Below are 129,753 nucleotides of genomic sequence, written 5' to 3'. Positions count from 1 at the left end.
CCACCCTCCCTCGTCCTCCCCCCCTCGTCCTCCCCCCCCCCACCCTCCCCCTCCTCCCTCCCCACCCTCCCTCGTCCTCCCTCCCCACCCTCCCTCGTCCTCCAGTCCTCCCCCCCTCCCCCCCCGTCCTCCCCCCCCTCCCCCCCTCCCCCCCTCCCCCCCCGTCCTCCCCCCCCTCCCCCCCCTCCCCCCTCCCCCCCCCGTCCTCCCCCCCTCCCCCCTCCCCCCCCCGTCCTCCCCCCCCTCCCCCCTCCCCCCCCGTCCTCCCCCCCCTCCCCCCTCCCCCCCCCCCCTCCCCCCTCCCCCCCCCCCCTCCCCCCCCCCTCCCCCCTCCCCCCCCCCTCCCCCCTCCCCCCCCGTCCTCCCCCCGTCCTCCCCCCCCCCCTCCCCCCGTCCTCCCCCGCTCCCCCGTCCTCCCCCCGCTCCCCCCGTCCTCCCCCGCTCCCCCCGTCCTCCCCCCGCTCCCCCCGTCCTCCCCCCCTCGTCCTCCCCCCCCTCGTCCTCCCCCCCTCGACCTCCCCCCCCGTCCGTCCTCCCCCCGTCCGTCCGTCCTCCCCCCGTCCGTCCGTCCTCCCCCCCCCCCCCGTCCGTCCTCCCCCCCCCCCCCGTCCGTCCTCCCCCCCCCCCGTCCGTCCTCCCCCCCCCCCCGTCCGTCCTCCCCCCCCCCTCCCGTCCGTCCTCCCCCCCCCCCTCCCGTCCGTCCTCCCCCCCCCCCTCCCGTCCGTCCTCCCCCCCCCCTCCCGTCCGTCCTCCCCCCCCCCCCCCCCCGGTCCGTCCTCTCCCCCCCCCCCCCCCCCCGGTCCGTCCTCTCCCCCCCCCCGTCCTCCCTCCCCCCCCCCCCCCCGTCCTCCCCCCCCGTCCTCCCCCCCCCCCTCCCCCCGTCCTCCCCCCCCCCCCTCCCCCCCGTCCTCCCCCCCCCTCCCCCCCCGTCCTCCCCCCCCCCCCCCCCCGTCCGTCCGTCCTCCCTCCCCCCCCCCGTCCGTCCGTCCTCCCCCCCGTCCGTCCGTCCGTCCGTCCTCCCCCCCCCCCGTCCTCCCCGCCCCCCGTCCTCACCCCCCGTCCGTCCTCCCCCCCCGTCCGTCCTCCCCCCCCGTCCGTCCTCCCCGTCCGTCCTCCCCCCCCCCGTCCGTCCTCCCCCCCCCCGTCCGTCCTCCCCCCCCCCCGTCCGTCCTCCCCTCCCCCCCCCCCCGTCCGCCCTCCCCCCCCCGTCCGTCCTCCCCCCCCCCCCCCGTCCGTCCCCCCCCCCCCCCCGTCCGTCCCCCCCCCCCCCCGTCCGTTCCCCCCCCCCGTCCGTCCCCCCCCCCCGTCCCGTCCGTCCTCCCCCCCCCCCCCCGTCCGTCCTCCCCCCCCCCCCCCCGTCCGTCCTCCCCCCCCCCGTCCGTCCTCCCCCCCCCCCCCGTCCGTCCTCCCCCCCCCCCCCCGTCCGTCCTCCCCCCCCCCCCGTCCGTCCTCCCCCCCCCCCGTCCGTCCTCCCCCCCCCCCGTCCGTCCTCCCCCCCCCCCCGTCCGTCCTCCCCCCGTCCGTCCCGTCCTCCCCCCCCCCCGTCCGTCCTCCCCCCCCCGTCCGTCCTCCCCCTACCCCCGTCCGTCCTCCCCCCTACCCCCGTCCGTCCTCCCCCTACCCCCGTCCGTCCTCCCCCTACCCTCGTCCGTCCTCCCCCTACCTGCCCACACACCTCCCCCTTCCCCTCCCCACCTCTACCTGTTCCCTACCTCCCCATTCACCACCTCTACCTGCCCACTCCACCCCCCCTTCCACTCTGCCTCTTCCACCCTCCCCATTCCTCTCCCCATCCACCTTCCCCTCCCACTCCTCCCCCCCTTCACCACCTCTACCTGCTCCCCGTCCCGCCCCCTCCTCTCCCCCGTCCCGCCCCCTCCTCTCCCCCGTCCCGCCCCCTCCTCTCCCCCATCCCGCCCCCCTCCTCCTCTCCCCCATCCCGCCCCCCTCCTCTCCCCCGTCCCCTCCTCTCTCCCCCCTCCTCCCCCTCCCTCCTCCTCTCCTTCCCCCTCCTCCTCCTCCTCCCCACTCCCCACTCTCCTCCCCACCCCCTCCTCCCAACTCCCCTCCCCACTCCCTCCTCCCCACCCCCCCTCCCCTCCACTCCCCACCCCCTCCCCTCCACTCCCCACCCCCTCCTCTCCACTCCCCACCCCCCTCCTCCCCACCCCCCTCCTCTCCTCTCCCCACTCCCCTCCCCTCTCTCCCCACGCCCCTCCCCTCTCTCCCCCCCTCCCCTCCCCTCCAGTCTCTCCCCCCTCCCCTCCCCTCCAGTCTCTCCCCCCTCCCCCTCTCTGACCCTTCCCCTCTCCTCCCTCCCTCCCCCCACCCTCTCCCCCTCCCCTCTCCCTCTCCCTCTCACCTCCCCTCCCCTCTTCCCCACCCCTCCCCTCTCCCCCGCTCACCTCCCCCCTTCCCATCCCCCCCTTCCCATCCCCCCCCCTTCCCATCCCCCCCTTCCCATCCCCCCCCCTTTTCCACCTCCCCCCATTTCACCTCCCCCTTCACCACCTCCCCTTCACCACCTGTACTTGCTCCCCACCACCCCTACCTACCCTCCCCACCACTCCTTCAACCTCCCCCGACCTCCCCATTCCCCCTCCCCGACCTTCACCTGCCCTGATGCTCCTTCACCCTCCCTCGCCCATTCACAACCCTTCCCCCCCATCACCTTTTCTCCCTCTCCCCCCGTCACCTTTTCTCCCCCTCTTCCCCCCCGTCACATTTTCTCCCCCTCTTCCCCCCCGTCACCTTTTCCCCCCTCTCCCCGTCACCTTTTCCCCCCCTCTCCCCCTGTCACCTTTCCCCCCTCTCTTTCCCCCCCTCTCTTTCCCCCCTCTCTTTCCCCCCTCTCTTTTCCCCCCTCTCTTTCCCCCCTCTCTTTCCCCCCCTCTCGTCCCCCCCCGTCACCTTTTCCCCCTCTCTTCCCCCCCGTCACCTTTTCCCCCTCTCTTCCCCCCCTTCACCTTTTCCCCCTCTCTCCCCCGCCACCTTTTCCCCCTCTCTCCCCGTCACCTTTTCCCCCCTCTCTTCCCCCCCCGTCACCTTTTCGCCCTCTCTTCCCCCCCGTCACCTTTTCGCCCTCTCTTCCCCCCCGTCACCTTTTCGCCCTCTCCCCCCGTCACCTTTTCCCCCACTCTTCCCCCCCACTCCACCCCATCACCTTCCCCCCCCTCCACGCCCATCACCTTTGCCCCCACCTCCACCCCATCACCTTCCACTCCCATCACCTTTCCTCCTCTCCACCCCGAGACCTTCTCTTCCTGACACCTTCCCTCCCTCCCCCGTCACCTTCCCTCCACCTCCACCCCATCACCTTCCCGCCCCCGTCACCATCCCCACTCCCCCGTCACCTTTCCCCCCTCTCCCCTATCACCTTCCCCCCCCCCTCCCCCCTGTCACCTTCTCTCCCCCCGCCACCTTCCCCTCGTCACCTTCCCCCTCCCCGTCACCTTCCCCCCTCCCCCGTCACCTTTCTCCACCTCCCCAGTCACCTTTTCCCCCTCCCCCCGTCACCTTTTCCCTGTCTCCCCCCCGTCACATTCTACCCCGTCACCTTCCCCCACCTCCACCCCCATCACCTTTCCCCCTCTCCACCCCGAGACCTTCCCTTCCTGACATCTTCCCTCCGCCTCCACCCCATCATCTTCCGCCCCCCGTCACCTTTCCCTCTCTCCCCCCCCGTCACCTTTTACCCCTCTCCCCCCGTCACCTTTCTCCCCCCTCGCCCCCGTCACCTTACCCCCCCACGCCCCGTCACCTTTTCCCCCACTCCCCCGTCACCTTTTCCCCCACTCCCCCGTCACCTTTTCCCCCACTCCCCCCGTCACCTTTTCCCCCTCTCCCCCTCGCCGTCACCTTTTCGCCCTCTCTTCCCCCCACCCCGTCACCTCTTCCCCCTCCGTCACCTTTTCCCCCACTCCCCCCACCCGCCCCGTCAAGTTCCACCCGGTCACCTTCCCACCCCCCCCTCCACCCCATCACCTTCCCCCCCCCCCCCGCCACGCCCATCACCTTTCCCCCCCGCCACGCCCCATCACCTTTCCCCCCCCGCCACGCCCATCACCTTTCCCCCCCACCTCCGCCCCATCACCTTCCACTCCCATCACCTTTCCTCCTCTCCACCCCGAGACCTTCCCTTCCTGACACCTTCCCTCCCTCCCCGTCACCTTCCTTCCCACCTCCACCCCATCACCTTCCGCCCCCCGTCACCATCCCCACTCCCCCTGTCACCTTCCCCCCGTCACCTTTCTCCCCCTCCCCCGTCACCTTTCTCCCCCTCCCCCGTCACCTTTCTCCCCCCTCCCCCGTCACCTTTCTCCCCCTCCCCCGTCACCTTTTCCCCCCCTCCCCCGTCACCTTTTCCCTGTCTCCCCCCGTCACATTCTACCCCGTCACCTTCCCCCCCACCTCTGATGCCATCACCTTTCCCCCTCTCCACCCCGAGACCTTCCCTTCCTGACATCTTCCCTCACCTTCCCTCCACCTCCACCCCATCACCTTCTGCCCCGTCACCTTTCCTCCTCTCCCCCGTCACCTTTTACCCCTCTCCCCCCGTCACCTTTTCCCCCCCCTCGCCCCCGTCACCTTTTCCCCCCCCTCGCCCCGTCACCTTTTCCCCCCCCTCACCCCGTCACCTTTCCCCCCCCCTCGCCCCCGTCACCTTTCCCCCCCCTCGCCCCCGTCACCTTTCCCCCCCCCTCGCCCCCGTCACCTTCCCCCCCCTCGCCCCCGTCACCTTTTCCCCCCCTCGCCCCCGTCACCTTTTCCCCCCCCTCTCCCCCGTCACCTTTTCCCCCTCTCCCCTCGCAGTCACCTTTTCCCCCTCTCCCCCCGTCACCTTTTCCCCCTCTCTTCCCCCCCCCGTCACCTTTTCCCCCTCTCTTCCCCCCCCCCGTCACCTTTTCCCCCACTCCCCCCCCCCCCCCCCCCGTCACGTTCCGCCCGGTTCACCTTCTCCCCCCGCCACCCCGTCACCTTCCACTTCCATCACCTTTCCCCATCACCTTTCCCCCCTCTCCACCCCGAGACCTTCCCTTCCTGACACCTTCCCTCCCTCCGCCCGTCACCTTCCGCCCCATCACCTTCCCCCCTCCCCCATCACCTTTCTCCCCTTCCCCGCTGTCACCTTTTCCCCCTCTCCCCCCCACATCACGTTCCACCCCATCACCTTTCCCCCCCTCGCCCCGTCACCTTTTCCCCCCCCTCCGCCCCGTCACCTTTTCCCGCCCTCGCCCCGTCACCTTTCCCGCCCTCGCCCCGTCACCTTTTCCCCCCCTCGCCCCTGTCACCTTTTCCCCCTCTCCCCCTGTCACGTTTTCCCCCACTCCCCTCGCCATCACCTTTTCCCCCTCCCCCATCACCTTTTCCCCCCTCCCCCATCACCTTTTCCCCCTCTCCCCCCGCCGTCACCTTTTCCCCCTCTCCCCCCCCCGTCACGTTTTCCCCCTCTCTCCACCCCGTCACCTTTTCCCCCACTCCCCCCCCCGTCACGTTCCACCCGGTCACCTCCCCCCCACCCCGTCACCTTCCACTCCCATCACGTTTCCCCCTCTCCACCCCGAGACCTTCCCTTCCTGACACCTTCCCTCTGCCTCCACCCGTCACCCTTCCCTCTGCCTCCACCCGTCACCTTCCCTCTGCCTCCACCTGTCACCTTCCCTCTGCCTCCACCCCATCACCTTCTGCCCTGTCACCTTCCCCTCTCCCCCCGTCACCTTTTCCCCCTCTCCCCCCCGTCACGTTCCACCCCGTCACCTTTTCCCCCATCCACCCCATTACCTTCCGCCCCCCGTCACCTTTTCCCCCCCTCCCCCGTCACCTTTTTTCGCCCTCCCCCATCACCCTTTTCCCCGTCTACCCCCATCACGTTCCACCCCGTCACCTCCCCCCCCCCCACCGCTCACGCCTATCACCTTTCCCCCACCTCCATCCCATCACCTTCCAATCCCATCACCTTTCCCCCTCTCCACCCCGAGACCTTCCCTTCCTGACACCTTCCCTCCCTCCCCTTGTCACCTTCCCTCCGCCTCCACCCCATCACCTTCCACCCCCGTCACCTTCCCCTCTCCCCCCGTCACCTTTCCCCCTCTCCCCCGTCGCCTTTTCCCCCCTCTCCCCCGTCACCTTTCCCCCCCTCTCCCCCCGTCACCTTTCCCCCCCCTCTCCCCCGTCACCTTTCCCCCCCCTCTCCCCCGTCGCCTTCCCCCCCCCGCCCCCGTCGCCTTCCCCCCCCCCGACCCCGTCGCCTTCCCCCCCCCCGACCCCGTCGCCTTCCCCCCCCCCCGACCCCGTCGCCTTCCCCCCCCCGACCCCGTCGCCTTCCCCCCCTCCGACCCCGTCGCCTTCCCCCCCCCGCCCCCCGTCACCTTTCCCCCCCCCGACCCCCGTCGCCTTCCCCCCCTCCGACCCCGTCGCCTTCCCCCCTCCGACCCCGTCGCCTTCCCCCCCCCGACCCCGTCGCCTTCCCCCCCCGCCCCCGTCACCTTTCCCCCCCCCGACCCCGTCACCTTCCCCCCCCCCGACCCTGTCACCTTCCCCCCCCCCGACCCCGTCACCTTCCCCCCCCGACCCCATCACCTTCCCCCCCCCGCCCCCGTCACCTTCCCCCCCCGCCCCCCGTCACCTTCCTCCCCTTGCCCCCTTCTCCTCTTACCCTTCTCTCCCCTTCCTTCTCCCCCCTTACTTCACCCCCACTCCCTCTTCCTTCTCCTTCCCACTTCCTTCTCCCCCCTCTCCGTTAGGTTCGTTTTCAGAGACCCTCACGGACTTGATGCAATGACAAGACACTGACCAGTTTAGAAAAACACAAATTCTTTATTACAAAGCGAGTACAAGCCGTAGAGAATCACTGTACTCAACTCGGCATAGAGTGCAGAGTCTCGTAAGCGATTCTCCCTGAGCAAAAGACCATAAGACATAGGAGTGGAAGTGAGGCCATTTGGCCCATCAAGTCCACTCCGCCATTTAAATCATGGCTGATGGGCATTTCAACACCACTTCCCTGCACTCTCCCCATAGCCCTTGATTTCTTCTGAGATCAAGAATTTGTCTTGAAGGCATCCAACGTCCCGGCCTCCACTGCATTCTGCGGCAATGAATTCCACAAGCCCACCCCTCTCTAGCTGAAGAAATGTCATCTCATTTCAGTTTTAAATTTACCCCCTCTAATTTTAAGGCTGTGTCCACGGGTCCTAGTCTCCCCGCCTCACGGAAACAACTTCCTAGCATCCACCTCTTCTAAACCATACATTATCTTGTAAGTTTCTATTAGATCGCCCCTCAACCTTCTAAACTCTAATGAGTACAATCCCAGGATCCTTAGCCGTTCATCATACGTTAAACCTACCATTCCAGGGATCATCTGTGTGAATCTCTGCTGGACATGCTCTAGGGCTAGTATGTCCTTCCTGAGGTGTTGTGCCCAAAACTGGACACAGTATTCTAAATGGGGCCTAACTAGAGCCTTATAAAGCCTCAGAAGCACATCGCTGCTTTTATATTCCAACCTTCTTGAGATAAACGACAACATTACATTCGCTTTCTTAATTATGGACTCTACCTGCAAGTTAACCTTTAGAGAATCCTGGACCAATACTCCCAGATCCCTTTGCACTTCTGATTTGCAAATTTTCTCACCGTTTAGAAAATAGTCCATGCCTGTATTCTTTTTTCCAAAGTGCAAAACCTCACATTTACTCACATTGAATTTCAACAGCCATTTCCTGGACCACTCTCCTAAACTGTCTAAATCTTCCTGCAGCTTCCCCACCTCCTCAGTACTACCTGCCTGTCCACCTATCTTCATATCATCGGCAAACTTCGCCAGAATGCCCCCAATCCCTTCATCCAGATCATTAATATATAAGGTGAACAGCTGTGGCCCCAACACTGAACGCTGCGGGACACCACTCATCACCAGTTGCCATTCCGAAAAAGAGCCTTTTATCCTAACTCTCTGCCTTCTGTCAGACAGCCAATCCTCAATCCAAGCCAGTAGCTCACCTCGAACAACATGGGCCCTCACCTTGCTCAGCAGCCTCCCGTGAGGCACTGTATCAAAGGCCTTTTGGAAGTCTAGATAGATAACATCTACTGGGTTTCCCTGGTCTAACATACTTGTTACCTCTTCAAAGAATTCTAACAGGTTTTTCAGGCACAACCTCCCCTTACTAAAACCATGCTGACTTGTTTTAATCTGACCCTGCACTTCCAGGAATTTAGAAATCTCATCCTTGACAATGGATTCAAGAATTTTACCAACTACCGAGGTTAGGTTAATCGGCCTATAATTTTCCATCTTTTGCCTTGATCCTTTCTTAAACAAGGGAGTCACAACAGCAATTTTCCAATCATCTGGGACTTTCCCTGACTCCAGTGACTTTTGGAAGATCACGACCAAAGCCTCCGCTATTTCCTCAGCCACCTCCCTCAGAACTCTAGGATGTAGCCCATCAGGGCCAGGAGATTTATCAATTTTTAGACCCTTTAGCTTTTCTTACACTTTCTCTTTTGTAATGCTTCTGAGGCTTTATAAGGCTCTAGTTAGGCCCCATTTAGAATACTGTGTCCAATTTTGGGCACAACACCTCAGGAAGGACATACAAACTCTGCCCCCTGGCTCTCCCTAATTATTGGCATACTACTCATGTCTTCCACTGTGAAGACTGACGCATAGTACTTATTAAGTTCTTCAGCTATTTCCTTATCTCCCATCACTAGCCTTCCAGCATCAATTTGGAGCGGCCCAATATCTATTTTTGCCTCTTGTTTGTTTCTTATGTATTGAAAGAAGCTTTTACTATCATTTCTAATATTACTAGCTAGCCTACCTTCATATTTGATCTTCTCATTCCTTATTGCTCTCTTTGTCATTCTCTGTCTGTTTTTGTAGCCTTCCCAATCTTCTGATTTCCCAGTGCTCTTGGCTGCCTCTTTTTCTTTGATATATTTCCTGACTTCCTTTGTCAGCCGTGGCTGTCTAATCCCACCCCGGATAATCTTTCTTTTCTTTGGGATGAACCTCTGTACTGTGTCCTCAATCACACCCAGAAACTCCTGCCACTGTTGGTCTACTGTCTTCCCCGCTAGACTCTGCTTCCAGTCGATTTTCGTCAATTCCTCTCTCATACCCCTGGAATTACCTTTATTTAACTGTAACACCATTACATCCAATTTTGCCTTCTCTCTTTCAAACTGCAGACTGAACTCTACCATATTATGATCGCTGCCTCCTAAGTGTTCCCTTACTTTAAGGTCTTTTATAAAGTCTGGCTCATTACATAGCACTAAGTCTAGAATAGCCTGCTCCCTTGTGGGCTCCATCACAAGCTGTTCCAAAACGCCATCCTGCAAACAGCAGCAGACAGTCCCCACTTTTTATACCTTATTAAGTGCATAATACATAAAGCAATTTATATCTCACAATGGTATGATACATGAAACAATCGCTATATGAGACGATGTAACAAAGTGTGAAGCTGGATGAACACTGCAGGCCATGCAGCATCTCAGGAGCACAAAAGCTGACGTTTCAGGCCTAGACCCTTCATTGTGCTCCTGAGATGTTGCTTGGCCTGCTGTGTTCATCCAGCTTCATACTTTATTATCATGTATTTTTGTCTTATGTCTTTAGTAAATTAGGGCCATATCATCATTTTAGCACAGTTCCCAAGTCTTTAAAAGCAAACTGCAGCTACACCTCCCCCCACACCCACAACCTTTCCTGCTCAAATCTTCCTGTTTATTGAGCCATTTGCTGGCCACTTCCCTTCCACTCCTCATGCTTGGCACCTTCCTCCCTGACCTTCCTGCATACTGTCTTGGGTCCTTGTCAACACTCTTGTTCCTCCCTCACTCCTATTTGTTCTCCTCTCGCTCTCTCACCCACTCTCTCCCGCCTGTCACCCTTCTCCTGAACATCCACTGAGAGCACAGGTTTGGGTGTCAGAAGAAAAAGCGAGTGGGAGCAGCAGAGGGAAGTGGTGAGCCAGAGCTTCAGGGAACATAAGTTAGTTACAAAACACTTTCAGTAAAGGAATTAGGCTACCAATAGGGAACACATCAAAGAGGTTGCTCCCAGATTCTGTAATACAGCACTGGCGCACTAGGTCCAGGAGGGAAAAGGGTAAAGTTGTCATGTTTCCACAGGGACACAGAAGATTCCCCAGGCACACATTACAAAAAGGAATGAGAACAGATATGTTTGGTGATGTGCCTGTCACCAAAGTGCACTATGAGGCATTATACAAAGGTTAATAGTTTTGCTGGTGTCTCTATTTAAGGGTTTTGGCTCACAGAACACTGCAATGGGTAGAGGGTTAGAAAGATGAGGATTAGGAGCCATGCTGATATAGGTTTATCTTCAGGGCAGTGCTATCTGATGAAACCTGGAAGCCTCCTCTGTTCTGAAGAAGGGTCTCGACCTGAAACGTCAGCTTTCCTGCCCCTCTGATGCTGCTTGGCCTGCTGTGTTCATCCAGCTCTACACAGTGTTATCTCAGTCTTCTCTATTCGTTCTCTTCTTCCAGCAGCTCTTCCATTATCCATAGTTTTGCCTCTTTGTTGTCTACATTCCTTCTTCTTGTAGAGACTGCAACTGTAACCCCTGTCATGAAAAGATACAATTCTGCAAGATTATAAGGAGCCATATAGATATAGCCTGAGTTTTTAAAGCAAGGGCACTTTGCTAAGGAAAAGTTACTGGTACTACAACAACAATGTTGCACCTGCAAGAATTACAGAGCATAAATAGTCATTCAGTCTGGACAATATTCAGTGAGGTCAGATCATCCACCTGAGATTGGGATAAGACTGTTGCATTTTGAAATATGAGAAAATTTGACCTTCCTGCAGAGCTTCCTCTCTCTGCTACTCATTTTAGCAAAGTGTGTGTGCTGAAAACCCACTTGAAGTCATCTTTACCACTAGGGATGGGTCCCTAAAGGGGATTTCCTTGGAATCTAAACTTCCTCTGATGCAGATGGAATTCAGCTAATTGCAACAGTACCAACAGCTTCTGTGGTTACAGAATAACCTCAGATTCAGAATATTATTTTGGACAATCCACGACTTTCCTTTTTCATTAATAATACTTAGCCAAAGTACTTTAAAGTTAACCTTCTGCAAAGTTTTCATTTATTTGTTTCTCCCTTGACAAGGGTAGGTAGTTATATGTTTGCATAACCCAAACATTTTTCCAACAATCTTTAATTTTTTTGTTTGAATAATTTTTTTGGCAATAAGTCAGATATTTGTTGGTTGACTTGTTCTTCATACTGAACCTGCACACTCTAAGACTTATAGGTCTTTTTAATAAATTTTTAAAGGGCTGTTATTGCATACCTCGAGAGCAGGTGTACTTGCACCCAGGTCTCCTGGCCCAGAGTTAGGGGCAGTACCACTGTGTCACAGGATGCCTTCTAAGGAATGTGTAATTAGCCAAAGCACTAATTCAGTTCACTTTAAATGTGAAACCTTCCTCCATCAACAGTGTTAAATGTGCAAGCTCTTAGAATGTGGAAGGATGAGGGCAACAGATACATGAGAACACAACCACCTCCAATTTCACTCACTACTCGCCATCCTGACTTGAAAATATGTTGCCTTTCCTTCAATGTTGCTGCGTGAAAATCCTGGAACTCCCTCTTTAACAGCACTGTGGATGTCTCTAAGCCCCAAGAACTTTAGTGGTTCAAGAAGGCAGCTTACTGCCATCTTCACAGTGGCATTTAGGGATGTGTAATAAATGCTGGCCCGGTTGGCAACACCCACATCCTGCAAAACAAAACTAAAATTCTGCAGTTGCAAAAAGAAAGTCAACAGTACCACATCTGAAAGTCCCATGTACTGGTGGTTTTAACCAGCAGTGGAGGCTGTTGGGAAGGAATGTTCATCATGCAACTGAATGCATCTTTTGCAGGGAATGTTTAACAGAAGGTGTTGACTGGACCTATCTAGGACACTGATAGACATTGTCAACTGCCCACACTGCACACTTTCAGTGTGTGCATGTCAAGCTGCTTCAGCACCTTGGAAGCATGATACAATTCACAGGCCTTGCCGGCGAACAGCTTGCCACCATTTTAAGTCTCATGGATGCTGTGGTGCTGAGTTTTGCAAAATCTTATTTTCCAAAGCATAACTCAACCTCCAATTCCTCCTACAAAATTGCATCAATCGCATTCACTGTACATGAAATATATTTGCCAAATAAGGGTGGTACAGTGGGTCAGTGGTTAGCACTGCAGCCTCACAGCGCCAGGGACCCAGGTTTGATTCCAGCCTCAGGCAACTGTCTGTGTGGAGTTTGCACATTCTCCCCATGTCTGCATGGGTTTCCTCCAGGTACTCTGGTTTCCTCCCACAGTCCAAAGATGTGCAGGCTAGGTGGATTGGCTGTGCTAAATTGTCCATAGTCTTCAGGGGTGTGTAGGTTATAGGGGGGTGGGCCTGGGTGGGATGCTTCAAGGGGCAGTGTGGACTTGTTGGGCCAAAGGGCCTGTTTCCACACTGCAGGGAATCTAATCTTCTGTACACAACTACACACTTGTTCTGCAAATGAATCAATGTTAGCTTGTATTTTATCACAGACCACCTCAGTATAAATTGTATCTATGCCTACCCTTCAGTAAAATTAGTGCCCCAACAAATCTTGAAATCTTAATTATGATTCCCAATTCAAACTCTCTATTGTCTACTTTTATTTCTTTTATTATTTTCAGAACATAGAACAATACGCAGAACAAGCCCTTCAGCCCTCAATGTTGCGCCAACCTGTGAACTAATCTCAGCCCATCTCCCTACACTATCCCATCATTATCCATATGCTTATCCAAGGACTGTTTAAATGCCCCTAATGTGGCTGAGTTAACTACATTGGCAGGCAGGGCATTCCACGTCCTTACCACTCTCTGAGTAAAGAACCTGCCTCTGATATCTGTCTCAAATCTATCACCCCTCAATTTGTAGCTATGCCCCCTTGTACAAGCTGAAGTCATCATCCTCAGAAAAAGACTCTCACTGTCCACCCTATCTAATCCTCTGATCATCTTGTATGTCTTTATTAAATCCCCTGTTAGCGTCCTTCTCTCCAATGAGAGCAGACCCAAGCCCCTCGGCCTCTCTTCATAGGGCCTGCGCTCCAGACCAGGCAATATCATGGTAAATCTCCTCTGCACCTTTTCCAATGCTTCCACATACTTCCTGTAATGGGGCGACCAGAACTGCATGCAATATTCCAAATGAGGCCGCACTTGTACAGTTGCAACATGACATCACGGCTCCGGAACTCAATCCCTCTACCAATAAAATCTAACACACCGTAAGCCTTCTTAACAGCACTATCAACCTGGGTGGCAACTTTCAGGGATCTATGTACATGGACACCAAGATCCCTCTGCACATCCACACTACCAAGAATCTTTCCATTGACCCAGTATTCTGCCTTCCTATTATTCTTCCCAAAGTGAATCACCTCATATTTATCTGCATTAAACTCCATTTGCCACCTTTCAGCCCAATTCTGCAGTTTATCCAAGTCTCCCTGCAACATTCTTCCACACTGTCCACCACTCTACCGACTTTAGTGTCTTCTACAAACTTACTAACCCATCCACCTATGCCTGCATCCAAGTCATTTATGAAAATGACAAATAGCAGTGGTCCCAAAACAGATCCTTGAGGCACACCACTGGTGACCTGACTCCAGGCTGAATATTTTCCATCAACCACCACTCGTTGCCTTCTTACAGAAAGCCAGTTTCTAATCCAAACTGCTAAATCTCCCTCAATCCCATGTCTCTGTATTTTCTCCAATAGCCTACCATGTGGAACCTTATCAAAGGCTTTACTGAAGTCCATGTGGACCATGTCAACAGCCCTTCCCTCATCCATATGCTTGGTCACCTTCTCAAAAACCTCAATGAGGTTTGTGAGACACGACCTGCCCTTGACGAATCTATGACGGATGACAATAGAAAATCTGTGTGCATCTTTTGCAATATGTGGACACCCAAATTTGAGCAGTTCCTGAAGTTGAACAGAATTTGACATATAAAGACAGCTCATACGATCCATCACCTCATGGTCTGACAGAAAAAGCAGTCCAACCTGTGAATGCTGCAGCCTACAGCTTCAGTGAGGGTGTCTGAGGGTGTGTGAGGGTAAAAATGACTTAATGATGCAAGAACACTCCAAGTCATTAAAAGGTGTAGAGAATTTTTGTTGCGGCAAACATTTATGAAATCTAAGTAGTGGCCAGACATGATTCCCCACCAATACTAAATGTTAATAGTAGAACATAAAAAAAAGCAGACAAAGCTAAAATGTCCTTGGATCTAAGGAGCTATCAGGCTGCTAGGGTACATTTCAGTGTTAACCAGACAGCTCAGTGTTGTCCAGGCCTTTCGAGCATTGAGAATGGAAAGTCAGTGAGAACGATGCTACCAAAACCTTCCCTCCGTAAGTGGCATTTGAAGGATGCGATGGACAAGAATTAAACTTATGATATTGATTCAGAGGACTAATAATGCACAGTGTGGATTATAACACCTAATGTCTCCACCAAATTAAATGTCTCACAGATATGGACGCAAGAAATAGGAGTAAGTAATTTCCTGGAGCCTGCTGATCTTGGTTGATTTGCACCTAGGTCCACTTTCCTGTTTGCCCTTGATCATCCTTCATTCCCTTGTCTATAAAAAATCTTTCAAATTCAATCCCAACCCCAATTGTTCATAAAGGAAGAGAATTCAAAGTACCAATGACCACTCCCCCACCAAACCTTAGAGAAGAAATTCCTGCTCACCTCTCCCTCAAATGTGGACATCGCTTATTTTGAAACTGTGCTCCCTGTTCAAGATTCTCTCAAAAGGGGGAGACAGTGGCCTAGTGGTATTATTGCTGCACTGTTAATCCAGAGACCCAGATAATGTTCCGGGAACCTGGATTTGAACCCTGCCATGGTAGATGGTGGAATTTGAATTCAGTAAGTATCCGGAATTAAGAATCTAGTGATGACCATGAGTCCATTGCTAATTGTCAGGAAACCCCATCTATCCCCCTTTTGGGATAGAAACTGCCATCTTTACCTGATCTGGCCTACATGTGACTTCTGGCCCACAGCAGTGTGGTTGACTCTTAACTGCAATTAGGGGTGGGCACTAAATACTGCCTAGCCAGCGATACCCTCATCCCATGAATGAATAAAGGAAAAGAAAATCAAACACTCAGCGACTACATGCAGATGAATGTAGCTCCTGCAGAACACAAGTCAATAACCTTTCCTGCACCTACTGGTGCCATGTTCTATTGTGCTGCTTAATGTCTGACATAGGTTATGGTTCCAGTTGGCATGCACCTTCACGAGAATCAACTGTTACAATCTCCATAGAGACCAAAATCCTGAAAAGAAATGAATCCCTAAACAACTCTGACGAAAGGAATTGATGGACTAGATTTCATTTTTAAAGGCTTTTAAATTAACAGTTGAATGAATTCAAACTCAACATAAAATTAGGCATGCATTAACAGATGAATAGAGTTTCACAGGGAATGGAATAGATTTCACTTTAACTAGATAACACAATCGATAGGGAACACACATTTGCAAGACCTCCCCCACAGTATGTGAGGTATGATGTAGCTGTGCAGATTCATAATATGCTGTTTCTTCATTCATGTGGTGGGGAAAGGTGGAGCGGTTGAGATGGTTAGAGGTTAGGATTCTGACAAAAGCTTTTGCAAACACAATTATCATTGGCAAGATGCATTTTTTATGACCCGGGTATACCTCAGGTCACAGCAGTCCTGATAAATGTGGGTTTCCAGAGATCCTCTTCAACTGACCAACTGATAACATTCTGTTTCAAAGATTGGCCACTTCTGGTGACAACACCCAGCTCTTAGTTCATCAAGCTAACCACGAAGCTTTTCAACTTTCAGACTTTTCTCTAGCCAGCTTGTACATTGTCTCCTTCAATGTCAAACAGGCATCCTGACCTCTTTGAGAGAGATTTGCTTCTTCTCCTCACAAGAATTCAATATGTTCTGCTACTGACTGTAAACTGTAACCCAAAACTCCCACTTAATTTCTGTTTCCTATTTTTTTAAAAATACAGCTTTCATTCCCATAGCAATATTAGCCAGAGTTTAACCTCTTAGAAGTGGTGTCATGGCGGCACGGTGGCTCAGTGGTTCGCACTGCAGCCTCACAGCGCCAGGGACCCGGGTTCGATTCCAGCCTTGGGTAACTGTTTGTGCGGAGTTTGCACGTCCTCCCCGTATCTGCGTGGGTTTCCTCCGGGTGCTCCGGTTTCCTCCCACAGTCCAAAGATGTGCAGGCTAGGTGGATTGGCCATGATAAATTGCTAGCGTACAGGGGTGTGCGTGTGTTATAGGGTCTGGGTGGGATACTCTGAAGGGCGGTGTGGACTTGTTGGGCCGAAGGGCCTGTTTCCACACTGTAGGGAATCTAATCTAATCTAACCAAATAATCCAACTGCACCACTTTTCAGAAGTCTCTTTAGTATTGCTTTGATTTAAAAGGACATCTCAAAAACACAAGCTTATTTTTGTGAAATGCAGTGTTCACCACCTTGAGACAAACTTGTTCCATCAATGATGTCGCCACTTTCTTCTCCAGTGAAATCATGAATGTGGAACATATCCCAAAATACAACATCCTCAAGCCTGGGCCTGTGACTCACCATTGTCTCCAGTCTGTAACCAGGAGCTGGGAAATCTGGTTAATGGTGAAGAATGGTTGACGGACATGGGCAGATATTTGTAACTCAGCGGAAGGATGCATTTAACGGTTTGTTGATAACTTCTACAAGTATCTTGTTGCCACTTGCACCATCAAAATGCTGATAGCAACAGATAGCAAACTGTTGTTGCTTGACCTCCTCCACTAATGTTTTCCTACTTTTAAAATTCTACCTCTTGCAACCACAGAAAAATGCATTGGTCCTTGAATGGTTTTGGCAGGCTGCCTCAGAACAGTCAAGGAGAAGACGCATGCATGAGGACCAAATTCAGACAGGGAATGCATAAGGAACTTGGGTGCCATTCTAATTTGGTTGCAAATGCATGTTTTAAGAATTATTTTCCTTGCTATGCATGAGCTGACCAATGAAGTTGGACAATGCTACTCTCTGCCTACCTGACCTCATAATCATTGCTGTGTTGCATCACGGGTAATGTCAAAGTTGCCTTCACGGGTAACCGGCAGCATCATGAATGCCTCTGTGTGATACTGGCCTGACAGAGAATCCAAAAAATGCTGAAAGTGGACCAGATCATGAGCCCAATGAAGATGAGCCTGGTGGATGTCAGTAAGATCTTCTCGATGCTTCAACCCCGAAATCAAGATGACAATGTGGAAGTCAATCAGATCAATCAAGCCATCTCCAAAGACGATGCCACACTTTTGTCTGAGCTGTTGTCCCAGGAGAGGTACGTCCAGTTCATCAATAATCGGAGTGGCTGGGGGGTGCCGGGCACTCCCTTGCGTTTGGCAGCCTCCAAAGGCCACCTGAGCTGCCTGGAGGTCCTCCTGAGGTATGGTGCCGAGGTGGACAGTTTAGACGTGAAAGCCCAGACCCCTCTGTTCACAGCTGTGAGCGGTAGGCACTTGCAGTGCGTCCAGGCTCTTCTAAGGGCAGGGGCCAACCCAAATGGGAGTGTCTACAACAACTGCTCACCTGTCCTAACTGCTGCCAGAGAGGGGGATGTGGACATTTTGCAAGCGCTGCTGGAGCATGGGGCTGAAGTCAATGTGCACTCCAAGGTGCCAGAGTGGGCATCGAATGCCTGTGCCTGCAGCGGCCCACTCTACCTGGCCTCAGTCTACAGACACTACGACTGCTTCCGGCTGCTCCTCCTATACGGGGCCGACCCCGATTTCAACTGCACGGAGCAAAGACTCCTAGCAAAGATCAAACAACCAAAGACGGTTCTGGAAATGTGCCTCAGGTACGGCTGTGGGCCTCAGTACATCCAGCTGCTTATAGACTTTGGAGCAAACCTTTACCTGCCAGGCCACAGCCCAGTGAAAAATACACAGCAGAACAAAGCTGCTGAGCTTCTAGCTGGAGCCACAGGTGAGCAACTCAGAACCAAGCATTACCTCAGAGGTGGAGGGGTTTGGGAAGTTGTGGGGAGGGTTCTGTTCTAAGGTTGGGTAAAACTGAAGGGGTGAGTTTCCTCCAAAGGGCTTGCAAAAGCAAGGTGCACAGAGGAGCTTAACTGCATAAAATGGCAAAATTCAGAATCCTGACGGGAAAATGAAGATGTGCCGTAAATGTTCTTGGAACTTTAGAGTGAGCAGGCACACTCTTGCATCTCATTCATTCCCGCTAAAAGGTCAGTCACCAGAAGTTATCCCCCCGTCAATTACATTCTGCAACTGTGTATCACATGTGCTAACAGGCTCACTATTACATAACAGCGGCATGTGAGGCCGTCATCTTCCTGGAAATTGGGGTGAGTAGTTGCTGCTTTTTCCTCACTGGGGAGCTCTACTATGATTGAATGTCAGTAACCTGAGTTGCACAAGCCACAGAGGATGGCTGGGGGAGGAGGAGTGAACTCTATTGGGTGCAAGAATGCTGAGAGTCTATGGGTGGAAGGCTCACTACAGAAGAGTGGAAGGGTTACCTATGAATGTGAGTGGTGCAACTATAGTGTTGAAGGGGTTCCAGGCAGGAATGATGTTGACTCCTGTGCCTAAAGGGCTGGATGAATCGTATCAATATTCGGGTGTTGGCAATTGAATTGAGGGAACTTGGGAGCGCAGAGATAGTGTCAGAGGCAGTGCTATATTGTATGGTGCAGCTCCACAGTCATGAGCAGGAAGTGAATGGTCTCTTGGATCAGTTTTCTGCTAAAGGTGAAAGAGAAGGTGGCCCCGATGTTGAGGGAACTGAGGGTGAAGCATGAGGAGAATGATGACTCAGGGAAGAGTGCAAGCACACGGATGACTGTTGTACTAGCATCCAGTAATGTGAGGACCTCTCGAGGATGACTGAGAGGATGTTGATCCTAACATGGGACTGGTCAAAGATGATGAGGCAGGATGCTGGTGAACGGTCTTCCGAAAGCACCACCTTCACTTGTCCCCAGCTCAGAATGTAGCTCGTGGTCGGAGGGTTGTTGTTGTAAGTGGGAGGAACTGCAGTTGCACTCGATCAGCTGACTAAAGACAAACCCATGGTATAATGCGCCAACCCACCCTCAGGGTGTTGGTGTCCTCTCTAAGGAGAAGACCACAGAGCAACAGGTCTGCTCTCTGCTTCAGGAGTCTCATAGTATTGAGGTCTTAGCAAGCTGCAGTGAAACCTGATCTAAAGGATGTCTGTTGTTTTCTGAGGCAGGGACTGACGAGCTGAACAGATCCAACCTGGTCCTTGGTTCATATCTATGAGATAAAAGAGACTGGAGCAAACAAATTCTACACTCTGACTAGCTACGGTACAGTCACTAAACTAGTATAGGGCCACTTCCTGTTGGATCTGTGGCATCTCTAGGAGTTGGAGCAGGATTGGGAAACATCATAGGCTTCACTGATGCTTCTGGTTTGCATTGAATGATAGCTTGGCTGAGTGCCCATTAACCATGTTGTCAGGACCTTCAATCCCAAGAGGTAACCGCAGGGGTTAGCAAGGCAAGAACTTCTTATCAACACGCCCCATAAGGTCACTGTTGTCCTCACACACCATGTATATGAAATGAGCTGTGAACCACAAAAGCCAAATGAGAGGACCAATCTGCTTGCAAAAGGCAGTGACTCCCAGTTCCATGCCTGACTTTAGACTGCATTAGATTTCATGCAGAGGCATCTGGTGCAGCAAGGCTTCTATAAGGTCTGCTGACATCTGTACCTCAGTAAGGGATGGAACCATCAGGAGACTGGAAAAGGAACATTTGGAATCTCATCTACTTCCTAATGAAAGTATATTCTTATGCTGGTCAGTCAATGGCCAAATAACCTCCTCAGAGCATTGTCTACTCATTTAGTACTGTACATTTCATTTTTCCCAGTTCAGCCAAGATCGTTGATGTCACTCACCAGAATGGCCATCCGCAAATCGCTCAAACTCCTAAGTGGGCTACATTCCATTGACGAACTGGACATACCGCTAATCCTGAGAAAGTATTTGAAGCACCAGACTTGAGGTGTACAAACAGCAAGATTATGTGGATCTGTGTAAGTAGGTACGCACTCACTACTCTCCTTCCCTACCTTGCAGCAAAGAGAAAGGAGAGCCAACTGTACTAGCAGCAAAGCTCCGTCACCACCACAATCCTTTTGTAATCCTGCAGCTTCGTTGTAATTGACCCAAGCATCTGATTACAAGTAGAATTCCAGTATCCACTCTATGTAGTAAGTTATTCCATAAGTCATAGTAAAGGAAAATGTACAAAAAAACCTGTATTCGCAACATGAATTTCAAAAAGCTTTGAAAGAAAGTTAATTGCTCATGAGGGCATTGCTCATAGTCATTTTATTTTCTGCACACATGAAGGCATCAAAGTGGGACGGTCACCTCAAGCAGTCTCTCCACTGTGCCACCTAACGGCCAGAACCTGCAACTGCACTGTGACTGCTGACACGAAAAAATTTGTATGTGAAATTTTGATGCAGCAATTGTAAATGGCAAATGTAAAGATAAAAGTGCAACAAAAACGTTGTGACAGAGGGGAACTTGTGGACTGTAGCATGATTTTTAAAATGTCAGGATCTAAGGTATAATTTTTAGAGTAAGTGGGAGCACTTTCCAATAATTGCCATTGATACTAATTTAGAAATCCTTTCAAATGAAATATCTGACTGATTTATGTAATGAGAAAGCAGGAAAGACTTAGGTTTTATTGTCACGTGTGTTCAAGTACAGGAGTACAGTGAAAAGTATACAAAGTCACCCATTCTCTGGCGCTATCTTAGGTACAAAATCCCAAATTGAAAAAACACAACCATCTTAGATACAAAAACAAAAAAAAACTAAGATATAAAAACCAGGACTTAAAACAAAGAATGCAGAAATACAATTGAAAAACAGATCCAAGAAACAAGATGGAAACATCCAGATCTGAAAGTCTTATCTCCATAAGGTAGTCTTATTTCCGAAAGGAAAGTGGGCCTATCTCCTCAAAGCCTCAATTTTCAGCACCATGGGACCAGAACTCACTCCCGCAGGCCCTTGAGACTAGTTCCCACAGGCCCTCAGAACTCACGCCACAAGGCCTCAGATCTCCCTCCCACTGCTGCCACATAGAATCCCTACAGATTAGAAGAAGGCTATTCTGCCCATTGAGTCCACACTGACTCTTTAAAGGGCATGCCACCCAGGCCCACTCCATATTTATCCATGTTGGCTACACATCCCTGGACATTATGGACAATTTAGCCTGGCCAATCCACCCAAACTGCACATCTTCAGACTGTGGAAAGAAATCCGAGCACCCAGAGGAAACCCACGCAAACACGGGGAGAATGTGCAAACTCCACAAAGACAGTTACCCCAGAGTGGGGTTGAACCCAGGTTCTTGGCACTGTGAGACAGCAGTGCCAACCACTGAGCTATCATGCTGCTCTAAATAGAGGTTCGCAAGAGCAGCGACAGGATTTGGTGCAAGTTTGGTTGCAGATAGCAGACTTTTGTAAGTTTTGGATTGTGCAGGGTTGGGTTAACCTGAGAAACACAAGAATAGTTATGTCGAGAGGTACCAAATGCATTGAGGTTTTCAGCAGCCAGTGGTGATGTTGCAGAGGTACCATTTCTGAAGAAGGGTCCTGACCTGAAACGTCAGTTTTCCTGCTCCTCTGATGCTGCCTGGCCTGCTGTGTCCCTCCAGTTCCACACTGTGTTATCTCTGACTCCAGCATCAGCAGTTCTTATTATCGCTGATTTACTTACTATTAATTTGCTTTAATTGTCCCACAAAATCATTTCAGGTTACAGTTATTAGCTTTGGTTTCTACCCAGAAACTCTCCAGTTTTGTCTCAATCTTAGAACATAGAACATAGAACAGTACAGCACAGAACAGGCCCTTCAGCCCACAATGTTGTGCCGACCATTGATCCTCATGTATGCACCCTCAAATTTCTGTGACCATATACATGTCCAGCAGTCTCTTAAATGACCCCAATGACCTTGCTTCCACAACTGCTGCTGGCAACGCATTCCATGCTCTCACAACTCTCTGCGTAAAGAACCTGCCTCTGACATCCCCTCGATACTTTCCACCAACCAGCTTAAAACTATGACCCCTCGTGCTAGCCATTTCTGCCCTGGGAAATAGTCTCTGGCTATCAACTCTATCTATGCCTCTCATTATCTTGTATACCTCAATTAGGTCCCCTCTCCTCCTCCTTTTCTCCAATGAAAAGAGACCGAGCTCAGTCAACCTCTCTTCATAAGATAAGCCCTCCAGTCCAGGCAGCATCCTGGTAAACCTCCTCTGAACCCTCTCCAAAGCATCCACATCTTTCCTATAATAGGGCGCCCAGAACTGGACGCAGTATTCCAAGTGCGGTCTAACCAAAGTTTTATAGAGCTGCAACAAGATCTCACGACTCTTAAACTCAATCCCCCTGTTAATGAAAGCCAAAACACCATATGCTTTCTTAACAACCCTGTCCACTTGGGTGGCCATTTTAAGGGATCTATGTATCTGCACACCAAGATCCCTCTGTTCCTCCACGCTGCCAAGAATCCTATCCTTAATCCTGTACTCAGCTTTCAAATTCGACCTTCCAAAATGCATCACCTCGCATTTATCCAGGTTGAACTCCATCTGCCACCTCTCAGCCCATCTCTGCATCCTGTCAATGTCCCGCTGCAGCCTACAACAGCCCTCTACACTGTCAACGACACCTCTGACCTTTGTGTCGTCTGCAAATTTGCTGACCCATCCTTCAATTCCCTCGTCCAAGTCATTAATAAAAATTACAAACAGTAGAGGCCCAAGGACAGAGCCCTGTGGAACTCCACTCACCACTGACTTCCGGGCAGAATATTTTCCTTCTACTACCACTCGCTGTCTTCTGTTGGCCAGCCAATTCTGTATCCAAGCAGCTAAGTTCCCCTGTATCCCATTCCTCCTGACCTTCTGAATGAGCCTACCATGGGGAACCTTATCAAATGCCTTACTGAAGTCCATATACACCACATCCACAGCTCGACCCTCATCAACCTTTCTAGTTTCTTATTCTGTTCCTTGCCAGCTCACTCAGCTGCAGTACCAACCTTGGCTTTTGACTTACTTTAGCAGGCTCCAAATCCATTCCAACCTTGAACTTTTTGATCATCCTCAACTTTCTTTGTATCCTTCCATTAAACCTGGGTATCACTGTCAAAGCTAGTATGAATTAATCATCCCTAATTGCCCTGAAGCTGAGTTGGACTATTTCCAAGGGTATTTAAGGGTCAGCCATATTGCCGTGGCTCTGGAGTCACATGTAGGCCAGAATGGGTAGGGACAGCAGATTTCCTTCACTAACAGACATTAGTGAACCTGATGGGTTTTTACAATTCATGATAGTTTCATAGTCACCATTCCCAAAAATAGCTTTCCAATTCCAAGGATGTATTTGTGATTGGAATGTCAATTCTACCAAATGCCAATGGTGTGCTTTGAACCCACAGCCCCAAAGTTTTAGCCTGGGTAGTTCTGGATTACTGGCCCATTGACATCACAATAATGCCAGTTTCCCCCATGCCAGGTCTTGCTAAAAACCTCATCGATGGCTGTATTGCCACCAAGTTTAGTACTTCAATTGCCTTCTTCACCCTTAACATTCGCACCCCGCCCCCGCCAACCTCACTAATGTCTCGCAAACTTCCAGAGCACTAGTTTTGAAATTATTATCCTTCTGTACAAATCCCACCATCCCTCACCCCTCCAGACCTTTCTTATATCTCCTCAACCCCTTATACATTACTCTCTCTGCTTCCTCCTCAAGCTAGTCATCCACCCACGCTGTCTGCAAGTTTGAGCTGTCAGAATTCCTCAGTGTCAATCTCTCCAGTTATGGCCAAAGACCCAAAATGTTACAACCTGTCCTTAATCTTTACATCTGACGCCAGACCTATGTCGCATTTCCAGCATTTTACTTTATGCACAATTCTAATGTCTTTAGGCAACTGTTCTATTTTCCCGAGGATGCATCAATGAAGGAATCCAACTGCTGTCATCACACAGAAGTACTTGTCCGATAAGGAGATTTCTTGTCCTGTCCTTATGTAATTGTTCTGTCTTTTTCCTTGCTTCTCTCTTTCTCTGTCTGTCTCTTCTCCCCCACTTCTTACTAACTTTCCCTCTCCCCCCTTGTCTTCTCTCTCGCTGCCTGTCTCTCAACCTCTTTCTCTCCATTTCAATGCCTCCTTCTCTCTCCCTCTGTTTCTCTCTTTGACTGTTTGACCCTGTCTCACTCTCTGTCTGTTTCCTTCCCTCTACATTTGCCTGTGTCACTCTCCCTCTGCCTTGCACTCACTCTCAATGTTTCTCTGTCTCCCACTGTCTGTTTCTCTCTGTCTTTTTTACTCTCAATCCATCTGTTTTTATGTCCCTTTGTATCTCTCTCTCTCTTTGACTCTAGTGGTCTTTCTATGTCTTCCCTTTTTTTTCACTACCTCCTTCACTCCAATGTGTTTAGGGAGAGGTTGTAGTGAGTGTGTTTGCATGTGTGTGTGTCCTATCAAACACCTTCCCCTCAGCACTGACTGCATCCAAATACGAAGTACAGCTCAGGATTATTGAGCTGATTCCTAGCCAGTTTCAATCACTGTAACAATAATAATAAACTTTGATAAATCAGAAATTTATTTCTTTGTGGGAGTAATGATTGTCTGCTTCAAAAGATGAAATAATTTTCTGACTCCACAGGTAGCATCAGTAAATGCAAAATTAATTACATTAAAGCGGTATTGACAATTCTAAACTTAGCCAGAAATATGGTAACCTCTTCATAGCTTCAATGAGTAAGACTGACACACACACACACACACACACACACACACACACACACAACCTCATTTCCACCACCCAGCCACTCCTGGGGACCTTCATGCCTTCCCACATTCCAAATTTTCCCCCTCCACCCACCTCCATAGCCCCATGCCAACTCAGTACAAACTTATGCCAATCCATGTACCACCACCCTTTGGATTTAAGCTGACCTCACCTAGTAACCATCTCAGGCAGATCTCAGGACCCACGCAAACACTAGATGACATAAAGCTCTACACAGTAAAGTTTGAGATATTTATGACATTGGTTAAAAATTCAGCACTCTCATTCAAAAAGACTATTTATCACATATATATTCCACAATGAAATAAAGCATCATGACAACAAATGTTTCATTCAAATGCACAATCCCTTATAACAATAGGTATTGGAAGTCATTGTCCTACATCAAAGAGGCTTGTAATCACTTGTAGAACATAACATGTAATTGTCAATCAACCTTTGAAATGGTAGGCACCCGACGGTGATAATGGATGATTGTGAAAACAGTCATACATTAGTAATTGCTAATCCAAGTGGTCAGGCTTATGTCAGCAGACTAAGTAAAACAAGCAATTTTTTTTGGAAAAACCACTGCAGATATTTCAAAAATTTAAAGAGCAGGAATTTTGCCTTGATGTCTAGATAACTTTCTTTGATAGTTGATCTTGAGACACTCAATAATTTGTGCATTTTCACATGAATTTATGCTAATTTCTAGTTCCAAAGATTGGTCGACCTGACTTTTGATTCAGTACCGCATAACAAATTGGTCAGGAAAGTAGATGTCCATGGGATCCAAGGCACGTTTGTTCAAAGCTGGCTGAGAGGCAGGAGGTAGAGGTGATGGTGGAAGGATGTTTCTGTGACTGGAAATCTGATTCCAATGTGATTCTATAGCTCTCGGTTCTGAGAACATTAATGATTTGGACTTAAATGTAGGGATATGATCAAGAAGGTGACACATAAATTGGTCAGGTGGTAAACAGTTCCAAATGTGGTGAATTATACAGTAGAAAATGCAAGTTCCCACGCAATTTCTTTGCAGAGTATTACAATGGGGTTTCTACAAGGTTTATTCCCTAATCCAGAGGCCACTTTATTCAGAAATGCAGCAATCTAAAATCTCCTATGAAATGGCTAATACCAATTCTGTAACTAACAGGGCTAGTCTCTGTACCTCTGGAGTGTTGCTGAACAAAGAGACCTTTGGGGTGCAGGTTCATAGTTCCTTGAATGTGGAATCGCCTTTTAACAAAAGGGACCTGAGGATAACTTTTCCACTTAGAGGGTGGTGTGTGAATGGAATGCTGCCAGAGCAAGTGGTGGAGGCTGGGTATAGTTATAACATTTAAAAGGCATCTGTATGGGTATCTGAATAGGAAGGGTTTAGAGGGATATGTGCTAGCAAATGGGGCTACATTAATTTAGGATATCTAGTCAGCATGGATGAGTTTGGGCTGAAGGGTCTGATTCTGTGCTGCATGACTCTATGATTATGACTATGGCCAAGTGAAGGATAAAAGAACAGCAACCACAGTCCGAAATGGCTGCTCTTTCATTAAAGATAGAGACACCTGGTGGTGGGTAAATCTGTAGGTTACCACCCCTCAGGCAAGGGGAGAGATTGAGACGGCTACCTGGGCCCTTTGGGGAGCTGAACTCAGACTGGTGGTATCATTCTGCATGATAAATCAGCTCACCTTGGTAACTGAGCTAACCGGCCCCCAAAGTGAAGGGCAGCAGGAGGGTTCTCAAGGTAGACTGTCCAGTTGGAGGATCTGAATGACATGTGGTTGGCAACAGCAGACGTGGGCACTGCTGAGGAAGGTAAGTATTCACAAGGGCCATCAAATTCTGGAGCACCCAATTTAAAACTGAAGATTTCCCTTCAGCTGACAGGGCAGCCACTGTGGAAGGGAAGAAACTCCTATGAAAGAACTGCTGGTGAGTCCAACAGCCCTCTGTCTCTGTTACAGTAGGGAACTAAGAGGAGATATCAGCAAGTTCTGGGAACAATCCCTGAATGGAGCTTGAATGGTCCTAACTCCCACTGGCTTGATAAGATTCTGCTCAATGTGTGCTGAAAGGGAAAACGAGCGAGGGTTCTCTGGGATTGCATTCCCTTTCGTGGTGCGTCTTTCAACATGGGAAAACCATTGCAGCAGGCACTCGGGACTTGACAGAAGGTAGATCCAGTTCCAGTGGCGAGGAAACCTCACAATTCTCCCTCCTGCTGCAGCCTCCATCCACATTTGTATCACACAAGTATCTTCCACCTGGGTCGCCATTCTGGACTTGTTTTGGATTGTGCCTTGTCTGGTTCCTCTCCTCCGACCTTACCGCCATGGGTGACCCTGCCAGGAATTGAGAACTGACTGAATCACTCTCAGGAACAACTGAACACTCAATCCTCTTCACCGCAGCAAGGTAGCAAACCACAGAAAGAATTCTCCAGACTAAGCACTAGATGCCAGCCTTGTCACACTGACTCTCACGCTGACAAAACTGCTTGTTGTTGAAAGAAACTTACTGGTGGCAAGCTTTCAGTTCAACAATACGGTAAAACATCACACAGCACCAGAAGTAAGACCCAATGTCTAATGTTCTTGTGAAAAGATAACACCGAGATTGTGGGTTTACTATATCATCAAGGCAGCACAAGGACATGACAATGGTTACGTTTTTTTTAATTTAACCTATTTTTCTAATCAACCTGTTTAAAGATGTTATTACATCTTGCGCAGATTGGACTTGAATCCAGGCCCTTCAGACCATGGGTAGGAACACTACCACTACACCACAGGAGTGCCCTTTGTCATATTTCAGAGTGATTAGCATATGTGCGGAATCATAGAGTCTCTGAAGAGCAGAGAGAGGCCTTCTGTCTGTCAAATCCATACCTATCCTCTGAAGAGCATCCCACCCAGACACCCATCTCCCAATCCCTGTAACCCTGCATTCCCCAGGGCTAATGCACCCAGCTTGCATATCCCTGGACACAGCAGGACAATTTAGCATGACCATCCAGCTAACCTTCACATCTTTGGATTGTGGGAGGAACCTGGAAGAAACCCACAGAAACAGTGAGAATGTGTAAACTCCACACAGACAGTCACCCAAAGCTAGAATTGAACCCAGGTCCTTGGCGCTGTGCAGTAGCAGTGCTAATCACTGTGCCGCCATATCATGCTGTCTGATTCTCAGTAGGCTACATTACACTGTCAGGAGCAGAGTTACATTAGAGAGTGGGAATACAATTTGTCATATTATGCGGAAGGTTGGGATATGTGCATTTTTTTATTTAATTCACATCAGTCTCTGCAGTTCTGCAAAAATCTTTTGCTGTCAATTGTGATGTTTGAACGGTAGAGACTCAGCTCGCCGCAGATAACCCTCACCCAGTAATATTTTAGCTCCAAAGAGACATCTTTTGTCCCTCGTAGGATGGCCTGTGACTGATTGGTCCCACGGTGACTTTGAGCGTGACAGCAAGAGAGTGAGTTGGCCAGGAGAGATGGCTCAAGATTTATGAGGATGTTGCCAGGGTTGGAGGGTTTGAGCTATTGGGAGAGGCTGAATAGGCTGCAGCTATTTTCCTGGAGTGTCGGGGGCTGAGGAGTGACCTTTTAGAGGTTTAGAAAATCACAAGGGGCATGGTTAGGGTAAATAGGTCTTTATTCTGTGGTGGGGGAGTCCAAAACTAAATGCATAGGTTTAAGGTGAGATGGGAAAGATATAAAAAGGACCTAAGGGGCAGGTTTTTTAGACAGAGGGTGGTGTGTGTATGGAATGAGCTGCCAGAGGAAGTGGTGGAGGCAGGCATGATTACAACATTGAAGAGGCATCCGGGTGGGTCTGTGAATAGGATATCTGGTCGACATGGACAAGTTGGACCGAAGGGTCTGTTTCCGTGCTCTAAATCTCTACGACTCTATATGTCTATCTCGAGTTTGCTGCAGTGTTCCAGTGAAGCTCACTGCAAGCTGGAAGAACAGCACCTCATTTTCCATTTGGGGACCCTGCAGCCTTCAGGACTTAACATCAAGTTTGACAAATTTCAGAAGATGACCACCCTGCTTCGTGTTTATTATGCTCTGCCCACATATTTAGGCCCTGCTTTGAATCAGTTGCTCTGGGCATGTGTGGTTGGCTACAGCAATCTCTGGATAATATCAGTTTTGATTGTTTTTGGTTCTTAGAAAGGTTGTTCTTGCAGTAACTGCCTTTCACTTGGTAGATGTTCAGGCCATTTTGGCCTAAGGAGATCTGCAGGAGATCATTTAATTATGGTTATTGATGGATACAGCCCTGAGAAACCCAGAATCATTCAGTACAGAACAGGCCCCTGGGCACATCAAGTCTATACTGCTAAAAATACACTACTACCGATATTTGTCCCATTTTCCTGCACTGGGCTCCATACCCTCAAATGTTGTGGGACATGTCCTCAGACTAATTGGCATCCAAGAAGCATAACTTTCATCTTTTGCACTAATATACTGCATCCAGCGGGAACATCTACCCTCCCCCTGACTTGCATTGTCTGCAGTTTTGCTCAGGGTCCTTAATGCCAAATGTGTCCGAGTGCTGCCTTGATATAATTGGTATATAATGGCTACATTATATCATATGTATGATCATAAGGAGAGTACCCCTTATTACATTACGTCGCAAGTAACACATACCCATACATGATTCCATTGTATAATCAGCAGAAAACACATGGGAAATGAATTTAACGGCACATGGCAATGATATTTGGTCTTGTCACAGGCATGGTCACATTATGCAGTGTGTAGATCAAATAGTTTATGTCCTGTCCTTCACCAACTGGGCTAGGTTTTGCTGGGGTGGGTGTTGGCAGGCACTTAATATATGAGGAGTGGCTAGCCCTTCCTGAAAACAAGAAACTCCCCTAGTTTTGGCTCATTGTGCCCAACCCAGTTCTGGTACTACTGAGAATTCTCAGTTGGCCTCGAGGGTGGAACACCCTATGGAGTGAGAACCCACTCCTTAGCATGCTTAGCCCCATAACAGGCTGTTTCTTAGATTGCTGATTGTCAGTTGATTCTTGCAATGCAAGGTTAAGAGATACCTGCCATCCTACTCCAGTGTTAAACCCGACCCCATGGTCACATTATGCAGTCAGTAGAACATGTAAAGTCACGATCACAGGCAAGATTGCTATGTTCTTCTTTTAAACATATAGTAATAACCCAGAAGGAGTTAGTGAAGCAATAATTGGGTTCTCAAGGGAAAAGATTGCTGTCTAAGCCTGTAATTCCCTGAGGGTCATGAACTGTAGAACTTGTTGGACTGTGTACCATGCAGGGAACATACATAATGAATCAGGAGTATTGAAAATGCAAAGAAATAACTTGAAATAATGAAAATAATTTATATCCATTGCACCTTACACAATTTAAAATTTGAAATGCTTACAGCTTTGGGTTATTTACCCAACATGGAATTAATTTGTTAATACCATGTCTATTACAAGTTGAAATATTTTAAAATATATTTTCACAAAAACTATGAATAAAGTACGTTTTGGGACAAAAGTAGTGTGAGTTCTTTACTTGAAGATAAGAGTTAAAACAGATAATATTCACTGGGAAGAACATATATGCTTCGTTAATAGAGTGTATCATGTAAAGCACATCTGATATCTAAGACTGACTCCGACAGCCTGCCCAACAAGTCTTGGGAGTGAGATATCGTATCCCTTTGAGGTGGATAGTGATTAACAACAATTTACAATACACACTCATAGGTACATGTCACCCTTTCACAGAAATGGTTACTTTACATTGACAGCAGCACCCAGATTATTAGATTGTCAGTCACGGCAGCTTGTAGAGAGTGGGAACATAAATGGACATGGGTTCAACACAACACAGTGTTGTTGCACAAATCAGAACTGAGCAATTAAAGTACATTTGTGACTGAAGAGAAAATGTGTTCTGCTGCATGATCCAAACTGGGCTGCAAATGAACAGGAGGATTTCCATGCTACACTAATTCCACCACATCAAGACCAACATGACACTGATATTTAGAACATAGAACAGTACAGCACAGAACAGGCCCTTCAGCCCACAATGTTGTGCCAACCATTGATCCTCATGTATGCACCCTCAAACTTTCTGTGACCATTTGCAGGAGCAAACTCTTTCTTTGTAACTTCGGGTGCATGAAAACTGTCATTGCTGACAAATTTGGGGGATTCTCCAGATATTGTTCATAACTCTTCACTGCTTAGGAACAGAGCTGTCAGCATCATAACGGGCCAGATTGGCACCAGAGACAAGAAATCCCCTAGAATAAAGAAGCAACATTCACACTACAAAACTGCTCTGCTTTTCCACTCCATGTACACGATCATAGCCTCGACTTACCTATTAAAACCCCTTCCACATCCCATGTACACCCTCCCCTATCACACACACCCTACCCACCCAATGTCCTCTCTCCCCATCACAGACCCTACCCACCCATTCAATCCCCTTCCCCACCTCATGTGCACACTCCCCCATCCTACAACCTGCCCACCCACTTAATCCCCTTCCCCCCTCCATTGTACACCCTCCCCTATCACACACCCTACCCATCCATTTTATCCCCTACCCCACCCCAAATACACCCTCCCCTATCACACACCCTACCCACCCACTTAATTCCCACCAGTAGAGGATAATCCACGATGTATTTGAATAGCAGAGTGGACCCAAGGGGCTAAACGGCCTGCTCCTACCCTAATTTTCTATATGCCTATTTTATCGGTTGTTTATTACAGTTTGTTTCCCATCGTTTCTGGGCAAGGACTTTGTAAGGTGCAGAGTGTTGCGTAGGAGCCTTTTCCCCCGCGTGTTTTTTTCTGTATATACTCTCTCTGCCCGCGCCACCTCAGATATGCCAGGAACATGGTGTCCTTGTGTGTGGTGCTGCTACTCCCTTGTAGATTTTGGCCACAGGTAACTGTTGAGGGGAGTAACTCAACACAGGGGGTCCATCGGGCACATCCTGTGGTACCGGAATAGTTGGGGGCAGACCTGGTGCCCAGCTCAATCCAGCTGTGGGCATGGACAGGGGCTGGACTTCAGATTGCTCCCTTCTTCCAGCACCACTGTTCCACCTGTAGAAGGTCTACAACATGGTGAAGGCATGAGACCCCTGTGCCCTCCTAACCTGCTGCCCCCCCAACTCACATCACACCCCACACCCCACCCCCCACCTTCCCAAGCAGCGCCACCACCCCCCTCCCCCACCAGCTCCGAAAGCTGCTACAATTGGAACTTCCCTCGTACCCAGCCTGAAACCCCATGGTCGGCCTGGTGGATGAAGATTATCCCCAGAAGTCAGATCCCACAACATAAGCAACGTTCAAAGAAAGGGGGGAAAATCAGACAAATACTGGAGCTGAAACACAAGTGTCCATCTGCTGAAATCAGCCACAAGAAGACTTTCGGAGAGTTAGAAAGCTTTCATTGTCAATCTGTACTTTAGCACAAACAACAGTTTCCAAAATTCCCTTCCCTTTCCAAAAACCAGCCCAGCTGAGGTAGAGCCCAAGGTTTTTTTTGTATATAAGAATTCAGCCTTTTTTTTACATAACCTAAATAAGACAAAACCAAAAGCTGTCTGTTTGGGGCAATGTAATGATAAGAAACTATGGGAACTAAACCAAACATCAAGCGAGAGGAAATAATGGATCCCTGCTCCAGCAGCAACCAAAAAGCATGATGCGGAGGTGCCGGTGTTGGACTGGGGTGGACAAGGTCAAAGACCACACGACACCAGTTTATAGTCCAACAGGTTTATTTGAAAACACAAACTTTCTCAGCCTTGCTCCTTCTTCAGGCACTACACCTGAGGGAGAAGCTAAGCTCCAAAAGCTTGCATTTTCAAACAAACCTGGACCACAACCTGGTGTCATATGATTTTTGACCTTATCCTGAAAAGCCCCATGGGTGCCAGTGCTCTATCTCTAAGGAGGCAGGAGGGCAGTCAGGGATTAGAACTCCGTCGCCCCACCCCCCTGTTGATGCCTACTTTCGCCAGGCCCAGGAGCAGGCCCACAATGAAGTTCTCTGACATGTCCTTCCTCTCTGCTTTCGGTAACGTCCTTGTAAATCTGTTTTGTACCATTTCTAGTTTAATAGAGACTGTTTACGGAGCAGTTGTTGCAAGTGATGTATAAATTTGTTCCTCTGAGACAGGTAAGAAGGGGTAAGATTAGGGAGCCTTGGATGACAGGAACAGAGGTGCTTCTCATCAAAAAGAAAAAGGTGGAGGATGCAAGGGTCTAGCACAGCTTTAGAGGATTACAGGTTTGCTCAGAAGGAGCTCAAAAGTGGACTGAGGAGGGCCAGGAGGGGGCACGAAAAAGGCTTGGCAGGAAGGATTAGGGAGAACCCGAAGGCATTTTACTCATACGTGAGGAATAAGAGAATGATCAGGGAGAAGGTAGGGCCGATCAGGGATAGTTTAGGGAACTTGTGCATGGAGTCTGAGCAGATAGGGGAAGCCCTAAATGAGTATTTTGTTTCGGTTTTCACTAAGGAAAGGGACCTTGTTGTGAATGAGAACTTTAAGAAGCAGGAAAACAGGCTTGAACAGATCGAGATGAGGAAGTTGATGTGCTGGAAATTTTGGCAAACATTAAGATTGATAAGTCCCCAGGGCCAGACCAGATTTATCCTAGGTTGCTCCGGGAAGCAAGAAAGGAGGTTGCTAAGCCACTGGCGAAGATCTTTGCTTCCTCACTCTCCATGGGAGTCGTACCGGAAGATTGGAGGGAGGCAAATATTGTTCCTCTTTTCAAGAAAGGGAATAGGGGAATCCCTGGAAATTACAGACCAGTCAGTCTTACGTCTGGGGCCAACAAGGTCTTGGAAAGAATTCTGAGGGATAGGATTTATGACTATTTGGAAAAGCATAGCATGATTAAAGGGAGTCAGCATGGCTTTGTGAGGGGCAGGTCATGCCTTACAAATCTTATTGAGTTCTTTGAGGAAGTCACGAGACAAGTTGACGAGGGTCGGGCAGTGGATGTGGTGTACATGGACTTTAGCCAGGCATTTGATAAGGTTCCCCACGGCAGGCTCATTCATAAAGTCAGGAGGTATGGGATACAGTGTGATTTGGCTGTCTGGATTCAGAATTGGTTGGCTGGCAGGAGGCAGAGAGTGGTTGTAGATGGTAAGTATTCTGCCTGGAGGTCAGTGCTGAGTGGTGTCCCGCAGGGCTCTGTTCTTGGGCCTCTGCTCTTTGTAGTTTTTATAAATGACTTGGATGAGGAGGTTGAGGGGTGGGTTAGCATGTTTGCTGATGACACAAAGGTTGGAGATGCCGTTGATAGTATCGAGGGCTATTGCAGGCTTCAGCGAGACATTGACAGCATGCAGAGGTGGGCTGAGAAATGGCAGATGGAGTTCAACCTGGATAAATGCGAAGTGATGCATTTTGGAAGGTCGAACTTAAATGCTGAATATAGGATTAAAGGCAGGATTCTCGGCAGTGTGGAGGAACAGCGGGATCTTGGTGTTCAAGTGCATAGCTCCCTCAAAGTTGCCACCCAAGTGGATAAGGTTGTTAAGAAAGCATATGGTGTTTTGGCTTTCACTAACAGGGGGATCGAGTTTAAGAGCCGCGAGGTTATGCTGCAGCTCTACAAAACCCTGGTGAGACCACACTTGGAATATTGTGTCCAGTTCTGGTCACCCTATTATAGGAAAGATGTGGAGGCTTTGGAGAGGGTGCAAAGGAGGTTTACCAGGATGCTGCCTGGACTGGAAGGCTTGTCTTACAAGGAGAGGTTGACTGAGCTCAGACTTTTCTCTCTGGAGAGAAGGAGGAAGAGAGGTGACCTGATCGAGGTGTACAAGGTGATGAGGGGCATGGATAGAGTCAATAGCCAGAAACTTCTCCCCAGGGCAGGATTGACTGCCACGAGGGGTCATAGTTTTAAGGTGTTAGGAGGAAGGTATAGAGGAGAGGTCAGAGGGAGGTTCTTCACCCAGAGAGTTGTGAGCGCATGGAATACTTTGCCAGTGGAAGTCGTGGAAGCAGAGTCATTAGTGACATTTAAGCGACTGCTGGACATACACATGGACAGCAGTGAATTGAGGGGAATGTAGGTTAGTTATTTAATTTTTGGATTAGGATTATTCCATGGTACAACATTGTGGGCCAAAGGGCCTGTACTGTGCTGCACTTTTCTATGTTCTATAACATCCGTCCTAAAACAGGGTGACCAGAATTATACACCATAGTCCAAAAGTGGCCTTACCAATGTCTTGCGCAGCTGTAACATAACATCTAAGCTCCTGTACTCAATACTTTGACCAATGAAGTCAAGTATGCCAAATGTCTTCTATCATAGATACTTTTCTAATCAACACAAGCAGAGATGTCATGCCACATCTCTGGAGTAGGTGAGACTTTAACCCAGGCATGCTAACTCAGAGGCAGCGACAACACCACTGCTCCACAAGATCTCCCACCTTAGCTCCAAAGACCAATGAACATCTCCCACTTTCAATCAACTCTAGAGTCGATTCTGATTGGACGTCAGAGGGACCTGTTTTTGTAACATTGCCATGGAAGCAAATGTTACAGGAGAGATCAAGACAAGGTGCAAATCCTATTAGGCGGCCCCTTTCAAAGTCAGCAAAGACACAATATATCCTTCTTGGATATACTGTTGCATGATCCACGATCTCTGGCTGCTGCTGAGGCTGGAATACCCAACATGGGTTCTGTTCTGGGGCAAAGTTCCAATACTCACAATCAGATTGTTCAGAAATGACAGATTGAGTCCTTACAGGCCTTTGTTCTGACGGGGTCCACCCTTAGTCGTGTACATGCCACCCTCATAGTTTGAGAGTCATGTATATAATGTTGACGCTGGAGATGCTGGATGCCATTTGATAAAGGGCTTGATGACACACACTAATTCATTTGTCAGAAATATGCAGAATTGGCAAAACAGGATACCCTAGCAAGTAACATTGATCCATACTTTTCAAATTTAAATTGTTGTCTCAAAATAACATTTTCCCAATAGCAAAATGTCTTTTTCTATTTGCTACAAATCTGCAGTCTGGTTAATTTCTTACTCTTGTTAAAAAATAAATTAATGAAATTGCACACGTGAAACACAGTGAATATCACTGATCTTGAAGGGTATACATTGTAGAAAGTTGTGGTTAAATCATGACAGAGGTGGGGAACAGGATTGAAGAGGTGGGGTGGAAGGGACAGTGGGGTGAGACAGTGGAACAAGAGCAGCACCAGGGACAAATGATTAGTAGATTTAATCAGAAAGAATATCCCTTCAGGGCAAAATATACACTATATCAATCAGACCATTATTGCAAAATCCTACACTAAATGATTGGCATTGTATGTGAGTCTGCTGTTTGGGCAACACTTGCTGAACAATCTCAAGTGTGCCATCATCTACGTTAACAATCATTTTAAGATAATCAATTGAGCTCATATTGTAGCTCATTGGTACTTGTTAAAAGTTATATTTATATATATTTGTACACAGGGAACCATCTTTTGCAAACAAAAGGAATTTGTTGAAGACTTGCACTTTGTTACAAATTAACCAGGGGCCTGGGGAGTTCATAACTTTCGGCAACAGGAACATCTCCACCAATCACTTGCTGTGCCAACCAGCCTATAGTACAGACCCGAAGGTGCATGCTTGTTAAAGGGCAGTGGCTTGGTATTGGGGTAGGTGGGCAATGTGAGGAGGATATCTGGGGTCCCAAAGAAAGCTCTCTTTTTCCCACTTTTGTGTGTTGTTTAAACAGGTTAGGTATGAACTGCCAATTGAAGAGGAAATCAAATTGCTGACTGAGTAAATAAAAAAAGCCCTTGCTATTTTCAGCAGCAGATGCACTGTTCTTTCGCCAGGACTTCCTGGAGTGACTCAGATGCTGCTCTCCTGGGTGTGGCTGATATAAAATCTGGGTAAGTCCAGCCTTGACAGTGAGTAGTGCAAAGACGGCAACCTCATACCACATAAGAAGTGAGAGTCTCTTCAGCAGGCAACTTATCCTTTCACAAGATACCATCAATGCTCCTAGCCCAAAAGAGGAGGCCATTCGACCCATTGCACTGTGACCAGCACTTTGCAGCAGCAATACAAATGCAATCTCACTGCCGTGCTCTCTCTCTCTTCCCACGTCCCTGCGCCTTCCTCTCTTTCCCAATGTGGCTTCAAAACACCCTCTCTCAGACAGTGACTCTGGATCCAATAAATGTTGGTGTGAGGAACTTCTGTGAGCCTTTCCTCCACAATTTCTTTTGGACTGTCTGTGACTGATTCCCTGGCAAAGAATGTTGCACACTGACTGATTCCATGATCTTCGCGATATTTGAAAACTTCTGCTCAATCTCCTTCACAAGGTGTCACCAATAAAAGAGAATTAAGGAGTGGCCCAGTAGATGTTGCATAAATTATGCCGTGTGCATGTGCACGCGTCCCAGTCCAGCGATCATAAATGTAAGATAGTCACTATTTAGTGTGATTAGGAATTCAGGGGCATTTTGTTTTATTCTTTCATGCAGTGATGTCACTGGATCAGAATCCTGCAATTCCCTCCCTAAGGGAATTGTGGGTCTACCTACAGCACACGGATTGCAGCGGTTCAAGAAGGCTGCTCAGCACCACCTTCTCAAGGGGGCACCTAGGGACTGGCCCAGCTGTTGACACCCATATCCATAGATGGATGAAAATTCCATGTGTCCCCCTCATTTCCTGTGTAAGTGCCAGGCTGCGGAGCTCATTCACACACTCACCCCTTATCGCCTCGTTTCACCTCATCCCGATCAGGGAAAGCAAATCAAGCCTGACTTGGGGTTAAATCAAACAAAAGAGGGACAGAGGTTGAGGGGGTGTGGGGCAAGTGAGGTGGGGAATTGGCATAGGTGGGAAATGATATTGGTTGGGGGAGGTGAAGGGTGGGGATGGTGTTTGTGTGAGGTGGGGGTGGTTTTGGTGGGATGCTGTGGATCATGTTGGTGGGGAGGGATGGTGTTGGTGGGGGTGGGTGTAATGTTGGTGGGTGTGGTGGGCGTGGGTGTTGTCGGGGGGATGGTGTTGGTGGGGGGGGCTGTTGGTGGGGATGGTGGTTGTGGGGGGGATAGTGTTGGTGGCGGGGTGTAGTGTTAGTGGGGGTGGTGTTGGGGGTTGTGGTGGGGATGGTGTTGGTGGGGGTGGTGTTGGTAGGGATGGTGGGGGTGGGGGTGGTATTGGTGGGGGTGGGGGGTAGTGTTGGTGGGGGTGGTGTCAGTGGGGTTGGTGTGGGAAGGGGTGTGGGTGTTGGTGGGGATAGTTTCATGAGGGTGCTATTGGTGGGGGTGGAGGTGGGGTTGGTGCTGTTGGGGGTAGGGGTGGGGGTGGGGGTGGTGTTGGTGGGGGTAGTGTGGGGGGTAGTGAGCATGTGGGTGTTGGTGGGTATAGTTTTGTGGGGGTGGTGTCGGTGGGGGTGATGTTGGTGGAGGTGGGGATGTGGGTATTGTGTGGGGTGAGTGGAGTTTAAAAACAAGGAGGCAGCAGATATTGCAGACAATTCTGTTAGACACCCCCCCAGCCTCCCTCTAGGGAGCAGTGATACCAAGATAACCCAATCCTGATTGCCCCCTCCCAGAGATGCCCCTCCATGACAAACTCCTTCCCAAGAAACATCCTCATTTCCCCTACACCTTAGCTAGAAACCTCCTTTTTCAAGTTGATCTACAATTCAAACAGGCCATTCAGCCCAACCAGTCCATGTTGGTATTTACCTTCCACTCCAGCCCCCTCCCCTCTTTCTTCATTTGGATCCTGCATCCTTACCCCCTTTTCCCTTCTCCCTGACCTGCCTGTCCAGTTTGCCCCAAACCACTTCGATATTGTTCACTTCAACCACTCCCTGTGGGAGTGAATTCCACATTCCCTCTGCTCTCTAGGTGAAGTGTCTTCTCCTGAATTCCCTGTTGGATTTCCTGGGGACTATCCGGTACTGACCCTGTCTAGTTATACTCTTCCCTACAAGAGAAATCATTCTCTGTTTCTCCCCACCTCCACAAGTAGAAAGACCTTTATTACTTATTAAGTATTGTGATACTTGAAAACATGGGAAGAGACAGCTGCCTTAGAAACCACAGGAGTTTCCATCATGTTTTACAGTCTGTGAGGTATAGGAAGCATTGAAATGTGACTTTATATCTGTAGTGCTTGTAACAAGGACAGTCAGCTGGATCTCATAGAATATGAGTTCCCTGATTGGGGCTGTTAACCTGGTCCAATCAGGGAGCCCTGGCTGACAGATATAAACAGGATAGTCAGGAGTTCCGTTCACTCTAGGAGCAGGCTCTGAGGGGCCCAGACCAGTGTCAGGTACTATGTACATGTAAATAAAGGGGACTTGATTACAGAGTACTGACCTCTGTGGAGTTATTTCGATATCTACTGCCAACAACTTCCTGTACGTTATTATGATTTGTGTTGCTGGCTGCAGGAACGTTAGGTTTCACTTACACAGCCTGTTTGGACAAAGGAAGAGCCTATAAACACCAGGGAGGTAATCTACTGATCGAGATAACAAGGTGTGGAGCTGGATGAACTCAGCAGGCCAGACTGCCTCAGAGGAGCTGGAAAGCTGAAGTTTCGGGTCTTGACCCTTCTTCAATTTAATCTTTGGGACACTCATTGTACCCCTTAAAGAGGCTGTAAGAAATTATTTTAACTAATTCTTCACTGTAACAATGTGGGATCTGGCCTGGGAAACAGCAGTGTTGTCTGACAGTCTTGTGCCGCCCAATAGAGGTATCCCAATTGGCACAGGCTGGTGAGGAGTGTCAACTAGGGTCAAAGGTGCCTGGGAAATGAGAGAAGTCTTTAAAACATACCAGCCTCATCCTAGCATGATGGACAGCACTGGCAACATGTATACACCAGCCTCAGTTTTACCCCCAGCGTCAGGGAAGAGCAAGACTCCCAACAGTGCAGAAGGAATGCCCCAGGCTCAGTGAACGTATAAATCACATCATGGGACCAAAGAAGTCAATTATTGGTCTGTAAATCCATCCAGCTGATGGTAAGAGGGGAAGAATTTCCTGGGCAGTCATATACTGTGCAACAGCCTCCCACTAGACTGACCCCTGCAATGGCAGGACTGACATGTAAAGAGGGACTGGATTGATTAGGACGAAATTCACTGGAATTTAGAAGAATGAAGAGGACTTCATAGAAACCTATAAAATTCTAACAGGACTGCACAAGGTAAACACTTGAGGGAGATTCCTAACCATGAGGGAATCTAGAACCAAGGGTCACAGACTAAGGATACGGGCTAGGGCCATTTTGGACTGAGATGAGGAGAAATTTCTTCACCCAGTGAGTGAGGAGCCTGCGGAATTCACTGCCACAGAAGGCAGTTGAGGCCAAAACAGTGGATGTTTTCAAGAAAGAGTTAGATATAGTTCTTAGCGCTAATGGGATCAAAGGATTTTAGGGGAGAAAGCGAGGACAGGGGACTGAATTGGATGGTCAGCCATGATCATATTGAATGGGGGAGCAGGCTCAAAAGGGACCGAATAGCCTATTCCTGATCCCATTTCCCATGTGATAGTGTGGTGCCTCAATCAACTGAGTGAGAGACGATTTCACACATTAAATCAAAGAGCTTTTTTCCCTTTCACTCACTGTCCCGGTATTGTTTCCTGTCAGCAATGGCCTGGTTTTGTAAGGCCCCCTGGTCGATTCTGAGGTGGAGGGGTGAGGTGGTGGGCCGGAGGAACTACCTTTCTTGCGAGACTCCCGCAGGCTCTGACACTCTGTACACAGCTCAGCTGCCGGGGGCTGGGTGCGAGGAGGCTGCCTCCCGTGACCTGAGGAAGTGCTGTTGGATCGAGCATGGGAACTTCCTCTCGAGCTTGAAACAGCGAAGGTGGTGGGGCAGAGGTTAAACAGGGTTTGGGAGGAGAACCGCCGCAAGCATAGGGAGGATATCCTGTTCACGAGAGAAACCTGTTCACGAGAGAAACCTGACTGACCTCCCTTCCCTTGCAAATGAAGTGAGAGGAAACAGAGGCTTAGCTGGGGGTGTGAAACGGCCCATGAACCTCCCAGTGACACACCCGCTGGTGGCTATCAGGGCTGCCCACCAATTACAGGTAGCGATGGTTCAGCTGGGTCAATGCAATCGAGGAGTTGATCAAGGCCAGTATTTATACACCCTTCACATTCTCCGTGCTCCACTAAATTCAACCTTTTACGAACCCCACAATTTTACAACTGTGAAGGTGCTATGCAAATGCACATTGCTGGGTGTTTCAACTTCCCCCCCAACCCAAGACTGAAATCCGAGCAGTAAAGACTGAAATATCTACAATGTGACCCTCCCTTGGTATAAGATAATTTTATTTATAAAACACTCGAAACATCCCCTCGAGATTTTAAAGGGATGAATCTCAGTTGTCTGGTACAGAGGGAGCACAGGAACACAGTCAGTAACAAAAGCTGTTGGCCAGCGGGAAATGCTTTCACATCAGTGAAACAGCTCAAGGAATGGTGAATTTGTCTGGACAACATTTTCACGTCTCCATTACTGGCTTCTCATATTTCACAGTGAATGAACAAAGCATGTAAACACTGATACAAAACAACTCTTCAGTTATCTCCAAACCCCACCCTCTCTCACTCACTGTATACCATCCAAACCCTAACCCTCTCTCACTCACTGTACCCCATCCAAACCACCACCCTCACACACATTGCACCCCATCCAGCCCTGACCCTCACACACTGTTCCCCATCCAACAGCCTACCATCACACACACACTGTACCCCATCCAACTACCCACCATCACAAACACACTGTACCCCATCCAACACACACTACTCCATTCAACTGCCCACCCTCTCACACACACACTGTACCCCATCCACCTCCCCATCCTCACACACACTGTACCCCATCCACCTCCCCGCCTTCACACACACACACTGTACCGCATCCAACTCCCCACCCTCACACCTGCACTGTACCCCATCCACCTCCCCATCCTCACACACACACTGTACCCCATTCATCTCCCCGCCCTCACACACACACTGTACTGCATCCAACTCCCCACCCTCACACCTGCACTGTACCCCATCCAGCCCCCACCTTCACACACACAGTGAACCCCATCCACCTCCCCCCACTAGATACACACGGTACCCCTTCCAATTCCCCACCCTCACACATACACTGTACCCCATCCAACTACCCATCCTCACACACACTGTGCCCCATTGAACTCCCCACCCTCACACACACATTGTACTCCATCCACCTCACACACACTGTACCCCATCAAACTACCCACCCTTACACACTGTACCCCATTGAGCTCCCCACCATCATATACATTGTACCCCATCCAAATCCCCACCCTCACACATACACTGTACCCCATTCAACTCCCCATCCACACACCGTACCCCATTCAACTCCCCACCCTCACACACACACTGTGCCCCATCCAGCCCTCTTTCTTCACTCACACACACACAAACACACACACACACTGCACCCCATCCAGCACCCCACCCTCAAACACACACTGTGCCCCATCCAACTTCCCACCCTCATGCATGCACTGTAACCACTAACTCCTGACCCTCACGGTCCCCCATCCAAACTCCCATCCTCACACACTGTACCCCATCCAAATCCCCATCTTCACACAGCAGTTTCCAACTCCTGACCCTCACAGGGTTCCCCATCCCCAGACTCACACACACTCAACCCCATCTAATTCCCCACCCTCACAAACATTGTACCCCATCCAACTCTCCACCCTCACACATGCACTGCACCCCAACGAACTCACTGCTGGTCTTGATTTTTTTTGCCCCTTTCTGTCTTCCTCTGACTGGCTGTCCCTCTGCCACCTGTTTATTCTCCACTGTTGTGCCCCACTTCTCCCTTTGTTTTCTCTTGCTGTTCCCCTCTCACCACTTCCTTCATTCTTTGTTGCTTTCCATTTCTGTGTCACTTCGTCTTCCTATCCATCTCATGCTGTCTCACACTCCTCCCTCAATTCATAGAACGCTTACAGTGCGGAAAGAAGCCATTTGGCCCAACAAGTCTGCACCGACCTTCCAAAGAGCATCCCACCCAAACCCAATCACATACCCTGCCCCCACCATACCCAATCCCCGTTACCCTGCACGTCCTCTAGCTAACCCACCTAGCCTGTACATCTCTAGACACCATCGGTGATTTTGCATGGCCAATCCACCTGACCTGCACATCTTTGGACTGTGGGAGGAAACCGGAGCCCCCGGAGGAAATCCGTACAGAGACAGGGACAATGTGCAAACTCCACACAGACTGAGGCCAGAAATAAACTTGGGTCCCTGGCTCTGTGAAGCAACAGTGCTAACCACTCAGCCACTGTGCTATCATTCTACATTCTCTTTCTCTGTCCTTCTGCCTCTCTCCTTAGCTGGCCCGAATAATTTCTTCTATGAGCCTGTGTCGGGAGGCTCCCATTCACAAGCTTTAGCTAACCAACTGCTCAAAGTATCAGCTTTGATTCCTGTGCATTCTCTGAATGTGAGAGCAGACGTCAACCCGCCTTTATAAAGCTGCTACAGACACTATGCAGCACCCAGCCACTCCCTCTCTCATTTCTTTGAGGATCTGAGGTCTTCCTCCCTCAAATACTCTGTTATTTCGTTTGCACTGCATTCTCTGCCTGACCTTAACACAAGACCCGGGACAACAGTCAGTGCAAATAACATCCTGCATGAATGATTGAGACTGTATTTGGGGTTTTCCACATTCCCTGTTGCCAGGCCGATGACACCAGTCAATCATGTTCAAAGACATGGCTACATTTCAGATGTAAATGTGGTTTTGAACAAATCTGCTTGTTCAGAAAGGCAGTGTTCAGTTTGTGATACTATTCCAACTTTCTTCGATAACCTGATGACATGAAAGGTGCTATGCTCATGCACATAGAAACAGAGAAAATAGAGCAGGCATAGCCCCTTTGAGCCTGCTCCCCCATTCAACATGATCATGACTGTTTATTTAACTCAGCCCCCTGTTCCTGCTTTCTCCCCTTCAAACCCTTTGATCCCTGTAGCTCTAAGAACTGTATCAAATTCCTTGAAAATAGTAAATAGTAACCACTTTCTGTGGCAGAGAATCCCACGAACTCCGCACTGTCTGGGCAAAGACATGTCTCCTCATCTCAGTCCGAAATGGCCTGCCCTGTATCCTTAGACTGTGATCCTCTGGTTTTCCGGTCATCGGGAACATCCTTCCTGTCTAATCTTATTAGAATTCAAAGGTTTCTATGAGATACACCCTCATTCTTCTAAGTTCTGGATAATATCAATCCAGTCTCTCCTCATACGTCAGTCTTGCCATCCTGGGGAGCAGTCTGGGAAATGTTCCCTGCCCTCCCTCCATCGCCAGAACATCCTTCCTCCGATAAGGAAATGGAAACTGCACACAATACTCCAGGTGAGGCCTCGCCAAGGCCTCGCACAACTGCAGCAAGACCTCCCTGCTCCGGTACGCAAAACCTCTCACTTTAAAGACCAACTTTCTTTTACATTCTTCACAGCCTGTACCACCGCCTACATACATGTTGTGGTTAGCTTACAAAACCAGATTTCTATCTGAAATCACCCGCTCAGTTAGGTTAAAAATTACCCTCCCAAATCTCAGTGTCCCATTTCCATTAGTTCCTTTTCCTGACCCCCTGATGTCTCGGTATAAGCGTCAGGGATCTTCGCTCTGATGTTTATTGTCCATTTGCCCCCAGCCACTTACCTATCACTACTCAAGGCACATCAAACACAACTCCAACAGCTCTGACCTCACCCTTAGTTGGGAATATTGGAAATACAGCCCCAGTTTTACTTCACGCAAATCACTCACCTGCCACTCCTGAGGTCACGGGGCCTGCATTCCTGTAGCACCTTTACCAGGGCAAGGAGTTTCACAGAAGCATTTAAGGAGATGTTAAGGTAGGTGACTAAGAACCTGGTCAAAAAAGGGGAATGAGAGAGAGATAGAGGAAAAGATTTAGGGAGGGAGTTTCAGAGATTTTGTGATAGCCCTCATTGGAATTAGAATTGTAGCACACAGTTGAAGCTACTAATGATTGGCCAGTGAAAAACGATTTGTGTAAGACTTGTTTAAATCAATCAGCCTACATCTCTGCTCACAGTTTAGCTCATTGAGGTCTCTGCCCCTCTGTCTGCAGACACTGGAGTATGTGCAGATGGAGAATACATCAGTCACAATCCTTTACGGTTCCCTACATCCATTGAACCTCCACCCCCAGACAGCTCCCCATTGGGAGACCCAATGCTGACCATATCCGAGAAATTAAATAGTCTACAACAATTGGCACAAGTCAGGGATCGGCTCTCTACTGTGTTTCAGAATTGCTGGTGTTGGAACAGACAGATGTGTCACCTTGTGGATCATGAGAAGATTTGCGCAGACCGATTTGATTTACTGTCATGTGTACCTAAATACAGTGAAAAGCTTTGTTTGCGAACAGCACAGGCAGATTGAAGTAAGCAAGAACATGCAGCTCATGGGGTGTTTGGACAGAGTGAAGCATACAGGTTACACTGCACAGGACCGGTGGACTCTTTCCAATAAAGTGAAAGGTTTTAGGAGTCCATGCTGAGGAGCTGTAGTGAGATTGAAGAGGGATGATGCCAATGTGCAGGACGACAGACCAACGGTAAGCCCATGTGTGGACCACACCACATTGTGCCAGTTTTTTGCTCACATCTCGTGTAAGATGCATAAAGGGGTGATATTTGTACTGGAGCCAATCTGAGGAAAATATGCATGTTGTCCATTCCTTTTGGGATGTATCATTTAGATGGAAGTAAAGATCCTTCAGTACTACTGCTGCTGGTGGTGGTATTACCTTTACAGTCATTAGCATGAATCAGCCACCACTAGCCTTAAATGCCCACCTCCTGCCACCACATTGTGGTTTCTGGAGTCTGCCAGTATGACATGGTTGAAGTGTTGCCCTGTAGGCCAGCCCTGGGAACTTATACCACAAAGGCTGGGCTCATCTTGAGACAGAGGTCTTGAAGTTTACTAATGCTGTTGCCTATTTGCACTGTTGTAACGTCTCAGAATTACCGGTAGTCTGCGATCTGTGCTTACAGATGATACTGCCTGCCTAGACTCTATATAATAGTATAGCGCTGGCAACATGGTTCACATTGAGCTGCATACCACGAACATTCCATTGAGAGGCAATATGAAGGTTATACATTGCTTGCCTTGACAGGACTGAAAGAGGACTGGACATGAACCATGACCCCATGTTCGAAAATGAGTCAATCTCATCTTGAGCCCCTATATCTCCTCTGTTACATTGTCTAACTTAGAAATAATTGAACTTTAGATTCCAAACGGCAGGATTTTCATTGAGTATATTTTTTACAGCTCTTCATTTGGCTGTGCCTGTTACTGTCTGCTTGACTACAGTCCACCCAATGACTGTGTAGCTGCGATATGTTTCCACTTTACATTTCTTCCCACCATTTTTACAAGTCATAAAACAAAGCACTTTCTTTAAGAATATGTAACATTTACATTTCACATAATTGTTTCAATCATTAACTTGTTTTACTAAACAGTAACAATTGACTTCTTTAAGGAACACTTTAGAAGTTTTATAACTTCCAGCTTTTTTTCTCAATCGTTGACATGGTATTACCCACGTCGGAGGACTTTCTTGTGGACTTGTGTTCATTGCTTTCAGTGGTGAGTGAGCTTTATGCACAGGGAAGAAATGCCTGTTGTTCCTGGCGCTGTAGTGACTGCGCTTGATATTGCTGATGTTTGTGTGACGATGCTCATGGTCTTTCCGGTCTCCACCGTAGATCTGGAGATTATCAAATATGCAGACTGCTCCTTCACCACATCCTCTGCATGTCCTGGGTACTTTCATTTGGAACACTTTCACATCAAAGGAAGGTTACAGGTCAAGCTTTGTGTTAAAATGGCCATTTCTACCATCAAGCTTGCAGAAAGCATTTGCCATTGTCAGCTGAAATTGTTAGTTAATGATAATGCTCTGATCATCAATTTGGGAGTGACTACCTCTGTGGGTTAATTTATTTGAAACAGAAAAAACACACAAAGCAGACATTGTAGCAACCAACTGATTTCTGCCTATAGGAGAACAGACTGTTAGACAGAGTCACAACATAGTCTACACACAGACAATTGAGTCCTTAAACATAAGCTCTCCTAAAGGTAGGGTGCATTTTCAATAAGCGTGATTTCTCCCAGTGCTTTCTTTTAAATTTTATACCTTCATGAATTGTGGGCTCTGCCGGTTAGGTTGACACTTATTGGCTATTCCTAGTTGCCCCTTGAGAAGGTGGTGGTGAGCTGTCTTCTGGAACTATCGCAGACTTTGGAGTGTGGGTTGACTCACAATGTCATTAGGGAGGGGAATTCCAGGATTTTAATCCAGCAACACTGAAGGAACAGTGATATTTTTCCAAATCAGGATGGTGAATGACTTGGAGGGGAACTTGCTGGTGTTCCCATGTATCTGCTGCCCCTTTTCTTCTAGATGGAAGTGGTTGTGGGTTCAAAAGGTGCTGTCTGAGGATCTTTGGCGAATTTCTGCAGTGCATCTTATAGACAGTACACTCTGCTACTACTCAGCATCAGTGATGAAGGGAGTGAATGTTTCTGGATATAGTGTCAATCAAGTGGGCTGTTTTGTCCTGGATAGTATCAAGCTTCTTGAATGTTGTTGGAGCTTCCCCCATCCAGGCAAGTGGGGAGTATTCCACCACACACCCAACTTGTGCCTTGTAGATGTTGGACAGAAGGCTTTGAGGTTTAAGGTTTTAGCAAACCCATACAGAACAAAACTCATTTCCAAACCCTTACAGAACAAAACCAATATACAAACCTACAAAGATCAAAACCAGAAATGGCAGTACTCACCATAACGGACCAGACAGTATAAATTCCAAGTGGAGTAGAATAACATTGCTTCATTAGAGGCCTCACTAATGATGTTACCCAACATGGTGACAAAATGTCTGAATGAGAACAAGCCAGCTCAGCGAGCAAGTCAACAACTTCAGGCTTTGGGGAGTCAGGAGGTGAATTATACCCTGCAGTATTCCTAGCTTCTGACCTGCTCCTGCAACCACTGTATTTAAGTGGCCAGGCCAATTCAGTTTCTGGTCAATGGTAAGGCTCCAAGATGATGATAGTTGGGGATTCAGTGGTGGTGATGTAATTGAACATCAAGGGGCAGTGGTTAGATTGTCTCCTATTGGAGATAGTCATTGCCTGGCATTTGTGTGGTGCAAAAATTACATGCAGTTGTCATCCCAGTCTTGGATATTGTCCAGGTCTTGTTGCATTTGAACATGGACAGCTTCTGTATTTGAGAATATACCAATGGTGTTGAACTTTGTGCAATCATTGGCAAACATCTCTCTATTTCTGACCTTCTGATGGAAGGAAGGTTTTAGAATAGGAGAGTGATCCTCTTTTGTTTCTTGATTAAGGTCCTGGGGTTCAGTCAAATTAATGGCTACCCATTGAGATTCTCTCTCACTACAGTGGAATTTATCCCCGACTGTAGGCTTTGTGGCTCAGGTGGTCACTTGCTTCTCTCCCATTGCTTGGTGGGTTCTCTTTCAGCTTCTGCCTTTTTGTTCTGTTTCTGCCTTAAGTTGGGGATGAAACTCTCATTTTGTGGCTGATGACATGACCTTCAGAATCTTAAAAACATCCAATCAGTGCGTCATCAAAAAAACCTCTGGGTCCACTGGTGCCAGACTTTCCTGACTTCCAATCAATATCTTCAATCTCCAGTGTCACCTTCTTCATCTCATGGCTTATTGAAGGTAATGGGTTCAACAACAAACAAATCATCTCCCTTAGAGACATACTGGACTATCTGAAGCACACTGACTGCAGCACTCCTCAATGCAGTGGAGGACATAGCACCTTTCCAGACCCTTCTGTCACAGAGTTAGCTGGGAGTGAACCCGTATTGGTAAAGCTCAAAGAGGTCGCCAGAGCTAAGAGCCCAGAAAGCAATGGCCTTCTACCACTTCATCAAAAATGGGAACTCACACAAACGAAGGACTAGGGTAGGCCACTCGGCCCTTCGAGCCTGCTTCCCCCCAACCCCGTCCAATAAGATTACAGCTGATCTGATATTTACCTCAATTCTACATTCCTGCATACACCTTGATAATCTTTCAACCCCACCCCTGGCCATACAGAATCTATCTACATAAAAATCGAAAGAAATGCGGATTCTGGGAATTGGAATCAAGAAATTGCTGGAAATGTTCAGCAGGCATGTGGAGAGAAATCAGAGTTAATGTTTCGGGTCCAGTGACTCTTGCTCAGAACAAGAATCTACTTACCTCGACTTTAAAAAGTAGTGAATGATTCTGCACCTGCTGCCTCTTGAGGAAAGGAATTCCAAAGATTCAAAACCCTCTGAGAGAGAAAAACATGTTTCCTCATCTCTTAAATGGGCATCCCTTACTTATATCCTCAGAGCCTTGGTTCTGGATTCTCCCCACGAAAGATAACATCTTTTTGATTCCCATCCAGTCATGTCTCCTCAACTGTGTCATTTTCATGGTGTTTTATGGTTCTATTAGAATGGAAGAGTTGTGCCTCAAGACTTGAATGTTGTAAGAAAAGGGCATTGCCAGTAGGAAGTGACTAAGGTATTTCCTTGTTAATTATTGCGGGCGCAATCCCCAGCAGGTTGAAGACTTTGGTGTTGCAGATCCCTCCATAGACCCTGTGCTGATTGAGAGCTGGTAGATCAACAGTGAAAATAACATCATTGCTTCAAGAGATTCAGGAAAAGTATCACAAACAGCAGCCAGCTCCTTTTATAAAGCTCGTTGCAACCTTTGATCCCATCAGTCGAGATGGATTGGTCTGCTACGGAAAATGGGACTCGTGGGCTTTGGTGCTCCTTCCCACAAGAACATCCATAGTTCCAGTTGGCTACAATGGAGCAACATCAGATGCTTTGGAGACCAGCAGTGAAGCTCGTAGGCCTGCTGCATCCTAGTGCTATCTTTCTTTAGCACTTTCTTCCCCATTGTGTACTCTTTGGACGCCCAAAAGTGAGACTGTCTACCCATACGATAGCAAGCTGCTTAGGAAGACCAAACCTAAAGGCTCTACCTTCTACCATCATTGACAGCCTGGCACTCAAGGTCATCAGCAGATTCACTCATCTCAACAATTACAGAACAACCAGCCCCTTGATGCCAAAATCAGCAACACCCTGGGGGTTACCAGTGGCCAGGAACTGAACCAGGCCAGTCATATAAATATAGCGGCTACAAGAGCATTTGTTTTCACTCAGCTCCCAACTATGTAGAGAAAATTAACTCTTCCTCTACCAATCCTGTCCCCTCGGTGAATGGTTTCTAGAAAGCTGCTGAAATGTCAGTCGGGACTTGCGCTTTCTCGATTACCTCTCACTGACATCGTCAGCCTTCTAATTCATCCTGGCATGAGTGCTATGAGTTTATTGCAATGGAAAATACTCTGTTTTCATGTGACTTGTTCAGTTTTTTTAGTACTAATTCGTATAGATTGAACCATCGAGTTCAACATTAAATACTGGGACTTTTGCTCTTAGGCACTCACTGCCACCATGTTACATATTCTGACTCAGTATGCTGGGGGTTCATTGAGTGTAATTCTCTGTATTGTGGCTGGAGGACTGTTGCAACTGTTACACCATTTCTCAGCCCATGAGTCCAATTGTGAATGTGGCACCCCAGGATATTTATTCGCATAACAATTAGTTTCTAGCTCACTAGAAATAATCTAACACTTGTAAAACCTCCATATTACAAGCAAACAGCCATCCTAACAGAAATCTCCTGGCTAAAAGCTGAAGGAGCCCAGAATTGTGAGAAATACCATCAAAATGTTTTCAGGGCTTACAGGGTTAACACCCAGATGGGACCGATTCCACAGTAACAAAGCCAAGTATTTTCTTTCTCTCTCTCTCTCTCTCTCTCTCTCTCTCTCTCACTCCCTCAGATACTGAAGAATTTCTGCAACTCTCTGGAGGACTGGACTTTGTAAGTCGGCAGGACAAGCATTTCCGACTACCCCAGAATACAAGCATTATTGCTATGGCAACGGGCCCAACATTCCAGATACCAGCAGTTGTTGGTAGTCTGGCCTCCCTTAGCAACCAGGGAAATATTGTGCTGGAGGATCAGAGTCTATATATAGACATGCGTAAACCATTTGACAATTTATTATGCTTTTTCTTTGCCATTTGCAACGCTCTGTCTCTAATCTAGCTGCAATCTTTCTTCATCCCTGGCAAGGAATTATTGGGAGGCCCATTGAGTTTATGGATGGGTGTGGGGGTGGTGTAGAGATTTTCTGCACACACTCTCAGCCTTGACTGGAAATGTCCTGGTCAAACCATTAGACCCTTTGGGCTAATCACTGGGGAGGGAGGGGGTGTAAGTGAAAGGTTTTATGTCGAACTGTTATTAAATAGGATGCTCTTTGGATAGTCAGTCCAGACTCAGTGGGCCGAACAACCTCTTCCAAACTGTAGTGGTTCCATGAATCTAAATAAGAATCTAAGTCACCAAAAACTTAGAGTCAACAGCACAGAAACTGACCCTTCAGTCCAACCAGTCCATGCCGAACATGTTCCCAAAATTAACTAGTCCCACATGCCTGCATTTAGCCCAAAGGCCTCCAAACATTTCTAGTTCATGAACTTATCTAAAAGTATTTTAACCATTGTAGTTGTACCCACATCCACCACTTCCCCTCGAAGATCATTCCAAACATGAACCACTCTCTGTGGTTTTTAAATCTTCCTCCTCTCACCTTAAAAATATGCCCCCTAGACATGAAATCCCCCGCCCGAGGGAAAAGACAGCTGCCATTCCTGTTATCTTTACCCCACATGATTTTATAAATTGTTATAGGGTCACCCCTCAATCTCCTATGCTCCTGTGAAAAAAGTCCCAGCTTCTCCAGCCTCTCCACATAACTCAAACCCTCTATTCCTAGCAACATCTTGGCAAATCTGCTCTAAACCTTCTCCTGCTGAATAGTATTATTATTAAGCACTAGGATTCCTTTGAGCACAGGAGCTTCTTTGTCCCAAACATGGAGACAATCCCAGCAGCTGCCTCTGCCACGTGCCTCCCTTCCACTAGGCCATCCAGACAAACCCCCTCTAATGCTTTTCCTTGCCCGAGCCCTGAACTCACTCCTTCCTTCCAGTACCTTATCTCTCTCCACTCATGCTGCTTCAGAGTTCGTCTTGCCCATGAGAACCGCTTCCTGTTTCCTTGATCCCTCAACTGCTGACCCTCGACCTTCCCTTTCTGGTCACCGAGTTCCCTCTCTCCTCTGTCCCATCCTAATCTCCCAGCTTCTAAAGTCGGGACTGGCAACAAACGCTGGCTTTGTTGGTGATATTTACATTGCATGAAAGAACAAAGAACAAAAAATGGCAAACATCTTTGTCCTCTTCCTTCCCAACCTGGCTGCAGCCTTGGACATAGTGCCCGCCTCCAACATCTTCCAACCGCTCTCCACTGTCATCTAACTGGTCTCACCAGGTTCCATTCTTATCCGTCTCCACATAACTAGAAATAAGTCACTGTCTTAAAAAATACTCAATGAGGTCCCCTCCACCACCTTTTGGTGCACAGAGACTCAAAGGAGGAAAGATGTCACCTCATCTCTGTCATAAAACCATGCCATGCAGTCATACACAGCATGGAAACAGACACTTCGGTCCAACCAGTTCATGGCGACTAAGTTCCCCAAACTAAACTGGTCCCATTTACCTGCGTTTAATCCATATCTAGCTAAACCATTCCTAATCAAAATGTCTCTTAAATGTTGTGACTGTACCTGCACGTACCGCTTCCTCTGGCAGTTCATTCCACATACAAACCACCCTCTGAGTGAAAAAATTGCCCCACAGGTGCCTTTTAAATCTTTCTCCTCCCATTTTAAGCCTATACCTCTTAGTTTTGACCTCCCCTCCCCTTGCAAAAAGAACTTTGCTGTTCCCCCTATTAGTGTCCCCCATTATTTTATAAACCTCTTTAAGGTCATCCCTCAACCTCGTACGCTCCAGTGAAAAAGTCCCAGACTCTATTTATAACTCAAACCAAAACATATCCACATTAGGCTGCAAATATTCATTACTAATGGAATAAAAAGGCTACACAAAGAAAACAATACACAGACATACTACTGTTAGGAAGATCTCAACATAAACGTCACTAGACGTCTACCTGTTTTTCAATACCATCTGGTAAAGATTCAACTCCAGAAAAATTACAAACCTCTCTCACTCTCTGCTTCTACTTAACTGACTCCTTCCTTCCAATTTCTCTCCCAGAATGTGGAGACAATTTGATTATTCCTTTCAGAGTCTGTTGTCATTAATTCAAATGAGAGACAGCCTAAACTTTTTCAGTTACAATAACTTGCAGATTTCTATCCAAACTCCCCTGTCTTAGAAGGTTCACAAACAAGGCATTTCTGTTTGAGTTAAACACCAGAATTTGTGGTAGCTGGGAATATGAAACAAAACCAGAAATCACTGGAGAAACTCAGCTGTTGATGGAGAAAAAGCAGTGTTAACATTTTGATCTAGAGACCCTTCTTCAAAACCCTCAATTCTGTTGGCTTCATTAAACTACAAACTCTAAAATTTGCTGCTGAAATTCTAGCATTCACAGAAATGAGCAGAAAAAAACTTGCTGTACTGAAAATAAAGATATTGGCCTCAAATGTACCATCAACTCAACAGTTTGCCTACTTTTCTATTGACACCACAGGGGGCTGGCTGGCACATGCTTTCTGTGAGATGCTGGCTTTTGGTCAAGGCTCCACAATGACTTTTTGAGGTTGGTTGGCTGGCCAAGCTGGTTTCTTATTTTGCAGACGTTTCATCACCATGCTTGGTAACGTCCTCAGTGCAGCCTCCGATGAAGCAACTGTGTGTTTTCCTGCCTGATTTTTAAACTCTGGGGCCTGTTGAGATGGATTGTCTCACATAGAACATAGAACATAGAAAAGTACAGCACAGTACAGGCCCTTCAGCCCACGATATTGTGCCGTGGAATAATCCTAATCCAAAAGTAAAATAGCCTAACCTACATTCCCCTCAATTCACTGCTGTCCATGTGCATGTTCAGCAGCCGCTTAAATGTCACCAATGACTCTGCTTCCACGACTTCCACTGGCAAAGTATTCCATGCGCTCACAACTCTCTGGGTGAAGAATATCCCTCTGACGTCTCCTCTGCACCTTCCTCCTAACACCTTAAAACTATGACCCCTTGTGGCAGTCAATCCTACCCTGGGGAAAGGTCTCTGGCTATCGACTCTATCCATGCCTCTCATCACCTTGTACACCTCGATCAGGTCACCTCTCTTCCTCCTTCCCTCCAGGGAGAAAAGTCCGAGCTCAAAACTCGGTTTCTGGCTTTCCTTCGTAGTGGAAAGTATATGGGGTTGAGCTCAATGTGTTTATTAATAGCATGCTTCGTGGACTGCCATGCTTCCAGGAATTCTCATGCTTGTCTCTGCCTAGCCTGTCCTAGGGTCTTGGTGTTGTCCCAGTCGAATTCATGGTTCTCCTTGTCTATGTGGATTGAGACGAGTGAGTAATGGTTGTGTCTTTTTGTAGCCAGTTGTTCATGTACTCTTGTTGTTAGTTTCCTTCCTGTTTGTCTGATATAGTTTTTCTCGCAGTCTTTACAGGGGATTTTGTAGATGACATTGGTCCTGTTCATGGCAGGGCATGGGTCCTTGGTTCCGGTGAGCAGTTGTCGTAGGGTTGACGTAGGCTTGTGTGTCATTCTGATGCCCAGCGGTTTTAGGAGTCTTGTTGTGAGTTCTGGAGCGTTTCTGATATAGGGTAGTGTGATGAGTGTGTCGGGGCATGTAATATCTTTCTGATGCTGTTCGTGTAGGCATCTTCTGACCCAATTCTTTCCATTATCCTTGAAAACCTGTAAGAGGTATTCTTCTTCCGCTTGGAGTAGTTCCATGTTGCTGCAGTGTGTTGTTGCCCTTTTAAATAGTGTTCATATGCAGCTTCGTTTGTGTGTGCTGGGTTGGTTACCATTGAAGTTCAGTACCTGGTCTGTGTGTATGGCTTTTCAGTGTACTTTCGTTTGCAGTTCCCCATTTATCTTGCACTCTACGATGCCGTCCAGGAATAGGAGCTATTTGTTCTTCTCCTCCTCTGTGGTGAATTTTATTCCAGTGAGGTTGTTGTTTATAAATTTGCGTGTCTCCTCTAATTTGGTACATTTAATGATGACAAACATGTCATCTACGTAGCACAGTTTAGCTTGGATTTGTAGAAGGGCAGTACATTCTAGTCTTTGCATCACTGCTTCTGCTGTGAGTCCGGATATAGGTGATCCCATGGGTATCCCGTTGATTTGCTCGCATGTTTGGCCATTCAAGGTGAAGTGGGTGGTGAGGCATAGGTTCAGTAGTTTGAGCATGTTGTCTGTGGAGATGGTTTCACTGGGGTCGTGCTCTTGTGCCATTAGTGTTGTCATTGTTTCCCTTGCTAGTGATATGTCTATTGATGTAAATAGGGCAGTGACATCGAGCGATATCATGATCTCTTCGTCCTTTATCTTTATGTATCTGGAGTTGAGGAATTCATGGGCTGAGTGGATGGAGTGAGATGATTTGTTGAGTAGGTGCCTGAGTCTTTTTTGCAGTTCTTTGGCTAATCTGTGCGATGGAGCGCCCGATAGGGAGACTATGGGTTTGAGGGGGATTTCTGGCTTGTCCACTTTAGAGAGGCCGTAGAATCGGGGTGTGTTGGTTCCTCCAGGTTTCATTCTTAGGGAGCTCAAACAGTTCATCCACTTCACCAACACCTTCCACCCCAACCTTCAGTTCACCTGGGCCATCTCCAGCACATCCCTCACCTTCCTGGACCTCTCAGTCTCCATCTCAGGCAACCAGCTTGTAACTGATGTCCATTTCAAGCCCACCGACTCCCACAGCTACCTAGAATACACCTCCTCCCACCCACCCTCCTGCAAAAATTCCATCCCCTATTCCCAATTCCTCCGCCTCCGCCGCATCTGCTCCCACGATAAGACATTCCACTCCCGCACATCCCAGATGTCCAAGTTCTTTAAGGACCGCAACTTTCCCCCCACAGTGATCGAGAACGCCCTTGACCACGTCTCCCGTATTTCCCGCAACACATCCCTCACACCCCGCCCCCGCCACAACCGCCCCAAGAGGATCCCCCTCGTTCTCACACACCACCCTACCAACCTCCGGATACAACGCATTATCCTCCGACACTTCCGCCATTTACAATCCGACCCCACCGCCCAAGACATTTTTCCATCCCCTCCTCTGTCTGCTTTCCGGAGAGACCACTCTCTCCGTGACTCCCTTGTTCGCTCCACACTGCCCTCCAACCCCACCACACCCGGCACCTTCCCCTGCAACCGCAGGAAATGCTACACTTGTCCCTACACCTCCTCCCTCACCCCCATCCCAGGCCCCAAGATGACACTCCACATTAAGCAGAGGTTCACCTGCACATCTGCCAATGTGGTATACTGCATCCACTGTACCCGGTACGGCTTCCTCTACATTGGGGAAACCAAGCGGAGGCTTGGGGACCGCTTTGCAGAACACCTCCACTCAGTTCGCAACAAACAACTGCACCTCCCAGTCGCAAACCATTTCCACTCCTCCTCCCATTCTCTAGATGACATGTCCATCATGGGCCTCCTGCACTGCCACAATGATGCCACCCGAAGGTTGCAGGAACAGCAACTCATATTCCGCCTGGGAACCCTGCAGCCATATGGTATCAATGTGGACTTCACCAGTTTCAAAATCTCCCCTTCCCCTACTGCATCCCTAAACCAGCCCAGTTCATCCCCTCCCCCCACTGCACCACACAACCAGCCCAGCTCTTCCCCCCGACCCACTGCATCCCAAAACCAGTCCAACCTGTCTCTGCCTCCCTAACCGGTTCTTCCTCTCACCCATCCCTTCCTCCCACCCCAAGCCGCACCCCCAGCTACCTACTAACCTCATCCCACCTCCTTGACCTGTCCGTCTTCCCTGGACTGACCTATCCCCTCCCTACCTCCCCACCTACACTCTCTCCACCTATCCTCTTTACTCTCCATCTTCGGTCCGCCTCCCCCTCTCTCCCTATTTATTCCAGTTCCCTCTCCCCATCCCCCTCTCTGATGAAGGGTCTAGGCCCGAAACGTCAGCTTTTGTGCTCCTGAGATGCTGCTTGGCCTGCTGTGTTCATCCAGCCTCACATTTTATTATCTTGGAATTCTCCAGCATCTGCAGTTCCCATTATCTCTTTCATTCTTAGGAAGTCTGTTTTATTGATCTGTCCGGCTTGTTTAAGTCTTTGTAGCATGTAGAGGATTTCGTTGCCCAGATGCGGTGTCGGGTCTGTCTGTACTGGTCGGTATGTGGCCTCATCAGCAAGCAGTGCTTGTGCCTTGGAGATGTCATCCCTTTTATTCATTATCACTGTCATGCGCCCTTTGTCTGCAGGTAGTATAGTGATGTTCTTGTCCTTCTTTAACCCATCCAGGGCCTGTCTTTCCCGTGTGTTGAGGATGTTGAGTTCAGTCCTTCTGGTTAGTGTCGGGATTACTGTCTGTCTTATAGTTTGTTGTACTTCTTTGTTGATTTTGTTGGTCTCGAGTGTGGCTTCCAGAGTGGCTAGGAATTCTGTTTTGTTGGCATCCCTGTAGTGGTAGTTCAGTCCTCGGGTGAGAACAGCTTGTTCCATGTCTGTCAGTTTCCTGTTGGAGAGGTTTCTTATCCATGTGTCTGTTCTGTTGTTGTTTTTGTGGTTAAGTGTAGCTAGCTTGTCTTGCAGGGTCTGCCTTTTCTTGGTTCATGTGGTCTGTCGGCTGAAGTTAATGACTCGTTCCATGTCAAGAAACTAACAACAAGAGCACACGAACACCAACTGGCTACAAAAAGACACAACGAATACTCACTCATCTCAATCCACTTGGACAAGGAGAGCCACCACTTTGACTGGGACAACACCATGATCCTGGGCCACGCTAGGCAGAGACAGGCACAAGAATCCCTGGAAGCACGGCACTGCACGAAGCATGCTATTAATAAACACATTGAACTTGACCCCATATACATTCCAGTACGAAGGAAAACCAGAAGTGAGGCAGTCCATCTCAACGGACTCCAGAATTTAAAAACTACGCGGGAAAACGCTTCATCGGAGCACTGATGATGCACTGATGATGTTACCCAGCAATGGTAACGAAACGTCTGCAAAACAAGAAACCAGCTCAACGAGTCAACCAACCTCAACACCCACAAATCAAGCTACAAATGTACTCCAAAACCTTAATGACTTGTTGCCCCTTTCAAAATAAAAGAAGCAATCATAATAGACTCCACATTTATCTGCCTCCCTTTGTAAAATAGGATGACTAAAAATTATTATATATTGCACAGGTTTCACTGGTGAAAAAGAATCGTAGTGATTGGCTGACTAACCAGGTTGATGACATCACCAGAGTTCAATGCTCAGAATCTTTCAAGTTAGAAATAAATGTGGACCACTCGGTCCAGCTTTGCTGCCACCTGTAAATATGGGTCCATAAATGTTGCATTACATTTAACTGGAAGAATTCTTACCTCCTCACATACGTTATTTCTGAACACTCGTTCCACCATGAGGCTCTGACGTTGATTCTCAAGATCTACTCTCAAGAGATTCTCTTCATCATAGCAGCCAGGAAACTTCCAGCTTAAAAAGGTATTTTCCTTAGTCCTGGGCTCACTCCGCAAAAGGAAACATTCTTTCCACGTTCACCTTGTCAATGCCTTTCAGGATCTTGGCATACGTCCATTGAGATGCCCTTTAGACTTCTAAATTCCAGTGCCAACAGCCCAGTCTGTCCAACCCGTCCTCATGAGATAATCCACTCACACCAGGTGGTAAACTTTCTCCAACGTGTTTATATCCTTCCTTAAGTAAGGAGACCAAAGCTGTAGACAGTATTTAAGATGAGATCTCACCAATTCCCTGTAGAACTGAAGTATAACTCATAGGATCTCTAGTGTAGAAACAGCCCCTTTGGCCCAACAATTCCACACCGACACTCAGAGCATCCCACCCAGACCCATTCCCCTGTAACCCAACTAATGTACACATCCCTGAATATAACCAGCAATTTAGCACAGCCAATCCACCTAGCCTGCACATCCTCAGACTCTTGGAGGAAACCGGAGCACCCAGAGGAAACCCAAGCAGACACGGGGAGAATGTGCACACTCCACACAGACAGTTGCCTGAGGCTGGAATTGAACCTGGGTGCCTGGTGTTGTGAGGTAGCAGTGCTAACACTGAGGCACCATGCTGCCCCAAAACTTAAAAAATACTTAGTGAGGTTTCCTCCGGCACCTTTTGGTGCAGAAAGTCCCAAAGGAGGAAAGATGTTACCTCATCTCTGTCGTAAAACCGTGCCATAGAGTCACAGAGCACAGAAACAGACCCTTCAGTACAACCAGTTCATGGCGACTAAGTTCCCCAAACTAAACTAGTCCCATTTACCTGCATGTGGTCCATATCCCGTAACGCCATCACTTTTATGTTCAATTTCCCTTGTATAAAGGATAGCATCCAATTAGTCATCTTGATTACATGCTGTGCTAACTTCTAACTGTTTGTGATGATCTAAGACCTCACCTTAGCTCGAAATTCCACAGTCATTCACCACTTACGTAATACTCTGGTGTTGAAGTCTCCACAATGATGTCCTATTGAGCTGGTGACATGGCTGTGCACAGATATTGTAACTTTAAATGTAGAGGGAAGAGTACACAAAAGAAACAGAGAACACTGGATAAACCCAGGTGATCTGGCAGTATCTGTGGAGGGTTAGTGGGGGGAACAAATTTGATGGCAATGTGAAGGGTCTCCAGCCTGCAGATTATACAGCGAGCACATTGTGTCTTCTGGGAAGGCCCACTGGTATTAAGTGGCACCAGAGTGCCTTCGCCCAGGATCCAGGACCACAGACAGACGTTCCGCCGACCGAGAACTGCCCATCCAACCAGGGTCCAGCAAATCTTTTGAAAAGCAGTGCCACTGGGAGGGTAGTGACCGCTGCCAGAACTGCAACTACCTGAGATCCTAGGCTTGAAGGGAAGGCCTAGGACCAGAGGTAGGTCACATCTGGAAGTGTCTCATGGGACAAAGGTAACAGGGGAGTTCAGTCTGCAGTCAGTGCAGTGTTTTCAGGGGTCTCAGCAAGCCACGCCCATTATTGTTAGCCAGAGACCCTGAGCTGCATCAACAGATTTGATCATAAATCCTTCCAGTGTGGAAACAGGCCCTTCAGCCCAACAAGTCCACACTGACCCTCACAGCATCCCACCCAGACCCATCCCTGTATAACCAATCTAATCTACACACTCCAGAACACTATGGGCAATTTAGCATTGCCAATCCACTTAGCCTGCACATCTTTGGCCTATGGGCGGAAACCGGAGCACCCGGAGGAAACTCATGCTGACATGGGGAGAGTGTACAAACTCCACACAGATGGTTGCCCAAGGGTGGAATTGAACCCAGGTCCCTGGTGCCGTGAGGCAGCAGTGCTAACCACTGTGCCACCACATCGCCCCTTTTGCTCAGTGTGCGTTTTGCACAGCAAAATCCTGAGTGGGAGAGGGGAATTAAGTCGTTGGGCATTAGTTGCCTCTTAAGAGTATCAATTAGAGGCACAATAGGTGTCTCAGACGTTCTGGATCCATAAGAATTTCATCAAAGGCAAGAAAATTGTGTGCCATTCACACACCAACCTCCAGAAGACCAGAAGACGAAGGAGCAAAATTAAGCCATTCAGCCCAGCGAGTCTGCTCCATCATTCAATGAGAACACGAATCAGATAATCCTCAACTCCACTTTCCTGCCTTTTCCCCATAACCCTTAATTCCCTTCCTGATTCAAAATCTGTCTCTCTCAGCCTTGAATATACTGAATGACCCAGCCTGAACAACTTACTACAGTAAAGATTTCCATAGATTCGCTACCCACTGAGAGAAGAAATTCCTCCTTATCTCTGTTTTAAATGGCTGACTCTTTATTCTGAGATTATGCCCTCTGGTCCTAAACTCTCCCACAACTTGAAGTAAACTTTCTGCATCTATCCTATGGGCAGGGGAATGTCTAGGGATGTTGTTTACACGGACTTCCAGAAGGCATTTGATAAAGTCCCTCATAAGGGACTGTTAACCCAGATAGAAATCTATGGAATTGAAGGTAAATTACTGACATGCCTGGGAAATTGGTTGAGTTGCAGGCAACAGAAAACAGAAAAGTAAGGGTAACACGTAGGTACTGAAATTGGCAGAGTGTGACCAGTGGTGCACCGCAAGGATCTATCTTAGAGCCTCAATTATTCACATTATTTATTAACGACTTGGATAATAGCATAGAAAGTCTTATATCCAAACCTACTGGTGGCACAAAGTTAGGTGGCATTATTGACAATGTAGGCAATAGCATAAAGTTGCAGAGGAATATTGATAGACTAAGTGGCAAACTGTGGCAGATGGAGTTCAATGTAAGCGAGTATGAGGTTATGCATTTTGGACCGAAAAAAGATAGATCAAGGTACTTTCTAGATGATTTGAAGTTAAATGCAGTTGATGCCCAAAGAGACCTGGGGTTGGGGTAGGTAAGGGGGGGGGGGGGGGGGCAGGGGTGGTGTTGTGGTTCAGGTACGTAGGTCTTTAAAAATGTCACAAACTGATGCAAAAAGTAATCAAGAAGGCCATTGGAATGCTGGCCTTTAACTTAAATGGACTAGAGTAGGAGATGCAGACGTTATGCTGCAGTTATACAAAACATTGGTTAGACCCCACTTAGAGTACTGCAAGCAGATCTGGGCACCATGCCTTAGGAAGGATACACTGGACTTGGAGGGAATACAATGTAGATTCACAAAATGATGCCTGGGCTTCCGTGGTTAAGCTATGAGGAGGGATATACAAATTCAGCCTGTTTTCTCTATAATTTGAAAGATTAAGGGGTAGTCTGATTGAAGTCTTCAAGTTATTAAGAGGAAAAGACAGGTTAGACAAAGATAAACTATTTCCACTGGTTGGGGATTCTCGAACTAGGGTCATAGTGTACAACTTAGGGTCAGACCATTCAGGAGGGATGTTAGGAAATACTTCTACCGTAAAGGGTGTAGAGGTTTGGAACTGTGTTCCACAAATGGCAGTGAATGCTGGATCAGTTGTTAATTTTAAATCTGAGTTAGATACATTTTTGTGAAGCTAAGGTTTTAAGGGATATGAGCCAGAGGCAGGTATATGGAGGTAGGCCACAGATCAACCATGATCTCATTGAATGGTGGAACAGGCTCAAGAGGCTGAATGGCCTACTCTTGCTCCTATGTATTCCAGCTGTGTCTGCTCATGATGATGTATTGTTTTGGCAAAACATATTCCATTTGCCTTCCCTATTACAAGTTGGACTTGAATGTTTTTATTTTGTGATTCAGTGGCAGTCTCCCAAATCCTTCAGTGTTGCAGGTTTTTGCAGTCTTTCTCCATTAGCTAATATTCAGCTCCTCTGTTCTTCCTGCCAAAGTGTGTCATCTCACATTATATTCCACCTGAGATAACAAGGTGTAGAGCTGGATGAACACTGCGGGCCAAACAGCATCATAGAACAGGAAAGCTGATGCTTCAGGTCTGGATCCTTCTTCGGAAATGGAGGAGGAGAAGGGAGATTCTGAAATAAATAGAGAGGGGGGGGGGGAGGCAGGTGGAAGATGGATAAAGGAGGAAAATAGGTGAAGAGGAGACGGGCAGGACAAGGAGGTGGGGATGGAGCCAGTAAATATGAGTGTAGGTGGGGAGTTAGGGTGGGGGTTGGTCAGTCCAGGGAGGACAGACAGGTTAAGGACATGGAGATGAGGCTGGTAGGTAGGGGGTGGGGGTGGGGCTTGAGGTCAGAGGAGGGGATAGGTGGGAGAAATGATGGAAAGTTTAGGGAGGCAGCGATGAGTTGGGCTGGTTTTGGGATGTGGTGGGGGGCAGGGAGATTTTGAAGCTTGTCAAGTCCATATTGATAGCATTGGGCTGCAGGGTTCCCAAGCGAAATATGAGATGCTGTTCCTGCAACCTTTAGGTGGCATCATTATTGCACTGCAGGAGGCCCAGGATGGACATGTCGTCTAAGGAGTGGGAGGGGGGAGTTGAAGTGGTTCGTGACTGGGCGGTGCAGTTGTTTGTCGTGAACCGAGTGTAGGCGTTCCACAAAGCGGACCCCAAGCCTGCCCACCTGTCAAGTTTTTAACCCACTTGCTCAACCCATCCATATCCGTCTACAGACTCTCCCCAACACTTGTGTTCCCACCTGTTCTTGTGTCATCAACAAATGAGGTGATGGGACATTCACTTACATCATCCAAGTCGTTAATGTATGTTGTAAATAATTGTGGCTCCAGTACTGATCCCAGTGGCACATTGCTAGTTACACCCAGGTTGCAATGCTGAATCTCACGCCTGATTAATTGCCCTCTCTGCTTCCAAACAACACTGCGATATCAGTCGGGGGTTGGCAGCGGGGGGGGGGGGGGGGGGGGGGGGGGCGGGGCGCGGGGGGTGTGGTGGGTTTACCTATAAGATTCCATTCAAACTTCAGGCTGGTTTTAAAATCGGAAACATGCTGGTTTCTTTCTCCTTGATGCTGGCAGACCCGCTGTGTATTTTCACTGCCTTTTCCTTAGATTTTGTTTTCCAAGAATTTCTCCAGTTTGCTCTCTGTCCTGTTGGTTTTCACCTGAGAGTGTTCTATCCTTTTCTGAACTCAACATAAATTGAAGGCTTGAATAAACACTTCGCCTCAACAGGGGGAGTTCATTTCAGCTTGCAGACTGCAGCCAGGGTTCTTGTATCTCTGACCTCTGCACAGCCACTGTGGTATGGGACGTGCACATGTGTTAGGGGGGCATGGGGGCATCAGATGAGGAGTGGACTGGGGACATTCTTTAGTTGAGTGTGCCTCAGTCACATTGTCCAACCAAGTCACTGACACTGGGAGGACACTGTTTCTACGTTTAGAGATGGCACACAGGTAGGCAGAAGTTCAGGTCGCATTGAACGAGCAGAGAGGCTGCCGCAGCACTTGGAAAGGCTCGGAGAGTGGGCAAAGAAGTGACTGATAGAATACAATGAGGAAAGCGTGAGGTTGTTCACTTTGGTAGGAAGAGTAGAGACATTGACTGTTTTCTCAATGGGGAAAGGCTTCACAAATCTGAAGCACAAAGGGATTTGGGACTCCCAGTTCAGGATTCTTTTCAGACTCACATGTAGGTTTAGTTGGCAACTGGGAAGGCAAATGCTATGTTAGTATTCATTGGAGAGCAGAGATGCACTGCAGAGGCTGTATTAGGCTTCGGTCAAACTTCACTTTGAATATTGTGAGCAGCTTGGTGGCCCTATGTCTAAGGAAAGCTGTGGTGTTGGAACGGGTCCAGTGGAGGTTTACAAGAATGATGCTGGGAATAAAGGGCCTATTGTACGAGGAGTGGTTGAGGACTCTAGGTATGTACTCAATGGAGTTTAAAAGGATGGAAGGGGGAAATGCATTGAAACCTATAGAATACTGAGAAGTCTGGATAGGAGAACACATGAAGAAGATGTTTCCATTGGGCAGGGAGACTAGGACTTGAGGGAACAGGCGCAGAGTGATGGGATGACCCTTTAGAGCTGAGATGAGGAGGAATTTCTTCAGCCAAAAGGTGGTGAATCTGTGGAACTCATTGCCACAGAGGGCTGTAAATGCCAAGTTTTTGAGTGCTTTTAAGACAGAGATAGATAGGTAAGGGGATCAAAAGGTCGGGGGGCAAGCAGGGAAATGGAGCTAAAAAACATACCAGCCGTGATCGAATGGCAGAGCGGACTTGATGGGCTGAACGTCCTAATCCTGCTCCTTTGTCTGATGGTCTGATGGGGTGCTTGGCCTATTTGCTTCCCAGCTGACAGGACACGGTCTCAACGACTGACCCTGTAGTGTTCCTTGGCTACAAGATTCACACTCCAAGAATATGATTCATTCAGAGAATGGGTGTGGGGAGTAGGTGGCTGGGGCCGGGGAGAGATGGGGCTGGTGAAGATTAAAAGAAGCCATGTACCAGCTGACCCTCTCTCATTCATATTCTGACAGTCAGCAGTCTCTGGGACAGATACTGGGGCTGGACTTGCTTACCCTTTGACCCTTATTCCAGCTGGGTCTCAGAGAGGCAAAAGGCAAACCCGGTTTTCTTCCGACACATCGTGCCCCCTCGCAATAAGCAGCTCACCCCACTTTCGGATAGAATCATCGATTTTATAACAGAAATAAGTCACTCCACCCACTCTATTGTTATCTTAATTCACAATAAATCCTGCTCCCCTCTCTGTCTGACACTCTTGATTGTAGCAATGTATCAATTTTAAAATTACCACCCTCATTTTCAAGTTCGCCAATTACCTTCCATTCCTCTGGAATCTCCTGCAGCTTCATGGACCTTCAAGATACCTGTGCTCCTCCAGTTCTGCTCTCTTCGGCACTTCCCGTTATGATTGTTCTACATTGGCGGCTGAGCCTTCAGGAGCCTGGGCCCCAAGCTCCCGGAATTCCCTCGCTCAACTTCTCCGCTCCAAGCTCACTCTCCTTCCCTAAGATACACTTTAAAACTCACCTTCTTGCCTTCAAGCTTCCGGTCCCTTCACTTAATATTGCCACAGCTTTTTGGTAAAATATGTTGCTTGATGATAATCCTGTGAAGCACATAACACTATGTTAATACAAACTGCACAGTGTCACAGGATCATAGAGCTGTACAGCACGGAAACAGATCCTTCGGACCAACTCGCCCATGCTGGCCAGACGTCCTAAATTCATATAGTCTCATTTGTCAGCATTTGGCCCATATCCCTCCAAACTCTTCCTATTCATATACCCATCCAGATGCCTTTTAAATGTTGTAATTGTACCAACCTCCGCCTTTTCTTCTGGCAGCTCATTCCATACACGCACCACCCTCTACATGAAAAAGTTGCCTCTTAGGTCCTTTTTATATCTCTTCCCTCTCACCTTAAACCTGTGCCCTCTAGATTTAGACTCCCCAAGCCTGGGGAAAAAACCTTGGACTATTCACGCTATCCATGCCTCTCATGATTTTATAAACTTCTATAAAGTCACCCTTCAGCCTTCAACACTGCAGGGAAAGTAGCCCCAGCCTATAAAGCCTCTCCTTACAGCTCAAACCCTCCAAACCTTGCAACATCCTCATAAATCTTTTCTGTGCCCTTTCAAGTTTCACAATATCTTTCCTATGGCAGAGAGACCAGAACTGAATGCTGTATTCCAAAAGTAGCCTAACCAATGTCCTGCACTTGACACCCCAACACCCATACTCAGTGCACTGACCAATAAAGGCAAATGTACCAATCCCTTCTTCACGACTCGATAAACAAAAGTTGTTGCTGTTCCATCTTTGACCGAGCCTCTTCTTCAGCCCAATTGCTGTCATTTTTGAGCCTTTGTTTGTTTTTCAAAAACATGTTTTAAAACATCTCCTGGTTTTAAAAGGTTATGTTGGATCTGATGTCTCACACTCTTTCTAGATGATTTCCACCAAAACATGACCTTGGGTACCAGAGATAGCGAGTCTGAGATGGTTGTGGAAAACTGAACCAGCTGGGTGGGGGGTCCTTTCCCTGGACAAGGGAGGGCTTGGGGCTGATCCTGACAGCCCTCTAAAAACTCTGAAAGGGCTAAGTGGAATAGATACATCATCAGGAAATCCGAGGGAGCCAGGGAATTCCCCTTACAACGCTCCAAGGACACCGCTGGTAATGAAGATTGATGGTCAGATTGTAGACAGAGTGGGCGCAGACGGATCTACCTGAGGATGCTGGTGGACACCTCCACAGTCTTAACAATAAACGCCACCCACAGAGTCACCAGCACACTGGATGGACCATTCAGCCCATAAATTAATGCCAGTGCTCTTTAGATTCATAGTCATAGCGTCGTACAGTACAGAAACAGACCCTTCGATCCAATTAGTCCATGCCGCCCATAATCCTAAACTAATCAGTCAGTTCTATTTCCTCTGTTTTCATTCCTCTGCCTCACTTAGCTTACTTCTCTCAAATGACCATCCAACATTCTTCTGAAATCATTCATCACCTCTGCTTCCACTCAAATTACACAACAAAATGCTTACTTTAATCAGAGAATGAACATGTGGAACACAGTCAGAGATTGTAAGAACTGCTGATGTTGGAGTCAGAGATAACACAGTGGAGCTGGAGGAACACAGCAGGCCAGGCAGCATCAGAAAAGTAGGAAAGTTGAAAAATAACCCATTTTCTGAAGAAGGGTCCCGACCCGAAACGTCAACATTCCTGCTCCTCTGATGCTGCCTGCCTGCTGCGTTCCTCCAACTCCACACTGTGTTATCTTATATATGTGGAACTCAGTGCTGTGCAGGAAGGATTTGGCAAATAGCATTGATACAGCTGGATGAACACAAAAGGCAGAAAGCTAGGAATACTACAGCAGTGTGTACTATCTACAAGATGCACTGCAGAAATTCACCGACAATCCTTAGACAGCACCTTCCAAACCCACAACCACTTCCATTAGAAGCACAAGAGCAGCAGATACACCCCCTGCAAGTTCCCCTCCAAGTCACTCACCATCCTATTTGGAAATTTACCACTGTTCCTTCACTGTCGCTGGGTTACAATACTTGAATTCTCTTCCTAAGGGCATCAAGGGTCTACCTATAGCACACGGATTGCAACGGTTCAAGAAGGCACCTCACCACCACCTTCTCAAGGGGCAACTAGGGACGGACAACAAATATTGACCCAGCCAGTGACATCGATATCCCACGTGTGAATAAAAAAAATCAAACGACGCATTGTTAAAGTTTATATGAAGCACTGGAATCGCTGGGTGAATGGCCTGTTTGACTACTGTAAATTCTGTAGGGCTGATGTCAAAGGGGTGCTGATTTATTTTACACTGTTTTACAAAGCTCAGACTAGTGCACTGTATTATTGATTAGATTCCCTACAGTGTGGAATCGGGCCCTTTGGATATTAACTGTAGTCCACCATGAATCATCCCACCCCTCCCCCCCCCCCCCCCCCCCCCCCAACAACCCACACACCCCTGAACACCATGGTCAATTTAGCATGGCCTATCCACCTAACCTGCACGTCTTTGGACAGTGGGAGGAAACCGGAGCACCCGGAGGAAACCCACGCAGATGCGGGGAGGATGTGCAAACTCCACACAGACAGTCGCCCAAGGCGGGAATCGAACCCGGGTCCCTAGCGCTGTGAGGCTGCAGTGCTAACCACTGAGCCACCGTGCTGCCGTGTAACCTCTCCCTTTGTTCTTTGGTTGATTATTTTAAATTCATACCCTGTGGTTAAATACTCATCCATTTGGAATCTCTCTGGATTAAAGAACACACAAGAACTCAGTTTTGTTAGAAGCAATACAGGAGTCACCCCTGTTTAACATGTCTGGACTTGCCCCTGACTGTCAGCATAGTACAGCTCTAGACAGCCACTCCTATTTAGTCTCCTACTGACATGCTAAACTCATAATGTTAATTCCGAATAAAGGCTGCTGATTCCAAACACAGGCTGTTGACAGCATGTGCTACTTGAACCCATCTAAGTGCTTCTCTAACGCCATCCAGTCCACCGCAAGTTAGTTTGTTCGTAAACTGCTGGGCGTGAATATATTTTATTCTCTCTGGATTTTGACATCGCCGACAAAGCTAGCTAGCATCCTCAGAGGAGGGCATAAAGTTTCAATTACTGTTTTGAACCGAGACAGTTAGGTCCTGGGTATGTTTGACTGCTCATTTAGAGCGTTGACTGTACAGTCCCGTGCTGACTGTAACATGGATATTAACTGTAGTCTTGCACTGACTGTGACATGGACTGCACCATTCCAACAAGACCATTATGTCAGACTCACAGTAAGAAGCACAGAAAATAGAACCAGCCATTCTGCCCTCTGAGATTGTTCCACAATTCAATACGATCATGACTGATCACCCAACTCTGTGCCCTTGTTCCTGCTTTCTCCCCATGTCTTTTGATCCCACTAATGCCATGTGCTATATCTGACTCCTTTTTGAAGACTGACTATGTTTTGGACCCAGTCAACCCAGTGCGGAGCTGGAGGAACACAGCAGATCAGGCAGTATCAGAGGAGCAGGAGAGTCGATATTTCGGGTCGGGGCCCTTCATCAGGACTGAGGAGGGGAGAGTGGGCTGGGAAATAAATAAAGGGAGGAGGGGTGGGGCTAGGAGAAGGTAGGTGGGATGGCAATAGGTGAATGCAGGAGGTAAGGGGTAGTGGAGATTGGTTATTTACTAGGATGTTGCCTGGTATGGAGGGAAGGTCTTACGAGGAAAGGCTGAGGGACTGAATTGAAACATATTAAATAATCAGAGGGTTAGATAGGGTGGATAGGGAGAGCCTTTTTCCTAGGATGGTGACGGCGAGCACGAGGGGGCACAGATTTAAATTGAGGGGTGAAAGATATAGGACAGATGTCCTATGTGATTGGTCTGTTTGTCTACTGTAAATTGTGTAGGGGTGACGTCAAAGGGCTGCTGATTTATTTCAGATAACAAAGTGTGGAGCTGGATGAACACAGCAGGCCAAGCAGCATCTTAGGAGCACAAAAGCTGACGTTTCGGGCCTAGACCATGATGAAGGGTCTAGGCCCGAAACGTCAGCTTTTGTGCTCCTAAGATGCTGCTTGGCCTGCTGTGTTCTTCCAGCTCCACACTTTGTTATCTCAGATTCTCCAGCATCTGCAGTTCCCATTATCTCTGATCGCTGATTTATTTTACACTGTTTTACAAAGCTCAGACTAGCCCAATGTATTATTAAACTTGTAACCTCTCCCCTTTTTTTTAGTTGATTATTTTAAATTCATACCCTGTGGTTAAATACTCATCCATTTGGAATCTCTTCGGATAGTGGTTTAATCTAAAGGTCATCACACCTCAGGGGAGGGGTGAGGTTGTAAAGATGGGACCTTCATGGTAAGCTCAGCCGATGTGGGAATGGAACCCACACTGTAGGTGTCACTCTACCTTAGATACTGACCATCCAGCCAACTCCCAATAACTACTATACTTGCTAAAACAGACCAAAACAGCCATAGTGCTCCAAAGACTGTAAGCTCAGTCTTGCGCTAATAGTAACGTGGACATTAACAGTTTAATCCTGGATTGTAGCATGGACAATAACGTAGTCTAACACTGACTGTAGTCTCGCACTAACTGTGACATGGACTATAATACAGCCTAACACTGACTGTAACCTCCTACTGACTGTAATAGGGCCATATAGTGACAATGGTTTCAATCTGTAGAATGCCTGCATGTGATCCCCCATCTGCCCATGTACACTCACTGCCTGACAGCACAATCAGTGAACAAGTTGGGACATGCCCACTGCTCTTTGCATTGCTTGGTGCCTTACATTATCTAATGTCATCGTGGGAAAGCTTGCTGTGGAAGCTGGAGTTATATTTGAAGATACCAGCTGCTTGCTACTCCCTCCCTGGAGATTGCCAGAGTCAGAGATTAATCTCCAGGGCATTGCTCCTTCAGAAAGAAACAAGGAGAGAAATTAGAGATAATAGGAACTGCAGATGCTGGAGAATCTGATATAACAAGGTATGGAGATGGATCAACACAGCTGGCCAAGCAGCATCTTAGGAGCAAGAAAGCTGACGTTTTGGGCGTAGACCAAGTGTCGAGGCCCGAAACGTCAGCTTTCCTGCTCTTAAGATGCTGCTTGGCCTGCTGTGTTCAAGGAGAGAAATTATGATGGTTTTCACAAAATGATTTCCATTTCCTTCATTTGCTCTAAAAGTATTTGAAGTTAGGGAGTTGGGGGAACACATTGACTGACTGTCAAACTCCTTAGTTAGCACCTTCCAAACTCATGACTTCTAAGGCAGGAGAGGGGTGGGGAGAACAAAGGTCATATACATTGGGAACACCATCATCTGCAAATTCTCCACCAAGGCACTCAACATCTGGACTTGGAATGTCACTGCTCCTTCACTCAAAATCCTGGAACTCCATTCCTAAGGGCATTCCTAGGGTATATAGACTGCAGTGTTTCAAGAAGGCAGCTCAGCACCACCATCTCAAGGGGCAACTAGGGAAGGGCAAGAAGTGCTGGCCCAGCCAGCGACGCACACATTCCCTGAACAAATACAAGATCTTGAGGGGCCTCAACAGAGTGGATGTGGAAAGGATGTTTCCTTTTGTGGGAGAGTTTAGAAACAGGGAGGTCATCTTTTAAAAACTGTGATCTGCCCCTTCAAAACAGAGACTGGGTGAGGATCAATGGTCGGCACAACATTGTGGGCTGAAGGGCCTGTTCTGTGCTGTACTGTTCTATGTTCTATGTTCTATGAAACTTCATTTTCTCAGTAGGTTTCTAGAACTCTCTTCCTGAAAAGGTGGGCAAGTTTTAAAGGTATTTGTGTTCAGCGAGGAGTGTCAGGGGTAGGCAGGAATGTGGGTTTGAAATTACAAACGGTTCAGCAACATTTTATTCAGTGAAGGTACAGGCTCGATGGGCCAAATGACCTCTTTCTACTCTTAATGCATATCCTCAGATATTTTAAAAAAGACATATCCAATCATCAAGCATGGAGCAAGTTTTGTTTTCGATTGAATGGGGAAGGTGAGTCTTGGTGAGGGAGTCCGGTCAGATAGTGTGGTATGCGATGACGTCTTCAGAGATACATTCAATCAGGGCGGCAAATCTCCAAACCATTTTGAAAAGAGATTACCAGACGCAACATTTCAGAGATCACAATTCCAGTCCGTGCGCAGACTATGCTCCCCCTCACACCACCAAACCCCAGGCAGACATTTGCACTCAGACCCCTCGAATAATCCAGTGGCCCAATAAACCAGTGGAACCATGATTCAAGTGACACAGATCCTGGCATTCACCAGCTCCTGATAAATCCCTCCTTGGATGTTTCTTTCAATGGTAATTTAGCAGGTAGGCACTTCTGCCTCTAAGGTGTTAGGTTATGGTCACATCTTAAGGAGGGAGCGCTGCACTGTTTTAGGTCTGCTGGCCTTCAAATGAGACACCATACCCACCCCTCTCAGGTGAATACGAAAGAATCCCAACCTCACCCGCGGCAACATCTCAGAAAAACACAGATACGTTCTCAGACTTTCCACTCAATTATCACGGCAGATTATCCAGGCATTCCCACGCTCGTGCTGGTTGGAACATGCTCTGCATCGATTGACAGCTATGTTCGCTGCATCACCATTGCGATTGTTCTAACTTTCTCTTTAACCAGGCGTGGAGGTGTTGTGGGATAATGTGGGCAAGCTGAGGTTTGGAGATCAGGGACCAAGGGCCAGGGTCAAAGGTTAAGGAGCAAGGTTGGCCACTTTGACATTGCCATTTTCAGATTGGACCAACCTAGATTTTGGGTAGAGATAATGGGAACTGCAGATGCTGGAGAATCCAAGATAACAAAGTGTGAAGCTGAATGAACACAGCAGGCCAAGCAGCATCTTAGGAGCATAAAAGCTGATGTTTCAGGCCTAGACCCTTCATCAGAGAGGGGGATGGGGAGAGGATTCTGAAGTAAATAGGGAGAGAGGGGGATGCAGACCGAAGATGGATAGGGGAGAAGATAGGTGGCGAGGAGAGTATAGGTGGGGAGGTAGGGAGGGGATAGGTCAGTCCAGGGAGGACGGACAGGTCAAGGAGGTGGGATGATGCTAGTAGGTAGGAAATGGAGGTGCGGCTTGAGGTGGGAAGAGGGGATAGGTGAGAGGAAGAACAGGTTAGGCAGGCTGGGATGAGTTGGGCTGGTTTTGGGATGCAGTGGGAGAAGGGGAGATTTTGAAGCTTGTGAAGTCCACATTGATACCATTTGGCTGCAGGGTTCCCAAGCGGAATATGAGTTGCTGTTCCTGCAACCTTCGGGTGACATTATTATGGCACTGCAGGAGGCCCAGGATGGACATGTCGTCTAAGGAATGGGAGGGGGAGTTAAAATGGCTCGCGACTGGGAGGTGCAGTTGTTTGTTGTGAACCGAGCGGAGGTGTTCTGCAAAGCCGTCCCTAAGCCTCCACTTGGTTTCCCCAATGTAGAGGAAGCCACAACGGGTACAGTGCATGCAGTATACCACATTGGCAGATGTGCAGGTGAACATCTGCTTGATATGGAAAGTCATCTTGGGGTCTGGGATGGGGGTGAGGGAGGAGGTGTGGGGTTGCAGGGGAAGGTGGCGGGTGTGATGGGGTTGGAGGGGAGTATGGAGCAGACAAGGGAGTCCTGGAGAGAGTGGTCTCTCTGGAAGGCAGACAAGAGTGGGTATGGAAAAATGTCTTGGGTGGTGGGGTCAGATTGTAGATGGCGGAAGTGTCGGAGGATGATGCGTTGTATCTGGAGGTTGGTGGGGTGGTATGTGAGGACGAGGGGGATTGTCTTTGGGCGGTTATTGCAGGGGCGGGGTGTGAGGGATGTGTTGTGGGAAATGCGGGAGACACGGTCAAGGGTGTTCTTGACCACTGCGGGGGAGAAGTTGCGGTCCTTGAGGAACGCGGACATCTGGGATGTGCAGTAGTGGAATGTAGTGGAATGCTTCATCCTGGGAGCAGATGCGGCCGAGGCGAAGGAATTGGGGATAGGGGATGGAGTTTTTGCAGGAGGGTGGGTGGGAAGAGGTGTATTCTAGGTAGTTGTGGGAGTCGGTGGGCTTGAAATGGACATCAGTTTCTAGCTGGTTGCCTGAGATGGAGACAGAGAGGTCCAGGAAGGTGAGGGATGTGTTGGAGATGGCCCAGGTGAACTTGAGGTTGGGGTGGAAGGTGTTGGTGAAGTGGATGAACCGTTCGAGCTCCTCTCGGGAGCAAGAGGCGGTGCCGATAGTCATCAATGTAACGGAGGAAGAGGTGGAGTTTGGGGACTGTGTGTGGGTACGGAAGAGGGACTGTTCCATGTAACCTACAAAGAGGCAGGCATAGCTTGGGCCCATGCGGGTACCGATGGCCACCCTCTTTGTCTGTTGGAAGTGGGAGGAATCGAAAGAGAAGTTGTTGAGGGTGAGGACGAGTTCGGTTAGGCGGATGAGGGTGTCAATGGAGGGAGACTGGTCGGGCCTGCGGGACAGGAAGAAGCAGAGAGCCTTAGATTTTGGATAGCCCATTTGTAAATTAGATATGAGGAGCAACCTAATAGTTTAACACATTAGCTTTCGGTATTATTGTCACTATGCAGAAGATTGTGGGGACTAGATGTCACAGACAAGGATCATTACCAACAATACCCACAGACGTGACAGACCTTTAGTTTGCAGCATGTGACTTTTGATTTTACAAATGTGATGCATACACTCAAAATCAAGTGGATGTAAATCTAGTCACTGTTGAGGAACTCTGGAACGTTACACATGTTCAAAGGTGTCAAAGATCATACAACCATTAGATATACAAGCAGCAGTAGGCCATTCAGTCCATCAAGTTTGTTCTGCCATTCAATGGCTGATCTGAAAATCCTCATTCCACTCTCCTGCCTTTTCCCTATAACTCTTGATTCCCTCATTGATTTAAAATCTATCTACCTGACGTCAGGACCTATGCTGCCAATGAAGGATAGTTCATACCTCAGGCTGCACGGCTCACAGGCTCCTCAGTAGTGAGGCCCAGAATAAACAGACCTTTCAGAAAGACAGCTCAGCATCAATCAGACTGTCATGGGATTCATCCTTAATCTCGCCTCCCCATCTCTCACATACCCAATCCGAGTGTGGATTTCACTTTGTGGAGTCATAAATGTTTCAGTGGCAAATTGAGCCCCTTCACCAGGTCCTGTTCATCTCCTATCGTTTGCTCATTTGTCTATTCCAAGCCCCATCCTTTTCCCCGTGCTGTTCTTCTAAATCACTGTCAGCCACAAGCACTTTACTGCAGTTTATGCTGCCTTAGTTATGACCAAACTCTCTGACAACTGATTGTTGCTCATTTTTATTTTATCATATTCCTCCGTCATTCAGTTTGCTTTAATTGTCACTTTCTTTCTTCATTCCACCCATTCCTCATTTTGTCTGCACCTCTTCCTTCTCTCGATTCCTCCCTTGCTTTCATTTTCCCCACACAATCTGACATCTCTTCTAACTCTTTAATTCCCTCATCACCTCATACTCCACTTCCCTCACCGCCTCCAATCTCCTTCTGACGCTCCTTATTTTCCTGACATCATGGGTCCAGCCCCCTCGATATTCCATAGGTATGTGAAGAGAAAGAAACTGGTAGAGACAAATGTAGGTCTCCTACAGATAGAAATGGGAGAATGCATAATAGGGGACAAAGAAATGGCTGAGCAACTGAATACATTCTTTAGTTCTGTCTTCACAAAAGAGCACTCAAATCAGACATCAGAAATGTTGGAAACCGCAAGATTTAGAGAGAGGGAAGAGTTGAAGATGAATATTAGTATAGAAATGGTGCTGGAAAAATTGATGGGATTGAAGGTGGATAAGTCCCAAGGGCCTGATAATCTATATCCCAGAATACTTAAGGAAGTAGCTCTAGAATTAATACATGCATCAGTCGTCATCTTCCAGGATTTCATAGACTCTGAAATAGTATCTGCAGATTTAAAGGTAGCTAATGTCAATCTATTATTCAAAAAGGGAGGTAGAGAGAAAGCAGGGAATTATAGTCTGGTGAGTGTAACATCAGTAGTGGGGAAAGTTTTTGAATCTGTTGTCAAGGATTTTATAGCAGAGCATTTAGAAAGCAATGGCGGGATCAGACAGTCAGCATGGATTTATGAAGGGGAAATCATGCTTGATGAATCTGTTGGAATTCAATGAAGATGTATATAGTAGAGTTGACTGGGGGAACCAGTCAATTTGGTATATTTGGACTTTCAGAAAGTGTTTGACAAGGTCCCACATAAGAGATTAATGTGCAAGATTAAAGCGCATAGGATTGGGGGACGTGTACTGAGATGGATAGGAAAATGGTTGGCAGCGAGGAAACAAAGAGGAGGAATTAATGGGTCCTTTTCAAACTGGCAGGCAGTAACTATTGGGGTACCACAGGGATCGGTGCTGGGACCCCAGCTATTCACAATACATATTAATGATTTGGATGAGGGAACAAAATATCAGTTTGCAGATGATACCAAATTGGGTGGGAACTGTGACGAGGACGCAGAGATCCTTCAGCAGGTTGGGTGATTGAGCAAAGCCATGGCAGATGCAGAATAATTCGGATAAATATGAGGTTGTTCACGTTGGGAGCAAAAACAAGAAGGCAGATTACTACCTGAATGGTTGATATTCCAACTCAATAGCCTAATCCTGCTTTCTCCCCACAACCTTTAATCCCATTCGCCCAAGTGCTATATCTAGTTGCCCCTTGAATACATTCAATGTTTTGACATCAACTACTTCCTGTGGTAATGAATTCCACAGACTCACCACTCTTTTGGAGAGAGGAATATGCAGTGGGACCTGGGTGTCCTTGTGCACCAGTCGCTGAAGGTAATCTTGCAGGTGCAGCAGGAGGTGAAGAAGGTAAATGGTATGTTGACCTTCATTGTGAGAGATTTCGAGCACAGGAGCAGGGATGTGTTGTTGCAGTTGTACAGGGCCTTGGTGAGACCACACCTGGAATATTATGTGCAGTTCTGGTCTCCGTTTCTGAGGAAAGGTTATTCTTGCTCTTGAGGGAGTGCAGCGAAGGTTTACCAGGTTGATTCCGGGGATGGCGGGTCTGACGTATGAGGAGAGATTGACTAATTTGGGATTGTTTTCGCCGGAGTTCAGACGAATGAGGGAAGATCTCACAGAGACTTATAAAGGTCTAACAGGACTGGACAGAGTAGATGCAGTGAGGATGTTCCCGATGGTGGGTGTGTCCAGAACCAGGAGTCACATATGAGAATTTGGGGTGGATGATTTATGATGGAGATGAGGAGAAATTTCCTCACCCAAAGAGTGGTGAGCTTGTGAAATTCATTACCGCAGGGAGTAGACTAGATATGGCACTTGGGGTGAATGTGATCAAAGGTTATGGGGAGGAAACAGGACTAAGCTATTGAGTTGGATGATCAGTCATGATCATAAAGAATGGTGGAGCAGGTCAAAGGGCTGAATAGCCTCCTACTGCTCCTATCTTCTATGTTTCTATGCTATTAAACATCATGGCCTGTATGTGCTTTCTCAAATTCTCCTGCAAGTTTCCTCACCAGACCAAGGATGTCCACAGTTTCCTTGCCATCGTAGGCTGGTTCCACTCTTCCACCACTCTGGTTTTCTCTCATTAGGAGTAACAGCTTTCCTCAGTAACAATGCCAGCCCTTCTCTGATTTATATTACAGTTAGACTGCAACATACAAGCCAAGACAGAGTGTGGATCTTGCAAAAGTCTCCTTGAATGTTGAGCTGAAGGTGTGTATACTATACAGGGATATCTGGAAATTAATTTCATTGAAAGCTCTCTTGATCATATGCATGAATATGTCAAGGACATTGCACAGCCCTAATGGTATTCCTGTGTGTTTGTAAGAAGGTCCCTGCTACCCATCCAGAACGTAGTCTTTTCAATGGAAAAATGGATTTTCCAGGGCAGTTCTGAGGAAAGGGAACTGGACCGAAAACACTAACTCTGATTTCTCTCTCCAAAGATGCGGTCAAACCTGCTGAGATTTTCCAGCAATTTGTTTTCAGTGCCTTGTTGAATGTTGGGTAACTGGTCATAGACGTGGGCCAAATTGAGAGACTGCAGAAATACATTGCGCCTTAGAGAATTTACAGAGCTTCCACAATCCTGAATAAATGTCCTGAAGAGACTTTGCATTCAGTGGCCAGCGACTCAGATCCTCAGTTTTCTGTCCTTCTTTCTCATGAGCTCTGTGCAGGAGGTGTACGGATTCTCAGACAACCCCTTGCTCCAAAGATTTCATCCCCGACTTCTTCCCAGTGATGGCATGGGTCTATTTGTGAGTTATGTCGACTCATTGGTCATCTCTAGTTACAATCTTGTAGCTCACTGAGCTTCAATGCCATCATCATCGTCATGAACATTATCATCGTTACTGATAGACATCTGTGCTGATGCATCTTCTGGGTCTCCTCCAGGTCACCAATATCCATCTTTGAGACGTGGGTTGAGATGTCTTCTCCAGTCAATGCACTGTCCACACCGTAGGGAGAGTTAGGGACATCTCTTGGGGGTCTTGGTTGAATGTAAACAACTTTGTCGCTGAAATTGGTGATGAGGGCAGCTTCCAGATTTGTGCCAACTGTTGTGACACACCTCTCTCTGGCAAGGCCAGATGTTGACCAGTTGGAGATGGCTGCTATGAGGCTCCAGTGATAGTGTTGGTGGCTAAAGGGGTCAGACTGATTTCCCTGTACAGACTGAGATGAGTGAGGAGCAAGATCAAACACTCCTGGCCCCCATCTGCCAATTCAATAACGCCCTGCTCATAGCAGCCACCATAGCTACTTCCTAAGGAAGCCCTGATATTTGTTAACACCAACACAATGGGGAAGATATCATTTTATTGGAGGCAATTCAGAAAAGGTTCACTAGAATGATCCCTGGTATGGAGGGATTGTCTTATGAGAAAAGGTTAGGACTCTATTCACTGCAGTTTAGAAAAATGAGCAAGGTGTTATCTGTACACCTTCCCCATAGTCCTCAAGAGGAAGAAAGACAGAAAACTGAGGATCTGAGTTACTTACTGGCCACTCAGCACAAAGTCTTTTCAGGGCATTTGTCTCGGATTGTGGAAGCGCCGGATCTCATTGAAGCACATCAGATTCTGAAGGGACTTAACAGGGTCAATGCTGCAAGGATGTTTCCCCTCATGGGAGAGTCTAGGACCAGACAGCATAGTCTCAGAATAAAGGGGCACCAATTTAAGACTGAGATCAGAAGGAATTTCTTCCCTCAGAGGGTTGAGAGTCTTTGGAAGTCCTAGCCACAGAGAGGTGTGTGTGCGTGTGTGTGTGTGTGTGTGTGTGTGTGTGTGTGTGTGTGTGTGTGTGTGTGTGTGTGTGTGTGAACAATTCTTGATCACTTGAGATTTGAAGGATTATGGGGAAAGGGCAGGAAATTGGATGTGAGGAATATTGAATCAGCCGTGATCCTACAGAATAGCGCAGCAGGCTCAAGGGGCTGAATGGCCTACTCCAGTTCCGATTTATTATGGTCTATTTGCAACCTACTTCCTTATCCTTGCATATCCATGGTGACTGAGGACAAATGGGCAGAGCTCAAAGTGAACTTTGACCCCATTCATTCCCCGAACTTTGCCCCTCTATCCCAGATCACTGCCCCACTCCCAGAATGTTGGCATTAAAAGTTAAGCTCCTGTTAAGTTGCTGCAAGTCAGAAGAAGACACAGGGGAAAAATAACAGTAACTGTGTACATTTTTTCCTCAAACTGATGACAAAGTTTTTTCAGCAAAGGAACTGAAGATGCGGCACATTTGAGTGAATATCGGAAGTGGGTAATGGGAAACCTGAAACAGTGTGAGAAGGACAGTAATCACCAAGGAGCGTTACAGAACAACCACTAGAACACAGGAGGCTATTCAGCCCCACAAACCTGTTCTGTCACTCATTGACAGCTTGGGTGATCTGGTTCTTAACTCCATTTGCCTGTCCTGCTCCCATAAATCTGAATATCTTCCCCCAACAAAAACCTGTCAATCTCCATTTCTTAACGAGAAAACTATCCCCAGTGTGTAGGTGGAGAAAGTTCCTGGTTTTCCTTCACGTGAAGACCATACTTCCTGATTTCAGCCTGGAGTGCACAGTAACATTCCGGATTTCCCCAGCAGCTGAAATTACTCCTTTATAGATCTCCCATTGTCAACGCCCTCTAAGGGATGCACATCCCAGTCTTCCACTGTTAAGGGAAAGGAAGCTGAGCACACACACATTCACACACACACACACACACACACACACACACATTCTCGCACAAACAGAAACACACATTCTCTCACACAGACCTACACACACACTCACACACACGCATTCTTACACACACACTCACACACACACATTCTTACACGCACACATTTTCAGACACACATTCTTACACGCACACATTTTCAGAGACATGCACAGACATTCTCATACAGACAGACACACACACATTCTCACACACACACATTCTTACACACACACACACACACACATTCTCACACACACTGACACACACATTCTCACACAGAGAGACACATGCACATTTTCATACATACACACACACACACATACACACACTCACACACACACATTCTCACACAAACAGACACACACATTTTCATACACACACACACATTCTCACACAGACAAACAGACACACACATTCTGAAACACACACACACATTCTCACACAGACAGACAGACACACTCTCACTCACATTCTCGCACAGACACAGGCACTCACACATAGACATATGCTCTCACACAGACACACACAAGCACACACACATTCTCACACAGACACACACACACACACACAGACACAAGGTCTCACACGGGCACAAATACACACACACTCACATGCACTCACAAACACACGTGTACACACACACACACAAACAGACAGACACATCACACAGACTTCAAACTACCCCAGCCAATTGGCACCTGGCAGATATGACAAAAGAGATGATGGGAACTGCAGATGCTGGAGAATCCAAGGTAACAAAGTGTGGAGCTGGATGAACACAGCCGGCCAAGCAGCATCTTAGGAGCACAAAAGCTGACGTTTCGGGCCTAGATCCTTCATCAGAGAGACCTCTCTGATGAAAGGTCTAGGCCCGAAACGTTAGCTTTTGTGCTCCTAAGATGCTGCTTGGCCGGCTGTGTTCATCCAGCTCCACAATTTGTTACCTTGGATTGTCCAGCATCTGCAGTTCCCATCATCTCTGATCACAATTTTAACCTCACCACAAAGCCTCTTCCAGGATGCCTAACCTGAAGAAGCTCCCCTCCTCCCTCCAGACCAACCTCAGGGAATTTCTCTCCCGAAGCTCTCTGATGAAGGGTCTAGCCCGAAACGTCAGCTTTTGTGCTCCTGAGATGCTGCTTGGCCTGCTGCCTTCATCCAGCTTCACACTTAGATATGACAAAAGACGCAGGTTACCTATAAAAAATTATACAGACCACATAAAGGTATGCGTGCAAATCAGAAACACAGGCATATATACACAAGTAGTGTTTACAGCGTCTGCATGTTTGTGCAGAATAGATGGCATGTTGTGCCTTTGTTTGGGTGAGGGTTTATGTCTGTGTGGACTCTATCTGTGTGTTGTGTCTGGTTGTGTGGAGTTTGTACCTGTGTGTATGTGCTTAGTGTGTGTGTGTTTGTGTGTTGTGTGCCTGTCGGGTGTGTGCGTACTATGGTGTGTGTGTGTGAGAGTGTGTGTGTGTGTGAGAGTGTGTGTGTGTGTGTGTGTGTGTGTGTGTGCGTGCGCATGTGTGTTATATGCCTGTATGTGCACGCTTGTGGGTGTCTTTGTACATCTGTGCATTTATGTGTGTTGTGTCTGTTTGTGTGTGAGTATGTTGTATATTTTATGTGTCTGTGTGTGTGCCTATGGGTGTTTGTATGTATCTGTCAGTGTGTGTGAGCGTGAGGCAACAAACAACAGCAATGTATGTTTCTGTGATAGAGAGAGTTAGTAGGAACTGCAGATGCTGGAGAATCTGAGATAACAAGGTGTGAAGCTAATGCACACAGCAGGCCAAGCAGCATCAGAGGAGCAGGAAAGCTGACATTTCGGGTCTGGATCCTTCTTCAAAAAGTCTGTTAATGTAACACTTTTTGCACTATAAATGTCATAGAGGACTTTTACAGGACCATTTTAACATAACATTTAACATTGACTTGCATTGGGAGATTTCAGGAGAGATGACAAAACGCCTGTCAAAGAGGTAGGTTTCAGGGATCTGTAAACTCAGAAACAGAGATTTGGAGTCTACAGGAGGAATTCCAGGGTCGAGGCATTTGAGGACACAGCCACCAGATTGGAACATTTAAAATCAGGGAGCTCATCGGGAACACAATTCAAGGAGAGATAATGTTGACAGAGTCCTGGGGAAGGAGGAAGTTACAGAAATAGGGAGGCCGTGAAGTAGATTTAAAGTCAGGGTGAGAAATTTAATATTGAGGTTTTGCTTAGTAGGGAGCCCAGTGTAGATTAGTTTAGATTAGATTAGATTTCCTACAGTGTGGAAACCGGCCCTTCGGCCCAACAAGTCCACATCGCCACTTGAAGCATCCCACCCAGACCCAATCCCCTATAGCCCACACACACCCCTGAACACTACGGGCAATTTAGCATCGTCAATCCACCTAACCTGCACATCTTTGGACTGTGGGAGGACACCGGAGCACCTGGAGGAAACCCACGCAGACACGGGGAGAGTAGGTCAGTGAGCACAGGGAGTACAGGTGACATGGGCAGCAGAGGTGACTTTAAATCAACAGAGAATAGAACTTGGGAGATCAGGCAGAACTGTGTTGGAAAAGTCAAGGCTGGAGATAGCAAAAGCATGCATGTGGTCTTCAGCGGCAAATGATCCAAGGCAGTGCTGAGTCAGGTGATGTTTCAGAGCTGCAAATGGTTGGTGTGAGTGTCAGCACAGACATGTGGTCAGAAGCTTTTCTTGGGGTCAAATCCCGACAGCAAGCTCATGATAATGTACATACGTTGGAAAAGATGGGCAGTATAGTGGTTAACACTTCTGCCTCATAGCACCAGCGAGCATGATTGTGTGACAGAGTGTGTGAGAGACAATTTGAGTGAGTGAACGACAGAGTGTGAGAGAGTGAGAGTGTGAGAGAGTATGATTGTGTGAGAGAAAGCATGTGTGAGAGAGAGTTTGAGTGAGTGAATGATAGATTGTGTACAACTGTCTGTGTGGAGTTTACACATTCTCCCTATGTCTGCATGGGTTCCCTCCAGGTACTCCAGTCTCCTCCCACAATCGAAAAATGTGCAGTGTAGGGCGGATTAGCCTTGAGAGATGCAGGGTTATTGGGGCAGGGTGGGAGTGTTGGTCTGGGTGGGATGTTCATTGGAGGGTCTGTACAGATTTGATTGGGCCAAATAGCCTCCTTCCACACTATATAAATTAAGAGCAGGAGCAGGCCGTTGAAAAATCGTGCTTACCTGATTGTGGCCTCAGTTCTGTGCCACACCCCTCCCTATTCCTTGATTCTCTTGTTAGTCAGGAATTCATTCACTTCTGCCTGGAAAATATTCAAAGACCTCCACTGCTCTCAGAGGAAGACAGTTCCAAAGATCCAAGACTCTCATACAGAAAAAACGAATCTGCTCATCTCCATCTGAAATTATTAAACTGTTGTCCCTTGGCTCTAGTCTCTCCCACAAGAGGTAACATTCCCTCAGTGTCCACCCTGGCAAGTCCCGTCTGATTTTATCTATTTCAATAAGGTCACCTCATTCTTCTCAATTCCCATGGGTACGGTCCCAACACAGGCAAATACCACACACAGGCTAACCAACAACCACACACACGCGCACACACACACACATGCACACACACACATATACACACAACTACACACACACACACACACACACACACACACACAAATGTTCTCTCGAACCATGTGTATTATCCCCCTTTTCATTGGGAGACTGAGAGTCAGCTCTACAGCACAGGATTTCAACTAACAGAGGGTTTTACCAAATGAAGGAGCTGGCATTTACCCAGGATGGGGAATCTGTAGCTGATTTTCTGAGCTGGAATGAGTCTTGTGGCAAGAATTGCTGGAGCTGCATTCCTTATCCCCCACCCTTCTCCACCAACCATCAAATTCACTGGGAAGAGCTTCCTGTATGTCTGTCCAACTTCAGAAGTCGCAATGAAACAGCAACCTGGGTGGGAATGAAACCAAGATCAGTGCAGGCAGCTCCAAATCCTGGGAATTCCAAAAGAATGTGTATGTGTGAGAGAGGGAATGTGTGTGTGAGAGTGTGTGAGAAAGTGAGAGAGAGAGTGTGTATAAATTAGAGTGTGTTTGAGGGAATGTGAGAGTTTGTGTGAGTGTGTAAGTATGTGTGAATGTGTAAGAGATTGTGTGCGAATATGAGAGAGTGAGAAATTATGTGTGTGAGTGAGAGTGTGTGTGTGAGTGAGAGTGTGTTAGAATATAAGTGTGTGAGTGAGTACTAGACTGTCTGTGTGTGTGAGAGATTATGATTGTGTAAGAAAGTGTGTGTGAGTGAGAGAGTGTGTGAGAGAGTGAGACTGAGAGTGTGTGTGTGATTGAATAAGAGAGTGTGTGAGAGTGAGTACTAGACTGTGTGAGTGAGAGTGTGAGAGAGTATGATTGCGTAAGGGAGTGTGTGTGTGAGAGTTTGAGTGAGTGAATGATAGAGTGTATGTGAGAGAGTGAGAGTGTGTGAGAGTATGTGTGTAAGAGTGTGTGTGTGTATTTGTGCGCATGAATGAGACAGAGTGTGTATGTGTGTGTGCTAGACAGAGAATAAGTTTGTGAGAGATTGAGTTTGTGAGTTTAAGTGTGTTTATGGTATGTGTGTGCTATTTAACCGCAAGGGCCATCACAATCCTCTTCTCACCTGATCCTTCAGTAAGGTACATGATTGGTAATAATCAGTAGCAGCATATCTGGATTTCAGTTTAAAGCCTGGATCTGTCACAGTTCCCTCTGGAAAAGCAAGTATTTGGACATTGCATGATATTGTGCAGTGAAGGTTCTTTGAGGTCTTTCTGGTCTGGTGATGTGTAAATCTTGCCAATGTATGATTGTCACACAGAAAGCAGAATATTTCACACAGTAATGAGCATGCAGCTCTAAAACCAGTCTGCTGAGAGGGAAAGAAACAAATATTGGTTCATCTACTTTGGGAACACAGCACTGTCAACAGGAGCTGACACTGGAGATAGCAGACCAGAGGGAATCCTTCTCTGTTACCTGTAGTGTGCTGAACATGGCCAGGGACTGACATTGACAATGACAGGGCCAGGAAGGGTTTACTCCTTGAATGTACTGATTTAGCTATTCATCACCAAAAAATCAGAAGAATTAGGAATAGGGTCAGGCCATCAGTCCTTCAAATCTGCTCTGCCATTCTATAAGAACATGGCTGATCTGACTCCGATCTCAATTCTGGTTTCCTGTCTGCTCCTCCATAACCTGTAACTCCCTTGGAAATCAGAAATCTGTCTAATTCACTCGTGTGTACACTCCATGTCCAGTCTCTATGGAGGACAATCCCGAACACGAACAAGTCACTGAGAGAAGAAATTCTTCCTCATCTCTGCTTTAATTAGGAGGCCACTTATTTCTAAAGGATGGGAAAATGAGGTGTAGTCCTAGTACACAGGAGGATGAGCGTAGGGAGAACATGGTTCAAGGACCTCACTGTCACAGGAGTGTGCTGGCAGACAGCAAGCTGGATTGAGGTGTGTCTACTTTAATGCCAGGAGTATCCAGAATAAGGTAGGTGAGCTTGCAGCTTGGATAGGTACCTGGGACTTCGATGTTGTGGCCATTTCGGAGACATGGATAGAACAGGGTCAGGAATGGATGTTGCAGGTTCCAGGGTTTAGATCTTTCAGTAAGGTCAGGGAAGGTGGTAAAAGAGGGGGAGGTGTGGTTTTGTTGGTCAAGGACAGTATAACGGCGGCTGAAAGAACCTTTGATGAGGACTCGTCTACTGAGGTGGTATGGGCTGAGGTTGCCGAGGAAGGTTTGTCGACTGAGTCAGTATGGGTGGAAGTTAGGAACAGCAAGGGAGCAGTCACCTCATTGGGGGTTTTCTACAGAACCCCAAATAGCAGTAGGGAGATCGAAGAACTCATTGGCCAGCAGATTGTTGAAAAGTGCAAACGTAGCAGGGTTGTTGTTATGGGTGACTTCAACTTTCCCAATATTGATTGGAACCTCCTTAGTGCAGGTGGTTTGGATGCAGCCGTTTTCGTTAGGTGTGTTCAGGAGGGTTTCCTTACTCAGTATGTGGACAGGCCGACGAGGCGGGAGGCCATTTTGGATTCGGTGCTCGGCAATGAGCCAGGACAGGTGTCAGATCTCGTGGTGGGAGAACACTTTGGGGACAGTGACCACAACAGCCTCACATTTACCATAGCCATGGAAAGGGAAAGGAGCAGTTACCAGGGGAAGATGTTTAACTGGGGTAAAGGAAACTATGACGCTATCAGACAGGAATTTGGAAGTACAGATTGGGAGCAATTGTTCCACAGAAAGGGCACAGCAGACATGTGGAGGCTGTTTAAGGAGCAGTTGTTGCGAGTGATGTATAAATTTGTTCCTCTGAGACAGGTAAGAGGGGATAAGATTAAGTAGCCTTGGATGACGGGTACAGAGGTGCTTCTTGTCAAAAAGAAAAAAGGCAGTGTACGTAAAGTGGAGGAAGCAAGGGTCTAGCACAGCTTTAGAGGATTACAGACTTGCTCGGAAGGAGCTCAAAAGTGGACTGAGGAGGGCAAGGAGGGGGCATGAAAAAGGCTTGGCAGGAAGGATTAGGGAGAGCCCGAAGGCATTTTACTCATACGTGAGGAATAAGAGAATGATCAGGGAGAAGGTAGGGCCGATCAGGGATAGCGTAAGGAACTTGTGCGTGGAGTCTGAGCAGATAGGGGAAGCCCTAAATGAGTTTTTTGCTTCGGTTTTCACTAAGGAAAGGGACTTTGTTGTGAATGAGAACTTTGAGGAGCAGGAAAACAGGCTTAAACAGATTGAGATTGAGGAAGTTGATGTGCTGGAAATTTTGACAAACATTAAGATTGATAAGTCCCCGGGACCAGACCAGATTTATCCTAGGTTGCTCCGGGAAGCAAGAAAGGAGGTTGCCAAGCCGCTGGCAAAGATCTTTGCTTCTTCACTCTCCACGGGAGTCGTACTGGATGATTGGAGGGAGGCAAATGTTGTTCCTCTTTATCCCTGGAAGTTACTTGTGTCTGTAGTCAGCAAGGTTTTGGAAAGAATTCTGAGGGATAGGATTTATGATTATTTGGAAAAGCACAGCATGATTAAAGGGAGTCAGCATGGCTTTGTGAGGGGCAGGTCATGCCTTACAAATCTTATTGAGTTCTTTGAGGAAGTCACGAGACAAGTTGACGAGGGTCGGGCAGTGGATGTAGTGTACATGAACTTTAGCCAGGCATTTGATAAGGTTCCCCATGGCAGGCTCATTCATAAAGTCAGGAGGTATGGGATACAGTGTGATTTGGCTGTCTGGATTCAGAATTGGTTGGCTGGCAGGAGGCAGAGAGTGGTTGTAGATGGTAAGTATTCTGCCTGGAGGTCAGTGCTGAGTGGTGTCCCACAGGGCTCTGTTCTTGGGCCTCTGCTCTTTGTAGTTTTTATAAATGACTTGGATGAGGAGGTTGAGGGGTGGGTTAGCATGTTTGCTGATGACACAAAGGTTGGAGGTGCTGTTGATAGTATCGAGGGCTATTGCAGGCTTCAGCAAGAAATTGACAGAATGCAGAGCTGGGCTGAGAAATGGCAGATGGAGTTCAACCTGGATAAATGCGAAGTGATGCATTTTGGAAGGTCGAACTTAAATGCTGAATATAGGATTAAAGGCAGAATTCTTGGCAGTGTGGAGGAACAGCAGGATCTTGGTGTTCAAGTGCATAGCTCCCTCAAAGTTGCCACCTGTGGATAAGGTTGTTAAGAAAGCCTATGGTATTTTAGCTTTCATTAACAGGGTGATCGAGTTTAAGAGCCGCGAGGTTATGCTGCAGCTCTACAAAACCCTGGTGAGACCACCGATGTTACGGTTGTGGTTTTCCAATCCTCTCTGGTTATCAGAATCAAGGGAACTTGGTAAATTACAACCAATGCATCCACTATCTCTGTACTTATCCGGAAGAGATCCACTTATCTCTTTTATGATACCAGGATTTGTCAACCTGTAATCCCATTCTTTTTCCCATTACGTTTTCTCGAGTGATGATATTTCTTTCAGGTTCCTCTCTCCCTTTTGACTCTTGATTTCCTATCGATCTTAAAATATTTATTCTTTCGTCATTTTTTCCCCAGTCTTCTGACACATACCTTTGCACCAAGAAAAGATACCATTCTAAACTTCCTCAGTTAGTGCATTCTTCCAGTAGGGTCTACCTCAGTGGAAAATAGCAATTAGATCCATTACCTTTTGACCTATTTACCCAATATACTTCAGCCAACTCAAATTTCATTCCTTTGCCATAGCCATTTATTTATATTTAAGACTCTAGTTTCAGGCCCACAGTGTTCACTCTCAAACTGAATGCAAAATGTTATCACAGTATGATCACTCTTGCCAAGTCGATGCTTTGCCTCTCCTATTTTACAGATCTAAACTAGCCTGTTTGGGTTGGTTGGTGCTATTTTTAAAATAAATTATTCCAAAGACATGCTGTAATCTCAGCCTCCAGGTTAGGTTTGTCAAATTGACACATTCAAACTATTTATTAAGATTGAAATCTGTCTCGATTATTAAAGCGCTTTTCTTACAAGGTCTCACTATTTCTTGTGTACTCGTCCTACTTTCATAGGCCCACCAGTGACTTCTTTTGCTGTTTGTTGTCTTCACTCAAAGTGATCCTATTATTTCAGCCTCCAACCATGTTAATTTCTCACTGTTGCTCTGATCCAATCCTTTATTAACAGAGTTATTGATGCCCCCTTTCTTGCGGAAATGTCAAACACCTTGGAACATTCAGATCCCCACCATGACAATTTTGCAACCACATCTCCAAGCGGGCTACCACACTCACTTATATCTATTTATGCTATCCATTTATTCATCCTGTTACAATATGTCATTCAGATACAGAACCTTAAATTCTATCTTTTTGACCATTCTTCCCTGCTCTGACTCAAATTTAGGGACATAGAGTCATACAGCACAGAAACAGACCCTTCAGACTAACTCATCCATGCCAACCAGATATCCCAAATTAATCTGTTCCCATTTGCCAGCAATTGGCCCATATTCCAAAACTAGCCCAGCTCGTCCCCACCTCCCAAACCTGTTCTTCCTCTCACCTATCCCCTCCTCCCACCTCAAGCCACATCCCCATTTCCTACCTACTAAACTCATCCCGCCCCCTTGACCTGTCCATTCTCCTGGACTGACCTATCTCCTCCCTACCTCCCCACCTACACTCACCTTTACTAGCTCCATCCTCGCCTCTTTAACTTGTCTGTCTCCTCTCCACTTACCTTCTCCTTTGTCCATCTTCGATCCGCTTCCCCCTCTCTCCCCATTTATTTCAGAACCCTCTTCCCCTCACCCTTGTCTGATGAAGGGCCTAGGCCCAAAACATCAGCTTTCCTGCTCCTAAGATGCTGCTTGGCCTGCTGTGTTCATCCAGCTCCACACCTTGTTATCTCGGATTCTCCAGCATCTGCAGTTCCTATTATTTCTCCCTCTAAACTCTTCCTATTCATATACCCATCCAGATGCCTTTTCAATATTGTAATTGTGCCAACCTCCACCACTTCCTCTAGCTGCTCATTCTGTACACGCACCACCCTCTTGTCACTTTTGTCACTAATTGGTTTCACTCACTCCTCCTTAAAGCTCTGCTATATCCCAGTGCCCCCAGAAGACGGTCTTCATCCAAGTGGAACATTCCTGCAGAGCTTGCTTAGCCAAGTTCATGACAGCCACGATGACATCGATCTCCAGAGACACCTTTATTTGAATCCTTTAATAAATCTCATTGAACAGTTTGGCTGGCTCTGACAAAATTGAGGTATGGCAGCAGAATTATCCAATTCGCAACCTCGACACTAGCCATGTCTTCAAGTTTTCGGTCCTTTTTAACAGTGTTATGTGCGCAGAGTCTTGTAAATGTACCACTTCCGTTGTTCCCTCTCTGTGTTCTTCTTGGACTTTGCCCACACAGTTCCTGTATCTTAACTTCCTTCCTTTTGATGCTGGTTCCAAGACAAGGGTCAAACATTATTTTCCGACTATCCAAAAAAGTTACAATATTATGGATAGAAACATTTATAAGAAAAATGATAGGTTTCCCATGTTATTTTATAATTGAGACCATTCAGCCCGTTATAGCTGCACTGACTCTCTAAGCATTTTGACTTAGGTCCATTTTCCTGTCTCTTCCCTCTCACCATGCATGTTATTTCTATTTAAATAATTTAAATGCCTGTCTGCCTCCAACACACTTGCAGGCAGTGTACTCCAGACTCTAAACACTCGCCGTGTTTTAAAAAAAGTAATTTCTCACCTCACAATTGCTTCTTTTGCAAAACATTTTTAAACTGTACCCTGGTTCTTGATCCTTTTCTGAGTGGGAACAGATTGTCTCCATGCGCTCTGCCTTGAAGACTCATGGTTTTAAAAACATCTCTCAAATCTCCTGCTAGTCTTTTTCTCTCTAAGAAGAGCAGACCCAATGTTGCTCGTTCAAAAGAGCATTTCAAAGAAATGACCAGCCTTCCATCCCCACCTGTGCTTCGAATCACTTGTCGCTGAAACTCATCAGCTACTAAATTCCAGACTTCAATATTCCTGTGCAGTCATAACTAGCCCCCTACCCCACCCTCATTCTGTCCTCATTCAAAGCCAGGTGCCAAATCTAGTGGCAAGCAGATTGTAACAAAAGCCATTTAATACAGACACAGAGGACGTGTATTGTAGGGAGGAGGCTGCTCGTCCCTTATGATCCATGATCTTGACCATGGTGGCAATATAAGCCTGGTCTGTACACCCAAGAGATTGATTGAAGCCTCGGGGCTAATAAGTGACAGAGTGAAATATCTTCCATGCCAATATTGTGGATAGTGAGTCATGAGTCTGGGAAGAGGATTGATTTGTTACCCATAGCGGGAAGTCATTGATGAAGCAAGGTTGGGCCTTGGACACTACCCTGAGGAACTCAAATGCTCTCGTGGCATAGTAGTTGTGTCACTACCTCTGAGCCAGGTGACCCGGGTTCAAGTTTCACCTGCTCCAGAAATACCTAATAACATCTCTGAGCAGGTTTATTAAAAGTATCAACCATGAGGAACTCTCGCAAAGATGCCCTGAAGCTGAGATGATTGAGCAACAACCATCTTGCTATGTGCCAGTATGATTCCAACCAGAAGAGAGATTGTTATTCTCAATTATCCATAGCTCGGTTTTGCTAAGGGCTCCTCAATGTTATGCTCCATTAAAAGAAGTTACACTTGCCTTTGTTAAATGTCACTTGATAACACTGCTGTCAACATCTTCAATTATTGAAAGTAGGCCTGATGGGGCAAATGGGATTTGTGCTGCTTTTTGTAGACAGGCCACGCTCAGGCATTTTTAACTTTATGTAAGATGCTGAGGTCATAGAACAGCTACAGAACAGTTTGGTTCAGAAAGTGAGTACCTCCCGTAGTTTGCAAGCACACGGCCTTCAGCACCACAGCTAGGATGCTGTTGGAGATCATGATCTTTGCTGCATCTTCTGTACTTTGCTTCATGTCACAATTTTCCTCTTTCCCTATCTCTGGTCTATCACCCATCCCTGGTGTTCTTTTCCCAGCATTTGACAATCATACCTTCGACTATGGAAATCCCAGTTCCGGAACTGTTTCCAAACTTCTCCTTCTTCCTATAATCCTATCCTTTGAAGCACCACAGGCACTATTATGCTAAAATAGCTATTTAAATACTCACCATTGGTCCGTCCCTTCAACCACCTATCAATTTACTGCTGGCTCATCACTTGCTGCCCTCCCACGGTCACTTAGTGGTTAGCATTGCTGCCTCCCAGTGCTGGGGACCTGGGTTCGATTCCGCCCTTGGGTGCTTCTCTGTGTGGAGTTTGCACATTCTTCCTGTGTCTGTATGGGTTCCCTCTGGGTGCTCCAGCTTCCTGCCAAGTCCAAAGATCTGCAGGTTACGGTGGGTTGGCTAAGGTAACTTGCCCATAGTGTCCAGATATGTGCAGGAGAGGTGGATTAACCTTGGGGAATACAGGGATGGGTCTGGGTGGGATGATCTTCAGAGGGTCAGTGTGCATTCGGTGGACCAAACAGGCCTGCTTCCAAACTATGATCCTAAGGTCAGTTTTCAGGCACAGAATAGGAAGAGTAGTTCTTGCAGGAGATCATGAAACAGAGAGCAAAAAGCTTTGTGATACACTTGTAACAACTCATCCAGTTATATTTTACAGCAGAATAACTTGGTTAGGGAGGCAGGTAGACTTGGGTCAGGGAATTTCCAAAAACATCAGGATTAATACAAATGAGAATGTCTGTGGTATTACACCCAAAGCTGCTGCCTGATAAGGAGGTAGCAAACGAACCACCTAATATTTGGCCTCTCAAGGATGAGAGATCAATTCCTCTCCTACAAGACAGAAAGGTTCAAAACCTACCCAGAGACAGTTCATGCCAAAATCTTCCGGTGCAACACTCAAGGGAGTGACACATTGCCAAGATTTAGGTAAGATATTAATGCTACCCTGTGTTCTGAAATGGACATAAAAGATCCCAGTCCGTTATTCTAAGAGAAGAGGAGTTCACTCTATTGTCCTGGCTTTATTTTCCTCAGCTAATGTTAAAACTCTGGTCACTCTCATCAGGGGCGTTTGGGACATACAGCATGGAAACAGACCCGTCAGTCCAAGCAGGCAATAATCCCAAACTAAACTAGTCCTATCCACCTGCGCTTGGCCCACATCCCTCCAAACATTTCATATTCATGAACTTACCTAAATGTCTTTGAAACATTGTAACTGTACCTGCATCCACCACTTCTTCTGAAAGTCCAGTCCATTGACAAACCACTCTCATTTTTTCCCCCACATCTTTTCTTAAATCTTTCTCCTCTCACCTTAAAAATATGTCTCATAGTCTAGAAATTCCCCAGCATGGGGAAAAGACACCTGCCATTCATCTAATTTGTGCCCATCAGGATTTTATAAACAGAAGTTGCTGGAAAAGCTTGGCAGGTCTGACAACATCCGTGAGGGAAAAAGGAGAGTTAACGTTTTGGGCCCAGTGACCCTTCCTCAGAACTGGAACAGTCTCTCTACATCAGGGAAACAAAGCGGAGGCTTGGGGACTGCTTTGTGGAACACCTACGCTCAGTTCACAGCAAACAACTGCACCCCCCAGTTGTGAACCATTTCAACACCCCCTCCCACTCCTTAGACGACATGTCCATCCTAGGCCTCCTGCAGTGCCACAACGATGCCATTACAGGAACAGAACCTAATATTTTGCATGGGAACCCTGCAACCCAATGGCATCCATGTGGACTTCACAAGCTTCAAAATCTCCCCTCCCCACCCGTCGCATCCCAAAATTAGCCCAGCCTGTCACTGTCTCCATAATCTGTCCTTCCTCCCACCTATCCACTCCTCTTACCTCAGGCCCCATCCCCATTTCCTATCTACCAGCTTCATCCTGACCCCTTGACCTGTCCGTCCTCCCTGGGCTGACCTATCCCCTCCCTAACTCCCCATCTCCACTCATGCTTACTGGCTATATCCCCACCTCTTTGACCTGTCCGTCTCCTCTCCACCTTTCTTCTCCTTTATCCATCTGCAATCCGCCTCCCCCTCTCTCCCTATTTATTTCAGAATCCCCTTCCCCTTCCCCATTTCTGAAGAAGGGTCTAGTCCCAAAAGGTCAGCTTTCCTGCTCCTCTGATTCTGCTTGGCCTGCTGTGTTCATCCAGCTCTACACCTTGTTATCTCAGTTCTGAGAAAGGGTCACTGGAACGGAAACGTTAACTATGTTTTTTCCTTCACAGATGCTGCAAGACCTGTTGAGCTTTTAAAACAACTTCTGTTTTTGTTTCTGATTGACAGCATCCTTAGTTCTTTCGGTTTTTATTCAGGATTTTATAAACATCTATGGGTCACATCGCAATCTTGTACACTCCAGTGAAAAAAGTTCTAGTCTCTCCTTATAACTCAAGCCCTCCATTTCTGGTAAATCTCTTCTCTACCCTCTCCAGCTTAATAATATCCTTCCTGTAACAGGGCGAACAGAACTGGACACACTACTCCAGAAGAGGCCTCAAGTAGAAGTTCAGAAAAGGCAAGTTTGGTTTTTTTTCGTTCTCCTCTTTATCTCTTAACTGCAAGCCAGCTGAGATACTGAGAGTACAGCACTTTGGTCTGAGAAAGGAACACTTTTATTTTATCTGGTGTCACCTTTTGTGTAGAATGGCAGTTGATGGAACGAGTCACTCAGAACTAGAGTCAGATACTTGGGACTTTCTGACAAGGCACATTTAATATAAATACAAGTCTGTGCTTTGTATTTGAAGCAACTAGGCAATGACAGCTTTAGGAGCAATGAACATCCACAAACCTTTTTTTTTGGCATCCATCTAGTTTTCTGAGTGTCATGTAGCAACATAGTAGCTGGTTTTCCATGCCACATGAACCTGTATACCAGCTCCCTGACAATCGTACTGCATCCAGCTGGGCAGTGTAATAGAAATCCTCCAGATATCGCTGGAAAGTCTAGTGAGCAACAGTACACACCAACATTGGCACTGTGCTGCATATCCTTAATTGCACCTTGGACAATCATCAGATGTAGCAATAGCTCAAATAAAACAAAGATCCAAAACTGAGTGAGGGCCACTGGACCCTAAACATTAACTCAGCTTTCTCTCTACAGATGCTGCCAGACCTGCTGAGTTTCTCCAGCCATTTCTAATTCTTTTGAAAGCAATGCTTGGGTACGACCAAATGGCAACAGCACAGGATCTTTGCTTAGTGCTGGAAGGAAGGTCAATTCTGTAGTAGCACCTGATGTGGGCCTGAACTGGAAAACAAAAGATTGGAGATCAGTGAGGATCAGGCAGCATCAGTGGAGAGAGGGCAAGCTAACGTTTCAAGTCTAGATGACTCTTTATCACAGCAGACAGGAAGTGTGTTGGCTCTAATGAAGAGCCAACTAGACTCGAAAAGTTAGCTTTCTCTCTCTCTCTCCTTGGATGCTACTTAACCTGCTCCAGCATCTTTGGTTTTCAGTACAGATTCCAGCATCTGCAGTAATTTGCTCCTGATGTGGACCTGACAATCAGGTAATGTCCCCAGAGCTCCACAGGACTTAAGGGCTGCTCTCTCATTAGAGATGGTCACTGGTGAGGGTCACCATGTCTCAGATGAGGGGAAGGGATGAGGAGATCCCTTCATGGTAACTTCAGCCAGTACAGGAATTGTGGATATGTTGTTGGCATCCCTCTGCATTGCAAACCAGCCATCCAGCCAATATGGACAGTTTGGGTAGTGGTGGGATGGTACACAAGTATGGTTCACTTACCTTTCCTTTGTTCTGAAGCAATCACCGAACGGCCCTTAGCTTTGAGATAGTCCCAGCGACTGTCTACTTTCTTAACACCTGTGACTGCTCTGTTTATCCAATTTGCTCTGACCCTGAGCCCAGACTAGTTCAGTTCAGCCTATCCCTAACCCTACCTTAATTTACTCAAGTTTTTGTTTGCCGCAGGATGTGGGCGGTGCTGGCTAGATCAGCATTTATTGCTAATTCTCCAAGGCTCTGAAGAAGGTGGCTTTCTTGAAACACTGCAGTTGTAGGCACTCACAGCAGTGCTGATGGGGAGGAGAGATAACTCTCAGTCCTGCTGCTTCAACTTCTAATTTTTCACACTGCTCAACAGGACCTTCTGTCTAACCTCACCATAAACAGCAAATGGGTCCTTGCAACCTTTCAAACTGGACCTAAATGTTCCTCAAACTGCCACTGGTGTTAAACCTTTGGTTATACAGCATAGAAACATGGGAGCAGGATGAGGACAACCAGCCTTTCGAGCCTGCTCCCCCAGTCATCATGATCATGGCTGATCGTCCAACTCAATAGCCTAACCCTGTTTTCTCCCCATAACCCTTAAACACGTTCACCCCAGAGTCACCTCTTGAATAAATTCAATGTTTTTGTATCAACTGCTTCCTGTGGTAATGAATTCCACAGGTTCACCACTCTTTAGGTGAAGAAATATCTCGTCATCTCTGTCATAAATGGTCTACCCCGAATCTTCATACTGTGATCCCTGGTTCTGGGCACACCCACCATCGGGAACATCCTCACTGCATCTACCCTGTCCAATCCTGTTAGACCTTTATAAGTCTCTACAAGATCCACCCCTCATTCGTCTGAACTCCAGCAAAAATAAGCCTAACCTAAGTCAATCTCTCCTCATACGTCAGAACCCGCCATCCCCGGAACCAACCTGGTAAACCTTCGCTGCACTCCCTGAAGAGCAAGAGCATCCTTCCTCAGAAACGGAGACCAGAACTGCAAGCAATATTCCAGGTGTGGTCTCACCAAGGCCCTGTATAACTGCAACAACTCATCCCTGCTCCTGTACTGGAAACCTCTCGCAATGAAGGCCGACATATCATTTACCTTCTTTACCACCTGTTGCACCTACAAGCTTACCTTCAGTGACTGGTGCACAAGGGTACCTAGGACCTGCTGCACACTCCCCTCTCCAAAAGAGTAGTGAGCCTGTGGAATTCATTACCACAGGAAGTAGTTGATGCCAAAACATTGAATGTATTCAAGGGGCAACTAGATATAGCACTTGGGCGAATGGGATCAAAGGTTGTGGGGAGAAAGCAGGGTTAGGCTATTGAGTTGGAAGATCAACCATTCAGGTGGTAATCTGCCTTCTTGTTTTTGCTCCCAATGTGAACAACCTCATATTTATCCAAATTATTCTGCATTTGCCATTGATTTACGCAATCACCCAACCTGTCCATATCATGCTGAAGGATCTCTACATCCTCATCACAGTTCAATCTCCCACCCAACTTTGCATCATCTGCAAACTTGGAGATGTTATATTTTGTTCCCTCATCCAAATCATTAATGTTTATTGTGAATAGTTGGGGTCTCAGCACCAATCCCTGTGGCACCCCAATAGTTACTGCCTGCCAATTTGAAAAGGACCCATTAATTCCTACCCTTTGTTTCCTCGGTGCCAAACAGTTTCCTTTCCATCTCAATACACTTTCCCCAATTAATCTTGCACATTAATCTCTTATGTGGGACTTTGTCAAACGATTTCTGAAAGTCCAAATATACCAAATTGAATGGCTCTCCCCGGTCAACTCTACTATATACATCTTCATTGAATTCCAACAGATTCATCAAGCAGATTTCCCCTTCATAAATCCATGCTTACTGTCTGATCCTGCCATTGCTTTCTAAATGCTCTGCTATAAAATCCTTGATAACAGATTCAAAAAATTTCCCCATTACTGATTTTATGCTCACCGGTCTATAATTCCCCGCTTTCTCTCTGCCTCCCTTTTTGAATAATGGATTGACATTAACTACCTTGCAATCTGCAGACACAATCTCAGAGTCTATGGAATCCTGGAAGATGACGACTGATGCATGTACTAATTCTTCCTTAAGTAATCTGGGATATAGATTATCAGGCCCTGGGGATTTTTCCACATTCAATCCCAACAATTTTCCCAACACAATTTCTCTACTAAGATTGATTCCCCCTCAATTTTTCCATCTCACTAAATCTTGCAGCCCCCAATATTTCTTGAATCTGATTTGAGTCCTCTTTTGTAAAAAGAGAACCAAAGTATGTATTCAGTTGCTCAGCCATTTCTTTGTCCCCTATTATACATTCCCCTGTTTCTGTCTGTGGGGGACCTACATTTGTCTTCATCAAAGTCCTTCTCTTCACGTAGCTATAGAAACCCTTAGTATCAATCTTTATTTTCCCTGAGCTTACTTTTGTCCTGTATTTTCCCCTTCTTAGCCAATTCCTTGCTCCATCTTTGCTGAATTCTAAACTGCTCTCAATCCTCAGACATTTTATTTTTCTTGGCCAATCTATATGCTTCTTCCTTGGATCAGATACTATCTCTAATTTCCTTTGTAAGCCATAGATTAGCCCTCTTACTCATTTTGCTTTTGTGGCAGACAGGAATAGATAGTTATTGCAGTTACCCTATGCATTATTTGAATGTTTTGCCATTGTCTATCCACTGCTATCCCTTTAAGTAATCCTTCCCAGTGTATCAAGACTAACTCACGCCTCATGTCTTCATGTGTCTTGTTGAGATCCAGCACCCAAGTCTCCAAATCAACTATCTCAGTCTCCATCCTGATATAAAAAAAACTCTAATTATGTTATGGTTACTCATCCCCAAGGGGTCTTGTGCAGCTAGATTGGCAATGATTCCCTTCTCATTACACAGTGCCCAGTCTAAGAAACCCTGCTCATGAGTTGGTTTCTCTGCATATTGGTCAAGAAGACCGTCCCGTATACACTCCAGGAATTCCTCCTCTAAAAAAAAATTAATGTAGGATAAAGCATACATTCCTCCTCTCTTTGTGTAGCCTGCCAGTGAAAGGTGCTTTTATCTGACAACAACAGTGCTGAAGCACTCTTATCCTCACAGGGAGGAAGTACTTTGGCCTGCTTGGAAAGTCCACGCCTTAATCATTATGGTTTTTAAGTACACAATTTCAAAGAGCTACATGGTCTAAAAGCATGTAACATGATATGTGACACTGTACCGTCCTGTATCAGAGTGGTGTCTGCAGATGAATGAGCACCAAATGCTTGTGGAGTTGGCACTTTGGTGGAACAAGGTCTATGGACTAGAGGCCAATTATCGATGACAAAGGCCTTTGCTTGTCAATCACTAGGATCGTTTCTCTGATGACTGAACAGTTTGGGCCTGGGATTAAGCCAGAAAAGGTGATCAGATCTCATCTGCTGTCTCCAGTTAAAACCTAACATTAACCTGAAAAGAGCCGGCTGGTTGTTAGCAGTGGCTTTCCATTGATAAAAGTTAACATGCAGGTTCAGCTGGCAGTTAGGAAGGCAAATGAAATGTTAACATTGATTTCAAGAGGGCTAGAATATGAGACCAGAGATGTAGTCCTGAGGTTCTGGTCAGACTGCATTTGGAATATCATGAGCAATTTTGGGCCCACTATACAAGGAAAATGTGCTAGTATTAGAGGTAATCCAGAGATTTACAGGATTGACCCCAGGGTTAAAAGGCTTGTAACACTAGAAGCAGCTGAGGACTCTGGGTCTGTACTCAATGGAGTTGAGAAGGATAGGAGGAGGAGTGGTCTGATTGAAAACGATAGACTACTAAGAGGTCTGGATAGAGTGGATGTGGAGAAGATGTTTCTACAAGTTAGACCCAAAGGCATAACCTCAGAGTGAAGAAATGACCATTCAGAGCTGAGATGAGGAGGAAGTTCTTCAAACAGAAGGAGGTGAATCTGTGGAACTCATTGCCACAGAGGGCTGTGAAGGCATGTCATTGAGTGCATTGAAGAGAGATAGATAGCTTTTTGACTGGTATGGGGATGAAAACTAATCGGAGAAGGCATGAGGAACACATCAGCCATGATGAATTGGAAGAGCAGATTTGATGGGCTGAATGGCCTAACTCTGCTCCTATACCTATGGTCACATGGAATTCCAAGTATAGATATGTTCACTGAATAGTTCAGCTGTTCACAGTCTCCCACATTGCAGAGATCAAAACACAACTGATAGACAGCAGAGGCAGTCAAGTGGCGGTCAATGAGCTTAGAACATAGAACATACAGCGCAGTACCGGCCCTTTGACCCTTGATGTTGCGCCAACTTGTGAAACCAAACTGAAGCCCATCTAACCTACACTATTCCATTATTATCCAAATGTTTATCCAATGACCATTTAAATGACCTTAAACTTGGCGAGTCCACTACTGTTGCAGGCAAGGCATTCCACGCCCTTACTACTCTCTGGGTAAAGAACCTACCTCTGATATCTGTCCTATATCTATCACCCCTCAATTTAAAGCTATGTCCCCTCATGCTAGCCTTCTCCATTAGAGGAAAAAGGTTCTCACCGTCCACTGTATCTAATCCTCTGATCATCTTGTATGTCTCTATTAGGTCACCTCTTAACCTTCTTCTCTCTAACGAAAACAGCCTCAAGTCCCTCAACCTTTCCTCATAAGACCTTCCCTCCATACCAGGCAACATCCTGGTAAATCTCCACTGCACCCTTTCCAATGCTTCAACATCCTTCCTATAATGTGGCGACCAGAACTATACGCAATCCTCCAAGTGCGGCCGCATCAGAGTTTGTACAGCTGCAACATGACGTCATGGCTCCGAAACTCAATCCCTCTCCCAATAAAGCCTAACACACCGTAAGCCTTCTAACAACCCTATCAACCTGGGTGGTATCTTTCAGGGATCTATGAACATGGACACTGAAATCTCTCTGCTCATCCACACTACCAAGAATCTTATCATTGGCCCAGTATTCTGTATTCCTGTTACTCCTTCCAAAGTAAATCACCTCACACTTTTCTGCATTAAACCCCATTTACCACCTCTCAGCCCATCTCTGCAGCCTATCTATGTTCCTCTGTAATCTGCAACATCCTTCCACATTATCCACAACTCCATCGACTTTGGCGTCATCTGCAAGTTTACTAACCCATCTTTCTACATCCAGGTCATTTATAAAAATGACAAACAGCAGTGGCCCCAAAACAGATCCTTGCTGGTACATCACCAGTAACTGAACTTCAGAATGAACATTTCCCATCAACCACCAGCCTCTGTCTTCTTCCAACTAGCCAATTTTTGATCCAAACCACTAAATCATCCTCAATCCCATGACTCCCTATTTTATGCAATAGCCTACCATGGGGAACCTTATCAAATGCTTTACTGAAATCCATATACACCACATCAACCATTTTACCCTCATTTACCTGTTTAGTCACCTTCTCAAAGAGCTTAATAAGGTTTGTGAGGCACAACCTACCCTTCACAAAACTGTGTCAACTATCTCTAATCAAATTATTCCTTTCTAGATGATTATAAATTCTATTGCTTATAATTCTTTCCAACACTTTACCCACAACCGAAGTAAGTCTCACTGGTCTGTAATTACCAGGATTGTCCCTCCTCCCCTTCTTGAACAAGGGGACAACATTTGCTATCCTCCAGTCTTCTGGAACTATTCCTGAAGACACTGATGACATAAAGCTCAAAGCCAAAGGCTCTGCAATCTCCTCCCTAGCTTCCCAGCGAATCTTAGGATACATCCCATCCAGCCCAGTGGATTTATCTATTTTCACACCTTCCAGAATTGCTAACACCTCCTCCTTGTGAACCTCAATCCCATCTAGTCTAATAGCCTGTATCTCAGTATTCTCCTCGACAACATTGTCTTTTTTCTGCGTGAATACTGATGAAAAATATTCATTTAGCGTCTCTCCTATCCTTCAGACTCCACGCACAACCTCCCACTACTGTCCTTGACTGGCCCTAATCTTAGTCTAGTCATTCTTTTGTTCCTGATATACCTATATAAACTTGTAGGGTTTTCCTTGATCCTACCTGCCAAAGACTTCTCATGTCCCCTCCTGGCTCTTTTTAGCTCTCTCTTTAGGTCCTTCCTGGCTAACCTGTAATTCTCAAGCGCCCTAACTGACCTTCACACCTCATCTTCACATTAGCCTCCCTCTTCCTGTTGACAAGAGTTAAAACTTCATTCGTAAACCAAGAACTGGACAGCTGGTTTTCCACATGTGGCATCACCAACAGCACAGGTTCAACTCCCACATTAGTTGAGGTCATTATGAAGGCCTTTCCTTCAAACTCACTCAAGGTGACACCCTCCGGTTAAACTCTAAACAGAGCAGCCCATGACCATCTGAGACTATGCACAAGTAAGTGGATCCTGTCATTGAGGAAACAAACACTTGGACTAGGCACAAAAAAAAGGCTGATCAAAACCTAAGATCTTAAATAGTTTATATCGAGGCGACTCGCAGATAGTAGTGGCAAAACCAACACCACCATCCCCTCACTTTGGGTGAAATTTCCACTTCACAGCTTACAAAACCACTGAACCATCAAGAAAGATCTCACTGTCTTGGGTCAGATAGCAACTTGCAGTCCAGTTAGATAGCATAAAGCACAAGTCTTTGCTGGTTATCAGCCAAGTCTCAGTGAATGGCTCTCACCTATGATTAATGGAGGCATGAGCAAAGAACTCAGGTTGACACCCCTGACAGGGAATACAGTGGTGCTCTGAAGTGGCAGGCAACTGGAAGCTTGGGGTCATTTTTACAGACAGAATAGAGATATTCTACAAAGTGGTCACTCAGTCTACATTTCATCTCCCTAGTGTACAGTAGGCCACATCGGGATCAGTGAATACAGGGAACTAAATTAACTTGAAGTGATGTTAAAGCATTGTTTCACCTGCAAGTTGTGCCTGGGTCCACAGATAGGGAGGAGGGAATTGTTAAACAGGCAGGAGTTTGACATCCTGAGATTGTAGGTAGGGGAAGGTGCTGCTCTGGGATGTAGGGAGGTGCTGGGAATGGACCAACATGCCCTGAGGGAATGGTTCTTGCAGAAGGCTGACAAGGGAGGGGACAGAAATACATCTTGCAGTAGCATCCCACTGGAGGTGGTCAAAATGGTCAATGATGATCTTTTGAATACAGTCTGGTATCACAGCAGGACATAAAGGGTGAGGGGACAAGTGCAAGAAATGGGCTAAATACAGCTGAAAGCTCACTGCCATCATTGGGGAAATCTTCATTTAAAGACAATAAAAGTAGACACGTTGAGCCTGCTTGAGGAAGGTGACACTGTCAGGGCAGAGGTTGTGGAGATACAAACTTGGGAGAAATGGAATGGGGTCTTTATAGGAAGCAGGGTGTGAGGATGCATTGTCCAGGGAACTATGGGAAGCAGTGGATTTGTTCTGTATATCAGTGGCAAGTCTATCTCAGAAATGGAAACAAATGTTGAGGAAGAGAAGGGAGGAGTCTGAATGGATCAGGCAAAAAAAGAGCTGGAAGTTGTAAGCAAAATTGATGAATTGTCTCCAAACCTGAATGAGAGGGGCAGACGATACTGATGTCAGTATACTGACAAAGGTTTTGGGGTGATCATACCTCAAACAGACAGGCAGAACTAGGGCCCACAATGGGTACCCATAGCCACCCCTTAAACTTGGAAGAAAAGGAGATGCATTAAAGGGATTGTTCAACACCAGGACTAGCTCAGCTAGGTGGAAGAATCTGGTGGTGGATGAGGACAGTTCAGACCTTGTCCCCCCACCCCACAAAGCAGGAGAGAACCCCAAGACTGATTTAAGGATGTTGAATATGTGAAGAGCATTGCTGGATTAGGTCAGCATGAACCTGTCATATTGAAGCCATAAAAGTTACCCCTAAAAACAGGCTTGTTTTTAAGATACATTAGATAATCAATTTCAAGGTGTTTCATTTGTAGCTATTGACTCAAGTTCCACAAGCAAGAGAGATTTGGCTTCCAAATCAGTTTCTGGCTTGCTATCCCCTTAAACCTCCTACTTTGAGTAATTCAAATTGGCCGCACATTAATTTGAGCACCTGAGATGGCCAGTTTCTCTAGTCCAGAGAAATAGCTAGATGTATCACTCATTCGCCTGCCCCACTTCTACATTCTGACCTGAGACAACAGACACCAGACTTTTTTTTGGGTGGGAAAGAGAGAAATCAGTTGAAAGGAGGGACTGCTAGGGCATAGCTGGCCTAGGGAGATGGAAGGAATCTGTAGTACAAAAGTTATGCAAATATACTGGAGGAATTAAGTGAATGGATTTGCTTCCCTGAAATACAGTGGTAGGATTAACTTTAAACAGCTCAGTTGATCATTTGTTTTCAAATCTTACAAGGTCATCTGATTAGCCAAACAGGGAGGCCACTCAGCCTCATGTCCATACCTCCACAGTTGCATTATCCTCCTTACCCAACATCTACCATCATTAGAAACAATGACAATCCTTCATTTTAAATGGTTTCTCTTTCAGCCATCTAAATGGCAGAGTGGCTCAGTGGTTAGCACTGCAGCCTCACAGCCTCAGGCAACCGTGTCTGGAGTTTGCACATTTTCCCCCGTGTCTGCGTGGGTTTCCTCAAGTTGCTCCGGTTTCCTCCCACTGTCCAAAGATTTGCAGACTAGGTGGATCAGAAGTGCCAGGTACAATGACAACATTTATGACATATGGATGGGTACAAGTGTACAGGAAAGGGTTGATGGGTTATGGGCCAACAGGACCAGATTAAAATTTCTGGTTCAGTACAGGAGTTGGACCAAAAGGGTCTGTCTGTGGCTTTACAACTGAATTAAATAGTTGCGTTAAACAGGTCAACACCAAGTTGAGCCTCTGGGATAACAAGTATAAAAACAAAAACAAAAAAGGTGGACTACCAAAGTCTATTCTGAAGTACAATACTGGAAAGAACTTGGCATTTAGACCAGTTACATGAAGTGTTGGAAAGGTAGAGATGGAACTGGAGTTGGGGATATTAGCTGTCAGAGACACTAAAGATTATTCCATTGGGAAACTAAGTACACTTATCAATTACAAGAGGTTGTCAAGGCTGGAAAGTTAAGTTCAAAGTCATAACGCAGGCAGGTTCAGCAATGCTGTCACTGGGCTGGCAGTCAGCCAGTGATTAGATCAGTGAAAGGTTATTACAAAATCCAACTAACAGGTTGGTTTTTCATTAATGTAGGTGCAATTTCTTGCACCTACATGGGAGCCACTCAATACAACACCAAAATGTGGCCCTCCAAAGGACCCTATCTAGGAAAACACTAAAGATCTCTATGGCCAAATTGCTACCCTTCCCCAGCCAGGACAGGGAAGGCCAGATGAGCAAGTCAGAAGAGGCAACAGCACCTCCAGAAATCAAGTAGCCATCTAAACTCTTTAGATATGTCAACACAAAGCAAGTCAGGACACAAGCTGATTAATACCAAAGGGTGCCCCTTCCTGGTTTGGGGAGGCAGCAGAATTCATACTCCACAACTCTAATAGGAGAAACTGGGACCAAATTTAATTTAAAAGCCACCACCTAGTGAGACAATGCTTCCTACTCCAAAAAAAAAGAGTGCCAACATTCCAGAGTCAAAGTGCCCAAGGGACAATTCAGGCAAACAACTCAAAGCACCAGTGAGATGATAGGCTGGGTTTAAGATATACCTTAAACCCAGCCTATGCATTTTTAAATGCTGAGCATGTCTTTTAAGTGGAAAAAATCCGCTTAAACTACACGGCTGAAAGCTGGGTTTAGAGTTGCCTGTGCGGTTGCCATCTGTGAACTTTAGCCTACTTCAGAGCTGACAAAAGCAGCAGTGTGTTTAAAGCTAGTCCAACACCCGTCTGCTTCTCTCCCCAACCCGCCCGCTGTCTCCGCCGCCCCCCAACCAAATAACCACCACACCGAACAATAGACAAGGGAGCAGCCCTCTCCAGGAGGGACCGTAGGAAAGTGGGTAGTTAACCCATGCAGGACCCCTCCCACACCACTGAGCAACAAAGGAACGAGCCAAACGCCAGGATTAAGTTAAATAACCTTTAATTCGTGTAAGTTACACCATTCATATAAACATAGTACTACAGCTAAAAAATAGTGAATAATCCAACACATTTTCCAAAGTCTTTATAGAACAAAGACAACTTTTAAGTACAGAAACGTGCCCAAATCAGTTACGTGGGAGGCAACGGAGGGGGGGGGGGGCGCGCGCGAGGGAAGGAGAGGAGAAAAGGAAGTAGTAATTCGATATCGACCTCAGCAACATTTTGAGTTTTATATAAAAAGGCATTGGAGACATGAAACTGTATACAAACAATTCACAAGTCTTGCTGCCTTCCAATGAATCTTGGATCGGGCTGAGGGGGAAATGACACGTTTTAAACCGAAAATTAAACTATTAAAAACGGGAAGGGGGTGGGTAGGTGGGTCTGGCGGTAAGACAGCCCTCCACCACAGTCAAATGGAAAGTGTAACCCCTCCCAACAAGCCCAGCAGCTCAGTACACGCCTAGCCCTCTACACTTCCTCACTGTGGGTGGAGGAGGAGGGAGGCTGCTCTCCACGTGGTTGTAGAGGCGCTCCTACTGGGGGAAAACGAACATTTCAAACCCAGCCAATTCCCTCCCTCCAAAAAGGAGGAAATGAGAACCAATTGAAGCCAGTCCTGGTCTCAGTCAGAAGAGAAGGGAGTCGAGGTGTTTCTCAAAAGGCGACAATCGCCCTGCTCCAAGAACCCATACTGCCCAGTACTTGATCACAGCAGACCTGGCCACTCTCCCCCTCACTGCTTTCCTTGGTCAGGAGCCCGGAGAAACTAGACCCGAAGACGGTGATGAGACTAGAGACGTTAGGGGAAGTCTCCATCTCCTCTTCCTCTTGTTGAAGGGGGACGCGGGCGGCCTTAGGGGACACCGCCAGCTCCTGTTCAGTCCTGGCCCTTTTCAGCGGGCTAGCGGGTTCGGTCGCCCCGGGCCCGGCACTCCTCCTCTTGCGGGCGCACGGGCAACTCGGTGCCGGCTCGCCGACCGTCCGGGACGGGCAGCCGGCCCCCTGTTCGCCAGTGTTGCCGCTACCCGCTTCCGGCCCCTGGCAAGGAGCCCTGTTCACTACAGGCCGGCCCTCGAAGGGCTCGGTCTTGGGCGACCGAGAGTCAAGCCAGCCGGGAGGTTGCACTCTGTCCTCGGCTCGGTCGCCATCAGTCCAAGCGGGCAGCCGAGGCTCGGGCTCGCTACTTGGCCCCTCGGCCCAGCCGTGGGGAGGCTGCCCGCGGGCGGACGAGTCGCAGAGTCTCCTCCTGGAAGCCCAACTCTGCGGGGTTTGCAGCTCCTCGGGCGGCTGTTGCTGCTGCAGGTAGAGCTCCTCTTGTTCGCTCAGGTAGACCTCACGGGCGCTCCTCAGCACCAGGGACACCAGCAGGTTCTTATGCAGCTTGATGCCGCCCCTCTGCACCCGGGACGAGTAGATCTTGCCCAGGGAGATGGTCATGATGCGGTGCGCCTCCACCTTGAACTCCATGGCTTCCAGGGTGGCGAGGGCGCTTAGGAGAAGCGACACCCTCCGCCCCAAGTAAACAAACAAATAAATAAATAGCCGCCGACGGCTGGATTTAGTCCCACGAAAGAGGATGAATACCCGGGAAGTGGGGTCCCGCCCTGTGGGCGCTACCCAGTCCCAAACCGTTCTCGCCGCTGCTCCGGAGAATTGTAACCGTTTTGAATGTGTCGCGCTATTTATAATCCCCCGCCCACGTGGTCCCAGCCAATCCACGCCGACGCGGGCGTTCCACCCCGCCTCTCCGCCCACTGCGTTCGACCAATCGGAGACCGAACAGCCCGCAGCTTTATTTAAATCAAAGCCCACCTTTGCCATATACCTCACCCTGCAACTGGACACTCTTAAAGCCGTATCCGCCTCTTCTCCTCCACATCCACCCCCAACCTTTCTTAAAGCGATTATCGGGTGGACACCTTAAAATAACACGCTACCACATCAAAATCTTTTACTTCTCCCACCTCACAACAGCAGAAACTGCTGAGGAATCTCGCAGCTTTGGTAGCATCCATGGAGCGAGAAAGAGACATAATGTTTAGAGTTCTGAGGAAGGTTCACTGGACCTGAAACATTTAACACTGGTTTCTCTCCACAGGTGCTGCCAGGCCTGCTGAGTTTTTCCAGCAATTTCTGGGGTATTTTTTGTTTCTGGCTTACAGCATCTGCAGTTTTTTTGGTTTTTATAATGTTTAGAGTCCAGCAACCCTTGTTCTTAGCCCTAATGAAAGTCACTGGACCCACAAGGTTAGCTGTTTCTCTCTGCACCAATGCTGCTAGGCCTGCTGAGCTTCTCCATCTATTTCTGCTTCTGTTTCAGATTTCTAGCATTTACAGTTCTGTTTTTTTTGGATCGTTCTTCACAATTGGGCTCAAAACATTCACTCTGTTTTCTCTCCATAGATTCTACCAGACCTGTTGGCTTTCTCCACCAATTTCTGTTTCTGTTTCAGCTTTTCACGATCCATAGTTCTTTGTTTTATTTTTAACACTTTTTTTCTTTGTCTTCTTTCATTTTTCATTCTTTGTTGGGGTCACCCACCAACTCCTTGATTGCTGGGGGCCCATTTCAACAGGACACCGCCAGAATTAGAATGCTTCGTAGTAGGTCTGGAGTCACATGGAGAGGTTATAAGGATCAGACCGGGTAAAGGCGGCAGATTTCTTACCACTCTGCCCCCTGCCCCACGTCACCCTAATAAGTTAGTGAGCCAAGTGAGGTTTTTTGGGGCAATTTGTGCATCTTGTCATGTCTGCCATTGAATCACTTTTCAATTCCTCATATTGAATTCAAATTCTACCAGCTGCCACAATGAGATTCAAATGTGACATCCAGATTACAAATCTAATGACATTCTCACCATGCCACAAGTGTGATTTAAACAGTTAAAGACACTGCCCTCATGCAGTCATATACGGCACAGGACTCCCTATTATAAAGTCATGGAGCCATACGACACGGAAGTAGACCTTTTGGTCCAAACAGTCCATACCAACCATGTTCCCAAACCAAACTAGTGCCATTTGCCTGCTTTTGGCCCATACCACTTCAAACCTTCCCAATTCATTGATTATCCAAATGTCTTTTAAATGTTGTAACTGTACCTGCAACCAACACTTCTTATGGCAAGCCGTTCAACACACTGAACATCTTCTGTGTAAAAAAGTTGCCTCTCATGTCTTTTTAAACCTTTCTCCTCTCACCTTAAAAATATGCTCCCTACTTTTGAACTCTCCCACCTTAGGGAAAATACGTTTGCTATTCACCTTATCTACAGCCCTCATGATTTCATTAACCTGTATAACCTTAATCTCCCAAACTCCAGTGATAAAAGTCCCAGCCTATTCAGCTTCTCTTCATTAATCAAACCCTCCATTCCCAACAACATCCTAGTAAATCTTTTGTACATCTTTTCTGAACCCTCACCAGTTTAATAATATCCTTCCTGTAACAGGGTGACCAGAACTGGACGCAGTCCACTCCATGAGATAATGGGAACTGCAGATGCTTGAGAATCCAAGATAACAAAGTGTAGAGCTGGATGAACACAGCAGGCCAGGCAGCATCTTAGGAGCACAAAGGTTGAAGTTTTGGGCCTAGACCCTTCATCAGAAAAACTCATCTCCTAAGATGTGGCTTGGCTTATGCGTTCATCCAGCTCTACACTTTGTTATCTCGCAGTCCACTCCATGCTGATTAAGTTGATTTGAACTGTCTCTACAATGACAGGTACAAGTGCAGCCTTTGTGAACAATAACTTCGTTGCTTGCTTCCATTTTGTGATCTAGCTCATGTCAGATTTGGATTAGAGAAAGCCAATAGCTTCCATTGGCAAAGCTGAGGTCCTCAGGAATTGTAGGCGAGAGCAATGTGCATTTAACAGAGCACTCTTTGATATAATAAAGGCATCTTAATGCACTTCACCTTATTATCAGACTAACTTTATCACGAAATCACATGAAAGAGCAGTGTTATAAGTGATCAAATTAAGTTGGTTAAGGAGGTACGTTGTAAGGAACATCTCAAAGTGGGAGAGAGAGATAGAGAGAAAGAAAGGTTTGGGAAAGGAATTCCTGAGCTAAGCTGCCAAAGATAGACCAATTAATATTGGAGATTGGAAGTGACAAGAATCAGACGTGTTTTTAGGAGGTTATTGAAGTGGATGGGAGTCCAGATATTAGATGGAGCAAAATCATGGAAAGATTGAAAACTAGGATGATAATATTAAAACCAAAATATTGCAAGACTGGGACAGTTGTATTTTTTAAAAAAAGCGCTGGGATGTTGAGCAACCAAGAGTAGCTGCAGAGATTTCAGGCACAGATTTAGGTTGAGGTTAGTTTAAAGCCATAGAGCTCTACAGCACAGAAACAGACCCTTTGGTCCAACTCATCCATGCCAACCAGATATCCTAAATTAATCTAATCCCATTTTTGAGCATTTGTCTCATATCCATCTAAACCCTTCCCATTCACATACACATCTGTGCCTTTTAAATGTTGTAACTGTACCAGCCTCCACCAACTTATTCCATATACGTACCACCCTCTGTGTGAAAGCATTGCCCCTTAGGTCTATTTTAAATCTTTCCCCTCTCACCTTAAACCTATGCCTTCTAGCTTTAGACTCCCCTACCTTGTGAAAAAGACCTTGGCTATTTACTCTATCCATGCCCTTCATGATTTTATGAACCTCTATAAGATCACCTTTCAGCCTCCGATGCTCCTATTCGGCTTTTCCCTATTGCCCAAACCCTCCAACAGTGGCAACATCCTTGTAGTTTCTGCACCCTTTCAAATTTAACAACAACGTTGATGTAGCACAGAGACCAGAACCTAATGCAGTATTTTAAATGTGGCCTAACCAACGTCCTGTACAGTCGCAACATGACGTCCTAATTTACAGATTGTGTAGGATGGGAGCCTGGCCAAAGAGTGCATTAGAATAATAGAGTCCAGAGATAACAAAGGCATGGATGAGGGGCCAACAGCAGACAAATGAGGCAATGGCAGAAATGGTTAATGCTTTAATGTTTTGGAGTCGATTTGTAGCTCGGGTTGTGGGTTTTGAAGAAAGCCATTAATAAACTAGAACTTGACCACATATAAACTCCACTACAAAGGAAGACCAGAAGTGAGGCATTCCAGCTCAATGGAGTTCAGAGTTTAAAAATCAGCTGGGAAAACACACTGACTCTTCATCGGATGCTGCACTGATGATGTTACCTAGCAGAGTAACGAAACGTCCGCAGAACAACAAAACAGCTCAGCAAGCCAACCAATTTCATGGTTAATGCCTGGCAGATTGAATTAGGCCTTCTTGTCAATGGAGAGGTTACAGGATTGGAAGCTCAACAGTGAGACCAAGCCTGGATTACAATCAGACTGGTTCAACTTCAAATGGTTTCCTGAGAGTAAGAGCTGGAGTGAATAAAAAAGGAATGAAGTTTAAGGCAGCAACCAAAAACAATAGTTGACCTGCTATTTATTAGGAGGAAATGGCTGTTCCTCCTATGCAGAATGTTTGACAAGTAGCAGAACAAATAAAATACTGTGAATGGGTTGTGGGAGGTGCTGGTGATGCAGAGCCTAACAATTTTTGGGATGATGAAGGGCAGTACGAGAGGGTTGTTTCTTGCTGAAAGCTAATTGGAAAGTTTCAAATGTGCAGGGAAGACAACCTGGTATTCAAGGGGAGGATGGAGGCTGGTGGTGGGAGAGTGCTTTGAAAAGACAGAAGAGTCAATGTAAGAAACAGAAGCAGGAGTAGGCCATTTAGCCATTCAGCCCTGCCCTGCAATTATATAAGATTTTGGCTAATTGTCCCAGGCCTCACATTCTCTGGTGTGCTAGCTTCAGGAATCTATCTATCTCCTCTTTGAATGCTATTAATGATCTAGCCTCCTCATCTCAGTTTTAAATGACTATCCCCTTCTCTGTAACTCTTTCCCCTAGTTTACATTTCACCTACTAGTGGAAATAGCTTCTCAATATCTACCCTGTCAAACGCTTAGAATCTTGTAAGTTTCAATAAGATCACCCCTCATTCTTAACTATACTGAAAAAAAAGGCCCAGCTTGTTCAGCTGCTATTGATGGGTCAACCCCTTCATTTCAGGAATCAACCCAGTGAATTTGTTTAAAACTGCCTCTAATACCAGTACATCTTTTCTGAAATTGTGGGACAAAACTGTACGCAGTAATCCAGATGCAGCCTCACTGACACCCTCCAACTGTTATAACAAAACTTCTCTATTTTTAAACTTCAATCTCTTAGCATGGGCTTGATATGGGATCTATGACGTGAAAGCAGGATGCGGTGGTGGGAAGTATAGTATGTGGACTAGAGGACTTGATTTGATTTATTATTGTCACATGTAATGAGTTACAATGAAAAGTATTGTTTTGCATGCTATCCAGACAAATCATACCGTACATAAGTATGTCAGGGTAATAGAACAGAATGCAGAATATGGTGTTACAGCTACAGAGAAGGTGCAGAGAAAGATCAACTGTAATATTTGAGAGGTCCATTTATAAGTGTGATAACTTAAGAGAAGAAAGCTGTTCTATAATCTGTTGGTATGTGTTTTCAAAATTTTGTATCTTTTTCCCAATGGAAGAAGGTGGAAGAGAGTATAACCAGAGTGAGAGGGGTCTTTGATTATGTTGGCTGCTTTCATGAAGCTGTGGGAAGTATAGATAGAGTCAATGGAAGGAAGGCTGGTCTTCATGATGGAGTGGGCTGTGCACACAACTTTCTATAATTTCTTGCAATCTTGGGCAGCACAATGGCCAATCTGTGATGCATCAAGATAGGATAGTTTTGATGGTGCATCTATAAAAATTGATGGGAGTCTTTATGGACGTACCAAATTTCCATAGCCTTCTGAGGATGTAGAGGTGTTGGTGCACTTTCTCAGGCTGTAGCGTCGACGCTGATGGACTAGGACAGATTGTTGGTGATATTTACTCCTGGGAATTTGAAGCTCGAACACCTCCACCTGAGCCCCACTGATACAGACAGGGGTGCGTCCTCCACTCCACTTCCTCAAGTCACTGACCAGTTTCTTCATTTTGCTGATATTGAGGGAAAGATTGTTGACTTTACACCATGCCACTAAGTTCTCTCTCTCTTTCCTGTATTCTGTTTTGTTGTTGTTGTTTGAGATCCAACTCACTTTGATAGTGTCATCAGCAGAGCCATCAGGAGGTAGTCATTAAGGTACGTTGCCTGATTTTTCTTTGGTACTATGATGATGGTAGTCATCTCAAAGCAGTTGGGAAGCTCAGGTCGGACTAAGGAGAGGTTAAAGATATCCGTGAATACTCCCGCCAGCTGGTCCACACAGGATCTGAGTTCACAGATGAGGATTCTGTCTGGGCCAGTTGCTTTCCGTAGGTTCATCCTCAAGAAGGCCAATTTGACATCAGGCTGTGGGTACAAGGTGTACCCAAGGCTGTCAGGGACAGATGACATTTCACTGAGCTACTGTTCAAAGAAACACAAGCAATAAGGTGGAGTCCAGAAATGAAAGTCAAGTGGTCAGTGTTTGATGGGAATGGATTTGAGGAAGCAGGTGAGATCATCTGGAGGAAGTAGAAGGGAGAGTACAGTGTACATTCAGTGCTAGGGCATAGGGCAACTATAGGGGAAGCTTGGCTTCTTGGCGAGTCATCAGCAATGAGTCCAACTTCAATGACAAAGAAATCCATCAGCTGCTTGGATTTGTTATTTTAAGTGAGGCTGGAGAGGGGTGACCATGGAGTTAACACACATATTCTCTCTCTCACACACACACACATACACACACACACACACGTAAACATATTGGAGATAATCCATCAACGTGCATGTTCTGTTGTGGGCAGGATAGACATGGCGGTGTCGGGTGTACAAAATGGCCTGTGGTAAGCCGATGACCAGTCTAAGGAGAGCGGTGACAGGTGCAGAAATGCCCAACAGGTCAGGGTGTCAGCTTTTGTAGAGTCATAGAGATTTACAGCACAGTAAGAAGCCATCGAGGCTGTGCCAGACAAAAACAATCACCTGACTACTCTAAAACCTATTTTCCATCTCATAGCCCAGAGCCTCGTGTGCCTCCCCCTAGGTAATACATTCGGGTGCTGAGCTACACAATGTATGCAAAGCGGCTGTTGAAGGGGCTGCTTTCTGATTTGGTCACTGAAAATATACACTCCAACCCTTGGTAACTCAGCCTGTAGTCTCCATCTCTCTATCGCTCGCCAACATTGCCCTTTTAAGAGTAGTATGTTTTGGTAATAAATTTCCGGCTGATGTAATGCTCGTTGTCAGTTTCAGTCAGTCATGTGCCAGCAAATGAGGCGGGGCCTGACCAACATTTGTTGTTTTTCCCCTCTCTCTCTCTGACCACCCACCACTAAAATGTTTTTTCTTACTTCCTACGGTGCTCTTGAAACCGTCTCCACACAGAAAAGTCAGGCTGAGAGGTTTACATGGGACACTAAAACAAAAAGATTTATTGAATAAATAGTTTGCTGGTACGTAGGAAACAAAAAGCTTGTTGAAAACTTACACTAGTCAATAAGCAAGAGTTAACAGAGAGCCAGGTAATGAATGGCTCTTGTGTTTGCCTATGAGTGAGGTTCATTTGTGTTGAAGGGAAATCAGCACAACGCTGGCGGAATGGCTTGGAGGCAGCGAGGAGCTCCGACGCCAGCATGGGGGCTGGATGATGCTTTTAAATAAATAACGAGCTCATTTTGCAAAGCCAGGACATTCAGTAGTTTCCATCGGCCTGACGTCAGGGTGCTTACACACCGAAAGGCGGAACTTTCCACTGTTGCCAGTGTGTAAAAGGCAGAGGTAAGCCATCATCAACAAACCGGCTTTTTCACTCACTGCCATGTCCAATTTAATGTCAAAACACTCATGGACGGAAGAATGTAACCTTTTTTGTTGTTTTCAGATTGTTCAGCCCAGAGCTATATACAAAGCTCTGCGGAAAGAGGAACACCAGACAGCAAGCAGCAGTTTCGTTGATAAGTCACAGACCTGAAACCTAACGCTGGTTTTTTTCTTAACAGATCTTGCCAGACCTACTGACTTACTATGGCACTTCCTCTATTTAATCACAGCTTTCGCCTTGGAGTTCGTGTTTACAGCAGTCAGTTGCGGTCACTGTGTGAATGTTCTTGGTTGTCTGATACAAGCAGAGCTTGTGACATCCTCTCTGATGAAGGGTCTAGGCCCGAAACGTCAGCTTTTGTGCTCCTGAGATGCTGCTTGGCCTGCTGTGTTCATCCAGCCTCACATTTTATTATCTTGAGCTTGTGACAGTCTGGCTTCGCACAGATCACAGACCTAAAAGCAGGCAAACACACATATACAGACAGACAATCTCACACAGATACGCAAACAGACAAAACGGTCAGACATAGACAGACAAAACAGTTACAGACACACAAGGAACAGGCAAACTCAAATGGACAGACGCACACAAGCAGATGGTTGCACACAGATAGATAGTGTTACACAGTCAGATATGGATAAACACCGGAAGACACACGTACATACAAATTCGCAGGCTCTCCTGTACACGCTGACACACACAAATGAACGACAGACAAATATACACACAAATGGACAGGCAGACTCAGGAAAAAAAAACAAACACAGGCAGACACAGATTCACACAATCAGTAGCTTAAGTGTATGGCTCATTTCTGTTCTCGCTTTAATTACTTTTGAATATTTGCCAAGTTCTGAATGAGTTTGTAAAAACATTGACGCTACTGTACAGCAGTGATGTTTCCGAACACTTCCTGGCCGTCTACTTTCACTCTGACAGGTTTCCCGTGGGGGGCTGGCTGGTCACCCTCTCTCCATGATTAAAAGATCAATTTCCTGGACGATCTGGCAGAAGAGTCCCAACAGGAAGGAAGATAAACTGTGTAGGGCCACTGTTAACAGTGCCTACTTCAAACCCGAAGTCCTGACACCATTCCTCTTTCTGGCAAAATATCTTGACACTGAACTATTTTAATTACAGCCACGCTGTCATGTTTGACCCTCAGCTGAGTTACTAACTAGCATTCTCAGTATCGCTAAGACCACCCTATTCCCCACCCACCTTCCACGCGCCCCATCTCAGTTCAGTTCCGGCTAAAACTCCCATTCATAGCTGTTCTGTCTGTGAACTTGACTATTCGAACTGTACAGGCTCCCAAAAATCTATCCTCTGTAAATTTGACGCTATTACTTAAATAATCTGAAGTTTTAAATTAACCTACACTCAACCTCTCTCCCCCATATGCTCGTTGACTAGTCGGCTGCCAGGCAAGCAACAGATTGATTTTAAAATACTCATCCCTCCCCTACCTCTAATCTCTTCCGGTAATCAATACCCTCAGAGAAATCTGTGCTCCAATTCTGGCCTCTTCTGCATTCCTAATTTTAATTACTGTCCCATTGGTGCCTGTGCCTTCGATGGCTGGATCCTCCCTGCGCCTCCTATTTCCTTTACCTTTCCACGTTTAAAAACTACTGCTTTAATCAGGACAAATTAGGTAATACGTCTAATATCTCCTTATACGACAGGACGTGATACATCATCATGCTACTCTGAAGGGGGAAATCGTGGTACTGGACTAGTAACCAGAAATCATAGACTCAACTCCATCCAGACGCACCGCTCTAACCTATCACTGTAACCCTGCATTTTCCGTAGCTAATCCAACTAACCTGCACATCCCTGGACACTATGGGCAATTTAGCATGGCCAATCCACCCCCACCTACACATCTTTGGATTGTGGTAAGAAATCAGAGGAACTCCACACAGACAGTTGCCCAAGGCTGGAATCAAACCTGGATCCGCGGCGCTGAAGCATCAATGCTAACCACCATGCTACCTATTCCATACTAATGCTCTGTGACCATGGGTTCAAATCCTAACAAGGCAGCTGGTGGGATTTGAATTCGATTAATATGAATCTGAAATTGACAATTAGTCTCATTGTCTGCTTCCTTTAACAAAGGAAATCTGCCATCTTTGCCTGGTCTGGCCTCTGTGTGACTCCAGGCCCATGACACTGTGGTCGACTCTGAACTGTCTGATCAAGCCCCTCAGTTCAAGGGCAATTAGAGACAGGCAATAAATGCAGGTGTTGCTTGCAGCACCACTCCCCTGAAAGAGCTGAAACAAAATCTTGCAATGTTAATGGTGCTGCATGGATATAGATTGCTTTTGATTTAACTTCATTTTCTGGATTGCTTTTAGTTATTAGTTACAAAAATATGAGGGGGCGGGGAGCAGTTTTTTTTTTATCCAGCAGGCTTGTTAAAGATCAACTGATGGATATAACCTCCTGGAAGAAATCCAGCCAGCCTTGTAATCCATCTTAACCAACATCACATTCCTTCTATTATTTCCATTATCCCATCAATTTTCCTCCGTGATTGCAGTATTCTGCCTCCCCCAAATGGCCTCTTTCTGCTTAATTGCCATTGAGGCAATATGCCTTCAGTCAGCTTTATTGATCAGTGCATCAAGTATAGAAGTTGGGAGGTCATTTTGCAGCTGTGCAGGACATTGATTAGGCCACTTCTGCACTGAATTCTAGTCTCCTTGCTATAGGAAAAATGTTGCTAAACTTGAAACTGTTCTTAAAAGATTTACAAGGATGAGGGAGGGTTGGAGAGTTTGAGGGATAGGGAGAAGCTGAATAGGCTGGGGTTATTTTCCTTGGACCATCAAAGTCTGAGGGGTGACTTTTTAGAGGTTTATAAAATCATGAGGATCATGGATAGGGTGAATGTTTTTCCCCAGTGAAGGGGAGTCCTAAACGAGACAGCATAAGTTTAAGGTGAGAGGGGACAGATTTAAAGGGACTTAAGGGGCATGCAGAGTATGATGTGTGTATGGAAATGAGCCACCAGAGGAAGTGGCGGAGGCTGGTACAGTCACAACATCTAAAAGGCATCTTGATGGGAACATGAAAAGCAAGAGTTTGGAGAGATACATGGGCTAAATGCTGGCAAATGAGACTGGATTAATTTAGGAAATCTAGTTGGCATAGATGAGTTGGACTGAAGGGTTTATTTACATGCTGTACAGCTCTATGACTCTCATACCAATATCCAGAATCCTGAACACCCACAGGTGTATCTTTTAATCTGGGACCCCATATCCCTGTAATACAGTAATAGGTTTCCTTCCATTGAGACATAAGATGTAATGTTAGCATTATGCTGAACACCTGCAGTCTGCCACTCAGCACCTTGTGCCTGTCTATCTTCCTTCTCACTCCCTATTCTCTGACTTTTCTGTACTTTGGCGTACACTCTTTCAGTGAGGAATATTCAGCAGTCCTCTGGCCTCAACAGAGACTTCAGTAACTAAGAACCAGAAACATTGGGTTTCCTTTAAAGTCAGGCTAAGAAGTATTTGCTGCATCTGAGGGGAGAGAAGGAGGAGCTGATGGTTGATGAGGACCCTTTGTTAGAACATAACCTCGTGTGGGGAATCTATGCTCTGGGTGCTGCTCTACTGGGGAGGAGTGGTGGGTAAGTAGTTTGTAACCTCAGTGCTGCCCTGTATTTCTAGTCCTTTGTAGTATGAAGACCATCCCCCACCTATTCAGCATCTCTTAATTCCCAAAGTTATGAATGTTCAACTGATTTGTCAATTCTTGCTCGCGCTGCTTCAACTATTCACAAATTATTTGCTTCTCTAGTCCCTTTAGATTATTTCCATTGCCCAATTTAAAAGAGAGAGATCTGTATTTCCACTGCAGTGAATGGTCAATAGGATCTGGGAGTGAGTGGGGGATTGGGTGGATGGAACTGCTGAAATGAATATCGTGGAAATGAATATCATGCAAATGGTGGGACTGGAGTAGGTAGGGGAGTGGCCTTTGGTGCAAGCCTTTGGGCATATGCCACCAAGGGCAAAGTACCATTGTCATGTAGAGATGTGTCCAGCCCATGCAGGAGAATCAGGGATCTGAAATAGGGAACAAGACGACCAGCAGCAGACATGCTGAGAAGCAGAGCACTGTGCTTAAACATATGACAGCCCCACAAAATCCGGGATGTCTTCTTTTTGATCGTTCAGGGAGACCTGAGGTAACATAACCCGTTGTTGCCCATTTAGGACTGAGATGAGGAAGAAGAAAGTGGTGAGACATGGGAATATTCTGTGGCAGGAAGTGCCTGAGGCCAAAACACTGAAAGATATCGAGGAGTTGGTTAAAGGGATCAAAGGAGAAAGCAGATACTGGGGACTGAGTTGAATAATTGGCAATGGTCATACTGAATTGCAGATTCAAAGGGCTGAATAGTTCACCACTGCTCCTATTTTCTGTGTTTCTAAACGTCTGTTTGGCTAAACTGAGAGTTAAGAAAATTGGTAATTGGCAGAAGTGTGAAGTTGAAGCCACAAATAGCTCAGTCATTATCCTATTCAACGGCAGAGCTGGCTTGGGGGGCTGAAACACAGGCCAATAATTTAGTTTGGGGAAACTTGGTCACCATGGACAAGTTGGACCAAAGGGTCTGTTTCTGTGCTGTATGACTATATAACTCCTGCTCCTAATTCAGATGTTAGCAATGTACTGATCACCACTTTATATCGCACAAAATTGCCCACTGCATTTGTTGCAGTGCATTTTCTTTATTCTTAGTTTGGTTTTTGGTACCTTAATCTGTAATCTAAATACCTCTGTTAGTGTTGAAAATCAGTTATCTTTGAGTTCATCCAACTGATAAGTATAGATTTCGGAGGATAGGTCATTAAGCTTTTAAATTAGAAACTTTATGTAAGTGCCTGACATACGTAAATTTTTTAAAATTAAGAAAGGATTAATTAGGTGTAGTAGAATTAAATACTGTGCTAAAAATACATCAGACAGGTGCAAATAATAGGGATGTCAGAACATAAAGTAGTTCCTTCAAATTTTCCCACAAAATAGAGTCATAGAGATGTACGATACGGAAACAGACTCTTTGGTCCAACTCATCCATACTGACCAGATATCCTAAATTAATCGAGCCCCATTTGCCAGCATTTGGCCCATATCCCTCTAAGCCCTTCCTAATCACATACTCATCCAGGTGCGTTTTAATAGTTGTAACTGTACTAGCCTCCACCACTTCCTCTGGCAACTCATTCCATACACACATCACCTTCTGTGTGAGAAAGGTGATTCTTAGGTTCCTTTTAAATCTTTCCCCTCGCACCTTAAACCTATGCCCTCTAGTTTTGGACTCCTCTACTCTGGGGGAAAAATACTTTGGCAATTCACCTTATGATTTTATAAACCTCTATAAGGTCAGCCCTCAGCCTCTGATGGTTCAGGGAAAATAGCCCCAGCCTATTTAGCCTCTCCTTAAAGCTCGAGTCCTCCAAACCTGGCAACATTGTTGTAACCTTTATGCACCCTTTCCAGTTTGACAACATCTTTCCTATAACATCATCAATCTGTGGAATTCTCTTCCTCACTGAGTATTGGAGGTTGGATCATTGAATGTCTTTGACAGATTTTTGAATGACAAGGGAGTCAAGGATTATGGGTGCAGACGGAGAAGTGGAGCTAAGGCCACAATCACATCAGCTGAATGGTAGGGCAGTACTGAATGGTCTTTTTTTAAACCTTATTCTATTATGGGATATAGCAATCTCTGCTAAAGCCGATATTTATTGACCATCCGATTCCCTTTGGGCTCATTGGTTACTAAGCTATTTCAGAAGACAGTTAAGAGTAAACCACATTGCTGTAAACCTGAAGTCACAGAAAGGCCTGACAGCATAAGAATGGCAAATTTCCTCCCCAAATAACATGAGTGAATGAGAAGGGCTTTTAAAATAATTGAATATCGTTTCATGGGCACCATCACTGAGACAAACAGTGAGACTCTGTTCCTGTTTAATTGAATTTAAATTCCAACTGCTGCTAAAGTGAACCCTTGAACCCTTGTGCCCAAAGCATTAGTTTGGGCCCCTGGATTACTCATCCAATGGCATTGCCACTGCACCATTATCTTTTACAGATACGAGCTCTCATTCTTACTTTTTATGACGGTTGGTCAACGATTCATAGAGCATTTTCATCAGCTCAAACTAACCATAACTGCATTACAGCCAAAGAAGTCACTGTCGTAATTTCATATGTCATATGCCAGGAAAACCTACTAGGAAGAAGAGCTTCAAATACTCCCCCTCCCCTACTGCATCCCAAAACCAGCCCAGCTCGTACCTGCCTCCCTAACCTGTTCTTCCTCTCATCTATCCCCTCCTCCCACCTCAAGCCGCACCTCCATTTCCAACCTACTAACCTCATCCCACCTCCTCGACCTGTCCGTCCTCCCCGGACTGACCTATCCCCTCCCCACCTATACACTCCTCTCCACCTATCTTCTCCTCTATCCATCTTCGATCCGCCTCCCCCTCTCTCCCTATTTATTTCAGATACCTCTCCCCATCCCACTCTCTGATGAAGGGTCTAGGCCCGAAACGTCAGCTTTTGTGCTCCTGAGATGCTGCTTGGCCTGCTGTGTTCATCCAACTTCACACTTTGTTATCCAGGAAGAAGAACATTTTGTTTTTCAGAAGGAATATCATTTGGGCTACTCATCAGAACAGATTCCAGACCATCAGGCCCACTGTTGTGGTATCTGTAAAAGCGGGGACTGGCTAACTAACTAACTAAACAAGGATGTAAATTATCTTGGAGCGCAATCCGTTCAAAATAACTAACAACAATTGTTAGAAATACACAGGCCTACTTTCCAGGAGAAGGAATTTGAGAAACTTTTCAGAGGCTAACCATAGTTGGAATGTTGATGAGGAAGCAAACATCCTCCATCGTGTATCAAGTGACTTCCTCCATCAACTGTTTGCATTGAGAGGAAAACATTGAAATGGTTATCACATGACCAAAACTGCCTTGCAACAGAAAAATGCTTGGTAATGATACCTTATTAGTCCAAAAGGAAAGGGTGGGACAGTTAGTCTGTGACTAACACTTATGTGGTGGAGATCTTTCCCAGCAAAATGTAATAACCTAACCTTGATTTTTAAAAAAAAAAGTAATCTCAGACAGGGAAGAAGGGCTAATTTGATTTACCTGAAAGATTTGAACAGTTAAGAGCTAAACTAAAAATCTGAAGCTCCAAGGCAATAATCTCAGCATTACTATCTAAGCGATGGGCAAACTGGTATAAGGTAAATAAGGAACAAAACAGATGCTGCTGGCAAAGCTCAGCAGGCCTGGCAGCACCTGTGAAGAAAAAAATCAGACTTTTTTCTTCACAGGTGCTGCCAGACCTACCGAGCTTTTCTAGCAACTTCTGTTTTTATTCCTGACACACAGCATCCACAGTTCTTTTGGTTTGCCTACCAAAGCAAGATGGTGGCATTGCAAGGCAGATATTTAAATAATGATAGTTAGAGTGAGTCAGGAAGTGACAGTATAAAAACAACAGCTGAGGAAAGAAGTCAAAGAGCAGTCTTGAGTTCTGTGTTCAGAAGAAGATCAAAGGGATAGAGACTGCAAAATGGTAAAAAGGCAAAATTAATGGGTCTTTACATAAATGCAGGTAGTATTTGTAACAAAATTACTTAATTAACAAAAACAAATAGAGGTTAATGGGTATAGCCTTAAAAGCTATTGCAGAGTCATGGTTACAAGGAGATAAAAGCTGGGAACTAAATGTTCAGGGGCATGTGACCTTTTTGTAAGGACGGGCAGGACGGGAGGGGTGCGGAGGTAGCTTTGTTAATAAGAAATAGAATGAGTATGATAGCAACAGATGATCTTCGATCGAGAGATGTACAATCTACGTATGTGCAGATAAGAATTAACAAGGTGAAGAAGGCAAGGTCAAGAGTGGTATATAGGCATCCTAACAGTAGCTGGGTTTGGGAAATTGGGAAAGCTGTCTCACAGATTAGTCAAACAACAGCCTGGCATTGTCATACTCACGGAATCAGACCTGACAGACAATGTACCAGACACCACAATCAGTATCCCTGGGTGTGCCCTTTCTTACCAGAAGGACAGGTCCAGGCAGCATAGTGGTATACGGTCAGGAGGGAGTTCCCTTGTGAGCCCTCAACATTGACTCCAGACAACCTGCAGTCTCAAGCACCAAATCAAACATGGGCAAAGAAACCTACAAATTGCCATTTTCCATCCTCCCTGAGGTGATGAATCAGTCTCTCCTCCAGGTTGAACAGCACTTGGAGGAAACAGAGGGTGGTGAGAGCAGAGAATGCACTCTGGGAGGGGGATTTCAATGTCCACCACCGAGAATGGCTTGGCAGCAGCACTACTGATTGAACTGGTCAGGTCTTAAAGGCCATAACTGCTAGACTGGGTCTGTGGCAGGTGGTGAAGCAATCAATAAAGTGAGGTGAAAATGACTGCCCTTGATTGAGTGTGGCATCAAGGAAACCCGAGCTAAACAAGAGTCAATGGGTATTGGGGATAAACTCTCTGCTGGTTGGAGTCATACCGGGCAAAAAGGAAGATGGTTATGGTTGTTTGTGTTTAGTCTTCTCAGTTCCAGTGCACCAATACAGGAGTTCCTCAGGACAGTGTCCTGGGCTCAACCATTTTCAGCTACTTCATCAATGACCTTCCCATCATCATAAGGTCAGAAGTGGAGATGTTTGCTGATGATTGCACAAATGTTCAGCACAATTCCTGTCTTCGGAAGCAGTCCATGTCTATTTGTTGCAAGACCTAGAGAACTTCAAAATTTGCCCTGACAAGTGGCAAGTTACAGTTGTGCTTCAGAAGTGCCAAGCATTGACTATCTCCAGCAAGAGAGAATCTGACAGTCATCTATTGACTCATCACTGGGTCAGAATCCTGGAACTGCCTCCCGAAGGGCATTGTAGATCAACCTACAGCATGCAGACTGTATTGGTTTAGGAAGGCAGCTCGCTATCACTTTCTTAAGGGCAAGTGGGAACAGGCAATGATGCCCATGTCCCACTAGTGAATCAAAAAAATTTTGATGACATCGCCATTGTTGAAGCCCCCACTATCAACACCCTATGGCTCATCACCAGTGCAAATCAGCCAATGAATTCTGGCCTAACTGGCAGTATCTCCAGCTTATAAACAAATAGGGAAAAAGAAAGTGGGAGTCCTACCCACCAAGCCACATTTGACACCCAATAGGTTGTTTCTGGCAACAGTCTACATCTGCCTGCATTTTGCAGTCTTTCCTACGAGACTTTCTGTCTGTCCTCCTCTTCCATTTGATTTTGCTGAGCTACCAACTGCCACCACCCACAAACCCCTTTCCACCTGCCATGCAACCCTCTCCTGAACTGACTGCTTTTTTCAACAAAACTAGAAAAGGTGGCAGTACTGGTAACTTATGTGCTCCTTTTAAAACTGCACTATCAAGAGTCACCTGAACAAAATAACATATGACAAAACTAACAAGAAATTTGAACTAAACCGTTCTGTGGGTGACATCTATTGATTGTGCAGAAATCATTGCACATTGCCAAGAGGTTGCAGAGGACACTGAAGATACCAATGAGTACTCTGTAGTTCCAATATTATGCAATCGCTGACTGGACAAGGGGAGTAGTAGACAACTAAAGCAATCACCCTGCCCCCATAGTCATTCTTGACCTGGGACGGTTTCTGATTAAAGATATCTTTTCTGAATGAATGTGTAAAGGTCACTGAGCTGTCTCAGCATCACCAGTTAAAAGAATGCCACACACAGTGGTCCCCACTATAAAACCTGAGAGTTTGTCAAGCTTGTTTCCTCTAAAATTCAAGCATTTGCCAGTTTTGTTTGTTTTTATTGTATTTGATTTTTAAAAGTTTATTTTGTTAAACTCTAAACTGTACAGTCAACCTTGATAGGCTTCCTCTTCTGTGTGAATATATCCAGTTGTGGAACTGAAGGAAAACTGGTCACAGAATCAGCCCGTGATTATGGGGTTATGATGTGAGGCGGTTCATGGGAGCGTATGCCATATGAGCCAATAGTTTAATTGGAAAGGAGTCATTTATTCTATTATTTCCATTTTCTCTCTAGCTCAGCTGCATGCTACTATCATGTCACATTGGAACTCCACCAGCAGCTTGTGAATCTGATCATCTGAGTGTGCACAACTACTGGTGGGGGCACTTTAACTCAGGCGTCACAACCAAGGCCCACTCTGTTCCAACTGTAGCCCATACACAAGGCAGTCAGGTCAGGGGAGTCATGGCTGACCGTCCCTTTCCTCGCTACCCCATCATGGCTTTGACCAGGATCTCTTGTGCAGGACTTGTCAGGGCAATTTTGAAGTTCTCTAGGTCTTGCAACAAATAGACATGGACTGCTTCCAAGATTGAAAAGCAGTTTATTTCTGAACAGGCTCAACAAAAGTCCAGTCACCTCAAGGCAGCACCCAGCAGGATGCTCATAGGTAGAACTAAATCCCAAATTGCACCGAATCCCACTAACCTACATGGCTCTCATTCCATAGACATTTCAATTCTGTCACCATCACATTTAAATCCTTCCATAGGCTCAACTCTCTCTATTTCTGTAACTACCTCCAGGCCTACACATCTGGAAGTCTGACTTTCACCAACTTTAGGCAATTTTGCCTCTTGCCATGGCCTTCTCTCCAATATAATAGTTGTACTTTCAGTCATCATGGCTTTCAGCTCTGAAAATCTCTCCCCAAATCTCTATTGGCATTTACTGTACAAGTTTAAACCAAGCTTTTGAGAACTTGTCATAATTTCATCTCCTGTGGCTGCGTTTCAAATTTAAGTTTGCTTATGCTTGTTGGTAACTTTACTGCAGTAGACTGTGGTGTGTAAGTTGACCCTATTTTGTCAGCCCCAAAAACCACCTTTTTGAAGATTTTCAGCATATAAATGGGCCTGGTTTTCAGGCACGTCATGCTGCACTCACATTAGAGGTCAGTCTCAACTTTTCATCCCACAAACGGATGTTTTATTTATAGTTATCTTACAGCTGGACTCAAGGGATCAAGTAGGCAATACTAGCTGTTTTTGTGGAAGTGTGTGGGAGTTTAAGACATGGCCACACTGAACACCCTGCATCGTGAACAACAAAGTTGGCGGCCACTATCAGAGTCACACCCCGTTCACTGTTATACTTGACATATATGTTTAGCCCCCTTTTGAGGTTTCAAAGGTTAATTTATATAGGGCATTGTAGGTACTATATAAATTAAAGTTACATATGAAAAAGCACAGCATAAGCAAGAGAACGTTGATTCACTCACCAAGATGCAAGAGACATAAGCCGAGGGTATGGGCAGCAGCCAACTCAAAGAACAGCCATAAGATTAATTTTAGATATTTTAGATTTAGATTTTATTGTCACGTGTACTCAAGTATAGGAGAGCAGTGAAAAGTGTACAGTGTCGTCTCACACAGCACTATCTTAGGTACAAAGCAGTAAGAGAAATACAGTTTAAAAAGTTAAAAACTACCTTCATAGAATAAGTAGAAAAGTAAAGAAATAAAGTAATATATCTTTATTACTTTAAGGAACTAATGTCCTTCTTAATATAAACTAGTCTAACACATGATTGCAGTATAAGGTATGGATAAGTACACTTTAGCTATTTGACTTCAAATAAAGTAATTAGTGGGAGTCGGGTGGAGATATACATATCTATACAAAGGCATGTTGAAAATCTTCGCCCAAAATTTCTTCAGGACTGCTCTTTCTCTGCCTAAGTTTGAATAAAATGTTGCAAAGGTGCTTACCCTGCACTTCCGTTATATTTCTAGTAAAGTGGGTACAATTTAGAAAATTATGATGCTATTGTCCTTGTGCACTCCCAATTAACTTTTTTCCATTATATCATTTCCTGTGGATAAGGTAAATGCGCCATACTGTAACTATACTTTCATGCAGCACGGCCATTGCTGAGAGAGTGTAATTGCAGTGTGACCAGACTTCATTCATGACTTCCACGACAAATATAAGATCAAATGTCACATGACAAGACATAGAAATTGAAACATAAACAAATGAAAATCATTACAACAGAACACATTCTCCACACGGAAGTTAACGGAAATCTCTAGCTCTTCTCCACCCCTGGGAAAACTGCTGAGGCTGTCAGCCAGGGAGGGGTGGTCAATTAAAAATCTGAGTAAGGGGATTAAGTTGGAACCAAACAGAGAGATGGAATTCAGATACAAAGCTGCCATGGTCTAAAGGAATGGCTAGACATATTTCAGGGTTGCATGGCTTAATTATTTTCCCAAATTCCTAACTCTACTTCAGGCGATACTACGACAGCAAGACCAGGAGGTATAATTAGATAAAAGGCAAATTTATGACTGATGTCAGGAACAACTTTGGTTAGGCCACACTTAGAGTATTGCATTCAGTTCTGGTCACCACATTACAGGAAGGATGTGGAGGGTTTGGAGAGAGTGCAGAAGAAGTTGACCAGGATGCTATGTGGATTAGAGGGTATGAGCTATAAGGAGAGGCTAGAAAAACTCGGGTTGTTTTCTCTGGAGCAGCAGAGGTTGACAGGAGGCGTGATAGAAGTCTACGAAATTATGAAATGCATAGATATGGTTGACGGTCAGAGCTGAAATATCTAATACTTGGAGGCATGCATTTAAGGTGAGGGGGGGGGGGGGAGTTCAAAAGAGATGGGAGGGGCAAGTTTTTTTTAAACACAGAATGTCAGGAATTTGGAACATGCTGCCAGAGGTGGTGGTGGAGGCAGATATGAAAGGGGCATTCGAGGGACTTTTACATTAGCACATATGCAAAGAATGCATGGATATGGATGATGGACAGGCAGGAGGGACTAGTTTAATTTGACATCAGGTTCAGCACAACATATGATAAGTAATCACCAAAATCTGGAATGGATGTCTAGGTTATACAGCTGCGCCAAACACTCAGAAGCCAATTGGGAAACAGTTGCAGATAGTATATTGGGAAATGGTAGTCATTATGATGCATGGGCCAAATGGTCTGCCTCATCCCTATCTAATGTCCAGCTCAGAGTAATTTGGTTATTCAGAATTAGACTGTGATCTTCTTGATTCATTGCTTTGCCACATGGTGTATTTACTCATTTCAACATTTTCTCTGGTGTATCTGTAATCTCTCAGACTTAAATATTTTCACCTTTCTTCTTCCTTTCACTCTTTCAGCTGTTCCTTTGAAACATGGAGTCACCGCAATGCATTCAAATTAACCATCAATTTTTGGATTTAGCCCTCCCCCATTTATTCAGCCTCAAGGACTGGCACCGTTACGTACTGGGTTAGTGCATCAGATTCATCCAAAGTAGTTTAACCAAGAAAGAAAGAAATAGAACTTGCATTTATATAAATGATCTTCACATTCTCAAGTTGTTCCAAAGTGCTTCACATCAAGTAAATGCTAAAAGACGTTGAAAATACATCAGCCTGCATCTGTAAGAAAAAAAAGACGAGCATGATGTTCTAAAATGTTTGCATCTTGCATCACTCTGAAAGAGTGAAAATTACTTTTTGAAGTGCAGTCACCGTCATTGGAAAGAAAACAGCCAATCTGCATACCCGAAATTAACTAGACAATTTTATTGACCGGAGAATTCACCCATCACCCTTTGTTGAAAAAAAAGTCCAATCAGATCTTATGCATTTATTTGAACAAGCAGACAGATATAAGTTTAATGCCTCATTAACATCTCCAACAGTGCAAGATTCCCTCAGTTCTGCCCTGGTACGTCAATCATGGTCCCCAACAAAGGGGTCTTTGAACCCGTAACCTTCTGTTGCAAGAGATAAGATTACTACCATTGAGCCACATGGGTACAAGCCAGAAAAAAATCTGTAATCCACAGAAAAGTGATCTACCTTGCAGCATTTTTTCTGATAACAGACTGTTTTGCTAAATGTGCAGGTTCTGTTTGTGTGCAAGGGTGAGACTTCACAAGAAATGTTCTCACTACATACACATTTGTTGTTTCCATCTGATTTGGCCAGAGTGATTGTAACCACTCCCCACCACCCACCCCTCACACTACCTCAGTCCACCCCAAGGGATGTGGACAATCTGTTGCAGGGAGCTCAGGCAATGACCAGATACTGACCAAAATCTCCGGGATGTCTGAACTTGTTAAAAGTCAGCACAGTCGGCACACAAGGCCAATAAAAGCATGATGTGGCACCTTCCACATCTAGCACACTGAGTGCATAATGCCCATCGCACCAGTTCAGGGGTCTGCTAAAAAGGAAAGAATGGGGACTGTCGTTGATCTGCTTATCAGAACCTGGCAGCAGTTAGGTGTGTTGCACTTGTTCTGTGGCTGCCTTTTCATATGAGCCTGGGCAGCATGCCAGCAGGAAAACAAGAGGGCTTTCTGTGTCAGCCTACTGCTCAGACCAAGGCATGGTGAAGCTAATTGACGTTTGCTTATTTGTTTAAGTAGAGGCGGAGAGGCTAGTGAGTTATCTCCTCCCCACTCTCAACAACTTTAACATCTTATAATTGATTGCCTTCATTAGAACCAAATCAAATGAGAATCCATTGCCTACTATCCACATCAATTACGTCAATCATGCCATGTGCTTTTTAAACTGTTTTTATGGTTTGTGTACTTTAATTCACACTCCAGGGAACCAGAGTCTGTGAGTTCATTCCTAGCCATTAGTGTGCTAAATCTGCCATGCTTGCCATATAGAAAAACAACCAGGTCTACGTTTGTTGTAAGATCAAAGAGTGTTTACCACCAGGAGCTGACTCATGGGAATATCAGTGTCACTGAATGAAAGAGCTTCCATTTATAAAGCAATTTTTACAACTACAGAACATCCCAGGGCATTCTACAACCAATTAGTACTTTTCTTTAAAAAGTGGAGTTACTGTTGTGAAGTTGGAAACACATGCAGTCTATTTGCAGACTGTAAGATCCCACAAACAAAAATGTGATAATGATTCATGTGATAACCATAGATTTTATTTGATGGGGTTTTTAGGTGCAATATATCAGCCAGGAGATTGGGCAGAACCCATGATGAAAGTGGGTTCAACCCCACTCCAGAAAAATGCCACATAATCTAGGCTG

The 129,753-nt window shown here is 46.5% G+C and overlaps 2 protein-coding genes and 1 long non-coding RNA gene across 3 annotated transcripts; 1 reads left to right on the top strand and 2 right to left on the bottom strand.

The window, feature by feature from the left end:
- Positions 1-9,627: 9,627 nt before the first annotated feature.
- LOC132209917 (uncharacterized) lies at positions 9,628-65,939 on the bottom strand. Its single transcript, XR_009446093.1, has 4 exons — positions 65,656-65,939; positions 59,716-59,765; positions 58,797-59,130; positions 9,628-10,606 (listed from the first exon to the last, which is right to left on the bottom strand). It is a non-coding gene; the product is annotated as an uncharacterized LOC132209917 (long non-coding RNA).
- LOC125456092 (ankyrin repeat and SOCS box protein 12-like) lies at positions 17,300-20,174 on the top strand. Its single transcript, XM_048538798.2, has 2 exons — positions 17,300-18,101; positions 20,041-20,174. Exons 1-2 carry the CDS (start codon positions 17,300-17,302, stop codon positions 20,172-20,174), a joined length of 936 nt encoding a protein of 311 aa, XP_048394755.2.
- Positions 65,940-105,679: 39,740 nt separating the features above from the next.
- LOC125456418 (immediate early response gene 5 protein) lies at positions 105,680-107,351 on the bottom strand. Its single transcript, XM_048539499.2, has one exon. The coding sequence runs from the start codon at positions 107,146-107,148 to the stop codon at positions 106,336-106,338; it is 813 nt and encodes a 270-aa protein (XP_048395456.2). The 5' UTR covers positions 107,149-107,351; the 3' UTR covers positions 105,680-106,335.
- Between the last annotated feature and the right edge of the window lie 22,402 nt (positions 107,352-129,753).

Source organism: Stegostoma tigrinum, chromosome 8, assembly GCF_030684315.1.
Source record: "Stegostoma tigrinum isolate sSteTig4 chromosome 8, sSteTig4.hap1, whole genome shotgun sequence".
In the NCBI taxonomy this organism is placed as follows: Eukaryota; Metazoa; Chordata; class Chondrichthyes; order Orectolobiformes; family Stegostomatidae; genus Stegostoma; species Stegostoma tigrinum.
The sequence above is the reverse complement of the archived record's forward strand: the minus strand, read 5'-3'. Positions and strand labels throughout refer to the sequence as shown.

Excerpts from the sequence above, each read along its gene's own strand:
- LOC125456092 (XM_048538798.2), top strand. The coding sequence starts at position 17,300 with ATGAGCCCAATGAAGATGAGCCTGGTGGATGTCAGTAAGATCTTCTCG. Across the intron at positions 18,102-20,040 it reads GCTTCTAGCTGGAGCCACAG|TTCAGCCAAGATCGTTGATG; the intron begins GTGAGCAACTCA and ends CATTTTTCCCAG.
- LOC125456418 (XM_048539499.2), bottom strand. The coding sequence starts at position 107,148 with ATGGAGTTCAAGGTGGAGGCGCACCGCATCATGACCATCTCCCTGGGC.